The 144,179-nt window shown below is 42.0% G+C and overlaps 1 protein-coding gene across 3 annotated transcripts; it reads right to left on the bottom strand.

The window, feature by feature from the left end:
• Positions 1 to 72,270: 72,270 nt before the first annotated feature.
• Positions 72,271 to 112,302, bottom strand: ERCC4 (ERCC excision repair 4, endonuclease catalytic subunit). 3 transcript variants are annotated; one of them, XM_049904753.1, is made up of 11 exons: positions 112,063 to 112,302; positions 110,450 to 110,630; positions 103,805 to 104,000; positions 102,690 to 102,897; positions 100,299 to 100,479; positions 97,994 to 98,122; positions 96,933 to 97,043; positions 94,615 to 95,212; positions 92,393 to 92,485; positions 86,237 to 86,349; positions 72,271 to 76,326 (listed from the first exon to the last, which is right to left on the bottom strand). In XM_049904753.1, the coding sequence occupies exons 1-11, from the start codon at positions 112,267 to 112,269 to the stop codon at positions 75,593 to 75,595; spliced, it is 2,751 nt and encodes a 916-aa protein (XP_049760710.1). In that variant the 5' UTR covers positions 112,270 to 112,302; the 3' UTR covers positions 72,271 to 75,592. The 3 variants fall into 3 exon arrangements, with proteins under 3 accessions (XP_049760710.1, XP_049760711.1, XP_049760712.1); XM_049904754.1 differs by lacking the exon at positions 112,063 to 112,302 and adding an exon at positions 105,846 to 105,983 and having other exon boundaries at positions 110,450 to 110,538; XM_049904755.1 differs by lacking the exon at positions 112,063 to 112,302 and adding an exon at positions 105,874 to 105,983 and having other exon boundaries at positions 110,450 to 110,538.
• Between the last annotated feature and the right edge of the window lie 31,877 nt (positions 112,303 to 144,179).

Raw genomic sequence — 144,179 nt, 5'->3', positions numbered from 1 at the left:
TGCATGAGTTGTCAGTCTTTACAACGAGGCTGCAAAGTGGGGATTATCATCAAGCTTCTGGAGATGAGGACACTGAGGCTTCCAACAATGACGTGATCACAGAGCTCATAATTAGTGGCAGAGCTGGGACACAAATCCAAGTCTGCCTGATACTAAGGCAAACTGGTGGCCCACTGGCTGCATCTGGTCTGCAGATGAGTTTTGCTTGGCCTGAACAGTGTTTTTTGTTGGTGTTTTTTTTTTTTAATCCTAATTAGTTGCTAACATTAAAACGTCAGGAGATATCACATAAAAAGCCAGATTTCTGGCATGTCCAGAAGAAATCGAGATGATCTGGCAGGGTAGCCTTGGCAAGATAATGAACTTCTCTGGACTCAGTAGGGGTGATAAAAAAAGGGCAGCTGCTACTCAGCTCTAGAGAGTATTTGTGATGGGGTGGAGGGCTAGGCCAGAGTATTCAATAAAGTCATGATGAAAAAAGACCAGACTTACTGGTCTGACAGAGACTGGAGAAACCCCTAGAGTATGGCCCCTGGACATGCTTTTAACTGAGTACTGAAGTAACTCCTGAGGTTTACCCTTCAGCCAAAGATTAGACAGGCCTATAAAACAAACAGAGCCCTGGAGGCACGGTGGTTAAGAGCTCAGCTGCTAACCAAAAGGTTGGCAGTTTGAATCCACCAGCCACTCCTTCAAAACCCTATGGGGCGGGTCTACCCTGTCCTACAGGGTCGCTATGGGTCGGAATCGACTCAGCTAGCAATGCTTTTGTTTTATATGTATATAAAACAAACAACAACACACGTAGTTCAACCATGTATATGAGACTAAATGGGCACACCAGCACAGGGGCAAGGATGAGAAGGCAGGAAGGGACGGGAAAGCTGGATGAATGGAAACGGAAAACCCAGGGTCAAGAAGGGGAGAGTGTTGACACATCGAGGGATTGACAACCAATGTCGCAAAATTGTTTAATGAGAAACTAATTTGCTCTATAAACTTTCACCTGAAGCACAATAAAATAAATAAATAAATAAACAATGATGTTGCGATGGCTAACATTTACCGTAAGCTCAAATCGGGCCAAAACAAGAGTGTATGGTGAGCTGGGATCCTATCCCAGGCCAGATTCCACAGGCACACAAGACCTCGAGCTACAAAAGGCTTAAAGAAATAGTCTAGGTACTAGCCACCTAGGACATAGGCAGTTACTTAGGGATTGGCCTACGTCCTCGCTAGGTTGTCAGAATAGTGTTCTCATTTCTCCATCTCCCCAGGAGCTGTTCAATACACGTCTGTAAAATCATGCTGTTCAATACACGTCTGTAAAATCATGTGATAAGAATTGGTGGCCCAGGCAAGGCTCCTTTACAGCTTGTTTGTTTTTCCCCTACAAATAGAAGCAAAGACTCACAATACAGATGAAATAACACGTACATACATCCTTTAACCTAGCAACCCTAGTTCGGGGACTTTATCCAACAGATACAGTCACGGGCATGCAGAAATCACACATGAGCAAGGAAATTCACTGCAGCATAGAAACAGCAAAAGATTGGATGCTGGTCAAACACATTTAGGCTCATCTGTCAAGCGGACACTCCTATGGGGGAGACAGCAAGACACGGTAGGGGAGCACAGACCCTAAGGCCAGATCCCAGCTTTGCCTCTTACCAGTTGTGTGGCCTTGGGCAAGTCACAATGGTGCCTCAGTTTTCTCATCAGAAAAATGGCAGAAGTGATCAGATCTACCTCCTGGAGTCACTGAGGATTAAAATATGGTAAATGTTTAGAAGAGTGCCTGGTACAATTTTTACTGAGCGTGAGTTAAATTTTTATTCCTTCTCCTCCTCTTCTTCTTCCTCCTCCTCCTCTTCCTCTCCCCCTCCTCCTCCTCCCATATTCCTTTTTTCCTCTTCCTCTTCTTCCTCCTCCTCCTTTGTGGCCATCGAAAGGCAACATGCAACTCTGCGTTTTGTACCAAAAAGAAAAAAAAGAACCAGTTGCCAATGAGTCAATTCCGACTCCTGGCGACCCCATGTATTTCAGAGTACAACTGTTCCATAAGGTTTTCAAGGCTGTGACCTTTTGAAAGCAGATCACCACACATTTCTTCAGAGGAGCCTCTAGGTGGGTTTGAACTGCCAACCTTTCAGTTAATAGTCCAGTACTTAAACACTTGCACTACCCAGGGACTCCCTCACGTTTTGTACCAAAGACACATAAATTGTGTACTTAATAAACAGCTAAATTCTCAAGAGAGAGAGGCAGGGAGAGTTGCCGTGTGCAGAGCAGTTGGAATCAAAGTGTATCTGTGGTGAGGTGGTTCCTACCCAGGGATCTGTCCTTGCCCCTGTGTGTCCTTGTAATCCCACAGCTGCTCTGTGTCTCAGTCCCTCCTTTGTAGGAAAGGGATTATCACGTGGGCTCGGGGGGATCACTGTCTGAAGTACTGTATAGGGTCATGTTCGGTCCAGGGGCTAGAGTTGTTTGGGTAGAATTGAGCACACTTAGCAGCTTCAACTACTCTGGGGTTTGGCCTGGAACCATCCCAGAAGTGAAATCTCCGAAGGGTCAAGGCCAGGTATACCCTGACCACCCTGGGGCAGAGGAAAACATACCCTCCCTGGAACCAAAAGCAAGACTGACTCAGCAGAAAAACCGAAGGAGGAGAATGGGCAAGGGAAGCCAGGGAGGGCACAGGGCTGCTGGCCTGGGGCAGGGATCTCCTTCCTACCCGCTGCAACAGGCCAGAGCAGCATCAGAGTAGTGGCTAAAGCAGGAGGAGAGGTAGAAGGGGAAGGAGGAGGACTGGGGGAAGAGAAGGGGAAGAAGGGAGAGAGGGGGAGAGGGAGAAGGGAAAGAGGGGAGAGGAAGGGGAGGAGGAAAGCGGAGAAGGGAGGAGGAGTGGGGGGAGGGGAAGGAGAAAGAGGTGGCAGCTCTAGCAGCTAAAAGCACCTGCAAACCCTAGAATGCCATTCCCTATGTGTATGTGCACACAGTGATGATGAAGTGGATGGTGATGGTCAATACCAATTATCCCTGCCATTGACTGACCACCCACCAGGCGCCAGGCCCAGTGCCAAAGGCTTCCCACCCAGTATCTCATTTAATACAATAGCTCTCTGACTTGGGGGCCATCATTATCCTCATTTTGTTATGGTTGTTCGCTGCTGTCGACTCAGCCCCCAACTCACACTGACCCCATGCACAACACCCTCGTACTTAAAAGCACAGACTCTGGATCTAGACTGCCTGATTTGAATCTGGGCTCTCCATCACCTTGGGTAAGTTACTTAACAGCTCCACGCCTCAGTTTCCCCCTTCTGTAAAGTAAGGTTGAACTAGTTCCTGCTTCAAGAGACCATTGGGAGACCTGGGCCTCTCTTTGTTCATCTAAGAAAATAAATAAATAAAAGGGAGAAAAGATGAGGTTAGGTCAATGTTTTCCAAACACTGGTACCTGGAAAAACATTTATCATTTTAATAGTTAAATATTTTAATATGTATCCATAATTAAATGGATATTGTTGTTTAAGATGAATCTAAGGCAACTTTTAAATGAGTTAACACACGTAATGCATCTGGGCAGTGTCTGGCACACAGGAAGCAATCAGGGTCCACTTAAAGCTTTAATACCCCCATGCCTGCACTGTTCCATTCTTGTACCTCACGAGCCTTATTTCATCCTTACAACATTCCTATGAGGGTCATATTATGGCTCCATCTCACAGATGATAGAATGGAGGCTCAGAGAGGTGATCTCTACAGCCTTGGTTCTCACAGCAATTAGGGGAAACAGATCCCGTACAGACCTAGAAACGGAGAGAAGAGAGCAACAGCTGGGAGTCAGGAGATCAGGTTGCAAGCTCAACAGGGATGCCACCAACCCTCTATAGGCCTATTTCCTCACCGGAAAACAAGAGCTTCAGACCAAATGCTTTCTGAGGCTCCTGTCCACTCCTAAGACCTGTATCAGCTATGAGATCCAGGGCCAGGGGGCTGGGCCAGAGGTGCGGTCAGCCACCCACCCACTGCGTCTAGTGGATTCCCACTCATAGGGTTTCCAAGGCTGTAAATCTTCACAGGAGCAGACTGTCACACCTTTCTCTCATGGAGCAGCTGGTGGGTTCAAACTGCCACATTTTGGTTAGCAGCCGAGTGCTTTAACCACTGCACCACCAGGGCCCCTTGCTATCAGCCACAGGCCCTGCAAAGGCAGCAGCCAGCCCTCCAGAAACACCGAGTTCCCATCCTTGCTGTGCCTGGTGAGCCGCCTGGATGGCTGACCCTCCTCCCCCTGCCCTCCTGTGCCCAGGCATTCACCTGACTGTCAGGGCAGCTGAGGACACGGAGGATGTTATCTCGGCCCCCAACAAAGCCATTCGGTTCAGAAAGCTGGGGCCCAGTTTCCGGGGGAGGAGTCTGCTGAGGCCACAGGCAACCCAGATAGTCACCTACTGAGTTGTCCCCAGGGGATGCTGCCTGCAAGAGCTGCTGTGCCCAGGGGACAACACTCAGGGGCAGCTGCCTTGGGCTCCCTTTGAGAGCTGGGTAATGATTCCCGGAGACAGCCATGGGGGGTGGGGGTTGGGGTGAGCAGGGGAGAGAGGAGGAGGAGGAGGAAGAGGATGAGGAGGAGGAGAAGGAGGCAGCAGCTCCAGCAGCTAAATACGCCTGCATATCCTAGAATGCCATTCTGTACATGTACATGCACACAGTGATGGTGAAATGGATGGTGATGGTCAATACCAATCATCTGTGCTATCGACTGGCCACCCACCAGGTGCCAGGCCCAGTGCCAAGGGCTTTCTATGCAAGATCTCATTTACTACAACAGCCCTCTGACTTGGGGCCCTCAGCTTGTTGTTGTTGCTAGCTGCCATTGAGCTGACCCCCAACTCATGGCAACCCCATGCACAACAGAATAAAATGCTACCTGGTCTTGTGCCATCCGCATGATCAGTTGCAGACTGGACCGTTGTGATCCGTAGGGTTTTCATTGGCTGATTTCTTCCTAGTCCATCTTAGTCTGGAAGCATCCCTGAAACCTATTCAGCATCCTAGCAACACGAGGGCATCCATGGACAGACAGGTGGCGGCCGCACATCAGGTGCATCGGCCAGGAATTGAACCCTGGGTCTCTTGCTTGGAAGTCGAGAATTCTAACCCTGAACCACCAATGTCCTTGCCCCCATTTCAGAAGAAGGAAACTTTCCTATTCCTAGATATATACCCAAAAGACCTTTAAGTAAGGTGCCAAGAGTTAATGAAAAACAGAGCCAAGATCTGAACCCAGGCAGCCTGACTCACCCCCAGGAAACAGCATCTTGCCACCCTCACCAAAGCTCTACTCACATCCCTGCTCACTGGCTACCTTTTTTTTTTTTTTTAAATAGTATTTCATTGTTTTTGGTGAAGGCCTACATAGCAGTTTAGGTTCCCATTCAACAATTTCTACACAAGTGGTTCGGTGACATTTGTTACATTCTTCACAATGCATGAACGTTGTCATTAGTTCTGTTCTGGTTGTTCAGTTTCCATTAGTCTAGTAGTTTCCCTGTCCCCTTACATTCTCATCTTTGTTTTATAGTAATTGTTGACTGTTTGGTCTCATGTAGGTGTATTTTTTTTTTAAATGATTTTTATTGTGCTTTAAGTGAAAGTTTACAAATCAAGTCAGTCGCTCACACAAAAACCCATACACAACTTGCTACACACTCCCAATTACTTCCCCCCCCATGAGACAGCCCCCTCCCTTCTTCCACTCTCTCTTTTCGTGACCATTTTGCCAGCTTCTAAAGGTGTATTTTTAAAGGAGCACAACACTTACAGGTGATATTCATTATTTTGTAAGCCAACTTATTATTTAGCTACAAGGTGACCTCAGGGATTAGTTTCTGTCCAAGGGTTGAAGAGCATCTCAGGGTGATAGTCTCAGGGAGTCCTCCAGTCTCAACCAGTCCAGTAGGTCTGTTTTTGTTTGTTTGTTTGTGTGTTCTCAGGGATTTGAGGTTCTGTTCCACATTTTTCTCCCGTTCTATGAGGGTCCATCTACTGTGGCCCTCACACTGGCTGCCCTCCCCTGCGAGATTGCCTGGATGCTTGCTTTAACTGACTTGCAGCTGGACACAGAGGAGCAGTCCATGGGGTGGATCGGTGGGAAGAATAAACCCATTGAGAGTGCTGGCCCCATTCCCTCCTTTGGTGCTGGACGCTCATTATAGAGGGAGGTGAAAGGCATCATATTCTTGGAGCACAAACATCCTGCCTATCTCTGAGCCCTTTACCGGAATGAGCTCAATATCCCCACAGGAGTCTAGCTAGATACTATTCCCAATTTACAGATGAAAACACCAAAGTGCAATGAAGTGAAGTGACTTGTCCCAAGATCACACAACTAGGAAGCATCAGAGTTGGGATTCAGACCCAGGCCAAAGTAGATCCCCCCCAAAAACAAAACCAAAGCCATACAGGTGCTGTAGAGTCAATTCCGACTCATGGCGACCCCATGTGTTTCAGAGTAAAATTTTTGGAAGCAGATCGCCAGGCCTTTCTTCCAAGGTACCTCTGGGCGGGCTCAAACTGCCAACCTTAGCAGCTGAGCACCTAACCCTTTACACCACCAGGGACTCCTAAAGTGACTCCAAAAAAAAAGGAGGCAGGAAAATTCAACAAGCTACAGGCAGGCCGTTCAAAGCAGCTCAGAGCCAGGCCTGTGCGAGGAGAGAGCTTGTGCCAGAAGGAGCTCCTTTCCCTCCAGGCCATCCACCCAGCCAAAAGGCCAGAATGGGAAGATCCTGTCTCCTGCCAGGCCTGGGTCAGCGCTGGCACAGGCTGCCTGCCTGCTTGTCGTGCTTCCAGGAACCCCCAGCTCCATCAATCAACGTCACAGACCTCTATCTCCCAGCTCCAGGAAACCTGAGCCTCATCACACCTGCCCAGCCAGGATCCTGGGGGCAGGGGGGAGGGGGGAGAGAGAGACTGGGGGGAGGGGAAACGAGGAGCAAGAAGACATAGGTCGGGGCTCCTTTTTCCTACCTTCAGAGTCAGACAAGATCAGATACTGCATGTAGGTTATGCACTTATTCCACAGTACTTTTTGAGTTCTTACTATGCCCTAGGTGCTATGCAAGAACTGGGGAAACAACAGTAAGTAAGACAGAGCTGGCCCATAAAGATCTACCCAAAATTTGTTATGGCTGTATACCGGGATCCCTGGGTGGTAAGATTTGAATCGACCCACGGGCTCCTTGGAAGAAAGGCCTGGAGACTTGCTTCCGAAAGAACACAGCCATTGAACACCGTCTGGAGCAGTTCTACTCTGACACAACATGGGATCAACTCAACAGCAACTGTTTTACACTACTGTATAGCTGTCGCCAAGCTTCTGTGCTCATGGACCCTTAAAAATTTTTTTTTAACTTTTTATTTTGAAATAATTTTAGACACACAAGAAGTTGCAAAAATAGTACAAAGAGTTCCCATGTACCTTCACCCAGCTGTCCCAGTGATAACATCTTACATAACCATAGGACATTTTCAAAACTAGGAAATCAACACTGGTACAATACTACAGAGCAAACTACCGACCTTATTCGGATTTTACACGCCTTGTTCTTTTTAGGTGTATACAACCCCCCACCACCACCCACACCAGTTGCCGTTAAGTCGACTCTGACTCATGATGACCCATGTGTGTCAGAGTAGAACTGTGCTCCAGACTGTTTTCAATGGCTGATTTTTTTCAGAAGCAGATCGCTAGGTTTTTCTTCCAAGTCACCTCTGGGTAGACTCAAACCTCCAACCTTTTGGTGAGCAGCCGAGCACGTTTACCACTTGCACCATGGTGTATAGTACTCTGAAACTTCATCACATGTGCAGCTTTGTGAAACCACCCTCACCATAAAGAGACAGACCATTTCCACCATCACAAAGAAACTCCCTCTTGCTATCCGTTTATTGTTAGACCCTCTGCTCCAACCCCAGCCCCTGGCAACCATTGATCTGTTCTCCATCTCTGTAATTTGGTCATCTCAAGATAAATGAAAACATACAATATATAACCTTTTGAGGTCGGCTTTTTTTTTCACTCAGCATATTACCCTTGAGATTCATCCAAGTTTTTGCCTATATCAATAATTTATTCCTGTTGGTGGCTGAGTAATGATTAGTTTATCCAGATTCTTGTTGAAGGGCTTTTGAGCTGTTTCCAGTTGGGGTCCATTACAAATAAAGCTGCTATGAACATCCATGCACAGGTTTTTGTGTGGACATACGTTTTCATTTCTCTAGTATAAATGTCCAGGAGTACAATTGCTGGGTTGTATGGCAACTGAATGGGATTCCACAGCATTTAATTGTGCTCATGCGGAACTTGTACGTAGACTAAGAGGTAGTTGTTTGAACAGAACAGATAGTGCATGGTTTAAAATCAGGAAAGGTGGTGTCAGGATTGTATCCTTTCACCATACTTACTCAATCTGTAGGCTAAACAAATAATCCAAGAAACTGGACTATATGAAGAAGAACGTGGGATCTGGATTGGTGGAAGACTCATTAATGACCTTCGATACGCAGATGACACAACCTTGCTTGTTGAAAGGAAAAAGGACTTGAAGTACTTACTGATGAAGATCAAAGACTACAGTCTTCAGTATGGATTACACCTTAATTTAAAGGAAACTAAAATCCGCAGAACTGGACCAATAAGGAACATCATGTTAAACAGAGAAAAGATTGAAGTTGTCAAGGATTTCATCTTACTTAGATCCATAATCAACACCCATGGAAGCAGCAGTCAAGAAATCAAATGATGTATTGCCTTGGGCAAATCTGTTGCAAAAGATTTCATCAAAGTGTTGAAAAGCAAAGATGTCACTTTGAGGGCTAAGGTGCGCCTGATCCAAACCATAGTATTTTTCAGGCACCTCATATACACACAAAAGCTGGACAATGAATAAGGGAGAAAAAAGAAGAACTGATGCATTTGAATTACGGTGTTGGTAAAGAGTGTTGAATATACCATGGACTGCCAGAAGAAAAACCAAATCTTTCTTGGAAGAAGTACAGCCAGAATGCTCCTTAGAAGGGAGGATGGTGAGACTTTGTCTCATGTACTTTGGACACGTTATCAGGAGGGACCAGTCCCTGGAGGACAATGTGCTTAGTGATGTAGAGGGTCACAGTGAAAAAGAGGAAGACCTTCAGTGAGATGGATTGACACAGTGGCTGCAACAATGGGCTCGAACATAGCAATGATTGTGAGGATGACGCAGGACTGGGCAGTGTTTTGTTCTGTTGTATATAGGGTCACTATGAGTCAGAACTGACTCGATGGTGCCTATCGACAATAACGTCTATCTCTTTACCAATACGACACTATCTTGGTTACTGTAACTAAACAGGAAACCTTTACATCAGGTAGTGATTTCTTCCCACTTTCTTCTTTTTCAATATTGTTTTAGCCATTCTTGTTCTTTTGCCTTCTCATATAAATTTTAGAATCACATTGTCTATATCTACAAAATATCCTGCTGGGGTTTTGATGGGAATTGTGTTAAACCTATAAATCACTTTGGGAAGAAATGACACATATACTATGTTGAGTCTTCCAATCCATGTACATGGCATGTCTCTCCCTTAATTTAAGTCTTCTTTGATGTCTTACATCATCAGCATTTTGTCATTTTCAGAATATAGTTCCTATATGTGGTTTATTAAATTTACATCTAATTTTTTTTTGTTTTGTTTTATTCATTTGTTTTTTGGAGTGATTGTAAAGGTATTGTGTTTTAAATACCTGTTCCAGTTGTCTGTTGCTCGTATCTAGAAATGGGGTTGTTTTTTTTGTTTGTTAACCTTGTATCCTGCGACCTTGCTAAATTCACCAATCAGTTCTAGGAGGTTTTTTTTTTTTTTTAGATTCCTTGTCACTCTTCCAGGAATCCCCAGCTCTGTCACTCAACCTCAAAGGCATCCATCTCCAGGAAACCTGAACCTTCCCACACCTGCCCAGCCAGGATCCTCCATGCACAGGCCTGAGGGAGGGGAAACGAGGAGCAAGAAGACCTAGGTCTGGGCTCCTTTCTCCTACCTTTGAAGTCAGACAAGGGCAGACATTGCATGGAGATTATTAATGCATGCAAGCATTCCACAGCACTTGTGAGGTTATTACCATGTGCTAAGTAGTGGGGACCCAACACTAAATAAGACAGAGCTGGTTCATAGAGACCAATCTCTTCTTTATTTATGGCTATCTGCCGCTCTATAGCTGTCTGCAAACTTTTCTGATCAAGCACCCTAAAAGTTTTGAACTTCAAACAACCCTTAGTAGCTGTATGTTGCTTTTTTACACAAGACACGAACTAGTCTATCTATGTATTATGGAAAAGCTGTATAGCAAAGTGATTAATCCCATGGACTTGAGAGTCAGACCACCTGGGTTCAAATCCCAGTTCTACTGGGTAGCCTTGGGGAAGTTAATTCTCTGCGCCTCGGTTTCCTCATCTTTGAAATAACCCATTGCTGTTGAGCCGATTCCAACTCATAGCGACCACTCCTAAAGGACAGAGTAGAACTGCGCCATAGGGTCTCCAAGGCTATAACCTTTTCGGAAGCACACAGCCACATCTTTCTCCTATGGAGTGGCTAGTGGGTTTGAATGGCTGAATTTTTGGTTAGCAGCAGAGTCCTTAACCACTGCGCCACCAGGGCTCCTTTCCATCTATGAAATAGGGATAATAATAGTACCCACTTCATAACATTGTGGTGAAAATTACCTGAGTAAATATATGTAAACATTCAGAACAGGGCTTGATACGTAGCAACTTCTTTTGGGCTTGATATTATTACCAAACCATGGAGAATGGAAAGAAAAAGTATGAAATTTAAAAAGAGATAGAAGTCCTGCATTTTCTTCTTGCACTGCTGCTAGGATGTGCTGTGTTTTATGTAACCATTCCTCTTTGGATGAATGTTCAGTTGTCTCATTTTTGCTATTATGTTAAGTGTAGCAATGGCCATCCTTGTTTGTGGCTTCTTGGGTATAGGTGCCAATATGGCTCTAGGTCGTCCTCTGAGAAGTGAAACTGCTGGGTCATGAGAAATGCCCGTTTTTAATTTTAACAGAGACTGCCAGGCTGCCCTCCGCAGCGGCAGTATCAGTTTACATGATCTGGGCATTTCCATTTCTCCACACTCACTCCAACACTTGATATTGTCAGGCTTTGGGCTACCTGGCTCTGGGGAGGGAGAGAAGGAACCAAGAAGGAGCATGGTGTCCGAAGCAGACATTAGCTTTATTTGCAATGTTTCAATTTTTTTTTTTTTAACAAAATGTATTCTTGATGAATTACATAATTAAAGGTTAATCATAAAACACTCCCCTTGACAAAATAGCCCATTACAGAGCTTACATCTAGTGGGAATAACAGACAACAAGCAGACGTGCAGACAAAATTATAACTGCAAATATTTAAAAGGGTTGCAAAGGATGCCACGGGATGCACTAATGTGGTTTTGCTGTTGATAATGGTGACGAGAGCAGCTGCCATTCATTACAGGCCAGGCACAATTCTAAGCATGTTACATATGTCAACTCATTTACTCTGTGGAACAAACTGATGGGGCAGATGTTACTATCTCCGTTTTACGGATGAGGAAACTGAGGCACAGAGCTTACATAGCTTGCCCAGGGTCACACAGTCACCAGCGAACCAGGATTTAAGCACAGGTTATCTGGCTCTAAAGGGCCCTGGTAGCGCAGTGGCTAAGTGCTTAGCTGCTAACCAAAATACTGGTGGTTTGAACCCACCGTCTGCTCCGAGGGAGAAATATGTGGCAGTCTACTTCCTTGAAGATTATAGCCTTGAAAACCCTATAAGGCAGTTCAACTTTGTCCTATGAGGTCACCATGAGTTGGTGGGTCGGAATCAACGCGACAGCAATGGGTTTAATCTGGCTCTGGGAGTCCTTGTGTCATGCAAACCGTTAATGCCCTCGGCTACTATCCAAAAGGTTGGAGGTTTGAGTCTACCCAGAGGTGCCTTGGAAGAAAGACCTGGCAATATCTTTCCCAAAAACCAGTCACTGAAAACCCTAAGGGCATAGTTCTATTCTGACACACAATGGGGTTGCCATGAGTCAGACTTGACTTGATGGTAACTGGTTTAACTGGTACCAACGGCAAGAGGTCTGACTAGTGAGAGAACAGATCTGAAGACAGAACCTTGAGGCTGGTAAAGCGGCTACTATTTGTTAGCCACTGTGCTAAAGGCTGGAAGTTTTTTCTCTGGCTAAAACAACCCCACAAGTTAAGAATATTATACCCATATTAGAGACAAAAAACTGAAGCTCAGAAGCGTTAGAATTTCACCCAGGGCTGTTTAGCTCTAAAATCTATGCCATTTCCAAACAATAGGACTGAAAGGAAAAAAGACAAGTACTTTTGGGCACTGACAAGTAAGCTGGAGGGGGAGAGATGTGAGAAAGAAGAAATGGCCAAGGGTTAGAAAGGCTGCAGAGCCAGGGATCGAAAATCAAAATGGCCGTAGCGGCCAGAGGAAAAGAGTGAATAGAATAACGTGTAGCCCACAAGACCCATCTGTGATTCAGGTATGGAATCATGTTTGATTTAGAATTAATGAGGCCGGTGAAGATAATAAACAAAGAAACAAAAATAGTAATGATTAACATTTGAGTATTTAGTGTATGCCAAATACTGTTCTGAGTATGAGGCAATGGTGGTTCGTGGTAGAATTCTCATCTTTCGTGCAGGAGACCTGGGTTTGATTCCTACCCAATTCAGCTCTGGGGAGGACACCACCTGTCTGTCTAGGTGGAGGTTTGCCTGGTGTTGCTATGATGCTGAATAGGTTTCAGGGGAGCTTCCAGACTAAGGCAGACTAGGAAGAAAGATTTAGAGATCTATGTACTACAAAAACCAACCAGTGAAAATCCTATGGGTCACAATGGTCCAGTCTCCAATTAATCATGGGATGGCACAGGACTGGGGAGTGTTTCGTTCCATTGTACATGGGACTGCCATAAATTGGGGCCCGAGTCAACGGTAGATAACAACAATAACCTTTCTAAGTGCCTTACCTGAATTAACTCATTTGAACTTCATCACAATTCTATAGGCATTATTATCACCTTTTCATAATTGGGGAAACCGAGGCTCAGAAGGGCACAAGTAAGGTGAAGCCATGATTTACATAAAAGCCTTTTGGCTCCAGATCCTAGACTCTTATCCAAAGCTGGTTAAGAAAAGACCTCTGGGTCTCACACCTAGCAAAACGGTTAATATCCTGGGGATTGAGGATGGGCTTTAGGAAGCACATGGAAGCCTGAAATTATAAATTGTACATAAGATATTTAATATTATATTGGATACAAGTGTATGTTTTCCTTGAATAGGAAGTCCATAGCCTTCACAAAGTTCTCAAAGGGGTTAAAAACCAAGTTACCTTTGAGTTGATTCTGACTCATGGGGACCCCGTGTGTGTCAGATTTGAACTGCACTTCATAGGGTTTTCTTTCTTTTCTTTTTTTTTGCCTTTTATCTTTTTATGTAATTGAAGTCATACAATATTTGTCCTTCTGTGCATGGATTATTTTGCTCAGCATAATGTCTTCAAGCTCCATCCATACTGTAGCATGTATAAAGACTTTATTTCTCCTACTGGCTGAGTAGTATTCCACTGTATGTATGTACCACATTTTGTTTATCTATTCATCTGTTGATGGGCATTTAGGTTGTTTCCACCTTTTGGCTATTGTGAATAGTGCTGCAATGAACATCGGTGTGCAAGTCTCTTTTTGAGTCTCTGTTTTCGGTATATACCTAGGAGTTCTTTTGGGTATATACCTAGGAGTGGAATTGCTCGGTCATATAGGTTCACTCTGAGTCAGAATCAACTCGATGGCACTGGGTTTGGTTTTTTTATGGTAGTTCTATTTTTAGTTTTTTGAGGAACTGCCACACTCTTTTCTACAGTGGCTGTACTATTTTGCATTCCCACCAGGAATGGATGAGGGTTCCAATTTCCCCCACATTCTTGCCAACATTTGTTATTTTCTGTGTTTTTCTTCTTTTTTTTAACCTAAGCTTTTCTTTCCCATTCACGTTGAGTCAATTCTGACTCATAGCTACCCCATAGGACAGAGTGGAACTGTCCCATTGGGTTTCCAAAGAGGGACTGGTGGATTTGAACTGCCAATCTTTTGGTTGGCAGTCAAGCTTTTAACTACTGTACCACCAGGGCTCCTAGACATCCTAGTGGGAGTGTAATGATGTCTCATTGTGGTTTTGATTTGCATCTCTTTGATGGCTAATGACATTGAACATCTTTTAATGTGTTTGGTGGCTATTTGAATGTTCTCTTTGGTGAAATGTCTATTCAAGTCCTTTGCCCATTTTATGATTAGGTTGTCTTCTTCGTTGTTAAGTGTTGAAGCTTTATATATATTTTGGTTATTAGATTCTTGTCAGTTATATGATTTCCAAAGATATTCTCCCAGTTGGTATCTTGTCTTTTCACTTTTTTTTGTAAAGTCTTTTGAAGAACAAAAGTTCTTAATTGTTATGAAGTCCCATTTATTTATTTTGTCCTTTGCTCTTCGTGCTTTTGTTATTAAATTAGATAATCCATTGTTGAAAGCTAGGCCCGACAGCATTGCCCCTACTTGTTCTTCTAAGAATTTTATGGTTTTACTTTACATGTTTAGGTCCTTAATCCATTTTGAATTTGTTTTTTGTATGGTGTGAGGCAAGGATCCTGTTTCATTTTTCTGTATGTGGAAATCCAGTTTTCCCAGGACTATTTATTGAAGAAACTCTTCTTTCCCTATTGAATGGACTTAGCACCCTTGTCAAAAATCAGTTCACCATAGATGTGTAGGTTTATTTCTGGACTCTCAATTCTATTTCATTGGTCTATGTGTCTACTGTTACACCAATACCAGGCTATTTTGATTACTGTTGCCGTATAGCATGTTTTCAAATTAGGAAGCGTGAGTCCTCTGACTTTGTTCTTCTCTTTCAGCCCTGTTTTAGCTATTCTAGGTCTCTTGCCTTTCCATATGAAGCTGAGGATTGTTTTTTTTTATTTCTGTAAAGAAGGCTGTTGGAATTTTGATTGGGATTGTGTTGAATCAAAAGATCGCTTTGAGTAGTATTGACATCTTAACAATATTAAGTCTTCTAATCCATGAACATGGAGCATCTTTCCATTTATTTGAGTCTTCTTTAATCTCTTTCAGCATTGGTTTTTCTGAGGATATAGTTTTTGAGGTGAGGCATGAAGAATAAATTAAAGTTACCTAGGTGAAAGCCCACCACCCATTTATCAGTTTGTTGTGCTGTAGTAGCTGATGTGTTGCTGTGATACTAAAAGCTATGCCACCGGTATTTCAAATACCATCAGGGTCACCTATTGTGTACTGGTTTCAGCAGACCATTCAGATTAAGACAGACTAGGAATCTACTTCCAAAAATTAACCAATGAAAACTGTATGGATCACGATAGAATATTGTCTGGTATGTTGGAAGATGAGCCCCCCAGGTTGGAAGGTACTCAAAATACACAGCAATGGACTTGAGCATCCCAACAGTGGTGAAGACAGTGCAGGACCAGGAAATGTTTCATTCTATTATACATGGGGTCACCATGAGTCAGAGCCAACTTGATGGCAACTAACACCAACAGGTGAAACGTACAAAGTGGGGGAGGGGGGCTGGGAGGTGAAGTGTGGTTTAGGCAGAGTGAACTGCATGGCATTGTGAATGGATAAAGAATGTCCTTGGTTGCGGGAGGTGGAGCAGACCAGTGAAGAATCATGTCCCACCATAGCTGTTGACACAGGGACTTAAAAGAGCATAGAAGTAGCACCTAAGTATGAGTAGGGGTGGGTGTCTTAGGCTGAGTTCTCTAAAGAAGCAAAAATCAGTGAAGTGTATGTACATATATGTGTATATATACATGTATATGTGTATATATACATATAATATACATATATATAGAGAGAGAGAAGGCGATTTATATCAAGGAAATGGCTCACAAGGTTGTAGAGGCTGGAAAGTCCCAAGTCTTTGGGTCAGGTTTGGAGCCTTCTCCTGACTCATGTAGCTGCAGGGATGATGAATCCCAAGATAGGCAGGTAAACTGCTAGCTCATGTCCCAAGAACCAGAGGTCAGATGCAGGATCCAGAGCAAGCAAAAGCCCACAAGCTTTTCTAAAAAGTCCACATATATTAGATGCAGGTCATAGCCCCAAAGAAACTCCCTTTCAACTGATTGTCTGCTCATAGCAGATCTCATCATGGACGTGATTACATTATATCAGATTGCATCATGGAAGTAATTACAACATTATACGACTGCCAAACTACATCTTAACTGTGAAACCACTGAGAATCATGGCCCAGCCAAGTTGACACACAATCTTAACCATCACAGTGAGGGAGGAGGGTGAGTAGTAGTGGTGGCATCTTGGAACAATTAGGAAGTTTAATGTACAATTTCTTGTGCTTTTATCTGCACTTCTTGCATATCCTTCCTAAATCTGGGGAATTTTCCGACTTAAAAGTCCCACCTCTTAAAGGTGAAATCCAGAAACTAATTTTCCTAGCCTCCCTTACAGCTAGGATGTAGGTGTTGTAGCCTTCTGGCTATGTAGACTCTAAACCCCATAGCCCCATTCTCTGGTCCTACTGGGGATTCTGTGAGGCACCTGATACAACCTAACATTTACTCTTTCTTCTCAAAGCAGCCAAGGTAGATCCTGTTGTTTGCAACCAAGAGCTTTGACAAATACAGAAAAGATGATTAAACAAGTAGAGGAAAGAGGTAGAAAGCAGGTAACCCGTTGCTGTTGAGTCGATTTTGACTCATAGCGACCCTGCAGGACAGAGTAGAACTGCCCCATAGAGTTTCCAAGGAGTGGCTGGTGGATTTGAACTGCATACCTTTTGGTTAGCAGCCAAGTTCTTAATCACTGCGCCACCAGGGCTCCAGAAAGCAGGCAAAAGGAAGTAAAAGCTTTTGCCCAGTGGTTGAGTGTTTGACATGGCTAAGGGAAGGAACATAATAGTTCAGGATATAAAATTTCCCAAAGTCTGAGAAGGAAATCTCTTCAGCTTGAGAGCAAACAAGCCCTAGGGTGCTTTAGGAGTTTGTTGGGCATCTCTTACTCCACACAGAAGGTTAGGGCTGTGGGGGCATGTAAGTGAGGCTGTAGGAAGGGGAGTATTAGGTACAATGATCACAGTATCTTGTTCATGGAGTTAGGGTAAGACCTGCATCTCCTCAGACCCTTTAGTCATCTTCAGCAGCCCACTTGAAAGAACATGCTCTTGAGAACCAGAAGCCCTAGGCCACAAGGAGACCACATCTGCTAATTTTGGGCCTTGGGCATGAAGTCACTTCAATTCTCTGATCCTCAGTCTCCTCATCTGTAAAGTGGGGGTAACGCGTGATTAAATGATATGTTGTGTTAACTGCCTTTGATTTGGCCCCTGACTCATGGTGATCCCATGCACAATTGGAGCAAAACACTGCCCAGTCCTGTGCCATCCTCGTGTGCAGTTGTAGATAGAATCATTGTGTTTTCTTTGGCTGACTTTCAGAAGTAGATCGCCAGATGTTTCTTCCTAAACCATCTTAGTCTGGAAGCTCTGCTGAAACCTGTTCAGCATCACAGCAACATGCAAGCCTCCACTGACAGATGGGTGGTGGCTGTGCATGAGTTGCCTTGACTGGGAATTGAACCGGGGTCTCCCTCATGGAAGGTGAGAATTCTATCACTGAACCATCACTGCATCACAGCTTAAGTGATACAGCACCTGTGAAAACCTTCTGTGAACTGTAAAGTGCTGAATAACTGTGAGATACGGTGCCAAAATCAATATCAAAAACCAAATAAAGATGAAGATGGATTTTAATAGGTCAGTAGATACTGATGAGGCCTGAGGCCATGGGTTGGAAGCAGTCAACATCAAGAAAGAAACAGCTATTGACAAAGCTGCTAAGAATGGTATAAACCCAAGTTGGTCAGAACTCTCACAATTGCAAGTGACATAAAATCCATGCCAATGTGGCCTCAGAAAAAAGAAAGAAAAAATAAACACATCTTGTAAAATCAAAAAGCTCAACAATTCAAGCACAACTGGATTCCGGGACTCAAATCATAGCATTACAAGTCAGTCTCGCTTCATGTTTTGTTGTTGGCCATTTTCAGACAAATTCTCTTCCTAGTGATGATAGGGCTGCAGCAGCTTCAGCCTGGTATCAACTAGTTTCTGGTCTATTGGAGAAGAACACCCTTACACCTGAGAAATTTTTGTAAAAGCCTTCTCGCATGTCATGGACCCAAACTGAATGATGTACTCATACCTGAACCAATTGCTGATGACCAGGGGACTGTGATGCTGTAGTTGCCCAATTTTGAGTCATATGGCCTTATCTGGAACCAATCAGCACCACCTCAACCACATGGATTGGGAATGGGGTAGGGTGGTTTCCAGTATCCAAAGGGGCTGGGCAAAACAATGGCAGATACCCACCATAGATAGTGACAGAGGGTATCTACGTACTCCTTAAACAATCTTTGACCCAGCTTAAAAAAGGCATGCCTGAAAACACTACAAAACCGTAAGTTCCACATCTGATTTCTGGCTGGGAGGAGCCTTCTTCCAGAGGCTCTTGGGAGTTACTAGTCATGAGAGTAACTCGATGCGGCTCTCTGAACAGGCCTTCTTATCTTAAGAGGCGTCTAACTTCCTACAGAGCTCCCATGGCTGTTTCTTCATTTGGCCTAAATTTAACAACACTCCTGAGTCAGAGAAGTTCAGTAACTTGGGTGAAGTCACACAGCCAACCCAGGTCTCTGGGCTCCCAGCTTGCAAATACAGCAGGGAGGCTGACTCCGGTGGGCTCATGCATCCGGACTCTAGGGCACTAACAAGAGATATGGGGAAGTTAAGAAGAGGAGCCGCCACTTCTCTGCCCGCTGGCCATACTGTGGTGGCTTGCATGTTGCTATGATGCTGGAAGCTATTTCAAATACAGCAGGGTCACCTACGGTGGACAGATTTCAGCGGAGCTTCCAGACTAAGACAAAGACAGATTTTACCTTTGCAAATTAGCCAAAGAAAACCTTATGGATCACAATAAAACATCGTTTGACTTTCTTGCTTTGGACACATCTTCAGGAGGAATCAGTCGCTGGAGGAGGATATCAGGTTTGGTGAAGTAGAGGGCCAATGAGGGCAAGGGAGACCTTCGGTGAGATGGATTGGCATAGTTGCCACAATGACAGACTTGAATATGCCAGTGATAGTAAGGATGATGCAGGACCAGGCAATGTTTCATTCTTTTGTATACAAGGTTGCCATGTGTCAGAGTCCACTCAACAGCAGCTATTTTTCTGCCTGCCTACCTACCTACCTACCTACCTATCCATGCATCATCCATCCATCCATCTATCCATCTATCCACTTATCTATCTAACGGGGAAGAGGCAGGAGTAAAGGATTATGAAGACAGAAGCTGAACAGGACGGACTTGTTCCTGGTCCACATGAGCTCACAGTCTAGTGGGGATACAGACAAAAGCCAACCGTTCCCTGTGCCTACAACACAGGTAAGCATAGAACTCTCTGGGAAATTTTGCTGATTTGATGTGACAATGGTCTTCAAGTGAAGATGGGAGTAAGCCTGCCTCTTTAAGGATCACATAAACCAGGACCAAAACCAAACATGCTGCCTTTCAGCCTATTCCGAATCATAGTGACCCCATAGGACAGAGTAGAACTGTCCCATAGAGTTTCCAAGGAATGGCTGGTGGATTCAAACTGCTGACCTTTTGGTTAGCAGCCTGAGTTCTTAACCACTGTGCTGCCAGAGCTCCAAGGATCACATAATCCCTTTTAATTATTAACTTGCTGCATTATTAACTGGCCAGCTGTGTGGGGTAGAAAACCAAGGGTCAGAACTCCACAGCCACAATTTATTCCTGGTGGAGCCTCTGTGCTGTGTGTGGCTCTGAAAATTTCTTAAACCTGTTGCCATTGAGTTAAGCCCGACCAATGGCGACTTCATGTGTGTCAGAGTAGAACTGTGTGCCATAGGGTTTTCAATGGCTGAATTTTGGGAATTAGATCATCAGGCCTTTCTTCCCAGGCACCTCTGGGTGGACTCGAACCTCCAGCCTTTCCCTTAGCAGCGGGCGTGTTAACCATTTGCACTGCTTGAGGGCTTCGAACTTTCCTTAGGGCATGTTAAGAACCTGATGATAGTGACCTTCCCTCCAGAAAAAAATGCTTGTTTTGTCTATAAATTCAGGCTTCAGTTATGAACATGGCTGTAGGTATTTCCTCTCAATGTCCCAAGGGACCGTCTGCATCAGATATAATACGTCCCGTGTCCCCCATCTTTCCCGGTCTCTTTCTGAATAATAATCCCCTATGGGAAGACTGGAAACCCTGGTCGCATAGTGGTTAAGTGCTACGGCTGCTAACCAAAGGGTCAGCGGTTCAAATCTGCCACGCGCTCCTTGGAAACTCTATGGGGCAGTTCTACTCTGTCCTATAGGGTCGCTATGAGTCGGAATCGACTCGACGGCACTGGGTTTGGGCTGGGTAAGGGAAGACTGGGGCCCTGGTGGCACAGTGGTTAAATGCTTGGCTGCTAACCAAAAGGTAGGCAGTTCGAATCCACCAGCCACTCCTTGGAAACCCTATGCGGCAGTTCTACTCTGTCCTACAGGGTCACTATGAGTCAGAATCCACTCCACGGCAACGTTTTTTTTTTTTTTTTTGGTTTAAAGGAGGACTACTGACTGAAATATTAGTGGTTTTAAACCCACCTGGAGGTGCCTCAGAAACTGGTGATCTGCAGGCCTGGTGATCTGCTTCTGAAAGGTCACAGCCTTGAAAACTTACGGAGCAGCTCTACTCTGACGCACATGGGGCATGAGATGCATCAGCTGGATGGCAACCACCTCTGAACCGCATTTCACAAGGCACTGGCCCAAACCAACCATAAGCAGATGCTCCCACGGGCAGATGTGCCTGCACTGGGTCATTCCCGAACTCTAGCCAAACTGATGCGGCCTTTACCACTTTCTGCTTCCTTCCACCTGCATGTGCCTTACTAGGTTTCTTTAAAGCAATTACATTTGAACTTAAGCTTCTTTAAAAAGGAAACTTTTATATCACTATCACGAATGGAGAGTCACACATCCCATGTCACAAATTGTTGTTGGGTGCTATCGAGTTAATTCCAACTCCTAGTGACCCCACAGGACAGAGTAGAACAGCCCCACAGGGTTTTCTAGGCTGCCATCTTTACAGGAGTAGATTGCCAGCTCTTTTCTCCCCAGAAGCTGCTGGGTGGCTTCTATCCCCCAGCCTTTCAGTTAGCCACCAGGGTGCCTCACAAATAGAAGGTAGTATTATTTGAAAAAAAGTAAACATTCAGAAAACAAAACAATGTGATTAAATCCTAGCTAGCCTTGGTAACTGTTCTCAGCTCAGAGCCTATAGGTGTGTTCTCTGTTTTAAAAAAAGGGGGGAAGGGAGAGGGATTAAAAACAAACAAAAAACAAACCTTTGCCATCGTGTTGATTCTGACTCAAGGTGACCCCATGTGTGAGAGTAGAACTGCTCCACAGGGTTTTCTTGGATGTAATCTCTATAGAAGCAGATAGCCAGGCCTGTCTTCTGTGGCACGGTACCACTCAGTGGGTTCGAACCACTAACCTTTAGGTTAGGAGTCGAGTGCAAATCGTTTGCACCACCCAGGGACTTTGGAGGAGGGATAACAAATGTAAAAGATACGTTATTATCAAACGGAAGCTCCTGATGTTATTAGAAAGACTGTAAGGGTTGGAAAGGCAATAACTTTCTCACCAAATGGTTCACTCTTACTTAATTCTCCACCCAAATTGGAAAGCACCGTGATTTATTGAACAAATATTTATTGAGTTGCCTACTAAGTGTTCTTGGCCCTAGGGGGCTGGGAGTGGGTGGGGAATAGACACGGGTCCTGCCCTCCTGGAGGGAATATTCTCATGGTGGAGACAGACAAATGACCAAACGGAAAATAAAATAATTTCAAACTGGGTCGAGTACTATTAAAGAAACCAGCAAGGGGTTACCATAGAGAATTGGCGAGGTGCTGGGTGTACAAGGGTGGACTTCCTGTGCTGGAGCCAAGAGCACAAAGCAGTTTGGTCCTAGAGTGAGCAAGACCGGTGTTTCCAGTAGAAAACTCATGTTCAAGATCAGATTCTTAGGGAGTGGGAAAGCGTTTAGCGGCCGTAACTCAATACCCCAGGCATCTTCTGAAGGACACTACAGAGACCTGCTCTTTGCCCCCGATTCCATCCGAAAGCAAAGCAGATGTTGTCTTAATAGTTTTCCAGTCCGATGGCCAAGAGAAAACAAAATATGTCATACATGTGGTTGTATTTAAAGGCAAGATCATAGCACATGTCCAACAAGCGCCGTTGCTGCTGGAGCAAGGGAGTTTGCTTGCTATTGCAGCTGAGTTAATCTAATTAGCTGCAAATGAAAACGCCTGTTTTCAAGTGCAGCCCAAACGGCCAAAAGTACACAATATTTATAATGTTTTCCCCCTCCTCTCTTTGTAAGGCCCCAACCTGCCATCCTGTTTTTAAATCCCGAAGTGCTAGTGATATTACGTGAGGTTTTCTGTTTGCCGTTTTGGCCTGATCACTGCAGAGGCCAAGGTTCAATGCCCTTTAGAAGTTAAACTCCTTGCGGTCAAGTCGATCCCAACTCGTAGCCATCCTATAGGACAGAGCAGAACTGCCCTATAGGGTTTCTAACGCTGTAATCTTTACAGAAGCAGACTGCCAAATCTTCCTCCCATGGAGTTGTTGGTGGGTTGGAACTGCCGACCTCTTGGTTAGCAGCCGAGTGCTTAACCACTGCACCACCAGGGCTCCTTTCTTTAGAAGTTATATCTCTTAAAATAAATTGGGACAATGGCTTTTGATCTCAATTGATCAATATCCGGGCCCCAAGATGTAGGTTGCATAGTCCAATAACCAACATACACACTCACAGAATTCACTGTTCTGTGCACCCCCTGGCCCCATCCCTTCCTGAGGGTCCAAGCTCCACCCTCCGAGCCAACACCTTTGGTCTCCACTCACAAGGCTCAAGATATGGGTGTTAGGCTCCCAAAATTAGTTCCTGAAATCTCAGGCTTAATCCTGGCCTCTTAAGTGCTGGAGTTTCTCAGGGGAGTAAGGAGTGGGAGGTGGCAAGGATAAAAGGCTTATTTTAGCCCTGCTTTGGAGAGCTCTTGAATCATCTTTTAAAGGCAGGTTGGAGAGACTGGGGGAGGATAATGTATTAGACTCATTCCATTTAAAAGGACTCACTCCAGATATAAGGAAAAAGCCGGATGATGACAATATTAGGTTTAGAACCCATAGGCAGTTTGTTCCCTCATCCTTTACAGCCCTGGTGGCACAGTGGTTAAGAGATCAGCTGCTAACCAAAAGGCTGGCAGTTCAAATCCACCAGCCACTCCTTGGAAACCTTATGGGGGCAGTTCTACTCCGTCCTATAGGGTCACTATGAGTCGGAATTGACTCGATGGCAATGGGTTTATACAGGTTTAAAGCTCCAGGGTCATGCCATTCTAGACTCACTGAGGCAGAGAGGCAGAGGGGTTAGGCTATGAACTTTGGGGTCAGGCAGCTCTGGGCTCAAATCCCAGCTCTACCATTTACCAGTTGCCATCACATCGACTCTGACTCATGGCAACTCCACACGTGTCAGAGGAGAACTGTGCTCCATGAAGCTTTCAATGGCTGATTGTCTGGAAGCAGATTGCCAGGCCTTTCTTCTAAGGCACTTCTGGGAGGACTTATACCTCCAACCTTTCGGTTAGTAGCCAAGAGCATTAACTGTTTGCACCATCCAGGGTCTGCTATTTGAATATTTGTAAGTTGTTTAACCTCTTCGAGCTTCACTTTCCACATCCAGAGTTGTTCTGAGGACAGGTGATGAGGATGCGTTTGAAAATGTCTAGCTCAGTGCCTGGCATGTAGTTTGCATTTACACCCAGTAAGCTGTAGCTTCTCTCTGCCACCCCTACACCTTGCCCCAGATCCACGCTCTTCCCTCCCTTCTCTGGTTTCCTCTTATGGCAGCCCACACTTGAAGCAATCTCCATGGTGTCATCCAACCCTTGTCCTTCAAATTCTTCTGTAGGGCTGACATTTCTCAGGAACAACTTTGGTGACAGCAATCAACCCAAGTGCTGCTGAGGACAGCTCCTCATCCCTGGGGGCTGGAGATTCCCAAGTGTGTTCCTTGTACCACTAACTATTGCCTGGGGACAATTCCTTGGAAGAATTAGAAACAATAACAGCCAAAATCTGTGGTCACGTCCATTTGGGAAACGCTTAGGGCTTCAAGTGCGCATGAAAAGCGTGTATTAAAGTTTCCAAGGAATCCTGTGGCAAATAAAAACATTTAGTTTGTTTATGCTAACTTTTCCCACTTTATCTGACCTAGTGGCATCCTGTTATCTCTGGTTTTTTCTTTCTCCCTCTAAATGCTTTCTTTCAAAACACTGAGATTTTCCTCTCATTGGTCTTTCTCATAATCCCCTTCACAGATGTGGATACTGGGGTTCTGGGAGGTCAGACGACTTGCCTGTGATGGTCCAGTTGGGGAGCACCAGAACCAGCTGTGCTGTCTCTGAGTACATGTTCTCCTCTCTACATCTGGAAGAAACAGCTTATTATATCCCTTTCTGGCTAAACAACCATACTCGTTGCTGTTAGATTTTGACTCATAGTGACCTATAGGACAGAGTAGAACTGTCCCACAGGGTTTCCAAGGCTGTAAACTTTACAGAGGCAGGCCCCCACATCTGCCAACCTTTGGTTAGCAGCTGTGCCATCAGAGTGGGCTCCTACGGTTCCATTGCCCAGCTATTGCATTTTCTTGGCAATGAGAAAACCAGGGAGAGGAAGTGATTGGTCTAAAAGTTACAGAGCTGAGCCAGAACTAGTACCCAACCTCCCAACCTCCAGGCCAGGCTGCCTTCACTTTATTTCCAGGGCTCAGCTGTCTAGTCCAAGCTCCTCAGTCATTGTCTTTAATCACATCTTCCCTCTCTCTAACACTAGAGCAATCCTGTCCAAAAGAAATTTGCTTGGTGATGGAAATATTCTATAGCTGTGCTGTCCGTTAGTGCTAGCCACTAACTATATGTGGCTACTTAGCACTTGAAATGTGTCCAGAGAAAATGAGGAAATGAATTTCTAATGCTAATTAATTTTAATTAATTTACATTTAAATAGTCATATGTGGTGAGTGGCTACCATGCTGGACAGGGCAGGGTAACCTTAAACAAAAAAAAAACCAAACCCAGTGCTGTCGAGTCGATTCCAACTCACAGCAACACTATAGGACAGAGTAGAACTGCCCTATACAGTTTCCAAGGAGTGCTTGGCGGATTTAAACTGCCAACCCTTTGGTTAGCAGCCATAGCACTTAACCATTAGGCCACCAGGGTTTCCAGGCTAACCCTAGAGGTCAGAAATCATATTGAGTGTATAGACCCAATCAGTGCAATGATCAGACGAGCAGAAGACCCTTGTAACAACAATCAAGGCGAAATGACCTGGACCTGGTTAGGGGCTAAATTCAGTTTTAATTAATGACAGAGCACAACCTGAGATGCTTTTGCTCAAGCTGTTTTCCTCCCTTTCCCGGCAACATTCTACCCATTCTTCTAATCAGAGCCAGCTCAAATTCTCCCTCCTTCAGGAAGGCCTCTTTGATCTACCTCCTCCCCAATGCAGAGCAAAGAGATTCTTCCCCAGAACTTGCACTCCTATATCTTTGCCCTGATGAATGAGAAGGGAGAGGATTTTTCTTTTGTTGAAAGCCCTTTCTTGAACAAGCGGATAAGAGAGGAGAGAGCTTCCCTGGGAGAAGAGAGTGCAATAGGGGAGAGATGTGAGAGAGAGGGAAGATGGAACTAAAGGAGATGGGTGATATGTGATTTAACTGTCTCCTCCATCTCCCCTACAAAACCTTTAGTAAAAGTAAACATTGCAAACTATAGTGACACACAGATAAATCTCACAAATTATGTTGAGACGGAGAATCAGGTTGCACCATTCAGAGTAAAAACATGCAACAAACTAGGAATAGAAGGGAACTTCCTCAACATGGTAAAGGCCATCTATGAAAAGCCCACAGCTATCATTGTACTTTAACAATGAAAGACTGAATGCTTTCTCCCACAGATCAGGAACAAGACTAAGATGTCTGCTCTTGCCACTTACATTCAATATTGTTTTGGAGGTTCTAACCAGGACAATTAGACAAGAAAATGAAATAAAAGGCATCAAGATTACAGAGGAAGAAGTAAAATTATCTCTTTTTACAGATGACATAGTCTTGTATATAGAAAATTCTAAGGAGTCCGCTTCAGCCAACTGAAAATGAAATTAATAGAACAATTCCATTTACAATAGCATCAACAAGAATAAAATATATAGGGATAAGTTTAACAAAAGAAGAGCAAAATTTATACTCTAAAAATTATGAAACACGGTTGAAAGAAATTAAAGAAGACCTAAGTAAGTGTGAGACATCCCACGGTCACAGATTGGAAGACTTAATGTTGTTAAAATGGCAATACTCCCCAAATCCATGTAAAGATTCAAGGCAATCCCTATCAAAATGCCGGCTAAACTTCTATACAGCAATTTACAAGCTGATCCTGAAATTCATATGAAAATTCAAGGAACAGAATAGTCAAAACAATCTTGAAAAAATAACTCAGACTTTCCAATACCAATGTTTGATACAGAGGGTGGAGCTAAGATGGCAGAATAGACAGACATACACCTTCCATATGGAGAGGAACATATGGCGATACAAAGAAATAAAAGTTAGTTTTAAGTTTAGAAAAACAGGGGTAAATAATAAGGTAACCACAAAGGAGACAAACTATCCTACTCATCAAAATAAAATACAAGAGAAAAATACAGACTTAGCAGAAACAGAATCAACAACAACAAATATGAGGAAAGGACAATATATAAAGAAAATCTACTCAGCACATAAAATCAAGTGGGAAAGAGAAACTGTCAACAACACACAAAAAAGGACATCAAAATGATAGCACTAAATTCATACCTATCCATAATTACCCTGAATGTAAAGGGACAAAATGCACCAATAAAGAGACAGAGAGTGGCAGAATGGGTTACAAAACAAGATCCGTCTATATGCTGCCTACAAGAGACACACCTTAGACTTAGAGACACAAACAAACTAAAACTCAAAGGATAGAAAAAAATATATCAAGCAAACAACAACCAAAAAAGAGCAGAAGTGGCAATATTAATTCCTGACAAAATAGACTTTAAAGTTAAATCCATCATAAAGGATAAGGAAGGACACTATATAATGATTAAAGGGAAAATACACCAAGAAGATACAACCATATTAAATATCTATGCACCCGATGACAGGGCTGCAAGATACATAAAAAAAAAAAAACTCTATCAGCATTGAGAAGTGAGATAGATAGCTCCACAATAATAGTAGGAGACTTCAACACACCACTTTCGGTGAAGGACAGGACATCCAGAAAGAAGCTCAATAAAGACACACAAGATCTAAATGCCACAATCAACCAACTTGACCTTGTAGACATATACAGAACACTCCATCCAACAGCAACCAACTATACTTTCTTTTCCAGTGCACACAGACCATTCTCTAGAATAGACCACATATTAGGTCATAAAGCAAGCCTTACCAGAATCCAAAACATTGAAATATTACAAAGCATCTTCTCTGACCATAAGGCCATAAAAGTGGAAATCAATAACAGGAAAAGCAGGGAAAAGAAATCAAACACTTGGAACTGAACAATACCCTGCTCAAAAAAGACTGGATTATAGAAGACATTAAGGATGGAATAAAGAAATTCAGAGAATCTGATGAGAATGAAAACACTTCCTATCAGAACCTTTGGGACACAGCAAAAGCGGTGCTCAGAGGCCAATTTATATCAATAAATGCACAAAACCAAAAAGAAGAAAGGGCCAAAATCAACGAATTATCCCTACAACTTGAACAAATAGAAAGAGAGCAACAAAAGAAACCCACAGGCACCAGAAGAAAACAAATAATAAAAATTAGAGCTGAGCTGAACTAAATGAGATAGAAAACAGAAAAACAACTGAAAGAATTAACAAGACCAAAAGCTGGTTTTTTAAAAAAATCAACAAAATTGATAACCACTGGCCAAACTGACAAAAGAAGAACAGGAGAGGAAGCAAATAACCTGAATAAGAAATGAGATGGGCAATATTACAAAAGACCCAACTGAAATTAAAAGAATCATATCAGATTACTATGAAAAACCGCACTGAAATTTGAAAACCTAGAAGAAATGGTTGAATTCCTAGAAACACACTACCTACCTAAACTAACAGAAACAGAGGTAGAACAACTAAATAGACCCATAACAAAAGAAGAGATTGAAAAGGTAATCAAAAAACTCCCAAGAAGAAAAAGCCCTGGTCCAGATGGCTTCAATGCACAGTTCTACCAAACTTTCAGAGAAGAGTTAACACCACTACTACTAAAGGTATTTCAGAGCATAGAAAAGGACAGAATATTACCAAACTCATTCTATGAAGCCACCATATCCCTGATGCCAAAACCAGGTAAAGACACCACAAGAAAAGAAAATTATAGACCTATATTCCTCATGAATGTAGATGCAAAAATCCTCAACAAAATTCTAGCCAATAGAATTCAACTACATATCAAAAAAATAATTCACCATGACCAAGTGGGATTCATACCAGGTATGCAGGGATGGTTCAACATTAGAAAAACAATTAAGGTAATCTACCACATAAATAAAACAAAAGACAAGAATCACATGATTTTATCAATTGATGCAGAAAAGGCATTTGACAAAGTTCAACACTCATTCATGATAAAAACTCTCAGCAAAATAGGAATAGAATGAAAATTCTTCAGCCTAATAAAGGGCATTTATACGAAGGCAACAGCCAACATCACCCTAAATGGAGACAGCCTGAAAACATTCCCACTGAGATCAGGAACCAGACAAGGACGCCCTTCATCACCACTCTTATTCAACATCGTGCTGGAAGTCCTAGCCAGAGCAATTAGGCTAGATAAAGAAATAAGGGCATCCAGATTGGCAAGGAAGAAGTCAAAGTATCTCTGTTTGCAGATGACATGATCTTATACACAGAACACCCTAAGGAATCCTCCAGAAAACTACTGAAACTAATAGAAGAGTTCAGCAGAGTATCGGGATACAAGACAAACATACAAAAATCAGTTGGATTCCTCTACACCAACAAAAAGAACATCGAAGAGGGAATCACCAAATCAATGCCATTTACAGTAGCACCCAAGAAGATAAAATACTTAAGGAATAAATGTTACCAGAGATGTAAAAGACTTATACAAAGAAAACTACAGTACACTTCTGCAAGAAACCAAAAGAGACTTACATAAGTGGAGGAACATACCTTGCTCGTGGTTAGGAAGACTTAACATTATAAAAATGTCTATTCTACCAAAAGCAATCTATACATTTAATGCAATTCTGATCCAAATCCCAACGACATTCTTTAATGAGATGGAGAAACAAATCACCAACTTCATATGGAAGGGAAAGAGGCCCTGGATAAATAAGACATTACTGAAAAAGAAGAACAAAGTGGGACGCCTCACTTTACCTGATTTTAGAACCTATTATACCACCACAGTAGTCAAAACAGCCTGGTACTGGTACAACAACAGACACACAGACCAATGGAACAGAATTGAGAACCCAGACATAAATCCATCCACATATGAGCAGTTGATATTTGACAAAGGCCCCAAAACAGTTAAATGGGGAAAAGACAGTCTTTTTAACAAATGGTGCTGGCATAACTGGATATCCATCTGCAAAAAAATGAAACAAGACCCATACCTCACTCCGTGCACAAAAACGAGCTCGAAATGGATCAAAGACCTAAATATAAAATCTAAAATGGTAAAGATCATGGAAGAAAAAATAGGGACAACGTTAGGAGCCATAATACATGGCATAAACAGTATACAAAACATTATTAAGAATGCAGAAGAAAAACTAGATAACTGGGAGCTCCTAAAAATCAAACACCTATGCTCATCCAAAGACTTCACCAAAAGAGTAAAAAGACTACCTATGGACTGGGAAAAAGTTTTTAGCAATGACATTTCTGATCAGCGCCTGATCTCTAAAATCTACATGGTACTGCAAAAACTCAACTGCAAAAAGGCAAATAACCCAATTAAAAAATGGGCAAAAGATATGAACAGACACTTCACTAAAGAAGACATTCAGAAAGCTAACAGATACACGAGGGAATGTTCACGATCCTTAGCCGTTAGAGAAATGCAGATCAAAACTACAATGAGATTTCATCTCACTCCAACAAGGCTGGCATTAATCCAAAAAACACAAAAGAATAAATGTTGGAGAGGCTGTGGAGAGATTGGACACTTATACACTGCTAGTGGGAATGGCAAATGGTACAACCACTTTGGAAATGGATTTGGCGCTTCCTTAAAAAGTTAGAAATAGAACTACCATATGATCCAGCAATCCCACTCCTTGGAACATATCCTAGAGAAATAAGAGCCTTTACACGAACAGATATATGCACACCCATGTTTATTGCAGCACTGTTTACAATAGCAAAAAGATGGAAGCAACCAAGGTGCCCATCAACGGATGAATGGGTGAATAAATTATGGTATATTCACACAATGGAATACTACGCATCGATAAAGAACAGTGAAGAATCTGTGAAACATTTCATAACATGGAGGAACCTGGAAGGCATTATGCTGCGTGAAAGCAGTCAGGTGCAAAAGGACAAATAGTGTATAAGACCACTATTATAAGAACTTGAGAAATAGTCTAAACTGAGAAGAAAACATTCTTTCGTGGTTACAAGAGGGGGGAGGGAGGGAGGGTTGGAGAGGGACATTCACTAATTAGATAGTAGATAAGAACTACTTTAGGTGAAGGGAAAGACAGCACACAAAACGGGGAGGTAAGCACAACTGGACTAAACCAAAAGCAAAGAAGTTTCCTGAATAAACTGAATGCTTTGAAGGCCAGCATAGCAGGGGCAGGGATTTGGGGACCATGGTTTCAGGTGACTTCTAAGTCAATTGGCATAATAAAATCTATTAAGAAAACATTCTGCATCCCACTTTGAAGAGTGGGGTCTGGGGTCTTAAACGCTAGCAGGCAGCCATCTAAGATGCATCAATTGGTCTCAACCCACCTGGATCAAAGGAGAATGAAGAACACCGAGGACACAAGGTGATTACGAGCCCAAGAGACAGAAAGGGCCACATGAACCAGAAACTACATTATCTTGAGACCAGAAGAACTTGATGGTGCCCGGCTACAACCGATGACTGCCCTGACAGGGAACACAACAGAGAACCCCTGAGGGAGCAGGAGAGCAGTGGGATGCAGACCCCAAATTCTCATAAGACCAGACTTAATGGTCTGACAGAGACTGGAAGGACCCCAGTGGTCATGGCCCCCAGACCTCCTGTTGGCCCAGGACAGGAACCATTCCCGAAGCCAACTCTTCAGACATGGATTGGACTGGACAATGGGTTGGAGAGGGATGCTGGTGAGGAGTGAGCTTCTTGGATCAGGTGGACACTTGAGACTATGTTGGCATCTCCTGCCTGGAGGGGAGATGAGAGGGTAGAGGGGGTTAGAAGCTGGCAAAATGGACATGAAAAGAGAGAGTGGAGAGAGAGAGCGGGCTGTCTCATCAGAGGGAGCATAATTGGGAGTGTGTAGCAAGTGTATATGGGTTTTTGTGAGAGAGACTGACTTGATTTTTAAACTTTCACTTAAAGCACAATAAAAATTATTTAAAAAATCACTACAAAGTACAGTAATCAAGACAGTATGCTACTGGCAGAAGGATAGACATATAGATTGATAGAGAGACCAGAAATAAACCTTCACGTTTACGGTCAATTGATACTTGACAAGTTTGCCAAGACAATTTAACTAAACAAGTGGTGTGCATAAAACTGGATATCCACATGTAAAAGAATGAATCTAGAACCCTACCTCACACCATATATGACAATTAACTAAAAATGGATCAACATTAGTCTAAGAGCGAGAACTATAAAACTCTTAGAAGAAAACATTGGGGCAAATCATCACGACCTTGGATTAGGCAATGGTTTCTTAGATATGACACCAAAAACATAAGCACCAAAAGAAAAATTAGATAAACTAGAAATCATCAAAAATTGAAAACTTTCGTTCTTCAAAGGACACTGTCAAGAAAGTGAAAAGACAGCCCACAGAATAGGAGAAAAGCTTTGCAAATCACATATCTGACAAGGTACTTGTATCCAGAATATACATCAAGAACTATTACAATTCAACTACAACAACAAAAAACAACTAAAAAATGGGCAAAGGATCTGAATAGACATTTTTCCAAAGAAGATATACAAACAACCAATAAGCACATGAAAAGATGCTCAACATCATTAGCCATCAGGGAAATGCAAATCAAAATTACCAAGAGATATCACTTCACACCCACTAGAATGGTTGTAACAAAAAGACAGTCAATAGCAAGTGTTTACGAGAATGTGGAGAAATTGGAACCCTCATACAATGCTGGAGGAAATGTAAAATGGTGCAGCTGCTGCGGAAAATAGTCTGATATTTCCTCAAATGAATAAATTTAGAGTTGCCATATAACCTGGCAATTCCACTTATAGGTATATACCCAAGAGGAGTGAATACACATATCCACACAAAAACTTGGACACAAATGTTCATAGTAGTATTATTCATAATAGAAAAAAAGTGAAAACAACCCAAATATCCAACTGATGAATGAATAAATAAAATGTGACATAACTGTATAAAACAAAAAACCCAGTTACAGATTATTATTTGGCAATAATAAAATTCTGATACATGCTACCACATGGATAAATCTTGAAACCATCATGCTAAGTGAAAGAACCCGGACACAAAAGACCACATATTTTATCATTCCATTTATATGAAATATCTAGAATAGGCAAATACGTGGAAACAGAGTAGATTAGTGGTTGCCTAGGTGCTGTGTGGGGGTGGGGAATGGGAAGATGCGGGGGGGTGATGGCTAAGAGAGGGCAGTGTTTCTTTTTTGGGTAAGGAAAATATTCTAATATTGATTGTGGTGATGGGTGTAGAACTCTGTGAATATTCTAAAAACCACTGAATTGTTCACCTTAAATGGGTGAATTGTGTGGTATGTGAATATATCTCAAATAAAGCTGTTTAAAAAAAGCAAGTTGCATATAGGTCCATACAACATGATGCCATTTATATAAAAATAGTGAAATATGCAAGCAATAGTATTGTTTAGAAACACATACAAATGTAGTAAAAGCAGAGACAGGCATGTGAATGATAAACGCACACATTCAGGATGATAGTTACAGGGGTAGGGTGTTGGTCAGTACGTGAGGGACACACAGGGTGCTTAAACTACATTTGCAAAGTTACTTTTTTATTTGCTTGAAAGGTTTCATAAAAAATTTTCATAGGCATTCCCCAATGGCTTAGAAACTGGACATGTGGGTTTGATGCAAGGAGGTGGCAGGTCTAGTCTCAGGGGCCCCCAGATGGGTTAGCATGGGGCTGGTTGGAGGCTGGTGGTCCCCTCCAAGTTCCCAACACTTGGCAAACATCTCCTGAGTTGAATCTAGTCAGTCCCCAGCAGGGTGACATCTCCAGAGCATCCTTCCCCAGAAGGCCCTGGATTGAATCTCCATTCTGCCCTCCTTACCAAGATGGCCTCCCACCAACAACTTAACCTCTCTGAGCTTCACTTTCCCATCTGCTAAATGGGGTAATACTTCCTACCCCTCAACACTGGTGGGAAATTTGGAACCAGATAGCAATGATGGTCACACAACATGGTGAACATAATTAATGTTACCGAATTGTACACGTAAAAATGGTCGAAATTGCAAATGATGTATTAAATATGTCTCATCGCACAAAAAAATTAAAAAACAAAAACTGGTGGGGACGGATTGCAAAAGTGGTGCCTGGCTTCTGCTGCCTGCTGGTGCCGAAGCTTTTGTCCTGAGCTCCATTTACCCCCCTGCCAGTTCTTGCCAGGAGATCCAAGTTGTGCTGGGACCGACACTCCTTTATTTGGTACACAATTGACTGTTAACATGTGCTGAGATGAATTGACTTTGGGGCCATTGGTGGTTCAGTGGTAGAATTCTCGCCCTCTGTCCAAAGGACCTGGGTTCAATTTCCAGCCATTGCACCATATGTGCAGCCACCACCCATCTGTCATTGGAGGTTTGTGTTCTGCTATGCTGCTGAACAGGTTTCGGTGGAGCTTCCAGACTAAGAAGAACTAGAAAGAAAGGCTTGGTGATCTACTTCTGAAAAATCAGACAATGAAAACCCTATGGATCACAATGGTATGATCTGCAACTGCTCGTGGGGACGGCACAGGACTGGGTGGTGTTTCATTTCATTGTGCATGGGGTCGCCATGAATTGGGGCTGACTCAATGGCAGCTAACAACGATTGACTTTAAAGAGTCTGAACTCTCTCCCTCCCTTCCTTACTCCTTTGAAAAGCAAAGGGAACAGAAGGCCTACAAAGAGGGCTCCCTTCACTCATTTGAAAAATACAGAAATAAGCTGGCTCTGTCATTCTCCACGGATCATTTTGTATTCCCAGCTGTTGTTCACCAATCCTGGAGTCTCACAGGGCAGGGCTGGACCCCAGGGGCAGCGGGATGGGAAGATGGTGTGTACAAATCTGTGTGTAACTTTCCCCCAAACAGTCATCTGGGCTCCCTCGGCCCTTCTTGGAAACTAGAAGGTTGGATGCCTTGGCCCAGGCCCTTGGCAGGTGGAACCCAGAAACATTTCACTTGTACTTCCTGCCAATGGCAGCCCCAAACTAGGGGAGAACTGGGAGCCAGGTGGACAGATGAGGCTGGGTCTGTGCTGGTCGCTGACCAGGGTAGATGGAAACGCTGGCTTCACATAGGAGCTGCTGGAGAATTGCTCATCTGGCAGAAATCCCAGTTGTTGAACAGAGCCCCGGAATCTCATTCTCCCAGAGCATTGGGCTCTGAAGCTTCCTCCTCCGAAAGTGAGGGTCCTCCTAGTACTCTGGGGGAGGCGGGGGCATTCCTTTGCTCCCTGTGGAGGCTGACTGGCTTGTTTTGGGGGGAGAGCTGCAGCCCCCATTCTTGGTTCAGGTCTCAACGTCATCCAAAGCCTTTGTGGTTAAGGGGACATGGGGGCAGGGAGATGAACCCTGTGGGGACCAGTGACCTGTGCCCTGGTCAGTGTGAGGAGCCTGGTCATGGCGCCCTGAATTGTCCCAAGTCAGGTCAAAGCACAGGCCATGTTGACTCTACTTCCGGCTGACCTGCAGTGACCCCACTATGACTTCATTTGGTGGCAAGTTAGCCTGGAAAGTGAGGCACATTTTCGCTTCTCCCATGGGCCGACCTTCATTAGCCTGTGGTCCTCCCGGCCTAGGGCAGGCCACATGAAATGGGGTGGGTGGCTGTGGGAAATAAGGGCAAAACAACAGCTCATTCTCTCCACTCCCAATTATTTGTCTGACGTCCACCCGGAGCACTCTCCCACCCACCCAATTGAGGGCCCTGCAGAAATCAGGGTCCAGGGTCGCCACAAAGCCTCTGGCTTCTCCATGGAGTCTTGGGAGTCCCAGCTTGTTGCCTGCGGCCACTACCCTCATCACGTCCTCCATCCTTCATTCTGCTGCCAAAGCCAACCAGCCGGTCCATGTTGCACGCTGGCCGTAAAAACCTTACTTGGCTATCTTCCATGGGCTGCAGGCCTGCAGATGGGTTTTTGTTTTTTTTTTTAAATCTGGAAGTTTCATATAAAAATCTGGCTTTCCAACCTCTCTTGAATCACCGAGCCCTATTCTGCATGACTGCAGTTGGCTGGAGCTGAAGAACCAATGTCTCCTTCACACCTGCCCCTTAGGCAATAGTCTCCACCATTCCCTATCGCCTTATCTCCAGCCTCCTACCCTCATTGACACTACCTGCTTGGCACCTGCCGTCTCTGGTCTCCAGGTGAAAGGCTGGGCTCAAGGGGCACTGGATGACCTCCCTCTCCCTGCTTCTGCAGCCTCACCTCCTGCCCACCCTTCATACCTGCCCCACCCCCTAGCACACTGGTCGCATCAATTGCTGCTCATCACACAAGTCAGCTACCAACATGGGTCCACACCCCAGGCAATTCCCACTGTTTGCACTGCTGGATCCTCCTTCAGCAGATATATGCTGAGCACCTACTAAGTGCAGGGGCTCTGGGGACAGAAGGAGGATCAAGCCCCAGCCCTTGCTCTCTGGGAACTTGCAGCTTAGCAAGGTATTCCGAGAGGCAGGGGAAGAGTTGCAAACCTATGCAGCAGTGCTGGGGAGCTCTCACCCCGATTTCAAACTTCACCTCAAATGTGACCTCTTTCCAGTCTTTTTGGATCTGCCTGTACCATTAGCTACTCTGCTTTGGGTGCTCCAAAGCGCGTATCTCTTGGGACATGAATTTTTTTTTCTTTTTTTTACAATAAAATGTTCTAAGTACATGAAAAGCTGCAGAGATAATACAGTAAGCTCCCACATACTCATTCCCCAGTCTGCAAAAGATAAAGAACTGCAGATACAACGTAGCTTTGGGTCACCAATTTGTCCTGGTTTGCCTGGGACTTTCCTGGTTTTAGCACTGAAGGTCCTACATCTCAGAAACTCCTCAATCACTAGCAAAATGGGACAGCTGGTCACCCAAGTGCAGCTCTTGTCCACCCCACCCCCAGGCATACCCCTCCTCCAGTCACATCTCTGCCTCCCTCTCACTTGTCAGAGGAAACCATTGATATAAATTTGGGGTAACCCTTTCCATGTCTCTCTTTATATTTTGACTCCATCCCTAAATGATATGAGCACTGCTTTGCACACACACACACCCCAGACTGGTGCAACACTCGGCTGCTGACTGAAAGGTTGGCGGTTCAAACCCACCCAGTGACTCTGTGGGAGAAAGACCTGGCGACCTGCTTCAGTAAAGATCACAGCCTAGAAAACCCTATGGGACAGTCCTACTCTGTCACATTGGGGGTCGCTATGAGTTGAAATCAACTTGACGGCATCCCACAACAACACACACACCCCAGACTGGATTCAGAGAATTCGATGATCCTTTGTTGATGGGCAATGGTGACGGGGTGGGAGAAACTTCCTGGAAGTTTGGGGCAAACACTGGAAGCTCAGTGAATTCCCCAGCACAAAAACGGGCAGGGGCAAGGTAAGGGGGAGGGCCGATGTGGGAGCAGGGAGACCAGAGTGGGAGCCAGAGGAGAAGAAAGCACCTCAGAGACTTGGGCAGAAGAGGACCAGAAAGAGAGGATGAGAGGGTAGAGAAGATCCTTGGGAGAAGAGAAATGCAAAAGAGATGTTAGGAGAGTTTGCTGTCAACTCCCTCTCTGGACGTTCCTGGGACCCACTCAGGAACCTGCAGCCCTCACTCATGTGTGGCTGTGAGGATGTTTTCGGGAGGGGGGCATGGGAAGAGGTGCCACAGCACCTTGGCCAGGCTCAGCGGAAGTCTGGGTCATGGACTCTTTTTTTTTTTTTTTTTATTGTGGTGAAATGTATACAACAAAAAGGTTTCCATCTTAACCAATTTCAAGTGTACAATCCAGCATCATTAACTACAGTCATCCTGCTGTATAATCACCACCGCTATTCACTTCATTACCCCACACAGAAACTCAGTGCCGTTTAAGCAATAACACCCATTCCTCTCGCCCCCAGCCCCTGGTATCCACTAATGAACCTTCCTCTCTAAGCATTTGCCTATTTTAGATATTTCATATCCATGGGATCATACAGTATTTGTCCTTTTGTATCTGGGTTATTTCACTCAGCATGTCTTCAAAGTTCATCCATGGTGTAGCAGATATCAGGACTTCATTTCTCCTTATGGCTGAGTAAGAGTCCTTCTGGTATTCTGAAAGCAGAGAATACCAGAAAAATGTTTACCTGTGTTTTATTGTGTTTACCTGTGTTTCATTGACTATGCAAAGGCATTTGACTGTGTGGATCATAACAAGTTATGGATAACGTTGCAAAGAATGGGAATTACAGAACACTTAATTGTGCTCATGAGGAACCTGTACATAGATCAAGAGGCAATCATTTGAACAGAACAAGGGGATACTGCATGGTTTAAAGTCAGGAAAGGTGTGTGTCAGGGTTGTGTCCTTTCACCATACCTATTCAAATTGTATGCTGAGCAAATAATCCGAGAAGCTGGACTATACCAAGAAGAATGGGACATTAGGATTGGAGGAAGACTTATTAACAACCTGCGATATGCAGATGATACAGCCTTGCTTGCTGAAAATGAAGAGGACTTGAAGCACTTACTGATGAAGATCAAAGACCACAGCCTTCAGTACAGATTACACCTCAACATAAAGAAAACAAAAATCTTCACTACTGGACCAATGAGCAACATCATGATAAATGGAGAAAAGACTAAAGTTGTCAAGGATTTCATTTTACTTGGATTCACAATCAACACCCACAGAAGCAGCAGTCAAGAAATCAAAAGACCCATTGCATTGGGTAAATCTGCTGCAAAGGACCTCTTTAAAGTGTTGAAAAGCAAGGATGTCACCTTGAAGACTAAGGTTCGCCTGACCCAAGCCATGGTATTTTCAATCGCATAACACGCATTTGAAAACTGGACAATAATTAAGGAAGACCAAACAAGAATTTATGCCTTTGAATTGTGGTGTTGGCGAAGAATATTGAATATACCATGGACTGCCAAAAGAACAATCAAATCTATCTTGGAAGAAGTACAGCCAGAATACTCCTTAGAAGCAAGGATGGTGAGACTGTATCTCACATACTTTGGGCATGTTATCGGGAGGGATCAGTCCTTGGAAAAGGACATCATGCTTGGTAAAACTGAGGGTCAGCGAAAAAGAGAAAGACCTTCAATGAGATGGACTGACACAGTGGCTGCAACGATGGGCTCAAGCATAATAACGGTTGTGAAGATGTCGCAGGACTGGGCAGTGTTTCGTTTTCTTGTACACAGGGTCACAATGAGTCGAAACTGACTCAGTGGCACCTAACAACGACAACAATATTCCAATGAATGTATGTACCATGGTTTGTTTATCCATTCATCTGTTGATGGACACTTGGGTTGTTTCCTGAGTGTCAGACTCTGAGTGCTTCACATGGTGTGTTCTTGCTGCCTGTGCCTGTCTTCCCCATTCAAGTATAAGCTCCTTGAGGGCTCCTGACACATAGTAAGTACTCAGTATTACCTGTTGAAGGAAGGCAAGGTGGAAGGAAGGAAGGGAGGGAGGAAGGGAAAGGAAGGAAAGAAAGAAGAGTGGACGGATGGAAGGAAGAAAGGGTGGAAGGGTGGAAAGCAGGCTCCAAGGATGGAAGGAAGGAAAAAGGGTGCAAGGAAAGAAGGATGGGAGGGATGGAGGGAGAGAGGGAGGAAAGGAAGGAAGGAAGGAAAAAGGGTGGGAGGAAGGACAGGTAGAAGGAAGGAAGTGTGGAAGGCAGGCTTGAAGAAAGAATGGAACGGAGCCCTTACCTCTGCAGGGGAACCTGAGTGGCTCAAGCAATGGTCTTGGCTGCTGGGACTTCTCTGCACACTCCGCAGAGCAGGCTGGGAGGAGCCTCTGTGGGGACGCCTTTGCCCTGCTGTGGCCCGAGGAGCTGGGAAACGCTTAGGAGGCCGTTCTCTGACTTCCCAGCCCCACTGGGAACAGCACTGTGTGTGTGTGTGCGCGCGGGGGTGGAGGGCGGAGAGAGACAAAGAAAGCGGGAACGGAGGGAAGTGGAAAGGAGGAAGAGGCGTGCTGCTTAGCAACCGCAGGAGAAAATTTAGAGAAGTGACAGGACCATTTCTTCCAGTGCTTCTAAGGGAGGATTAAAAAAAAAAAAAAAACTCCTCACATGCCTACATTTGCTGATCTTGTTGTGGCCGCTCCCAGAGTGTTGGCTCAAATTTGTGAGGCTGCTCCGGAAGCCACGGCTGTTGCTGAGCAAATCTGAGCAGCCGTGGGTGGTGTGGGGAGACGGCAGTAACTGTCCTCTGTAGCTCCAAGGGAAACTTCTCCCAGCCCCGCAGGAAAGCGGTAAGGGCACAACTGCACCCATTTCTCAGCTGTTCTCTAACTCCCTGCTCCTTCAGCCGGCCTTCTTCCCAAGGCTACCGACATCTAAGAGCCTGTGGAAGTGCTCATCTGTTAACTAAAAGGTCGAAGGTTCAAGTCCATTCGGAGGCACCTGGCGACCTACCTCCAAAAAATCAGCTATTGAAAACTCTATGGAGCACAGTTCTACTCAGACACAGGAGTCAACTTGGCCGGAACTAGCTTTTACCTTATACTGAAGGTGTCCAGGCACTGTCTCTTTCATCTTGTTTTCCCCGGAATCCCACTAAGAGCCCCAATCCTGCTCCTTCCTCCCCACAGAGAACTCTCTGTTGCTTTTCTTTCTTAATTTGATTTTCTCCGACTCAGTATTGAGATCAAAGAGGAAATTCTTTCCAGTCTTTTAGGAATAATTCCCAGAATCTCCCACTGGCAATACATACATAATTACCATAATTATGTAAAAAAAAAGATCTTTCTTGCTCTCTTACCCATTTTTTTTTCCACCTCTGCTGCAGGCTGGGGAGGAGAGGAGAGGGGAAGTTTCAAGAGTGTCTTTGTGGTTGCAGGTGGACCAATATAAACCCTATTTTTGTAGTACAAGTGTGAGACACACATCACTCCATGGAGAGAGTTCAAGATGGTACAGGTAACTAACGGGAACAGCACCTCACCAGTATTAAACATGGAGTCCCTGGGCGGTGCACATGGTTAACATGCTTGGCTGCTATCAGAGAGGTTGGAAGTTCGAGTCCACCCAGAGATGCCTCAGAAGAAAGCCTTGGCAATCAACTCCCGCCCTCCCCCCCCCCAAATAAAAGAGCTATTGAATACTCCATGGAGCACAGTGTGACTCTGACACACATGGGGTCGCTGTGAGTCAGAGTGGACTGGACGGGCAATTGGTTTAGCGTTAAACACAATTTTATACTCAGAGGGAAAGTTCCTCCCTTTTTGTTTTCAATTGTTTTAATTTTGTCAAGTCTCAAGATGGTGCTAGGTACGTCTCTAACAACACCTCCATGACCCTTGCTGACCCTGCCTTTCACAACATTAACAGCGGCAGCAGTCCTCGGGCTTCCAGCAGACAAGAAACAAACAAACAAAAAAACAAAAAACCATACCCTATTGCCATTGAGTTGATTCCCACTGATAGTGACCCTGTAGGACAGGGTAGAACTGCCTCATAGGGTTTCCAAGGAGCAGGTGGTGGATTTAAACTGTGTACCTCTTAACCACTGTGCCACAAGGGTTCTTCGAGCAGACAAGAGCAAGTGGCAGTAATTTAGTAATAGAGTTGGTTTTTATTGTATTTATTTTTGTGGATCGTGAGGGGGATTTTCCATATGTCTGGTGCTTTTTAGAGAAAAGACCAAGAATTAATAAATAATACTCGTGGTGGAGCAAGGATACAATGCCTAATGTTGGAGGCTTGGAAAAGATCTCTGTTTGCTAGACCCCAACCTAGTAAGCTGGCTTTCCACCCAGCAGGCAGTGGGTCAAGCTCAGGGGTGGATTCTATTTGAGGTTGATTGGCTCAGCTGGTTTGCAGCTGATGCTGGGGAATCTCTGTAAGAGTGTTTTATTTTTGTTAGCTGGTTCAGTTGGAGGCCAACCTCTTCCTTGAGATTATAGAAATCATCTCATCCATGGCCACTGGGCCATGAGGCCAGTCAATGTGGATGGATACAGAAAACACCTTTTCTTTTGGCCACTGTCATTGATTGAATTGTATCCCCCAAAAAAGATGGTATTCAAGTCTTAACCCCTGGTACCTGTGAATGTGACCTTGTTTGGAAATAGGGTCTTTGAAGGTGTTATCTGGTAACATGAGGTCATACTGGAGTAGGGTAGGTCCTAACCCAGCCTGAGTGACGTCCTAATAAGAGGAGAAGAGACACAGAAAAATGGCCAGATGAAGACGGACAGAGAGATTGGAGTGAAGTGTCTGCAAGCCAAAGAACGCCAAGGATTGCCAGAGGAGCCCTGGGGGAGCAAACGGTTAAGTGCTCTGCTGCTGATGGAAAGGTGGGCAGTTCGAATCCACCCAGCAGTTCTGCAGGAGAAAGGCCTGGCGATCTGCTTCTGTAAAGATTACAGCCAAGAAAACCCTCTGGCGCAGTCCTACTTTGTCACATGGGGTCATCATGTATGGAAAATGACTTGACCACACCCAACAACAAAGCAATGCCGGAAGCTGTAAGAGGCAAGGAAAGATCTTCCTCTAGAACGTTCAGACAGAGCCCAGCCCTGCTAACTCCCTGATTCTAGACTTCAGGCCTTCAGAACTGGGTTGCACTATGTTAAGCGCTTAGTCTGTAGCACCAGGGAAGGAATACAGCAAACATGCCTGACTTCCCTCTGGCCATCACCACTCTGCTCCTCTTGGATCCTGGAGTTTGAACGGAGCAGATTCACCCCTGGCTCCAGGGCTGGGTGTCCATCTGGGCCTGACTCCCTCTGGGCATCCCATTTCCCTGGTACAAGGATGGGTTGGCTCAGGGCTGGGCAGTGAGACACACACAGTCTTTTGCTGAGAATGCTGGGTCCAGGCTCTTTCCTGCAGGCCTTGAACACAAGAAGATGAGACGCTGGAGCTACTACCGCCATTTCTGCCACTGCAAGGGTGAGGGGCTCAGAAACCAGGAGAGAGAAACCTGATCCTGATGGTATCGTTTCCATCCCTGGATCCAGCTGTGCCCGAAGCTAGGTTCTACCCTTGGCCGCCTTCAGAGTTACCCATGGAGCCAATAAATTCCTCTTTTATGTAATCCAGTTGGGATCGGTGTTTTGGTCACTTGCAACCACAGAGCCTTAACTGATGAAATGGCTCAGTGCAAATCCTTGGCCACCGAGAGAGAAGAAACTCAAAGGGCAGGTGCTACCCACCACGGGTGAGTAGCATCGTCACTACACACCAAAGCCGGCGCTGGAAAAGCTATCATTGTAGCAGTAAGCTCCAAATTTTGGATTCTTGTGTTCCGTGCACAGGCTAAACGCTTTGCATGCAATGGCTTATTTAATCCTTACAGTAACCCTAGCGGGGACGTATAATATTTATCACCATTTCATGGATGAGAAAACAGTCTCAGGGAGCCTCTGTGCACCTTAATAGCTGAATTGGGGCTCATTCTCAGTGCTGCACAGTCCCACTCACCCCTTAACAGTGAGTAGATTGTTCACCTGGCAAATCAAAACTCTGAGAACATGTGCTTGGGAGGGGCCTGAACGAGGCAAAGGGGCGGAGCTGTCAAGTGGTACGTGATGCTGACATCACAGGTGATGGGAATGCCGCTGCCGGCAGCTGTGTGGTACCCAGCCCAAGTGGCTCTACAAGGGCACTGCGGAAAGGAAACCAACTCCTTCTACCCCTGGTCAAAAACAGAGAGATGGGAAAGGCCCTAGATTGATTATTTTCTTTCTTTTATTTTTTATTAAAAAAAAGTTTTTTTTATTGTACTTCAGGTGAAGGTTTGCAGAGCAGACTAATTTTTCATTAAGCAATTAATACACATACTGTTTTGTGACATTGGTTGCCAACCTCACGACATGTCAACACTCTCCTCTTCTCAACCTTGGGTTCCCCACTACCAGCTTTCCTGTCCCCTCCTGCCTTCTTGTTCTTGCCCCTGGGCTGGTGTGCCCATTTAGTCTTGTTTTGGTTAATGGGCCTGTCTAATCTTTGGCTGAAGGGTGAAGCTCGGGAGTGACTTCATTACTGAGCTAAAAGTATGTCTGGGGGCCATCCTGTCGGGGTTTCTCCACTCTCTATCAGACCAGTAAGTCTGGAGTTTTTTATTTTACTTTATTTTTTATTTTGTGAGTTAGAATTTCGTTGTACGTTTTTCTCCAGCTCTGTCCGGGATCCTCTATTGTGATCCCTGTCAGAGCAATCAGTGGTGGTAGCCAGGCACCATCTAGTTGTGCTGGACTCAGTCTGGTGGAGGCTGTAGTACTTGTGGTCCATTAGTCATTTGGACTAATCTTTCACTCATGTCTTTGGTTTTCTTCATTATCCCTTGCTCCCGCCGAGGTGAGACTAGTAGAGTATCTTAGATGGCCACTCACAAGCTTTTAAGACCCCATATGCTACTCACCAAAGTAGAATGTAGAACATTTTCTTTATAAACTATGTTATGCCAAACGAGCGAGATGTTCCCCAAGACCATGGTCCCCACAGCCCTCGGCCCAGCAATTCAGTCCCTCAGCGTGTTTGGATATGTCTATGGAGCTTCCATGACCTTGCCTTCATCAGGTTGTGCGGGCTTGCCCAGGACTGTGCACGGTTTTACCCTTCCCCAGAGTTACCACTTATCCATTGTCTATTTAGGTTCTTCCCTCCCACCGCTCCCCTCCCTTGTAACCACCAAAGATTGTTTCTTTTCGTGGCCCTACATGTAGGTTGCTGCTGTCAGTTGCCGCGGAGCCAGCTCCCACTCATGTACAACAGAATGAAACACTGCCTGGTCCCATACCACCGTCAAGGAGCCCTGGTGGCACAGCGGTTAAAGTGCTTGGCTGCTAACCATAAGATCGGCGGTTCAAACCCACCAACCACTCCTCAGGAGGAAGATGTGACAGTCTGCTTCTGTAAAGATTTACAGCCTTGGAAACCTTATAGTGTCCCTATGAGTAGGAATTGACTCGACGACAGTGGGTTTGGGTGCCACTTTAATGATTGTTGGAAAGCTAGAGTCCATTGTTGCAGCCACTGTGTATTTTGAGTGTTTTCCAACCTAGACTGCTCATCTTCCTGCACTATTATCGGACGATATACTGTTGTGATCCATAGTTTTAATTTCCTAATTTTCCGAAGTAGATTGCCAGGGCTTTCTTCCTAGTCGGTCTTAATCTGGAAGCTCCGCTGAAACCTGTCCACCATGGGTGACCCTGCCAGTATTTGAAATACTGGTGGCATAGCTTCCAGAATCACAGCAACAAGCAAGCTGCCACCATAACCGTACAGCATGACAAACTGACAGATGGGTGGTGGAGATTTAGACTAGAACACATTAGCACTTACTAGCTGAGTGGATTTGGATGAATCATTTAATCTTCCTGAGCCCCAGTGTTTTTCCATCTGGAAACGGGGACTTCACCACCTGCCTCACTCACCTTATGGCATTATTGGAGCACCACATGAGAGCGCAGATGTGAAAGATTATTTGCAAAATTTAAGTAGAGGGTGTGAGCAATGGGAGGACTCATCCAACTTCCCAGAGGTGAATGGGCCAATGCGGAGAGACATAAGCCAATTCTGTACATTTCCTCCTCACGCCCAGGGCTGGAAAGTGGCTGGCCACGCAGTGACCTGAAAGGAACCTTCCTGTCCCCAAAGCTGAGAGATAAGAATGGTGGAGCGGGTGCTGCTACAGGCGCTGGGGAGTTTATTTTTATCCTGTTATCTCCATCCTGAAATGTCAAGCTTGGAGCTGCCTCACTCTCCCCCAACCATTAAATGTGGCAATGCAGCCTGGAAACAGGCCCCCTCTCCTCCTCTGGCTCCCCTGCCTTTCTGTGAGTGTCACAGCGCTATGGTGACAGGAGGCATGGAAATACTGAAATAGAGAAGTGGGAGGCTAGACCTTTTATTTGGGTTCTGGAACAGGCTCACTTCCTCCTGGAGGCCTGGAGGTGCAGAGGAGGCCTTTGGCGCTGCCAGGTACCTATTCCAAGGTTTGTGTCGTGTGGGCTCTTTATGTGGCTAGACACAGAAAGCCCAACTGGCTTATATAACATCACCAACACTAGTTGCCCTCAAGTTGATTCCGACTCATGGCAACCCCAACTGTGCTCCTTAGGGTTTTCAGTGGCTGGTTTTTTCAGTAGGAGATACCAGGCCTTTCTTCTGAGGCACCTCTCGGTCACCTTGCACCTCCAACCTTTTGGTTAGCCGTTGAGCATATTAACTGTTTGTACCACCCAGGGACTCTAGCTTATATAATAAAGAACATTTAATTGGCTAAGGCCACTAAAAAGTCCAGCAATAGATCAGGCTTCAGGTGAAGCCTAATCCTGGGGTTTAGTGACATTACAAGGATTTGGTTTTCGCCATCTCTCTGCTCTGCCTTTTCCGGCAATGGCTTCATCCTCAGGCTCTGCCCCGTGTTCCTCCCACAGCCCTCAGCAGTTCTAGAATCTCTCCACCCCCACCCCCATGGCCACAAATAGCTGCAGTGGTTCTAGATCTCACATCCTCATATTGGTGGTTTCCAAGGAAGAGAGAGGAAGCTTCTTTTTGCCAGACCAGACTAGTTGCCATCGAGTTGATTCTGACTCATGGCAACCCCATGTGTTTCAGAGTAGAACTGTGCTTCATGAGGCCACCATAAGTCAGAGTTGACTTGTTTGGCAATTTTTTTAAATATATAATTTATTTTTAGTTTTTGGTTGTTGTTGTTGAGAATATACACAGCAGAACATACACCAATTCAACAATGTCTACATGCACAATTCAGTGACCCTGATTACATTCAAGTTGTGCAACCATTCTCACCCTACTTTTCTGAGCTGTTCCTCCCCCACTGACATAAACTCGCTTCCCTCTAAGGTTCCTATCTAATCTTTTGAGTTGCTGTTGTCAATTTGATCCCATATCTATAGTTCTTAAAAGAGCATAATCCATAAGCAGACATTCTTTACTAAGCTAAATTATTGTTTAGTTTAAAAAAGATTTCAGGGGTATTTTTGGTATGAGATTTAAAGTTTAAAAATCTTGTCAGGGCAATAGTTTTGGGGGTTCATCCAGCCTCAGTGGCTCTAGAAAGTCTGGGTTCCATGAAAATTTGAAATTCTGTATGTTCTCCCTTTCGAGCAGAGCTTTTTCTATAGAGTCTTTGATCAAAAAGTTCAGTAATGGTAAGATGACAATTGTTTTTATGGTATAGGTTGCTAAAGGCTTCCTCTGCACTGAAAATAAAATTCGTACTCTATACTCTGGTAGGCGTAGATAGACCTTATGTGATCTGCCCCCTACCCCCGCTCAACCTTCCCACCTACCGTTGCCCCATTACTTGCTACATGTCTAGCCATACCAACTTATTCCTTAAACAAGCGAATCACCTCTAGGCTTCAGAACTTTCCCACTCACTATTTCTCTGTGTCTGGTATGCTCTTTCCTTATATCTTTGCTCCATCTTATCATTCAGGGCTCTGTTCAGATGTTACACCCTCGACAAGGTCTTCTCTGACCAGCTTAGTAGGTAAAACCATCTGAAATGACCTTGTTCATTTATGGTTTGAGTCTCTCTCTGCCTGTACTAGCAGGTTAACCCCGTGAAGAAAGGCTCTTGCCTTTCCTGTTCACATGTATATCCTCCAATTCCTGGGTCTATGTCTGGCACACTGTAGGTACTTAATGTTTGTTGAATAAACAAATGAAACTTCTTTTCTGAATGGCATGATAAAATTCTCCAGGGCAAGGGCGATTTCTTACACTTTTTTTTGGCTTTAACCTGATGCCTACCAAGTTGCTGGGCATAAAAGAAACAAAAAAACAAACAAAAACCCACTGCTGTTGAGTCGATTCTGACTCATAGCAACCCTACAGGACAGGGTAGAACTGCACCATAGAGTTTCCAAGGAGTGCCTGGCGGATTCGAATTGCCAACCTCTTGGTTAGCAGCTGTAGCACTTAACCACTATGCCACCAGGGTTTCCAAAAGAAACAAAAGATAATCTTATTTTTCAAATGAAGAGACTGAAGCACTCTTCTGAAGGGATTGGCTCAAAGTCAGACCCATATTAATAGAGAAAGATACGTTGGAGGCACTGACTACGTCTTTGAGGAATCCCTTTTCCAAAGCCAATGTATGTGAACATTTGAAGCAATGAAACTGCAGAGGGACATGCAGGGACGGACTACCCAATAAGCAAGGTAAGCGCGCGCTCAGAGCATCAATAAAATAGGGGCACCAGTCGTCCAAAGGAAAGACCCGTAGATGCCAGGCAGACAGGACACAAGGAAAAGTGCCACAGTGGAAGGGAACTGGCAGGCACTAAATGAAACTGATATGAGTTCCAGTGCGTGAGAATGTGCCAGCAAATAAAGTTCATGCAGGGTCACGAGGGTGCCCAAGCACAAGGTTGTTTGAGCTTTGAGGTCCCTACCACTTCAACACCTTCGTTGACATTTGTCTTCTACAGTCCCCTCCCATGTAATTGAAGCTTCTTATCTCGGCGGGTCTCTTGGGAGTGCACTATTTCTAATAAACAAGAGGTGGGGGTGGGCTGTGGAGTCTAACTCTTGCTATACTCACTCAATATGCAACTGGATCCAACATGAGCAGTTACTGGGTAAGGACAGATTATATTAATAGATAACAGGTCTCTGATCCATTTTGAGAGAACTGTCTTGTATACTCACATCTGCTGATCCAACAACTCCAGCCAGGAGGGCCAGTGATATATAAATATAAATACATACACACATACACACACATTTATGTGTATATATATCTGTATATATACACACGCAAACATATATATGTATATATACACACACATATGTGTATGTATATGTACATATATACATATACAACTCACATAGCCTGTTTGAATGTGTGAGTAAGCAGAGGAGGGGGCACCAGAGATTATCAGTGCTGAGGGTCTCACATGCCTTACTTCGGCCCTGGGTACATGGGGCCATCTTTCTAACCAGGTCTCTGATTATGGCGATAAAACCACCACTCAGAAGTAAAAGTCTGAGAGCAACATGTGATGACAATGTTAACTCTTTTACCCAATGAAGCGGAGTGTGAAGAACATCATTAGAGAAGAAAGGGATAGTGCCCAGTTACCATTACTGAGGAAACCCTAGTGGCATAGTGGTTAAGTGCTACAGCTGCTAACCAAAAGGTCAGCAGTTTGAATCCACCAGACGCTCCTTGGAAACTCTATGGGGCCAGTTCTACTCTATCCTGTGGGGTCGCTATGAGTTGGAATCAACTCGACGGCAATGGGTACCATTACTGAACATTTTGGTTAAGGACCCAACAGATTGATCCTGATCAAAAGGAGGAGAAGTGTGGAACAGAACTTCAAACTCATATGGAAACCTGACTAAGTGGATCCATTAAGACTGGGGGAACCCCCAAAATAATGCCCAGAAATAACCTCTAAACCTTGAACAAAAACTGTCCCATGAAGCCATCATTAAACTAAGTAACACTTGAATCCAATCAATAAAGAATATTTGCCTAGAGCATAGTGATGTTATAATGAATTATCTATACGAGTTAAACTGACAATAGTTCATCTAAAGCACAGATGAGAGCTTTAAGGGGCCAAACCCCATTGCCATTGGGTCGATTCTGACTCATTGCGACCCTATAGGATGGAGTAGAACTGTCCCGTAGGGATTCCAATGAGTGGCTCCAGATTTGAACTGCCGATCTTTTTGTTAGCAGCTGAGCTCTTAACCAGTGCACCACCAGGGCTCCCTTTAAGGGGCAGAGAGTCTAAATTAATGGTGATGAAACAATATGGGTAGAGGTAGTGAGAATGGTGACACAATGTGAAGTATATTATCAATGTTATTCAATGGTTCATGTAAAAATTTTGAATGGATGTATGCCTGGTTGTATATACTGCTACCAAAAACAAACAAAATATTTTTTAAAAGAATGTCACCAAAGAAGAAGATTTCACCCTGTAATTGTAGACCCATAAGTAAATGTTAAAACCTCAGTGTCACCAAGATGGAAACTCCCATACTCTCCATGGACAGAAACTCTCCCCAAGGCTATCAAGACCTACTATCCTGTAACCATCCTCAGGACAATCAGGTGATAGAGGGATGGTCCACTGCAGCTAATGGAAACTCAGAAACACATTTCCTACACGTGGACATCAGCGGTCTCTGTACTTAATAGAGAACATGCCATCTAGAGCAACCCAAGTGTTTGTAGTCACTGCTAATTCTCTGCTCGCTCAACTAGGTCAATCTCTCTCTTACATTCTCATGTGGCACCTGAACTTTGCTCTACAAGAATTACCATAATTTGTAATAATATCTTTCTTTGGGTGATTGTTTGATTAATATCCATCTTCCCCTCTGGACTCTAACTTCTTGAGGGCAGGGACGGATCTTTTTCTCTCTCTTTTTAATTGCTGTTCAAGACATACACAGCAAAACATACACAAATTCAACAATTTCTACATATACAATACAGTGGAGTGACAATGGTTACATTCTTCAAACTCCTTTTCTCATTTGTTCCTACACTATTGACATAAACTCACTTCCCCCTAAGCTTCCTATCTAACCTTCTGAGTTGCTGTTAACAATTTGATTCCTTATGGTAAGTTCTTAAAAGAGCACAATGCTCGTGGCAGATATTCTTTACCAGTTAAGCTAGACTGTTGTTTGGTTTAAAGACGGCTTCAGGGGATATTTTTGGTTTATGGTTTCAGGGTTAAAGATTATCTTAGGGGCAGTAGTTTTGGGGATTCATCCAGCCTCAATGACTCCAGAAAGTCTGGATTCCATGAGCATTGAAGTTCTGTTCCTCATTCTCCCCCTTTTTGATCAGGATTTTTCTTTAGAATTTTCCATCAAAATGTTCTGTGATGGTAGCTGGACATCAGCCAGTTCTTCTGGTCTGATGGCAAAAGAGACAGTGGTTCGTGGAAGCAATTGGCCACACATTCCAGTAGGGATGGATTTCTTTAGTGCACTAACGTATCCAGTCTTCCAGTTCTGTGCCTAACACGTTTGTTTGTTTTTTCTAACCCATTTTCAACTCCTAGCAACCCCCTGTGATGCAGAGTAGAACTGTTCTATAAGGTTTTCATGGCTGTGAACTTTCAGAAGCAGATTGCCAGGCCTTTCTTCTGAGAAGCCTCTGAGTGGGTTCGAATTGCCAGTCTTTCAGTTAGTAGCCCAGTGTTTAACCGTTCATGCCACTCAGGGACTCCTGCCTAACATACAGAGTGTGCCTAACAAATCCTTTTGAATGGAAGGATGGAGCTGATTTAGAATGGTGCTCAGGGTCTGCTGGGAAAGCACTTCCAGTGCCAGCCTGACTCAGTCTGAAGAGACAGAGGAGGCTGAATTCTTGCAAAGCAAATTGGACATTGACCCTCATCACTCCCATCCTCTTCATCAACACATCTCTTGTGCTTAGAATAGTATCTGGCGTATAGTAGAGAGTCAATAGATACAGGGGAGAATAAACAAATGAATTGTTACTGTTCTTTCTTTTCCCAGAAGAGCCTTCTCAGAAGAAAGACCTAGTGATCAGCTTCTGGAAAGATCACAGCCATGAAAACTCTATGGAGCAGTTCTACTCTGCAACACACGGGGTCACCACGAGTCGGAATTGACATGGAGAAAAACAACCAAACCTGTTAGTTACCTTCTTAATGGCCAATTCATGGTGAGGGAGAAGGGGGAAGCTCTAATACGCAAATATATTGGACCAAGCCCAAAGGTTCTACTTATGTCATTCCCTTCAGACTCAACGTTCTGGCTCAAGTGTCATCAAACCAGCAGGTCAGCAAGGAGGAAGTTTAAAGCGCAAACTAAACCTAGAGGCAATATTCCTTTGCACTTTAATGCAACAGGTTCTGGGATTTGATGCCTAACAGTTAAGTGGGTCAGGACTCCTGGTCCTTATCAGATACCCTGAACAAAAACCCAGGAATGGCACTGTACCTTATGAGATAGCCCAGCCTCAGTCTCTGCTGCCAGGTCAGGAGGATATTGGAGAGAAAAGGATTTCTCTTCTCCATGGCCACACCCTCCTTACCGAAAGATACCTGAGTCCTAGTGGGGTCTCTTTACATCTGAGGTTTAAATCAACCAAGGGCTCATAGTATTTGGTCTTTGTCATTCCTTTGGGGGGAGGGGGTGACAGAGAGTTCACAGATCTGTTCTTCCATCACCAATCCGAAACAAAACACCCCTAAAACAAAAACCATACTGAAAAACCACCATAAAACCAAAGCTCCAGCCATGCCTGGGTCTAGAGCCCACCCAACCCCAGCAAGCAAAAGTGGCTCACCTTTGAACTACAGAATCCCTTCCAGAACCAGAAGGAAAGGGAGAGGGATTTACGGGTTGTCTCAGAGCTGTGGGCTCTGGCTTGTCCCAGAATGAGTTCATTATTTATTCTTAGAGACCGGACTCGAATTAAACAAACAGTGTCTATAAATAGAGCGGGATACACTCAGCTCGGTGTCACTGAAAGGTCCTTTTCACAGGGATAGGCACGCTAAATAGATGTTCTTGGGTTACCCTGCTTGTACTACGTGGGAAGAGTGGTACTTTTTCTTTTCAAGTGTTGTCTGGGTGGGGTGGGGTGAGGGGCAGGTGAGTCATACATTGGGATCCAGCCTGATTTTGACTCCTTCATCCCTTTTTCTAAATGCTCATTCACACGATAACTGAGACGAGGCCGTGGGGAAGGATGTCACTCTATAAACACCTTCACTGGGCAATTTGGCAGGTCCCTCTGGGAATGGATCCTGGTTCAGTCTGCATTTGACAGAGTGTTCTGGCCTTTTAGATTAGATTGCAGACTCCCAAAGGGAAGGAACCAAGTGCTAGGATTTCCTCTTGGTTTCCCCCATGCTGCTAAGCACAGGGATGGCTAGGGTTTCCATGGCAGACGCTGAGCCATGAATTAAAAGGACCTTTCTGATGCCGGGTGACATTTGAGGCGGGAGCAGCGTGTGGGCCTGTGTTCCAGGCCTGGTGTGGCTTTGGTTTGATTCACACGGAGAGGTATGCTTGAGAGGTGGTGTGATCACTTTACTGTGATAGATGAGTGGGGACTAGAAATGCATGGAACAACTGTGCAGAAACATAAAGCAATGGGGACCAGAGTCAAACCGCTATAATAACAACAGTGACCATTGCTTCCGGAGTCCTTAGATGTTATAAATGGTTAACGTGCTTGGCTGCTAACTGAAAGGTTAGTGGTTTGAGTCCACCCAGAGGGACCTCAGAAGAAAGTCCTAATGATCTACTTCTGAAACATCAGCCGTTTAGAACCCTGTGGAGCATAGTTCTCCTGTGACACATACGAGGTCTCCATGAGTTGGACCTGACTCAGTTGCAACTGGCCTTTTGGCTTACCATTGCTTTAGCACTTAACCAGGTCATTCCAGGCACTACTCAAAGCACAGGGGCACTGGTAAAACTCTTCCCTTCCATGTGGGTGATCCAGGTTCAATTACTGGCCAATGCACCTCACACACAGCCACCACTTGTCTGCCAGTGGAAGCTTGCGCGTTGCTATGATGCTGAATAGGTTTCAGTGGAGCTTCCAGACTAAGATGAACTAGGAAGAAAGGCCTGGCAATCTGTTTATGCAAATTAGCCAGTGGAAAACTTATGGATCACAACGGTCTCATCCTCATAGGCATGGCACAGGACTGGGCAGTGTTTTGTTCCATTGTGCATGGGGACGCCATGAGTCAGGACCTGACTCGATAGCAGCTAACAACAACTTGACGCACTTTGTAAAAACTTGATTAATCTTTCCCCAAACCCTGTGGGGCAGGGATTATTATTATCTCCATTTTATAGATGAGGAGACTGAGGCTCTAAGAGATTATGACCCTGCTCAAGGTCACGCACACAGCTGGTAAGTCAGGACTGAGAGCCAGGCAGTGTAGCTCCAGAGCCTGGCCTCTTAAACACTAAATTCTTGTATATAACTATGAACACATAAATTCTTGTATATCTGTTGTCTTCACTGCCCAGCAGATCTCCTTCCTTTCCTGGGTAGCCATACCGAGTGACCAGCTCTTCCCCACCCTCAGCCCAGGTGCTTCTGGGAGAAGCCAAAGCCCGCACTTCCCATCAACAGGAGCTCATGCAGGTGTGGCCAGGTGACCTAGGTCAGGCCAGTCACAGCGGCTCTCAGGACTTCTACTGGGAGCACTGGGGTGAAGACACACTGGGTTTCCCTGTGGATGTGAGCTTGAAGCAGTCAGCCTTGGGAACGGCCACAGCCATCCACTGTCTTGCTACCCAGTGGGAGCCTGGCTGAGAATGAAATCGAAACCTAGAGAAAGCAGAGTAGAGAAAGGGGTCCTGGTGGCATTTGAACCCTGAATGCAGCTGGGCCTTACACAGTTTCATAACATTTTCCCGTTGCTGTTTAAGGCAGACAGTGCCATGTGGCGCAGTGGTGAAGCACTAGGCTGCTAACAAAAAGGTTGGCAGTTTGAACCTACCAGCCACTTAAGGGAGGAAGATGTGGGAGATTGCTTCCATAAAGATTACAGCCTTGGAAACCCTATGAGGCAGCTCTACTCTTTCCTATACGGTTATAAAAGAAAGCGCTAGCTCTTTTAAAATACTAGTAAAGGAGACAAACTTCTGGCAAGGCTACACAAGAAAAAGGAAAAATAGAAATAAATAACACTAGAACTAAAAAGGAACTGAAAACATAGATATGGAAGAAAATGAAAGTTAAGAGCAACCTGTGTTTAAATTTCTGCTAATATAATATTGACCAAATATAAGACTTAAAAAAATTTACTCAAAAAGGGGTAGAAAAGTCTGACTAGACAACAAGTCCTGGGAGAAATGATGTCACTCTGTAGTGATGTAGTGATAAAGAACTCACTGCCATCCTGATGAAACATACTGGGAGAAAGAAATTCTGTCAACACTCAAGGGAAGAGATAATTCAGATATGATTTAATTGGTTCCAGAGTATATTTTTTAAAAGCCCCAATTAATTTTATAAAGCTAATCCATACATGATAATCAAATACTGAGCAAAGAGAGCAAGACAAAGAGAACATGAGTAAAATGACCAAACTTATTTAGGAATAGGATAAGTGTATTTCTCTATCTCCCTCTTTTTTTTTTTTTTTTTTGGTTATTTTCGTCATTTTTTTTAAGGGAAGACAATATATGAACCGTATTTGCTATCTGAGGAGCCCTGGTGGCACAGTGGTTAAGTGTTCGGCCGCTAACAAAAAGGTCAGCAGTTCAAACCCACCAGCTGTTCTGTAGGAGAAAGATGTGGCAGTCTGCTTCTGTAAAGATTACAGCCTTGGGAACCCTATGGGGGGTTCTACTCTGCCCTATAGGGTCACTGTGACTCGGGATCAACTTGATGGCAATGGCTTTGGTTTGTTTGGTTTTTTATTTGCCATCTGGGAAACAAATTAATACAAAAATCTCATTATTGCTTCTTACTGCAGGTCTCCCCACAGGTGGCCTCACGTAGACCTGGAGGATACACTGAGCAACAAGTTTGTCCTAAACAATTGTGGGGCCTGGGGAAAGAATGTAAAGGGAGGCCCATATACCATATGGCTAAAGTATTTCTAAGTTATAAGCCAAGCTAATAAAATGTTGTTTAAAAAGTGTTCTATACTTCTTCCTTGACAAATATACCTTCATACAGATTTGGAAAGCCAAGCTTGAGTTTAGAGTTCTCCCAGACTCCTTGAAATTCTGAACTATTATCTGGTGGCATAGGAGAGCTGGGCGCCTCTGCTTACAGCCCAGCTCTGTCCTGCATCGTGAGGGGTCTTGTGTGCAGAGGTGTGGACGCTCCAGCCCACATGTTCAAGCCTTTTCTACACTCTAGTCAGTTTTTCTTAGTCACCCCTCAGGCCTAGGGTGCAAACACCAGCAGTGCGGTTCACCCTTGTGAGAATGAACCTAGGAAAGAGGCCTGCAGAGGTGTGAGGTAGGCAATGGCCATTTAAGTAGAGAATTCTGGGGCTCCTGGGTACCCGGAACATGGCCCAGAAGGCAGGAGGTACAAGGTCCAGACACCCCCCCCCAAAAAAAACCCATTGCCATAAAGTCAATTCCAACTCATAGCAACCCTAAAGGACAGAGTAGAAGTACGCCGCAGGCACCCAAAACCCAAACCAAACTCATTGCCATTGAGTTGATATCAACACATTGTGACCTTACAACACACAGTAACTGCCCTATAGGGCTTCTGAGGCTATAAAAATTTTACTTTTTTTTTTTTTTTTTTTTACTGTGCTTTAAGTGAAAGTTTACAATTCATTTCCTCATACAAAAACTTATACACACATTGTTATATGACCCTAGTTGCTTTCCCTACGATGTGACAGCACACTCCTCCTCTTCACCCTGTATTTCCCGTATCTATTCAACCAGCTCCTGTTGTCTTCTGCTTTCTCATCTTGCCTCCGGAGAGGACCTGCCCATTTGGTTTCAGGTATCTACCTGTCCAAGGCTATAAATCTTTACAGAAAAAGGCTGCCACATCTTTCTCTCGCACAGTGGCTGGTAGGTTCGAATCGCCATCCTTTCAGTTAGCAGCTGAGTGCTTTAACCACTGTGCCACCAGGGCTCCTTCATAGGCACCCAGGACCCCAGAAACCCCATGCCAAATGGGCCTGGACCCACTTCCAGGGACTGTGCTCTTGGCTCTTCAGTCTCCTCATCAACTGGGGAAGAGGGTGGCCAAAAGAGGAACAGACCTGGGTTCTCTAAAGCAAAGGCAGGAACCGCCCTTGCCTGGGTCCATGGGTGGTGCTGCCTAGCAGTTTGTCACCCAACAAATAACGATCCAATTCTACAGCATGCTGCATAAAAATGGATGCTTTTATTAATAACTTTGCGGGAACAAGAGAGAAGGGAATCACATTGTAAAGCACAGCAGAAACTATTACATATCTTGATCTCTTCCCCTGAGTAGTTCCCTTCTCTCAAAGAGCATCTAAAAAACAAGATTTCTTTACTGAGAGTAATCCAACTTTAATCCTCTCCCCACAGCCAAAAAAAAAGGCAAATAATCATCTAATCATCTCTTCATCCACAAGCAGGTCTGGGAGGATGTGACGAAGTCTGACCACTTCTGTCTTCCCTTGGAGCAGCTTAGTACACTATTTACCCAAGGGAACAAGTTGGGGATAGTGGTTGTAGTGGCAGAGAGGCAAGAGCTGAGTTTTGCTATAAAAAAAAACCCAAAACTATTTTTTTCTATTTTGTAACAAATTAAACATTAGAAAATTGAGTACAATTGTATAGTTAAAAAAAAAAATAGCTTAATTCTACAAATCATAAATGCGAGGACGGTTCAAAATTAGGAAATTTATGGATCCATCACATTCATAGGTCAAAGAAGAAAATCATATCAGCTTAACAGAATTCAAAATTCTTTCTTCATACAATGGGTCCCTGAATGGCGTAAATGGTTAATCACTCCACTACTTGGAAACCCTGGTGGCACAGTAGTTAAGAGCTACGACTGCTAACCAAAATGTCAGCAGTTCAAATCCACCAGGTGCTCCTTGGAAACCCTATGGGGCAGTTCTACTCTGTCCTATAGGATCGCTATGATTTGGCATTGACTTGACAGCAAGAGGTTTGGTTTTTTTGGGTTTTGGTACTAGCCAAAAACTTGACAGTTCAAACCCACCTAGAGGGGGCTCAGAAGACAGGCTTGGTGATTGCTCCTGAAAGGTCACAGCCTTGTAAATCCTGTGAAGCAGTTCTATTTTGTATACATGGGGTCGTCCTGAATTGGAATTGACTCGACAGCAACCAACAACAGTAACATCAACTCCTGTTAATTCGGAGAGAAACAGAGGCTTAACATGAAAAATAACATTTATGTCAAGTCAAAAGCCTAAATGATAGCCCATAGGTCTGATAATGAAGAAAGTTTTACTAAACCGAGTAAGGTAAGTATTCTAACTCAATACAGTCTTAGATTCTGGACTTTTGAGCCAAAGCGGGGCAAACTGTGAGCTTGGGTTGAACCTGACCATTGGGCATTCTATCCTCGATTGGCTTTGTGTTTAAAATTTTTTAATTTCACTTTCAGCATTTAAAAGACCCATAGTTTCCACATAAAAATAACTTGAGAGCTGTCAATCTGTCAACACCAGGCCTGTTTCTGAAATGGCAGTAATTGGTTGGAGCTGAGTAAGAGCTTCCCTCTTTAGACAAGGCCTGTGTTCTCCCAATTGCCAAAGGCCTCACCTGGCCCAGCTTACACATTTATGTTACTTGCCTGGGCCCCATGAGTATCTGACTTCTTGAATCCATGCTATAAGACAAGAAATAGAAAAAGAAGTATAAATATTGAAAGGAGGACAAAATTATCATTACTCTTTTTAAATGGAGTGATTGCCTACTTGTAATGCACAAAAGAATCAATGGAAAAGCTATTAAAATAAATGAATCCTGTAAGTTGGCCAGTTATAAAATCCATAAAACTCCACAGAACAGAATGATCAGGGTTGAGGGGAGGGAAAGAGGGCTCAGTCCCAACTCACAACAGCAGCAAATACCTTTGTATTGACTCGGTGAGAAAAGTACAAGAGGATCTATCCGAATCAAACTACAAAATATTATTGCAGAACATGAAAGAAGACTTCCCAACACACGGTAGACATGCCATTTTCCTAATATTGGAAAGATGCCCATTATTGCCAAATAAATGTAATGTAATCCCAGACTTGATTCTTAAATGTTCGTTTGGAAGAATAAATGCTTGAGCACAGCCAGCTAGCCAAGAAAAGATTCAGAGCACATAGTAAGGGAGGTATTTGTCTAACAAATTACTAGAGGGTATTATAAAATGATAGATTGAGCTTTAGATTCAAGATAATTCCAATCAAAATTCCTATAAGATTTCATGGGGCTTGATCAGATAATTCTAAAATTCATTTGGAACAGTAAAGGGCCATGAATTATTTCTAGGACATGTCTGAAGACGAAGGGAAGGGATGGAGGTTTTGCCCTATCAGGACAACTGATAAAGCTTTGGTAAATAAGGCAGCATATTGGCGCAGAGAGTAGCACATTCACTCGCAGAAGAGAGCCGAGGAACAGCCCTGTACATGACCCGGAACTTTGGGATACGCTAGAAGTGGCCCACCTGATCACTGGGGAAAAGAGAGACTATTCAAAAAGTGAAGCTACACAAAATGGTCACCTATATGGAAAAAGATGACATTCTGGATCCTGACCTGACATCACATGTTGATAAAATCGACTTCAAAAACTCTTAGTATAAAACAGGTATCTTTTAGACATCGGGGTAGGAAAAGATTTATTAAACAATTGATTCAACAAACAAAAAAATTCTTAAACAAAAAGCTTTAATTATTTTAAAAAAGTTGATACATTTTATATTAAATTAAGAACTTTTGTTCATCAGAAGGTACCTTAAAGAAAGTGAAAAGAGCTACAAGAGACAAAAGAATTAGTGTCAAGAATATCTAAAATATTCCTTTAATATAAGAGACACAGCAACTCTAGAAAAATGGGCAAAAAACATGAACAGAAATTTCTCAGAAGACAGGAGACATATTTGGCCAATCACATCCACAGAAAGGCTCAGCATCCTGGGCAAAAATACAAATCAGGGCTATAACCAAGTACTGTTTTATATACCATTGATCAGCAAAAATGAAAAAGGCCAACAATACCAAGTGTTGGGGAGGACGTAGATCCACAGGTTTTCACATACATTGTTGATGCAAGTGTAAACTAGTGCAACCACTTCAGAAAACAGGTTGGCATTACCTAAAGTTGAACATACGTATATTACCCACTCCTGTGTGTGGAGGTGAGAGAAATATTTCCACATGAAAAGACCATGTCCAAGAATGTTCAGAAATCAAAAACTTGTGAACAACCCAAATACCCAGAAACAGGAGGGTGGCTGAATAAACACATGGATATTATACAGGAGTCACAACGAATGAATGACAGCCATGGGCAACAATAAGATGAATATTAATACTATGAATCCTAGAAAATACATACAACATGACATTCCTTTATAAATTTAAGAACAATATACAAACACACACACTTTGGGAAATACATATAAGAAGCAAAAACCAAACCCATTGCCATTGAGTTGATTCTGGCTCATAGCAACCCTATAGAACAGAGTAGAACTGCCCCATAGGGTTTCCAAGGCTGTAATCTTTACAGAAGCAGACTGCCACATCTTCCTCCCTTGGAGCAGCTGGTGGGTTCGAACCACTGACCTTTTGGTTAGCAGCCGAGCACTTAACCACTGCACCATCACGGCTCCTTTTATAAGAAGCAGTAAGACTATATAAAAATAAAGCAAGGGGACATTGAACTCATGAATCAGGACAATGATTATGTTGGCTTGGGAGAAGCAGGGAAACAGGATTGGGGATGGATATGATTAGACATAGGTTATAATCTTATTGGCAAGGTCCTAGATTTGTTTTGAGTGGTGGCTTCGTGAGTGCCCTTTTCCTTATTAAATATAACAAACAAAATAAATCAAAGCATGTCTTGCATGGCCAATGGTGAGCATGGCCATCCAATTCTGTGCACCAAAGGTCCAATAAACAAAAATAACACAACACCCAACTCAAACAACAAGATTAGACTATAATAAGGGAAACAAGATAGCTAATTAAAGGAAATGTAGGAAGTTAGAATCTGGACCACAGGCTGACAATATGTTTTGAAGGGAGAGATCAAAGGTTTGAAGGTCTACTAAAGGCTACATTACCAAAGGTATCTCCAAAATAGCTCTACGGAGTAATTAAAAAAACCCACCTGGAAAATGTCTTTCTTTTGACAAAAATTCTCTCCCGTTACAAAACTGTGTCCTGATGTCCCTTAGCAAAACCACTGACAGGCCTGTAGAGTCTGAACTACCGAGGCTGTGGATTCCTCTGCTTCTGAAGATCACTGAGCTCTCTCAAAGGAGCCCTGGTGGAGCAGTGGTTAAGCACTCAGCTGCTAACCGAAAATTGATGGTTCAAACCCACCAGCTGCTCTGAGGGATGAAGATGTGGCAGTCTGCTTCTGTAGAGACTCACAGCGTTGGGAACCCTATGGGGTAGTTCTACTCCATCCTACAGGGTCTCTATGAGGCGGAGTCAACTCTAAGGCAATGTGCCTGGGGTTTAAGCGCTCTCATCTGCTCGAAAGACTCATCTCATGCTATCTTATCCCTACGAGGCATTAAATGTGAAACGAGGCCTTGCTTGGCAGCTCGCCATGAAGTATACTTTTACAACTTCTGTAACCATGCTCGTGGCACCCCAGAACTCTGTAATGCATATCAGAGTGCTTTGAAATTTTGGTCATTTCCAGGCAATGGGGGCTTTTTTATATAGTACTTTACTGTAATTCCATTATTACATATAGAAAAGCTCGCTCTGTGTTTTAGAACCTTTAAGAACTGGAAAAAGCAACAACCTGCAACTCCAACCTATAGGCCATGTTCTACTGTTCTGGCACACAGCAGGGACTTCATGAGTGCTTGTGGAATGAACTGCCATTGTTTCCCAGATAATAATTTTGAAGACCCTGGATTTCAAGAGAAAACACAGATAGTATTTTATAGACCAAAAAATAATCTGAAAAGCATAGATGTATTTATGGAGACTGATGCATTCAAACTGTCATGTTAGCAAAGAAAATTGAATATACTACGGACTTGCAGAAGAACAAAGAAATCAGTTGTAAAAGAAAGGACAACTAGAATGCTCCTTAGAAGAGAGGATGGTGAGATTTTGACTTGTTTACTTTAGGCACATCGTCGGGAAAGACGGAACCCTAGAAAAAGACTTCACGATTGGTAAGGCAGGGGGTCAGGGAAACCAGGTAAACCTTCAGTGAGATGGACTAATAGATACAGTAGCTGCAACAATGGACTGAAACATACCAACAACCACGGAGCTGGTGCAGGACTGAGCAACAGAAGGGTGCCGTGAATCAGAGTCAATGTGACAGCAACCAACAACAATTTATGGGTATATGTCAGAAGAATGGAGCCCTGATGGAACAATGGTTAAGAGTTAAGGCTGCTAACCAAAAGGTCAGCAGTACAAATCCATCAGCTGCTCCTTGGAAACCCTGTGGGGCAGTTCTACTCTGTTCCCATAGGGTTGCTATGTGTAGTAATTGACTAGACGGCAATGCGGCTTCATTGGGTTTTGGTCAAAAGAATAGATGAAAAAAATATTTTTTTTATTGCGCTTTAAAAGTGAAAGTTTACAGTTCAAGTTAGTTTCTCATACAAAAATTCATACACACATTGTTATGTGACCCTAATTGCTCTCCCTACAATGTGACTGCACACTCCTTTCCACCCTATATTTCCCGTGTCCATTCAACCAGCTCCTGTCCCACTCTGCCTTCTTATCTCACCTCTGGACAGGAGCTGCCCATTTAGTCTCATGTATCTACTTGAGCTAAGAAGCATACTCCTCACAAGTATCATTTTATGTCTTATAGTCCAGTCTAATCTTTGTCTGAAGAGTTGGCTTCAGGAAATGTTTTAGTTTTGGGCCAACAGAGAGTCTGGGGGCCATGTCTTCTGGGGTCCCTCCAGTCGCAGTCTGGTCTTTTTACTAGAATTTGAGTTCTGCATACCACTTTTTTCCTGCTCCATCAGGGACTCTCTGTTGTGTTCCCTGTCAGGGTGGTCATTGGTGGCAGCCGGGCACCATCAAGTTCTTCTGGCCTCAGGATGACGGAGTCAGAATAGATGAAATTTGAGGTTTGTCTTTGGAAATTAAGGACACAGGTAGCCATTATATGTGAGATCAGCCACTCTGGCAAGGACATACCAGCAAAGTATATACAGAACCCGGAGAGAGTCAGAAAGTCAGATACATGGACGTGCGCCTGTGCATGCACGCGCACGCGCACACACACACACACGATACATACACACATGAACAGACGCTGGGACAGTGCTTGAGAGATCCAGAGATTAAGACCAAGCCCTCTGACATTAATGACCCTCTTGTTAAGATGACAGTCAAATTCCCCAAATACCTGATCTGTACATTGTTCGCTAAAAGATGGCAGCGGGGACAGACATGTGCTGGACCTACATGAGACAGAATGGAAAACGAAGGAAAGTAAAATTAAGACCTTTCTGGTAAGGTCAGCAGTCAGATGCAGGTATTAGCAAGAGGAAGGCAAAGTCCCTTTCCTTATCCACTAAGGGCATAGTAAGGAAACCCTGGTGGCATAGTGGTTAAGAGCTATGGCTCTGATCAAAAAGATCAGCAGTTCGAATCCACCAAGCACTTCTTGGAAACTCCACAGGGTAATTCTACTCTGTCCTATAGGGTCGATATGAGTCGGAATTGACTTGATGGCATGGATTTGTTTTTTTTTTTTTTTTTTTTGGTTAAGGGCATAGTATCTGAAAGGAGAAAAAGGTCACCTACTTTTCATAAGAAAATCATAAGCATGTCCATGCATACACACATTTATATTTTCCCAATTGAGGTCACTTATATTAAAAACAATCTGGGCCATCCCTTCCCTCATCCCTGCTCCTTCCTTGATTAACCCCACCTGCCAAAACCTTCACTTATTTATTTTTTGCCATCCAAGCACATATGTGTTCATTTTCCCCTACAGTAACTGACTTGCTGGTATGCTGGGTTCCAAGTGTTGAGTCATTTCATGTGCACGTATTTGTCAGCACAGCCCGATGGAGAAGCTGTTTGGTGCAGTCATGCTGTTGACTTGACCTGACTTGCATGCATGGAAATACGAAGGCATCAGGAGCATAAACAACCTTTTCCAGGCCTGGGGCTGCCTGCAGGGGAGGGAGGAGTACATCCAATGTGATTCTTTTTCATTCGCTATCTACCATCTCCTCCCACTCCGAATGTTGCCAACCTGTGCTTCCACTCCACCCTCCCTTGGTCTGCAGAAGTAGGGAGATGGGCAAAAATAAATGACTCACCTACTAATGCACTGCCTGCCCCCGAGTGGATTCCAACTTATGAGGACCCTGTAGGACATAGTAGAACGGCCCCATAGGGTTTCCAAGGCTGTAATCTTTACAAGAGCAGACTGCCACAGCTTTCCTCCCAGGAGCAGCTGGTGGGTTTGAACTATTGACCTTTTGGTTAGCAGCTGAATGCTTAGCCACCGTACCACCAGGGTTTCCAGGGTTAGATGATAGGAAATTGCGATTCCTTTAGGCACATGTATGTGTTTGCACCCAAATGTGGGCAACATTTTGGCATGGACGAGGAAACAAGGGGATGGGTGGAGCTTCATGATAAATCATAATAATAATGAGTTGGCCAGGTGTTTTTGTTTTTTTCACTAAAGGCTACTTGTATTTATTTCCTTTGAAAAATCTTTGAGTTATAATTTATATGCAATAAACGGGACATACTTAAAGTGTACACTTTGATGAGTTTTGACATACATCGTGAGCCATCCCTGAGTGGTGCAAGTGATTAAGCACTTGGCTGCTAACTGAAAGATTGGTGGTTCCAGTCCATCCGAGGTGCCTCGGGAGAAAGGCCTGGCAATCTGCTTCCGAAAAATCAGCTGTTGAAAACCCTATGGACAGTTCCACTCTGACACATATGGGGTCACCATGAGTCAGAATCCATACAGCAGCAAGTGGTTATGCACTGTGAAACCATCATCACAAGGATACCAGGCGTGTCCCCCAACTCTAAGGGAGTTTCATTGTGGGAGTGAGCAGTTTTCATCTTCAATGTGGAAGCCCTACTGATTTTGAGGAGAGGTGACCTCACCTAGAAGTTCAGGGCTTAGCATGGAGTCAGTATTTAACGAACCAAAAATACTCCCCTCAAAAGCCACTTCTCCCTTAGAGTAAAAAAATAATCCCTCCGACCAACACAAGAATTGTCACTTCCAGTCTGACTCACCCTGAGTCCTGGAGCACATACTCGGGCTCTGATAAGAGGCAGTCAATCTCTCCTTCGTTTGTTTATCATGAGTCATGCTGGAAGTCAGGCAGCTACTTTTTTCTCTCCCATGTCAGGGTTAGGCAAGAATCAGAGGCAGATACACCCCCATCAGAGTGCTGTTGTTGTTGTTATTGGGTGCCATTGAGTCAGTTCTGACTCATAGTGACCCTACGTACAACAGACCCCAGTATCATTACAGAATCCGGTGATTCTGGCTAAACTAGTGTCGGAAGCGTGACTCGATGGGGCCCCCTTCCGGCGGCGACTGGGAGCTCCGTGTCTTGGGGTTGAGGTCAGTCTCCCTTCCCACACCTCAAGGTCAGATCTTAGTGAGTTATAGCTTTGCGAGAGCAATAGGAAGAAGCAACTGAGTTTCCAGTACACCCTGCCCATCCCGGGGCATGAGTCCTAACTTTCAGCCTATGCCCACACTGCTGCAATTAACCACCTAATTACTTCAATGATGAACCTTCCCCCAGCTGTGATATGCCCTCATCGTAGAGCTCTGGGGCGTGAGCCAATCTTCTTCAGTTGTATGAATCGTGAAGGCCCAGGTCTAAAGAGCCAAGGTTGTGATTCTTCTAGCCAATGCCTTCTTGGCCCCAATTTAAAATTCCTACACACAAGTCCTAATGGAAGAATGGGGGATGTTTCAACTTGAATTAGTGTCACGATCAAGTCAACATAAAATAGATTTATCTACTGTTTCAATGTATTGAGGCAAAGTGCTCTGTTTTGAGAACAAATCACCATAGCAACTCAGCCGCCCCAGTTACAGTAAGCTCAGAAGGACCAAAAATAAAAATCCTTACCAACTCTTAGGATTGGCTAATGAGAACTGCTAAGCATCGACTTCCAGTTTACAGACCTTAGCCGCCGTTTTCCTTTGTTTGTTCCATAAATTGATGAAGGGGATGCTCTACATAACAACGAAACTCTTACAGAGGGGTTCCAGCCAGTTCCCCTGCCAGCTTAAAGGCAAGCAGACCTCACTGCCAAATATCAGGATTTTGTTATTATGATAGAGGGCTTCAGAAAAGGGATCTTTTGTGTTTTTATTGCAGCTTGCTGATTCTGTTCCAAGGTGGGGGTATGTGGTAATACAATGCTGGTCTTTAAGGAGAGGCAAATCAATAGAAAAACAGGTTTTCTGTAGGTGTGAGCGGAAGAAAAACACCCTCCTGCCCCGCTCCCCACACTGGGCTTTGGTTCCATTATCTGTTCTCTTTCTAGCATCTTCCTTCTCCCACTCTGTGCCTTCCTCCTGAAGGCAACAAACAAATCCGCCTTTTGACTTGCTGCTTGCCCCCTTCTCTTTTTTCTTCCTTCTGACTGCCCCGGTGGCTCTCTCTCTCAGTCTTACATCATGAGGCCACCAGGTCTCACACCACTCAACCTCTTTGTAATTGATGTTGTGGGCCATTAACTTGAAATTCTCTTGTGCTTTTCATTCTGGGTGCTGCATGACCCAGATTCTTTTTCTTCTAATACTCTGTCTCCTGTCTTCCCAGCCCCTAAATTTGGGCATATTCCAAAGTTGTTGGTCCTTTCATCTGTTTTTGCCTTAACCACTTATCTACTGGACATCTTCAATTCTCACTTCCATGCAGACATCTACTACATCTTGAATTGAGACTGGCCCCTGACTACTGGCTATCTCAAAATCAGTCTGGTCAGAATGGAATTTCTCCTTCTCCCCAATAAATTTAGCCATCTCCAGACTTTCTTTTTTCTGTTAACAGCATCATTTCCTAAGCCCAGGCTTAAAAGTTAGGTGCTATTTAGACTCTTCCTAGACATACATTTCCATTGCTACATTGCATAGACTGTCCCTCTTTGATGCTTCTTCAGTTGATGCCCTTCTTTCCATTTCCAAAGCTATAATCCTATATTCAGGCCCCATTACCTCTTGCATCAATTGTTACAACAGCTTCTGAAATCCTCCCTCCTAGTTAGCAAGGGAGGACTCTGGGTGGTGCAAATGGTTTGTGCTTGGCTGCTAACCAAAAGGTTGGCAGTTGGAGCTTACCCAGTGGTGCCACGTAAGAAAGATCTTGTGATCTGCTTCTGTAAAGATTATAGCCAAGAAAGCCCTATGGAGCAGTTCTACTCTGTAACACATGGGGTTTTCATGAATCAGAATCCACTCTATGGCAACAGCTTTAGCTCCAGTTTTAGGAAGCAAGGTATGATGGAAATACAAGAGGCTTTGGAGTTGGAATCCCATTTTTGTCATTTACCTTCTGTGTGACCTTAATTTCTTCACCTGGCAGAGTCTTAGTTCCCTCATCTTCAAAGAGGTATAACCTCTCCCTCATTTAAAGAGGTAACACACAGAAAGTATCCAGCAGAGTACCTGCACACTATAAGTGCTCAATTAATATTAGTTCCCTTTCATTTCAAACTCACTTCTGCCAAAGTCTAAAAATAGACCTCTTGATCACATCCTCCCCTCTTAAAAAACCTTCATTTTTCTACTGAAATAAGAACTCCTCTGTCTAGCACTTAAAAGACTTCCATGAGACGGCCCCAACGTATCATACCTACTCTAGTGTCCAAGATCTTTCTTTAAACAGCACATTCTATTTCCCATCTGCTTCTCTGCTAAAGCTGCAGACTCGGACTGAGATGTACCCTCCCCTCATCACTATTGAAATCCTAGCCATTCCTCGAGACTCATCTCGAATTCTACCTCCTCCATGTGGCTGTTCTTGACCTCTACACCTGGATGTGACCTCCTTCCTCTGACCTCCATAGTATTTAAACTTCTCTTGTCACATTTTTTTTTTTTTTACAATTCAATATTTTTAGTTTATTCACAGAGTTGTGCAACCATCACCACAATTTTTTTTTTTTTATTGTGATTTAGGTGAAAGTTTACAAAGCAAATTAGTTTCTCATTAAACAATGCACCAATAGTTTTCTGACATTGGTTGCCAACCTCATGTGTCAACACTTACACCTTCTCCACCCTGGTTTCCTTGTTTCCTTCCATTTGTCCAGTTTTCTTATCTGTTCCTGCTTTCTCGTCTTTGCTTTTGGGCTGGTGTGCCCATTTAGTCTCATATATGTGATTGAACTATGACACAAACACATTCCTCACGTGTGTTATTGTTTGCCCTATAGACCTGTCCAATCTTTGGCTGAAGGGTGACTTCAGTACTGAGTTAAAAGGGTGTCAGGGGCATACTCTCGGGGTTTCTCTGTCTCAGACCAGCAAATCTGGTCAATTCTTTATGAATTTGAATTTTGTTCTATATTTTTCTCCCACTCTGTCCGGGATTCTCTATTGTAATCCCTGTAGGAGCAGTGAGTGGTGGTAACCACGCACCATCTAGTTGTTCTGGGCTCAGTCTAGCAGAGGTTGTGGTAGTTGTGGTCCATTAGTCCTTTGGATTAATCTTTCCCTTGTGTCTTTGGTTTTCTTCATTCTCCCTTGCTTTAGCCAGGATGGGACCAGTAGATGTACCTTAGATGGCCGCTTTTAAGACTCCACGCTACTCACTGCAGTCGGATGTAGATCACCACAATTTTAGGACATTTTCATCATCCCCAAAAGAAACCTTTTACCTTTTAGTAATCTCATTGTGGTTTTGATTTGAATTCCCCTAATGATGTTGAATATATTTTCATGTGTTTATTGGTCATCTGTACATCTTCTTTGGAGAAATGTCTATTTAAATTCTTTACACATTTTCTAAGTGGGTTATTTGTCTTTTATATTGTTGAGTTGTAAGAGTTCTTTATATATTCAGAATACAAGTCCCTTATCAGATATATGATTCACAAAAACTTCATCACATCATGCATTATTGTCTTTTTACTTTCTTCATTGTGTCTTTTGAAACACAAGTCTTTAATTTTAAGAAGTCCAATGTATCTGTTTTTCTTTTCATTACTTGTACTTCTGATGTCTAATCTAAAAAGTCATTGACTAAGGTCACAAAGATTTACTGCTATGTTATCTTCTAAGAATTTTAGTTTTAGCTCTTGTTTTTAGGTCTATGATCCATTTGTGTTGATTTTTAAAAAATATTTATTGTGATTTTGGAGAAAATTTACATAGCAAATAGGTTCTCACTTAGCAATTTCTATACATATTATTCAGTGACATTGGTTACACTTTTCACAATGTGTCAGTGTTCTCATTATTTCCATTCTGGTTGTTCTGTTTCCACTAATATAGCTTCCTTATCTTCTCATCTTTGATTTAGGGTAAATGTTGACTGTTAGGTCTCATTTAAATGATTGTTTAAAGGAGCACAGTACTCATGGGTGATATTATTTATTTTATGAACCACTCTATCTTTTGGCTGATAGATGAGCACTGGGAGCAATTTGAGTTCCAAGTTTAAAGGGTATCCCAGGGCAACAGTCTTGGGCGTTCCTCTAGTCTCTACTGGTCTTGAGTAATTTTTGTATATGGTGAGAGGTAGGGATCCAAATTCATTCTCCTGCATGTGGCTATGCAGTTGTCCCAGCACTGTTTGTTAGGAAGACTATACTTTCCCTATTGAATCTCTTGGCACCCCTGTCAAAAATCAATTGACCATAAATGGGAGAGTTCATTTCTGGACACCTAATTCTATTTCGTTGATCTATATATCTTTATGCTGTTACCACACTGTCTTGATTACTGTCGCTTTTTACCAGCTTTTTTTTTCTTTTAATTTTTATTGAGTTTCAAGTGAACGTTTACAAATCAAGTCAGTCTGTCACATATAAGTTTATATACACCTTACTCCATATTCCCACTTGCTCTCCCCCTAATGAGTCAGCCCTTCCAGTCTCTCCTTTCGTCTTGTCACATTTTTTAAGGAGCCCTGGTAGTACAGTGCTTAAGCGCTTGGTTGCTAACCAAAAGGTCTGCGGATCAAACCCACCAGCTGCTTCGTGGGAGAAGGATGTGGCAGTCTGCTTCTGTAAAGATTACAGTCTTGGAAACCTTATGGGGCAGTTCTCCTCTCTCCCATGAGCTCTACTCTGTCACTATGAGTTGGAATTGACCTGATGACAATGGATTTTGTGGCGTTTTTATTATTCTACTCACTCATTTTCTGCTTTTGACTTCTCTTCACTGTAAGACTGAATGCCCCTTCATGGTACACTGTATACCGTTACAGCATCTACTCAGGCAGCCCTCTGTGCTACACGATAAATGCACTATACCGACAACACAGCTGACCAGTCACGGTTCTCTTAGCCTGCTAAACTACCTTCTTTCCTGAGCTTCTGTCGGGTGGCACCCTTCCCAGAAACAAAGTGGCTCAGGGAGGCAAATTTCTTACTCAGTGCAGAGTAGACTTCAAATTCTCTAAGGATAATAATGATAGGAAACCCATTTCATGAAACATGGTTTATTCACTATGTCATGAATCCTACGAAACCCCTTGTTTGAAATCATAGTTGATTTTGTTTACTTTTATCTTCCAGGGTTCAGGCAGCGGTGTTCTTCTCATGTAGAAATATCCGAGTCATGCAAATGGATCCTTGGCAATGTCTGAAATTACTCCCCTTCCTCATTCATGAAACAGTCTCTTTAACACTGATAGCAATGGGGACACGGGGCTCAGATGAAATGCTCTGGAAGTGAGCTTTTGTAAACAGGATGAGGAATAAGGGTCTGCTGAGCATTACGCCAGCATCTTAGAGTCTAACTGTTAAAATTAGTATTTTAGCAATTTACAGTTTTTAATATTAACATCTTAGAATCAAATTATAGTTCTTATATATATGTAAGCATGTGTGTATGTGAGCATGCACGCGCACACACATCCTATCTATCTGCTTTACAAGGTTTCACTCTAGGATGTGTTGTAGTTGTGACCTTTGAAAGCAGATCACCAGGCCTGTCTTCCAAGGCACCTCTGGATGGGTTTGAACCTCCAACTGTCAGCTAGTAGTAGAGTGCTCAACCATTTGTGTCACCCACGGACTCCCTTTTGGATGTATGAGACTGGAAATACAGATTTATTACATGGGAGCTTATGCTGGCAATACTATTTTCAAAAAGTTATAAAGATGACTCTCATATAAATGTAAAAAAACAAGAGTCGATGATTTTTTTTCAACTTAATTAATGAGGAAACCAGTAAGATGTTAAAATTGGTTCAAAAGACAATCCGAGGCTGTGGAGATTTATAGTTGGCCAGTCAAAGGAATGTAGAAATAAATCTGCTAATAAATGTAAAACTGGTTCATGCCTCCCCCCTGCCAAGCAATAACCTTTGCAATGATACTGGACAAGAATCCTCATCTTGGTATCTGATTTCTACAAGTTAACTTCTATTCTTATAGAGCTGCAAAACAGCCTTCCTAATCATCAGAAAAGGGTACATACCCTAGAAAATCAGATAATCCCTGGGCAGCATAGGCTACTAGACAACACACAGCACTGCACAGAAACGGCGCTCAGTATTCACTTACCTGCTTCCATGTTTTGCATTCTTGCTCTTGATGCTGATATCTAAGAGGCATGAAAACAAACCAATTTGCTTTTTTATGACATATTTGTAGTCAGATATATGAAAGTAGGCACAAACCACAGTCCCCCAACATTCCTCAAGGGCTCTGGAGTCAGATTGCTTGGGCTCCACCATTTACTGCTTGGTGAATCTGGGCAAATTACTTAAACTCTCTGTGCCTCAGTTTCATCATTGTAACAAGCCTACCTTAGGCTTGTTATGAGACTTAAATAAAACAATGCAACAGTGCTCAATAAATGGGTTATATTACTACTACTAAGAAAGGATTCATTATTCTACCAAAGTCTTTAAGACTTTAAAACATTTTGAGAAATAACCTTATACCTTGTTAAAAAGGGATACAGTTCTACATTTTAAAGCAGAAGCAAAAATATCTAAATCATTGCAATGAGCTAATTAGCAAGCAAATAATTAAACTTGTTTAAGAGATTACAATAAAATCCCAGATGTGTCAAAAGGATAATTCACTTATTTCACCTCTGACATTAAAGGAACAAAAATGTATGAGGCAGGGGGTGCAGGGTGGAGAGGGCAGAAGACTAACCTTTGTTAAGATGTCTCAGGCACTGTGCCTACCCATACTCATCAACAAGTGAGTGTTTTCGGAAGAAGCATCTTCCCCCTGCCCCCTTAAGGAGACATGCCACAAAACAAAAAGCGGTAAGGGAAAAGGACCAAAAGAAAAATACATTGAAGCCTTAGAAAATGCATTATTAAGCAAGTCAAAGATCAAAAGAAGGGATTCAAAGAGCATTTCAACTTCAATAATTTATTCTGCATAACAGAAAAAAAAATTAAACATTCTCTGAATTTCAAATTATATTTACCAACACATTGCTGGTAATACATGGCCTTTCACTCCACATGGTTATTTTTACTTTGCCCACAAAATGTTAAGGAAAATATCGAATAAATACACGTTTTCTTAAAAACACACACATACACAACTCTGATACAATTGATACAAATCAGTTGTGTCTCCCTCCCATCCAAATTTTGACCTAAACACCCTTAAATTAAAAAAACGTAGTGGTGTAGGCCACCAAAATTCCAATTATAAGATGAGAAATCATGTGCTGAAGCTCAGAACTGGACAGGAAACAGCTACGAATCAAAACAGAAAGCCAAAGAATAAAGGCAAATGACACCCCTATTAAAGCCTGCATAAATTTTCATATATTCAAGCCTGAGAAAAAGAATTTTTCTAAAACGTTGGGTATTCTTGGTTAAACTGAACACAAAAGGGAATTTCCCTAAGGGTTTCCGAGCCAAAGGAAAATCAAATTATGCTTGAAAAACAAAAGTAAAGACCAGTAATGTCTGTCTCCCCCCTCATTCCTTCTTCAGGTTTGCTTTTGTGTAGGTTTTCATGCTGAAGACCATTTATTATTTCGATGCTTTATAATTTCAGCGTGACCACATCTAGACTCAACCCTCTATGTCCCAACTGGCCGAGGAATTAGACAATTATTTTCAGTCCCTCATGAGCTGGGGAACTGCATCCCGTGTGTACTCAAATAAAAAAAAAAAAGTAGGTATTTAGCCACAAAGCCTCGGCCTGAAAGAGGAAGACTTGCCAAAAGGACATTATTTACTGCCACCATTAAAAATGATTTCTTCTTGTATATTTTTAAGATAAATAACATGATTTAAGCAAATAAATCTGAAAATGATTTCCCACAATATTTCATGTTCAAATTTTTTATGCAAAAAACTTATAAAATAGAACAATAATGTTGGCCTAGCTTTTAAAAAAGGTTTTAAGAAACCTAAAAATGAAGTTAAGTAAATTAGGTGGTATTTTTAAAGGAAAAAAGCAAAGTTAACAAAATGATGCTAGAAAATATGGTAATACATTAATTCTAAATGTGTGCATTTCTAGCTCCTTAACCAAAGATTCTTAGATTAAAAAAACTTGCAAAAAAATTTCATAAAATACTTGATGAATGTATTAAAAGCTTCCTGCAACTGGAAATACACTGGGATACATTTACATAGTTGGAAGAGAGCCTGTGGCCCATAATGACCATTTTAGAGTTCATTAGAAAGTATCTTTCATAATTTAACTGCACATGAACTAGCACACCTGTCTTCAGGTAACCATTAGATACATAAGCAAGCAGCGGAATTCCACAGCCAAGGTACACGGGTACTAAATACAATGGAGACTGTTATCTGTGTTGCACTAGAAAACAAGGAACATTTGATATGGTGACTTAAGAAGTAACTGTTTTGAAAACTTAGCATGGAAGAAAATTCTTATCAAAGATGGTGTATTTTAAGATTTCCCTTTCATATGATACAACAAGGTGGAGTTATACAAGAAGGCAGGTAGAATTATACAAGTAGAAAAAACCAGAAATTACATACCACAAGCAGAAGTGCTAGAAAAGGGTGAAAAAAACAATAGCTATTATTACCATTTGAAGTGGTATGTCTATTTTAATGTATTTTTAACTCTGATTGAACTCTTCAATAAATACTGAAGTGATCTGTTCTCTACGTTTCTGTTTTCTATTCTAGAGGATACATTTTTAATTTTGGGATACAATTAGGAGCCCAGATCTTTGTTCTACCTTAAAGTGATTTTTGTTTCTTATTCTCTGCCCTACTCTCCAAATTACCTTGCAGAGTTCTCTCTTAACCTCTGTGGTTACTGACACTCCTGAATTCGCTCCTTGTATGGAGTTCAAAAACCCATAAACATTGTTAAATACTAATAACCAAGATGCTAATATGAGAGAAAGAGTTTGGAAATGACAGTTAAAAGTACTTTTGTTAAAGACAACTGTGAGTTACTCAGTCCACTGTATATTCTAAATATACCAAATGGGACAAACAAAAAAATGACTGACATGGATGAGAAGTCAAACTGTGTGATATGGCAAGCAGGGCTGATGTCTTCATCTGCTCTTGAGGTAGAAAATTCACTGATTTCTAAAGAAGCGAATCGCTTAAATCAATAATGTTTAAATATAAAAGTTTTAAAATTACACAAAGATGCTATGAATGTCCTGTATGTACACATCAGTAAAAAGCTAAACCAAATCAGTCAGAAGAAGGTTTAGAATGAGATTTTATTTATGGAAGCTTTTTATATAGTCTACTTATTTGCTTATAATCCTTTTATCTCAACTCAGGGAAGGAAACAAACCTTAACAGCTCTGAGGGCTGCTCTGGGCCACTCGCTTGCTCACATTTGAGCCCTCCTGCACAGAGAGAAAGTGAGAAGTGGAGAATCAAAGAGAGGATGAGCTTGTGTTGTGTTTCGAAGGGACATGATGCTGGTGGTGTTAGGATACAGGGTGAGAGGTTGGGAAAAGAGGAAGTCTCAAGAGATGCCCTAACTAGCCATTTGGGCTTAGAGATCTCTGGGATTTTTAGGAGTTTGACTATCTGTAAAAACGGAATTCTAAGGGCTCCTTCACCCACACCATCACATTTTATAAAGAGGTAATTAATTTTATGTTTTAAAAATACTGGTTTTGGACAATCAAGTTATAATACACGCTACATATATTCAAGTGATTAGAAAACCAGTGAGTCGGTTGTAGAGGTGGCTGTTTTAAATTAGTAGAAGGGAGTCCCCATGAATTTTTCTTAGAGGCAGATAGGTGGAAGAAACACGGAGATGAAGAAAATGTGGGGGAGAGAACTAGGCAGGAACTGCAAAGAGATGTATCCTTGTCCGTGTTCCAGGGGGCCCCTTTGTAGGCAGAGAGCAAGAACATGATTGCACGCTTTATCAGTGTGTTTAAGAAACACACACTTCTGCTTGTTTCAAAAATGGTCCTCTATAAATACTTGTAGAAACTTAACCTGATGTCATTTTAAAATTGATTATACTACAATCAGGCATACACACTGCAGGGAAGGATGAGAGTGGACATGGGAAAGTTAAAATGCTGCTAAGTTCAGAGAGGGCTCTTGGCTTCTGTTCCACTGACCTAGGAAACAGGCTGCACAATCATTAAAAGCCTTGGAAGAGAATAAAAGACTGAGCGATAATTAATAATGACCTATACTGGCTGGCAAAGAGCCATTAAAAAGCACAGTCATGGCATACGAAAACAGCTACTATTGTTCATTTTTTCATTTTCCCTTTAGACACAACTTCTGCATACGAGGTGTGAATGAAGTCATAAAGCTGCTTAGCATTTGCAGCATTCCCCAGAATACTCGTGAGCTTGTCTTGTGATAGGGTTGCTAACTCTGCCATGTTCTTAACGTGGTTCATCAAGGAGCGACAGTTCTTGGCATTCACCCCTGGCATTTTCAACAAGAAGTCCTGGGGACCGGGATTATACTTTTCTGACTCGGGAAGGGTTTCAGAATCTGCTGTGATAGCCATGGCTGTTGTTGCATCAGGCTGTGGCTTATTTTGTTTCAGCTCCTCAAACAACTCCGCAGTTGCATGAGGGGAGGGGCACCAAAGAATCCGAAGCCTGGGGAAGTGCAGAGTAAGAAGGGTGAGCTTGGAACTGATGTCGTTGCTGGAGATCTCCTGATATAAGGCACCTCGTGACGTGAGAGAGAAGGGCTTACTGGGGTCAAATTCAATCAGAAGCACTGGCCGCTTGTAATATCGGGACATGGAGATGCACTGGCTATAGAGGCGGCCATTATTTAAGGAGCCAATCAAATCACTGACACTCTTGCGCTCCACGCACATTTCTGGAGTCAGAATGTAATCTCCAACCTCCAAAGTCACCGGTTCAATGTCAATGCCACGACGATGGAGCAGAGATGGCAGTTCACTTCGAAATTCACGCATGTCTACAACTATACTTTGCTGCGTAACACTCTGTTCCTGGCCGCCTATGGAGAAAAAGTAGCATTTTAAGTAATGTCACTGAGGAAGAACTCTCAAAGAATGGAATGTAACAAAGTTTAAAATCTATGCTTCCTTAACAACAAAAAGACAAACAGCCCAACTGAAAAATGGGCAAAGAAAAGTCTTGAACAGATATTTCTCCAACAGATATACAAATGGCCAGTAAGCTCATGAAAAGACATTCAATGTCATTAATTATTAAAAAAAACAAAACAAAACAAAACAACCAAACCCATTGCCGTCGAGTTGATTCCGACTCACAGCAACCCTATAGGACACAGTAGAACTGCCCCATAGAGTTTCCAAGGAGCGCCTGGTGGATTCAAAGTGCCGACCTTTTGGTTAGCAAACATAGCTCTTAACTAATATGCCACCAGGGTCATCAGGGAGATGCAAATCAAAACCACAATGAGATACCACTTCACACCTACTAGGATTGCTATGATGAAAACAAAACAAAATCAGAAAATAGTAGGTGCTGGCAAGGATATGGAGAAATTAGAATCCTCACCCATTGCTGATGGGAACGCAAAATGGTACCGCTGCTGTGGGAAAACAGTGTGGCACTTCCACAGAGTTAAACATGGAATTACCACAGGACTCCAGCAAATCCCAATCCTGGGTATATATGCAAAAGAATTGAAAGCAGGGACTCAAAAAGATACCTGCATAACAATGTTCACTGCAGCACTATTCACAATAGTCAAAAGGTGAAAACCACCTTAATGTTCATCAACAGACGAATGGATAAACAAAATGTCGTATATACATCCAATGGAATGCCACCCAGCCAAAAAGAGAAATGAAATCCTGATAATGTGCTATAACATGGATGAATCTTGGAAACATTATGCTGAGTGAAGTCAGTCAGTCATAAAAAGACAAATATTATATGGTCCCACTTATATGAAGTAGGCAAACATATAGAGACCAAAGTTTATTAGTGGTTACCAGGTGTAGGAAGGAGGGGGAAGGGGAACCATTGCTTAGGAGGCCCTGAGTTTCTGTGAATGGTGGTGAAATGATGTGGAGAAGGACAGTGGTGACGGTTAATGATGAACATAATTCAATGTCACTGAATTATACGTGTAAAAAGTGTTGAATTGGCAAATGTTTTGTTATACACATTTTTACCACAATTTAAAAAGAAGCTAAGTTTTTGTTGTTAATCTTGCATTATATCCGATAAGGGTTGAATATACAAAATATATACAAAACATCTACAACTTAACAAAAAGACAACCCAAACAGAAAGTGGGCAGAGGACTTAGACATTTCATCAAAAAGGACATTCAAATGGCCAACAAGCACATGAAAAGATGCTCAATGTCATTAGTCTTTGCTGTTATTGTGTTCCATCGAGTTGATTCTGACTTATAGTGACCCTATAGGACAGAATAGAACTACCCGTAGGGTTTCCCAGGTTGTAATTTTTATGACAGTAGATCACCAGCTTTTCAGTTAGTAGCCAAGCATTTAACCACTGCGTTGGGGAGATGCAAATCAAAACCACAGTGAGATGCTTCACTCCCACTGGAATGGCTATGATCAAAAAACCAGAAAATAACAGGTGTTGGTGAGGATGCGGAGCAACAGGAACCCTCACCCATTGCTGGTGGGAATGTAAAACAGGACAGCCAGCATGGAAAACAGTCTGGTGGTTCCTCAAAAACTGAACATAGAATTACCACATGACCCAGCAATCCCAATCCTAGGTCTATACCCAGAAGAAGTGAAAGCAGAAACGCAACCAGAAACCTGTACACCAATATTCACTGCAGTGCTGTTCACAAAAGCCAAAAGGACAATCAAAATGTCCATCAATAGGTAAGTGGGGAGGCGGAGCCAAGATGGCGGACTAGGCAGACGCTACCTCGGATCCCTCTTACAACAAAGACACGGAAAAACAAGTGAATCGATCACATACATAACAATCTACGAACCCTGAACAACAAACACAGATTTAGAGACGGAGAACGAACTAATACGGGGAAGCAGCGATTGTTTCCAGAGCCTGGAGCCAGCATACCAGTCAGGTACGGCACAAGCACAGAGACCTGCTCCACCCCCCTGAACTAACCCCGGGAGGGGGACTAGCCGGTTCCACGGGCGGCGTGGGACGCAGCCGTTAGGAGAAGTCCCCGGGAGGCAGTGACTGATCTTGGAGCAGAAAGAGCAGCACCCGAGCCGGGGAACCGTCCCACAGGGATTTGGACTGCACGCAGGTACGCCATAAACACGGAGAGTTGCTCCACCCCCTGAACTAACCCCGGGAAGGTGACCATCCGGGTCGCGCGGGCGGCGTGGGACGCAGCCGGTAGGAGAAGTCCCCGGGAGGCAGCGACTGGTATTGGAGCGGGGAGAACAGCGTTCCAGCCGGGACACTCGGTCGCGGCACAAGCACGGGGAGCTACTCCACCCATCTGAACTAACCCCGGGAGGGGGCCCACCTGGTTCACGGGGACGGCACGGCCACGCGGCTGGAGGGACGAGAAGTCCCCGGGAGGCAGCGACTGATTTTGGAGTCGAGAGTGCACCGTCCCAGTAGGGGAGCCTTGACGCTGGGCGTGGGGCTGGAAGCGGAGGATCTGACCGTGACTCCAGCGGGCCAGACCCCCCGGGGGCAATCTCCACACAGACAGCACACATAGGCGACGCGCCCGCGGGAATCTCAGATATAATAGTCTTTCCAAGCAAGACAAGCAACTCTGGCTATATTCTGAAGTGCTACTCTCCTATCTCTCTGTTCCCTCCCCCACCCTCCCCAGGCGGCTTCATTAACATCTGAATAGCCTGAGCCAGAGGGAGAACTCTGATAGGGATCTGACTGCAGTTTTTTTTTTTAGCGGATTTTCTGGAAAAACTAGTTTCCCAGTGATGGCTCGGAGACAACAATCCATATCAAACCACTTAAAGAAGCAGACCGTGACAGCTTCTCCAACTCCCCAAACAAAAGAATCAAAATCTTTCCCAAATGAAGATACAATTTTGGAATTATCAGATACAGAATATAAAAAACTAATTTACAGAATGCTTAATGATATCACAAATGAAATTAGGATATCTGCAGAAAAAGCCAAGGAACACACTGATAAAACTGTTGAAGAACTCAAAAAGATTATTCAAGAACATACTGGAAAAATTAATAAGTTGCAAGAATCCATAGAGAGACAACATGTAGAAATCCAAAAGATTAACAATAAAATAACAGAATTAGACAACACACTAGGAAGTCAGAGGAGCAGACTCGAGCAATTAGAATGCAGACTGGGACATCTGGAGGACCAGGGAATCAACACCAACATAGCTGAAAAAAAATCAGATAAAAGAATTAAAAAAAATGAAGAAACCCTAAGAATTATGTGGGACTCTATCAAGAAGGATAACCTGCGGGTGATTGGAGTCCCAGAACAGGGAGGGGGGACAGAAAACACAGAGAAAATAGTTGAAGAACTTCTGACAGAAAACTTCCCTGACATCATGAAAGACGAAAGGATATCTATCCAAGATGCTCATCGAACCCCATTTAAGATTGATCCAAAAAGAAAAACACCAAGACATATTATCATCAAACTCACCAAAACCAAAGATAAACAGAAAATTTTAAAAGCAGCCAGGGAGAAAAGAAAGGTTTCCTTCAAGGGAGAATCAATAAGAATATGTTCTGACTACTCAGCAGAAACCATGCAGGCAAGAAGGGAATGGGACGACATATACAGAACACTGAAGGAGAAGAACTGCCAACCAAGGATCATATATCCAGCAAAACTCTCTCTGAAATATGAAGGCGAAATTAAGATATTTACAGACAAACACAAGTTTAGAGAATTTGCAAAAACCAAACCAAAGCTACAAGAAATACTAAAGGATATTGTTTGGTCAGGGAACCAATAATATCAGATATCAGCACAACACAAGGTCACAAAACAGAACGTCCTGATATCAACTCAAATAGGGAAATCACAAAAACAAACAAATTAAGATTAATTAAAAAAAAATACACATAACAGGGAATCATGGAAGTCAATAGGTAAAAGATCACAATAATCAAAAAGAGGGACTAAATACAGGAGGCATTGAACTGCCATATGGAGAGTGATACAAGGCGATATAGAACAATACAAGTTAGGTTTTTACTTAGAAAAATAGGGGTATATAATGAGGTAACCACAAAAAGGTATAACAACTCTATAACTCAAGACAAAAACCAAGAAAAACGTAACGACTCAACTAACATAAAGTCAAACACTATGAAAGTGAGGATCTCACAATTTACTAAGAAAAACGCCTCAGCACAAAAAAGTATGTGGAAAAATGAAATTGTCAACAACACACATAAAAAGGCATCAAAATGACAGCACTAAAAACTTATTTATCTATAATTACCCTGAATGTAAATGGACTAAATGCACCAATAAAGAGACAGAGAGTCACAGACTGGATAAAGAAACACGATCCATCTATATGCTGCCTACAAGAGACACACCTTAGACTTAGAGACACAAACAAACTAAAACTCAAAGGATGGAAAAAAGTATATCAAGCAAACAATAAGCAAAAAAGAAGAGGAGTAGCAATATTAATTTCTGACAAAATAGACTTTAGACTTAAATCCACCACAAAGGATAAAGAAGGACACTATATAATGATAAAAGGGACAATTGATCAGGAAGACATAACCATATTAAATATTTACGCACCCAATGACAGGGCTGCAAGATATATAAATCAAATTTTAACAGAACTGAAAAGCGAGATAGATACCTCCACAATTATAGTAGGAGACTTCAACACACCCCTTTCGGAGAAGGACAGGACATCCAGTAAGAAGCTCAACAGAGACACGGAAGATCTAATTACAACAATCAACCAACTTGACCTCATTGACTTATACAGAACTCTCCACCCAACTGCTGCAAAATATACTTTTTTTTCTAGCGCACATGGAACATTCTCTAGAATAGACCACATATTAGGTCATAAAACAAACCTTTGCAGAGTCCAAAACATCGAAATATTACAAAGCATCTTCTCAGACCACAAGGCAATAAAACTAGAGATCAATAACAGAAGAACGAGGGAAAAGAAATCAAATACTTGGAAAATGAACAATACCCTCCTGAAAAAAGACTGGGTTATAGAAGACATCAAGGAGGGAATAAGGAAATTCATAGACAGCAACGAGAATGAAAATACTTCCTATCAAAACCTCTGGGACACAGCAAAAGCAGTGCTCAGAGGTCAATTTATATCAATAAATGCACACATACAAAAAGAAGAAAGAGCCAAAATCAGAGAACTGTCCCTACAACTTGAACAAATAGAAAGTGAGCAACAAAAGAATCCATCAGGCACCAGAAGAAAACAAATAATAAAAATTAGAGCTGAACTAAATGAATTAGAGAACAGAAAAACAATTGAAAGAATTAACAAAGCCAAAAGCTGGTTCTTTGAAAAAATTAACAAAATTGATAAACCATTGGCTAGACTGACTAAAGAAATACAGGAAAGGAAACAAATAACCCGAATAAGAAATGAGAAGGACCACATCACAACAGAACCAAATGAAATTAAAAGAATCATTTCAGATTATTATGAAAAATTGTACTCTAACAAATTTGAAAACCTAGAAGAAATGGATGAATTCCTTGAAAAACACTACCTACCTAAACTAACACATTCAGAAGCAGAACAACTAAATAGACCCATAACAAAAAAAGAGATTGAAACGGTAATCAAAAAACTCCCAACAAAAAAAAGTCCTGGCCCGGACGGCTTCACTGCAGAGTTCTACCAAATTTTCAGAGAAGAGTTAACACCACTACTACTAAAGGTATTCCAAAGCATAGAAAATGACGGAATACTACCCAACTCATTCTATGAAGCCACCATCTCCCTGATACCAAAACCAGGTAAAGACATTACAAAAAAAGAAAATTATAGACCTATATCCCTCATGAACATTGATGCAAAAATCCTCAACAAAATTCTAGCCAATAGAATCCAACAACACATCAAAAAAATAATTCACCCTGATCAAGTGGGATTTATACCAGGTATGCAAGGCTGGTTTAATATCAGAAAAACCATTAATGTAATCCATCACATAAATAAAACAAAAGACAAAAACCACATGATCTTATCAATTGATGCAGAAAAGGCATTTGACAAAGTCCAACACCCATTTATGATAAAAACTCTTACCAAAATAGGAATTGAAGGAAAATTCCTCAACATAATAAAGGGCATCTATGCAAAGCCAACAGCCAATATCACTCTAAATGGAGAGAACCTGAAAGCATTTCCCTTGAGAACCGGAACCAGACAAGGATGCCCTTTATCACCGCTCTTATTCAACATCGTGTTGGAAGTCTTAGCCAGGGCAATCAGGCTAGACAAAGAAATAAAAGGTATCCGGATTGGCAAGGAAGAAGTAAAGTTATCACTATTTGCAGATGACATGATTATATACACAGAAAACCCTAAGGAATCCTCCAGAAAACTACTGAAACTAATAGAAGAGTTTGGCAGAGTCTCAGGTTATAAAATAAACATACAAAAATCACTTGGATTCCTCTACATCAACAAAAAGAACACCGAAGAGGAAATAACCAAATCAATACCATTCACGGTAGCCCCCAAGAAGATAAGATACTTAGGAATAAATCTTACCAAGGATGTAAAAGACCTATACAAAGAAAACTACAAAGCTCTACTACAAGAAATTCAAAAGGACATACTTAAGTGGAAAAACATACCTTGCTCATGGATAGGAAGACTTAACATAGTAAAAATGTCTATACTACCAAAAGCCATCTATACATTTAACGCACTTCCGATCCAAATTCCAATGTCATATTTTAAGGGGATAGAGAAACAAATCACCAATTTCATATGGAAGGGAAAAAAGCCCCGGATAAGCAAAGCACTACTGAAAAAGAAGAAGAAAGTGGGAGGCCTCACCTTACCTGACTTCAGAACCTATTATACAGCCACAGTAGTCAAAACAGCCTGGTATTGGTACAACAACAGACACATAGACCAATGGAACAGAATTGAGAACCCAGACATAGATCCATCCACGTATGAGCAGCTGATATTTGACAAAGGACCAGTGTCAATTAACTGGGGAAAAGACAGCCTTTTTAACAAATGGTGCTGGCATAACTGGATATCCATTTGCAAAAAAATGAAACAGGACCCATACCTCACACCATGCACAAAAACTAACTCCAAGTGGATCAAAGACCTAAACATAAAGACTAAAACGATAAAGATCATGGAAGAAAAAATTGGGACAACCCTAGGAGCCCTAATACAAGGTATAAACAGAATACAAAACATTACCAAAAATGATGAAGAGAAACCCGATAACTGGGAGCTCCTAAAAATCAAACACCTATGCTCATCTAAAGACTTCACCAAAAGAGTAAAAAGACCACCTACAGATTGGGAAAGAATTTTCAGCTATGACATCTCCGACCAGCGCCTGATCTCTAAAATCTACATGATTCTGTCAAAACTCAACCACAAAAAGACAAACAACCCAATCAAGAAGTGGGCAAAGGATATGAACACACATTTCTCTAAAGAAGATATTCAGGCAGCCAACAGATACATGAGAAAATGCTCTCGATCATTAGCCATTAGAGAAATGCAAATTAAAACTACGATGAGATTCCATCTCACACCAGCAAGGCTGGCATTAATCCAAAAAACACAAAATAATAAATGTTGGAGAGGCTGCGGAGAGATTGGAACTCTCATACACTGCTGGTGGGAATGTAAAATGGTACAACCACTTTGGAAATCTATCTGGCGTTATCTTAAACAGTTAGAAATAGAACTACCATACAACCCAGAAATCCCACTCCTCGGAATATACCCTAGAGATACAAGAGCCTTCATACAAACAGATATATGCACACCCATGTTTATTGCAGCTCTGTTTACAATAGCAAAAAGTTGGAAGCAACCAAGGTGTCCATCAACGGATGAATGGGTAAATAAATTGTGGTATATTCACACAATGGAATACTACGCATCGATAAAGAACAGTGACGAATCTCTGAAACATTTCATAACATGGAGGAACCTGGAAGGCATTATGCTGAGTGAAATGAGTCAGAGGCAAAAGGACAAATACTGTATAAGACCACTATTATAAGATCTTGAGAAATAGTAAACCTGAGAAGAACACATACTTTTGTGGTTACGAGGGGGGGAGGGAGGGAGGGTGGGAGAGGGTTTTTTATTGATTAATCAGTAGATAAGAACTGCTTTAGGTGAAGGGAAAGACAACACTCAATACATGGAAGGTCAGCTCAATTGGACTGGACCAAAAGCAAAGAAGTTTCCGGGATAAAATGAATGCTTCAAAGCTCAGCGGAGCAAGCGCGGGGGTCTGGGGAACATGGTTTGCGGGGACTTCTAAGTCAATTGGCAAAATAATTCTATTATGAAATCATTCTGCATCCCACTTTGAAATGTGGCGTCTGGGGTCTTAAATGCTAACAAGCAGCCATCTAAGATGCAGCAATTGGTCTCAACCCACCTGGAGCAAAGGAAAATGAAGAACACCAAGTCCACATGACAACTAAGAGCCCAAGAGACAGAAAGGGCCACATGAACCAGAGACCTACATCATCCTGAGACCAGAAGAACTAGTTGGTGCCCGGCCACAATCGATGACTGCCCTGACAGGGAGCTCAGCAGAGGACCCCTGAGGGAGCAGGAGAGCAGTGGGATGCAGACCCCAAATTCTCATAAGAAGACCAAACTTAATGGTCTGACTGAGACTGGAGGAATCCCGGCGGTCATGCTCTCCAGACCTCCTGTTGACACAGGACAGGAACCATCCCTGAAGACAACTCATCAGACATGAAATGGACTGGTCAGCGGGTGGGAGAGAGACGCTGATGAAGAGTGAGCTAATTATATCAGGTGTACACTTGAGATTGTGTTGGCAACTCTTGTCTGGAGGGGGGATGGGAGGATAGAGAGAGAGGGAAGCCGGCAAAATTGTCAAGAAAGGAGAGACTGAAAGGGCTGACTCAAGACGGGGAGAGTAAGTGGGAGTAGGGAGTGAGATGTATGTAAACTTATATGTGACAGACTGATTGGATTTGTAAACGTTCACTTGAAGCTTAATAAAAGTTATAAAAAAAAAAAAAAAAAATAGGTAAGTGGATAAACAAAATCTGATATACACACACAATGAGATACTGCTCAGCCATAAAGAAAGATGACATTCTGACGTGTGCCACAACATAGATGTACCTTGAAAACATCACGCTGAGTGAACTAAGTCATTCGCAAAAGGACAAATATTACATGATCTCACTTACATAAAATAAGCAATAGAAACCAAATATAATTAATGGTTACCAAGAGAAGGGAAGAAGGGCGGGGGGGAGCTTTCACTAGAGACACTGAGTTTCTATTAATTGTGTGGGAATGATTTGGAAAAGGATAGTGGGAAGGGGTGGACAACTTAAAGAATGTACTCAATGTCACGGAATTGTACGTGTAGAAATCGTTGAGATGGTGTATGTCTTGTTATGTATGTTTTCACCACAATAAGATTAAAAAAATTTTTCTTCTGAGTCTCAACGAGTGAAATGTAAAAGTGACTTTGGAACACCACTCACTTCTAAGCTACGGTGCCTAAGACGCAAGCCCACTTACTTTACAACTGAGGAGCCTTAGATCCAGGGAGGACCTGTGGTTAGTGGATGGCAGAGTAGGCACTAGAATATGGGAGCAGATAGCCTCTCCTGGGCCTAACACTCAATCTTAAAAGTTTGTTGAGAAAAATCAAGCTTCTGCAGGGTAACTCTGAACCTCACAGTTCTTTGCAGGCAACGGGAGTGCTGGGGAGAGCATGGGACTCACCTGCTTTCCGAGTGTCAGTGGAGGCATCTGCTGATGTGCTGCCTCTTGCTAAGTCTAGGTTGGTTTCATCTCTGCCTTCTCTTTCTTCAGGGATAACCATGCTAGCTTTTTCCCTGGGGGAGAACATTTAAAACACTGTTCAAACTCATTTCAAAATTCTAGATCTTCATCTTTTGCAAACTCTAATGTACAAGATGACGTATAGAACCATAGTGACAAAGAGGAGCAGGAAATACATTCGAAGTAAAGCTGGACGGACAAATGATGGGTAAAGGAAGTCGGAGTAATTTCTTGGTTGGGTACTACTCCCTGATCTTCAGAATAAAAAAAGGCATTGACTGTTCTCTATTCTATACGTCGAGCACTTTGATACATGAAATAAGCCACAGAAAGATCTACAAATACACAACGTTATCATTAGTACATTTTTAAAACAGATTTCAAGGGGCCAGACAATAGCTCTAGTTCCCATTTTCCCCTCATTATTCTCAATACCTGGGTCAAGTGTTACCTGCTGAAAAATTCTTCGCAATGGCAGTGGCTATGGCAGTCACTCATTACTTCTCCATTATGTTTACTATTCTCTACTTGGAAGGAGCCCTGGTGGCATAGTGGTTAAGAGTTTGGCTGCTAACTGAAAGGTTGGTGGTCCGAATCCACCAGCTACTCTGTGGAAGATGTTGTAGTCTGCTTCCGTAAAAGATTACAGCCCTGGAAACCCTAAGGGGCAGGTCTCCTCTGTCCTACAGGGTCGCTATGAGTTAGAATTGACTTGATAGCAATGGTTTTTTTTTTTTTAACTCTGTGACAGATGCAAAATAATAATTTAAAAATTCACACCCATATTTCCACCTAATCCAAAGTACTGCGGTTTCTTGGTTTTGCTTTCACATCTTCAATGGCATCTGCATACCTTGAACATGACAACACAGGGAGGAGATGCTGAACTAGAAGTCTCCTCAAATCGGTGTTTCTTTAAACTAGCAGACTAACCCACTTGTGATCATATCTTTTAAATGCAACATTTCAAGTAATCATGCCCCTTTCCTTTGAAAAGCAGTGACCTCCTCCAAACTATGTACACTGAGAAAGCTATTACGAATTTCTCTGCCCAGGTAGCATTTTATCATCAATACTTTTAAGTGTAACTTTTCTGCTCCCATCTGTCATCTGTAATCTACTGATCTCTCACTGCCAGATGGCCTGATCGGCTCCTTTCTGGCGGTTTTAAATAGTAGCACTGCTTTCTTTTTCCTTACATCACCACCCATAGAGGTCCTGGCAAAGAGCACATTTTCTTATTCTCACATTGAATTTTTCTCTGAGTACGGGCTCAGTGTGAATGTTCTTATAGCAAGGCACTCTCAAATTCCCCAGGTTTTCCGGCAAAGTACAAATCTTAAGAGTCTAGAAAGTGTAATCATCTGACCGCTGTGCAAAATGGGAAGATCTAATCTGTAATAAGTAGAAAATCATTGAGAGAGTTTAGAAAATTAGGCCAGACCATAGAGAAATTTACATTAAAATCTGGTATGGACATTACTGTATCGATTTAAATGTAGGAGAGTCCATGTCCTAGTTTCTTAGCACTGCTATAACAGAAATACCACAACTGGGTGGCTTTAATGAACAGAAATTTATTTTCTCACAGTTTCGGAGGCTAGAAGTGCAAATTCAGGGTGCCAGCTCTAGGGGAAGGCTCTCTCTCTCTGTGTTTGCTCTGGGGAAATGTCCATGCCTCTTTTCAGCTTCTATTCCTAGGTTCCTTGCAATCATGTGACATGTATCTTCTCCTCTTTTTGTGCTTGCTTGTTAGCTTGCTCTAATCCGCTCTATCTCAAAAGACTGATTTAAGATACACCCTACATTAATAAGAGCCTTGGTGACACAGTGGTTAAATGCTCAGTTGCTGAGGTCAGTGGTTTGATCCCATTAGTTGCTCTGTGGGAGAAAGATGTGGCAGTCTGTTTCCATAAAGATGTACAACCTTGGAAACCCTATGGGGTAGTTCTTCTCTGTCCTATAGGGTTGCTATGAGTCGAACTGACTCAACAGCAATGGGTCTACACTAATATTGCCTCATTAACACAACAAAAAACCCACTCCCAAATGGGATTGTAATTTTAGGTATACCAAAACCAATCCATTGCTGTCAAGTCAATTCTGACCCATAACAACCCTATGGGTTAGGATTTACAACACATATTTTTGTCATCTTATCAGTGTGTCAACTTGGCTAGGCCATGATTCCCAGTATGGTATGGTTGTCTATCTTTTTGTGATTTGATGTGGTTATCCTATGTTGTAAATCCTATGATATTAACGGGGCAGGATTAGAAGCAGTTATGTTAATGAGGCAGGACACAATCTATAGGATGAAGCTGTACCTTGAGTCAGTCTCTTTTGAGATAATAAAACAAAGTAGTGAGTGGAAAGGAGAGGGACCTCACCACCACCAACCAAACAAAAAGAACCAAGAGTGGAGCATGTTCTTTGGACCTGGGGTCCCTGTGCTAAGAAGCTCCTAGACTGGGGAAGATTAATGACAAGGACCTTCCCCCAGAGCTGACAGAGAAAGCATCCCCCTGGAGCTGGCACCCTGAATTCAGACTTGTAGCCTCCTAGACTGCGACAGAATAAATTTTTCTTCAATAAAGCCATCCACTTGTGCTATTTCTGTTATAGCCACATTAGATAACTAAGACAATCTGTAACAATCCATATTCCAGGTTCTGCTGAGTGAGATTTCCAGCGTGTGCTGGGCTCACCCATATCTTGTCACTGAGCCCTTTGGTGTGTAGAATCACTTGCATAAACCAAGAACAGTACAGGTCACCCAATACCTTGCAGTTGTTGTTTTTAGGTGCCGTTGAGTTGGTTCTGACTCATAGTGACCCCATGTACAATGGAATGAAACACTGTCCAGTCCTGCGCCATCCTCACAATTGTTGCTATGTTTGAGCCCATTGTTGTAGCCACTGTGTCAATCCATCTCATTGAAGGTCTTCCTCTTTTTCACTGACCCTCTACTTAACCAAGCATGATGTCCTTTTCCAGGGACTGATCCCTCTACGTGCTTATTGGTGACAAGTAACAACTACTTTATCAAAGAAGGCTGAGGCAAAGGATGCTTTAAAAAGAGTGAAGAAATTGTTAAGAAGTACTGGCCCACATCCAGCAAAACCAGTTCTTTGATTCTATCCTCTAAATATCTCTCAAATCTGTCTATTTCTGTCCATCAGCCTAATCTTGGCTACCATCATCTCTTATCAGACGATCTCAGTAGTCTTCTAACTAATGTTCCTGCTCCTTTCATTCCTCAGTTTGATGCCAGAGAGAGTCTTTAAAAATATGTTCTTGTTAGTTGCCATTAAGTTGGCCCTGACTCACGGTGACCCCACATACAACAGAACAAAACGTTGCCCAGTCCTAGAGCATCTTCACGATCGTTGGTATGCTTAAGGCTATTGTTGTGGCCGCTGTGTATACTGAGTGCCTTCCAACATAGGGGCTCATCTTCCAGCACCATATTGGACAATATTCTGTTGTGATCCACAGGGCTTTCACTGGCTAATTTTCCCAAGTATATTGTCAGGCCTTTCTTCCTAGTCTGTCAATTTTTTCAGAAGTAGACTGCCAGGTCCTTTTTCCTAGTCTGTCTTACTCTGGAAGCTCTGCTAAACCTGTCCACCATGGGTGATCCTGCTGGTATTTGAAATACTGGTGGCATAGTTTCCAGCATCACAGCTACATGCAAGCAACCACAAATCAACAAACTTACATATATGCAAGTGGTGGTATAAAAATGTATTTACTCACTTTCCTACTTTGAATACTTCAATATTGTCTTATTATGTTTAGAATAAAGTTCTAGATTCTTAACAGGGTCTGCTGTACCTCTGAGCCTTCACATAAGGTGTTTCCTAACATAAAACTCTTCCTCCCTATCAGCCTAGTAACTTCCATCATTTTCCATGTACCAGCTTAACTATCACTTCCTCAGTGAAGCCATCCCTGATGCTCCCAACTGATATTCTCTCCTAGTACGCTCTTTACTTTGACTTTTGCAGCCGGTAGCACTCTGCACAGTTTATTACCATAGTTATAAATGCTTAGTGTCTGCCTTCCTACTAAAAGATAATCTCCAAGAGGGCACCCTTTCTCTGCACCAGTATAACATTAGCATTTTAATACTGGCACAGGGCTCAGCACATAATAGATGCTCAACAAGTATCTGTTGACCGTTTGAGCCTTGGGGCAGTGAAGGTCTAGAAGACATGGACGGATTAAGACGTGGAGGTAGTAAGCTTTGAGCTAAGTAGTAGACTGTATAACACCTTGTTTGTTATACCAATATTTCTGAAATATTTAAAAACAAAATACACACACACATATAAACCATATGTATGTATGTATGTGTGTATACATACATATACACACATAAATAGGAGTCCCTGGGTGGTACAAACGGTTAAGTGCTCAACTGCTAGCTGAAATGCTGGTAGTTCAAACCCACTCAGAGTCACCTTGAAGACAGGCTTAGCAATCTGCTTCCAAAAGGTCACAGCCTTTAAAATCCTATGGAGCAGTTCTTCTCTGTATACGTGGGGTCACCACGACTTAGAATTAACTCGATAGTAACCAACAACAACATATACATACATACATACATATATATATATATATAAAAACAACCCCTCAAAGGACATTAATAGAAAGTATATTTTCATAGCAGACTGAGAAAACTGACTAATAAGTATACGACCAGTGGCTGGAAGAGTTCATGTCCAAGGCATGCCACAGCTTTAGAGAACTGAAGGAAAGGGAAGGGTACTGCCCATGTACCATGCCAAGTCCCTCTACAGGGACTCAATGATGCTGAGTCAGTGAACACCTGTTTCCAGAAATGCATACCCTGGACTAGCCAGGGTATGTGTATATTTTAAGCATATGCTGAGAACCCACAGCCAGCACTGGAAGATGGGCCCTGTCTAAGGCCCTGGTAGGCTGACCGCCACTAAAAATAATTTCTGCCCTCTTGTTGCCACTGATACATTGCCAATGTCTGAGGCCTGGAAGACTGGTCTGGCTCAATCCCTCAGTCCAGGCCATGGTCTCCTCTAGCCTAGCCTTTTCTCTGGCTCAGCTTAATGATGCTCTGCCAAGTCCTTGCCCTGGCTTCCGAGGTCCCTTAGATCCATTTTCCCACATGAAACTGCCATCTTCTTAATAACACCTATCTTCTTAATAACAGTCTGTGAATATCTCAGTTATAAACATTTTTCTTATGTTAAATTGAAAAGCATTTTCCATTTGGATTTGGAACATTATCAGATAGCCATTCTCAAAAGCATACACATATGTTCAGACAAACATCACACTTCTTTTAAAACATTTTGCCACGGTGATTCTGTTGATGGTGAGCTGAACTGGTGGTACTGGTGGCTCCCAACGAAGAGTAAAGCAGCCACCCACCCACAGACAATGGGCGTTTGACAAGAAAAAAAAAATCGTAATTCAAAACGAAGAGAGAAATCTTGTGAATAAATGGGGTACAGCAGAAAGGAAGATTTAAAACATATTTTTTAGAAAAGTAGTGTTTTGGTTATTTTTCTGATTTTTATATTGTATTTCTTTACAAATAGCAAAGCTGCTCTCTTTGTCACATTTCTAATCCTCTACTCAAAAACTGAAAAACAGTTGGAGATGGTGGAAAAGAGAGGGGAAGAGAAAACGGAAAGACAGTGAAACCTGCAAAAGCTGGAACCTGTGTAAAGTGGAAACCTGACAGAGAAGAAAAAAATATTTTCCACTAATAACAGAGCAGTAGAAAAATGCTAAGACTGAACCCTGTCAAAGGCGGAAAACTTGTGAGACCCGGAAAAAACCAAGGCAATCCTGTTGAGTTCTGGCTCTCACTAACACGTTTCACTCTGTGTGGCGATGCATATCTGAGTGGCCACAGCCTTGAAAAATTCATGGAGCACAGTTCTGTACACGCGGGGTCGCCATATTTTCACCTTGATCCTCTTCAGCTTCTTCCCTTCTCCATCTTTACTGAGGACCAGGAGATATTCCCCCACCGAGAGAAGCCTCTGGCTCTTGAAAGGCCTGCAATTTGGTTTGCTATTTTCATACTGATCGTCTCTGCGTTACCTGATGAGCTTTTCAAACGCTTCCTTTTCTTTCCGCAAAGCAGTGAGATAGCGTTGCTCTTCAGTCGAACCTCCATATATGAGAAAATAAACCCTGCAAATTAAGAGAACACTTTTAGGCTGCAGAAACATAATCTTTAATCTCTGAAAGGAACAGCACAGCACTTGAAATCAGCAACCTGGAAGCCTCGAATGATAAATATTTGACTAAGAATAAAAGATTCTATTAATCATGCACTTACTAAAACTAAGCTGCCTACCCCACCTGTTAAAGGTCTCGTTATCACATTTTTTTTCTTTTGCCAAAAGGAGGGACAGAGTTTAGGTAAACAATGAACTATAACTAGGGGGACAGAGTAATTCTTTCCTTGTAACTATAAACTAATAAAAAAAAAAATACAGAATTGTAGAGGCTTCTCCTTTTTCAATTTTTTCTTTGCACTTCTGCCAAACAATCGTTTAAGAAGTTGGACAGTAGTTATAAAAACCAGCTTATGAGAGTTCATGTTAGGGAAAAATAATGAAATCTATATGACCTTTATCTTTACAAGTAATTTCTCAGTTCTTTTTCATTCCTGTCTTAACAGAACAGTCATCGTACATTTTATATAAACACATGGGCATATGGACTATCTCAGGCTTCTAGAAAATTAACTGATAAGAGTATTCTCTCTTAGAAAAGGCCTCCTTTTCTACCTTCTTTGTGGCCAAGAGAGCTGAAGAAAGCACCTCCTCTGTCCCTTTCTTCACCTTCTATCAAAAGTATTTTTCTTCCTTAGTCCTCGACTCTGCTTTTAACCTTCACCTTTCTAAATTATACAGTGACATCTGTGAGAGCTGGAACTCAAGAGGGCTGCCTGGTTTTTCCGGGTCTTGAAAGTCTTCTGCCTTTGACAGGGTGCAGTCTTACCACTTTTCTATTGCTTGTTTTAGTGACAAATATTTGAGTTTTCCTTCTCTGACAGGTTTCTACCTTACAGTTTCCAGCTTTTGCAGGTTTTACTGTATTTCTTTGAAGTGTGGACAAGAAGACAGACCAGTGGACAATGAAAATCGAGAGACCTCAGCTCCCCCATGAATATGCCGAGTGAGAAAGGGCAAGTCATGGACCATTTCTGGGCCTCAGTTTCCCAATGAAAGAGTGAGAGGCTCTTCTCCCAGGTCCCTTCTGATTGTGACATTTTGTTTCAAATATCACACTATTCTATTCTCAGGCAACAAAGCACTTTGGAGCACACAAGCTATCTGCAAAGATGATCAATAGCTAAGCATGAAAAATTGACCAGCCCGTAATTATTTTACCAGGTTCATCTCATCTCTTCATTCTGCATTATTTCTGATCCCCCTCCTCCATTCAATTCTACTCTGAAATGCGGCGTTAGTTAAACTGCTGGAAAGGTTGCTTTTGGCTCTGCTTTTTGGTTCAGGCTGAGTTCAGGATATTAATTTTGCTGTTTATTTCCCCTCAGATAACTGGAGAGTCAGAACACTATATTCTTTGGGAAGCATCATTTTCTCATCTGATATTTGTGTGGATTTGATATTTCTTGAAATCTGAAAAAATCTTGGTATAATAATTCCCCCAATACTTCAGTTTTACGTGGAAGTAATTTAGAGTCACTTAAAATTGATAAAGACATTTTAGAAGATTGAAATTATTTAGCCAAGTCAGTTATATTAACTTCCAGGAGAACTTAGAATATTACAGATTTCCTAGATTTGTTCAGACAGAGCATCCCATAACCTGCAAACCAACCATAAAGAATATGGTTCAGAACAAACAGCCCACGCGTGCCCACCACTGCCGTCGAGCTGATTCCGACTCATAGCAACCCCGTAGGACAGAATAGAACTGCCCTATTCGGTTTCCAAGGGTGTAAATCTTTATGGAAGCAGAATGCCACACCTTTCTCCCAGACAGGCTAGTGGGTTCGAACCGCTGATCTTTTGGTTAGCAGCCAAACCCTTTAACCACTGTGCCACCAGGGCTCCTCCTATATTTGTTGTTCTGCTACATACAATATTTGACATCCTTTCTATGCAAACTTCCCAGATTCACCAGGAAGCAAAATACATTTTCATGAAACTTAATCAGAATCACTGCAACAGAATGTTAAAGGTAAGAAAACCAATACGCAACTGATAGGAGTTTCTATGTTAAAGCCTACGAAACTGTGAAAGTAAAACCTTTGTAAGAAGTAGTCAGTCTTCTTTATAACTTGCCTCAGAGGTTTCCCGGGTCTGCTTGCCCTGTAAATTTCAAGCTGACGAACAAATGTTAGCTCAGCATCATACAATACGACATATCTTGGCTCCACTTCATGGAGTACCCTTGTTAGCGCATAGGGGTCACTACAACCTAGAAGCGGGTGGATGATAGTGAGGGGTTCCTTTAGGATTCCGTAAGCTGCATCGGATGACAAGTTTAAATCAAATTCTTCATGCTTAATTCCTTCTAAGCCACTTTCTTGGCTACTGCTTATTTCTCTAGGATACCCTTCTTCCACCTTCCCTTCACCTTCATGTTCTTCAGAGTTCGCCATCATCTGAGTTAAAGTCAACCTTCGTTTTTTCCTTTTGAGAGTCCTTTCTTTGTTAGAAGCTCTTTCTTTGTTTTGGGGGTCTTTGGGTCTTTTGTTAGGTTTCATAATTCTCTTTGAACTATCCTCCTTTCTAAATTTCATCCACACTTCTTCGGCTTTGCTATCCTTCTCAAAGCTTTTTCTGTAGAGTCTCAATAAAAAGGCCTCTGCTCCAGTAGTGATGCACTCTCTCAGCTGGGAACACGTTCGGTCATCACTTGCACAAATAAGTACTTGACCTAAAATTAGAAAACAAGGTTATGTTACTATTACCTCATTTGCCCTCTTACTCCTCACATGCCCCCTTGACCTCCCCATAAAAGGAAGACACACTATCCTTTAAAGAATTTACAAATTGTTTAAAAATAATCTTAGGAGCTTATCAAACACTTTCACCTTTCTGGCAGTTACTTAAATCGTTTGAGCAAAGTTGAAGACAGAAATATTTAGAGTCTTAGGAAAGTATAGCCATGGTATAACGGAGGTTTTTAAAAAAGCTCTTTTTGATTAATAATTTTCCAGAGGATCATATACCCCAAAATAAATTCCAAATGGATTAGTCAAACGCGAAATACTAAATTATCTAAAAAAAAACAGTAACTATTCTGTCTCTCTGAATGTAAGTATTTTCTAAGCTTAAAAGCAATGGAAGAAAGCTCAGTGAAGAGTGACAGATTTGAGTCTACGAGAATAAAAAGCCGCACTAAAAAAGCCAAAAAACAAATATATATAACAACTCTGGCAAATGTTAATATCTTTAATATATAAAGAGCCAATATAAAATGAGGACACAGGCTAAATTGGTGAAGGAGAATAAGACGATTTGTAAAAGAGGGAATGCATTTGAGAAAACATTCAGCCTCACACCAAAATTAAAATAAGATCACATTTTTTCTCCTATCAAATTAATTGTTATATATGTGGTTGTATGCCGTGTCTTTTTCTATTTTTTATACAGATTTATGCTTTTTCATACAATTTTATAAACCCACAATTTTATGATTATAAAAAGATATCTATGAAAACAGCTGTTCATTGACATTTAAAAGAGACAACTATTCATTCAATATGGCAGAGTCAACACAAAAATAATTATCCTAAGAATCAGCTAGCTTTCTCTTTTTTTTCATAAGCGTACTCTCTGCCTCACAATGTAATTTTCTACTTGAATATTCGTTTAAATGAGTTTTGTGTGTGTGTATATATTTTAATTTTCATTAAAGGTATAGCTGCACAGTTTACAGAGTCAAATAATTCTATATGGCTTGTGATGAAAAGATGTATTTTTTATTTTTTAGATTAACAGTTCAAGTTTAGTCTAGTATTTGAATCTCCTCGTGTACCCATGTTTCAACAGGAAACAAAAAAAACCAAACCCGCTGCCTTTGAGTCGATTCCAAATCATAGTGACTATATAGGACACAGCAGAACTGCCCCATAGAGTTTCCAAGGAGCTCCTGGTGGATTAGAACTGCCGACCTTTTGGTTAGCAGCTGTAACACATAACCACTACGCCACCAGCGTTTCTGTTTAAACAGAAGAGCCCTAAGATTTGGACCTTTTCTCTAGGGCTAGGTCAATGTCACTCCACAGAAGAGTCTAGGCTTCTTAGAAAGATCTAGCTGAGAATATAAAACAAAAGACCCATTAGTTTCCTTTTTAGGGATTCTAGATTTAAAACCCAGTGAAAAAATATATAGAGAGATTAGCTGAATCTTTAAATAGAAGTCCTGAGAATTCAACCAGTAAAAAACTCCATTTTCATGAATATACGATGGCTCCAACAGGAGACAATCACATCAAATAAATAGTAAGGAGGTTGCCACTGGAATCTCAGTGCTCATTTGTTATTTCTTCTTCTACATTTATAAACAAAATGGGGAGTTATTTTTAAAGAGCTAGTCAAAAAAGATTTATCGGGTAGGTTTTGAAAGCAAATATCATCTCCTTTTTTCCTACCTGGACCACCAAGGGCTTCACTCTCCTTATTCTCTGCCTCAATTTCTTTCAGTACCTCGGTTAGGGCTTCCCACTTGGGGTTGCTTTCTAGAACCAGCTCTTTTTTGGTATCTGTATAGAAATAAGAGATAATCTCATTCTATACGATAACATTCATCCGTAAAGTATTCCAAAGGCTTTTTAAAAAAACAACAGACAGCGCAAGCATCAGTCCATGAGCCCATTTCACTGAGCATTCTTCATAATGCTAAATAGAATCTTCTTCCCCGAAAAAGGCCTGCTTACGGTCTTAGTGAAAGAAAAAACATTAATTAGTGTCGGTTTTATAAGGCCTTGATAGAAAGTCACTAAGACATTATGCCTGGTCACTAATACGATGATTCTGTGTTAGTTGTCAACTGTGACCCCATACGCATATATAGGCTGTTACATAAAATAATTAGTACAGATAACAGTATTTATTTCTAAAATCCATGATGCTTTTCATTCTGAACCTAGATAGAAGTAGACAGCAATCAAACTTTTATTTCTGTAAGTACTCAAACACTTCATTAATATATTTGTTTTGAAATAATCTTTGAGCTAGGCAGAAAGCAAGAATTAGCCTTATTTTTGATGCCTTTACAAACCAGGGATATTTATAATGCCTACTAGATGCATGTTGAAATACAATCCACATTTGCTTCATTGTAACATAATATTTACGTTCTTTAAAAGTTAAAAGGGACTTTAAAAAGCTTCACTAAGACATTAAGTGCCAAAAAGAGTAATTACTTTGAAGTTAAAAAAAATCAATCTATAGTTGTTACATAGCAGTAAGAATACTCTTGGTTGGTACTTGGTATTCTATATTTGGAGTCTCCTAGCAATGGATTCCGAGACCTGGCATGCTGAATACTTTTAACACATGTTATATATGTAACATACACATACGCATTTTATATACAGGCATACATTTTTTTACATGGTTGAAGGAGATTTTAAATTACATTTTTACTTGATCAGCATTTTTATATCAAATAAATAAAAGGCATGATTAAAAATTTAAGCCTACAAGATACCTTGCCCTTCTTTAATCTCCATTTTCTCAGACATTTGACTTTTTTTACTCATTTTGGCATCTGGAACATGATAAACTCTTGCTCGAGCATTTACAAACATCGAGGTACTAGAGTCAAGAAACAGCCAACCTAATATGAAAAGGAAAAAAAAATTTTAATTTACAATTAATTTTAAATAGTCTCTGATGGTCACATGACTTACATATACAACTGACTGCCATCTTGTTTTCCTACTAACCATATCATTCCCCCACTATTGTGGTCCCTTTCACTGTTGGGCTAGACCAGTGGTTTTCAAAGTGTGGGCCACAGACGTCAGGGGGTCCCCAAGACTTTTTTAGGAGGTCTTCAATCAAAACTATTTTCATAATAATAAATGAACAAAAAACTCACTGTCATCGAGTCGATTCCGATTCATAGAAACCCTATAGGACAGAGCAGAACTGTCCCATACAGTTTCCAAGGAGCACCTGGCGGATTCGACCTGCTGACCTTTAGGTTAGCAGCCATAGCTCTTAACCACTACACTACCAGGGTTTCCTTCAAAATAATACGAAGACATTATGTGCCCGTTTCACGTTGACATATCCGATGATGGAATAAAACAAGGGTGGGTAACACTGTTGGTGCCTTAGCACAAATCAAGGCAGCAGTACCAAACTGCTGGCACTCAGTGTGTTCTTCACTGCCATGTATCTGTAGTTTAAAACATGCCAGTTTCACTTAAGAATGTCCCTGATGAAGCAGTAAAAACGATTAATTGTATTAAATATTCAACCTTGAGTATACATCTTTTTAATATCTGTTGTGACGAAATGGGATGTATACAAAAGGTACTTCTGCTGCATGCCAAAGCACAACGGCTGACTCGAGGAAGAGCCTGGTGTGACTGAGCTGTGCAGAACTAGCCACTTTTTTTATCGAACACCATTTTTACTTGAAAGAACAAATGATAGAAAAACCATAGTCATTCAGACTTGGAGTATTTGGAAGATATTTTCCTGAAAATGAACAAATTGAGCATTTCACTTCAAGGAAAATAATGGACAGTATTTGTTGCCAAATGATAAAAACCTAGCTTTGGAGGGAAGTTTTGAATTTTGAAGTTTGTATCTGCCACTGTGTGCTTGGCCGCTTCCCAATATTTAAAGACTTTTCTAATAAGATCAGCGATGACATGAACACATGTGAGTTTTTGTTATTAATAACAAAGTGTGTCAACATTTGGAGGATCTGCATAACTCAGTGAACCAACATCTTTCCAAATGATGAACGCATGATTTTACAAAATCATGTAAGGGTGAAAGGTACATTCACATTACAAGATAGCCTACTGGATTTTAATGTAACAAAATAGAAAAAGTTCACTGATATGCTTTCAAATTCCATGTTGCAACTAATCTGTATGAAACTTGTCAAGGCTTGGTGTACTATCAAAGTATATCCACAATTATTTGGAAAGGTTACTAAAATACTCCCCTCTTTCCTAAGCACATATGTGTACCAGGTCAGATAGTTTTTAAATTCTTCAACCAAAATAATACATCATAATCAATTGAATGCTGAAGCAGATATAAGAATCCAACTATCTTATATTAAGCCAGACATTAAAGATTTTTGTAAAAATGTAAAACAATGCCACTTTTTATAATTTTTGTTTTGGTAAATATATCTCTCACAAAAATGTTTTTTTTTTTTTTTGACATTATATAATAGGTTTATTATTGCTATTTTTTAAGTGAATGAACATTTTCTAAATGTCTCAGTTTTACTTCCTAATATGATAAATATCAATACATATAATTCACATAAGAAAAGCTCTTTGGGCCCTCGATAATTTTAAGAATGTGAAGGGAGCCCAAAGGCTGAGAACCATTAGGCTAAACTAGTCTTTCTCACTATGATTTCCCTATAGCCTTTTCTTTAGTCCTTGGCATTCTAGCTGTGAAGCGCCATACTCCCTTGCTGTTTCTTTGGGAAAAATGAATTCTAAGTTAACAACTAAACTTCCAGAATGCAACCTATTCCTAAGTTGGGGACTGCCTGTACTACACAGTCTTTTCTAGAAATAAAATTGCTGGGAATGGATATGAGTATTCATTATTATACAGAATAGAAGTGAACTAGGTGGAAACATTAGCTATCAATAAAACCTACGACCTTGTGCTATGAACATAAAACATAATTTGAAGTCTTAGTGTAACATGTAGTTGAATATAGCCTTCCTCACACCTGATTCCTCAACAAAATCCAACACTTTCTTCAAATCAGCTCCTAGAATAATACTTGTATTTTTATCTCCCACCTGAATTCTGACCAAAAGCCTTCTCAGTTGCTCTCAAAGACTCCAGAAGATTAAGAAATGTGACACAATCATACTGAGAGAGATATTGCAGCAAAGCTCGTAATATCTTCAAGTCCTGGACCAAGGACTTAGTTTTGGCTCCAAGTTGGTGCCACAAAGGATCCAAGTAGTGGCGGATTGTCTAAAACAAGAACAAAATTTAGTACTGCTAAGATATGTTTAATATAGCTATTTTTAATATAAATTACACTTCTAAAAACCATTATCCTTCAAGGAAGTGGACAGAAAACTTCAGTTCATAAGATCCTTTTATATTTTTCAAATGTAAAGCAGAGAGTTTTACTGCTGGAATGCTTTTTGACCAAATAGAGTCAATTCATAATTATTCACATTTATATTATCATTTGGGAGAGAAATGGCCTGATAAACATCAGATAATCAAATATTTGTTTTTTATGAACAGAATCCAAAGCTTGTAGCACAGACACATTCGATTCTGCCAGGTGTGGTTCTGATTCTATCCTGGATAAAAACGCGGGATCCACTGGAACCATGAAGCAGTGGGCGTAAACCAGATAAACAACATGGTGTCAAATTAAATTAAAATGTACCTTAATTTGTTGGTGTTGAAGATTTGTTTAGCTTTTTTTTTTAAAGGGTGCTTCATAGGTCGGAATATATTTGTTAAACTAAAAATTGACTAAGTGTCAATATTTTTAAGACCTTAAAAATGAGCCTAAAACAACGATAGCTTTATGTATGCACGCTTTTTTTTTTTATGTTGTTAGTTGCCATTGAGTTGATTCCAACTAATGGCAACCCCATGTGTGCAGAGTAGCATTGCGATCCATGGGGTTTTCAGGGCCGTGACCTTTCAGAAGCAGATCAACACATCTGTCTTCCAAGGCACCTCTGGCTGGGTTCAAACCTCCAGTCTTTTGGCTAGTAGCCAAGCCCTTAATCGTTTGTGCCACCCAGGCACTCCTGTAATACTATGTAGGTATTTACATATGCATAGCTACATATATGTGTGGGTGCTAAATAAAAACCAAAAAAAAAAAAAAAACCCAAACCCATCGCCATTGAGTCGATTCTACTCAGCGACCCTATACACACACTCAAATTTAAACAAACTGATTCTATAACTGAAAAGGATAATACTTGTGTCACGTTATGAAAGTAGGATCGTTACAAATTTAATACTGAGCTGGAGTAATATTTGGATGGCTATATAATTTACTGTCCAAACTGGGGATACTTGTGAAGATGAAAGGAGATGCTATTAATAATTACTCCAGGACAACAGGCAGACACTGGGGCTGTCTGGACAAACTGGAATATATAACTACGTGCCTTTTTTGTAAGATCATCGATAAAAGGTTATGCTTTCTAACAAGATGCAAGTTATGACCACATTTAGATTTGGTCACTAAGAGAATACCTAAAACAATATTTCGACTTTTACTAGCCAGGGAATGATAAACAGCAATTCCGTATAAAATATATTAGGCTGTGTTTTGCTCTTTTGGGAACATGTTCATTCTATTAAAAGAAAGTAAGTTTCTTTTTCTGGTATCACCATGTACCAAATTATAATAATCTTTAAGAACAGAGGAAAAGAATTGATGAAATTAGTTTCTTCTATCAGTGTTTCATAGTAAACTGACTTTCTGGAAGAACTCAATACCCTAAATGAGAGAAATGAGGAGTTAAAATTTTTGTTTTTTTAATAACTGTGACTTATTTCCAGTGACAGACATCATCTGGAGTTTCGAAGACAGGAACTTACAGTACCAAAATATGAAAGAAAAAAAAAGGCCTGGAATTTTAAAAAAGTCAGCATTTTCTGATCTACAATTAAATTTTAGAGATATACATGTCTGTATTAATACTAATCTATGGTGAAAAAACTCCAGTGAGAATAAAACTTCCTTGAACTAAATTCTTAGCATTTTCTCAATTCATAAATTTTAAGACAGCGCTAGTTTCACATTCCTCAGTAATGAGAACTGATACGAATTATTTTTATCCCAAAAAAGAGATCATAAATTAATATGCAATTATGAGGTATTCTTATGTAAAACTCTACCAGTAGTTATTCAAATGTTGTCCTTTCAGAACAACAAGGTTATTTATCCTCCTAATTATACTTAAAATAATCACTTAGTGTATTATTGCAAAAGAACAGTTCTGCTTATATACCAATCCATACATTCTACTAAAAATTACTTTCTAGTAAATCAAAGCTATACTTTAACTTCCAACTTAATTTAAAAAAAAAGGCAAATTTTTATCAAGAATAGTGCAAATATTAAAATAACATGTTCTTTTTTTTTTAGTAAAGATTACAACATAACAAACTGTGCTTATAATGGAAAAGAAAGAAAGTACCTTGTCGAAAGGTTTTCCGATTGCATTTTCTAAAGATAAATCTTCTACTTCAAGTGATGGATTATGGCATTTTAGTTCCTTAAGGCATGCATTTAAAATGTCCAGTACAGCAGTCTGTATAGCACGCATGGCAGGTGTCATAGCAACATGAATTTCTACGACTTCAGGTTTGTGCTGTTCTAAAAATGAGTTTACTGCTACATGGAACCTAAAGAAACAAATATTTTTCAAATATTTTCCAGAGTTTCTATAGTTATGTATTTCTGGTCTCAATTTAATACTCTAATTGTTTTTGTAAATGCAATTAAGAAACAAACAAAATGGAAAGCAAAATGACAATGTCCCCAAGAATTACTTTTAACTTTAATGAATGGAAGCATTACTCAAATAAGGAAGGGGTCAGCAAACTACAGTCGGGAACAAATCTAGTCTCTGTTTTTATAAACAGTGTTACTTAGTGGAACACAGCCAAGTCCATTCGTTATCATATTGTCTACGCCAGCTTTCATGCTACAACAGCAATATTGAGCGGTTTTGACTGTCCTTGTGGCTTGTAAAGCCCCAATTTTTACTATCTGGCCCTTTACAGAAAAAGTTCGCTGACCTCCTAAAATAAGGTATAATCAAGAAAGGAAAAAGACTGTAGCAACTACCCTTAAATAACATAATCAAAACACATATTAGCATAAGTTGCGAAAATGTTTGAAAATCGAAACCTTGTTTCTTCTAGAAATCTACATAATTCCTCAGAGTCTTCATGCTTTACTTCCCTAAAGGGTAATTTCCAAAGTGGAATTGGGCGTCTTAGCCAATAAATCTGCGGTTCACCTGAAGCTGTTGGATATGTGAGTCTATAGGTCGCTGAGGATTGCGCTAAATGTACGACAAAGAATAAAGTGGCCGCCTTGGATAAATGTGAGGGACCACCAGAAAACAGCTATCAGACCTCTCCCTGCTTTCCAAAAAAAATCACAAATATGGTCGGTGATCATGTATTTATATTTGGAAATGCCTGTCAGAACCTGACTAGCCTCTATTATATAAAACTAAATTACCATTAAATTACAGTAGATGCTTTCATAGAAATTCATCACACAATGCTATTTACTATTTACCTTGGCCACAGATACAGCTTCTTTACGAAAAGATTTCTCATCACTCTTTCCACATGACAAAAGCCAGTATCAAAAGCAACTGCGTTGTCTGTGAAAGCTTTAATAAAACCACGTTTATTTTTCTGGCGAAAGAGGCGCAAGATGAATGCTTCTTGACAAGACTCAATTATTCTGTGAGCTCTATATACCAAGATGCCTGAGAGGGAAGATTATAAATTAAATTACAGGACAGACATGTAATTTTCATGCTCACTTTCTTTCTTTCATCCATCCATCCATCCATTCAACCGAACAACCAACACATTTTTCTTAAGTGACTACTTGAGTGTGGCCAGGCAGTTCTAGGCTGGGGGTACAGCCAACTAAAAAACAGACACAAATCCCTGCCCTCATGGAACTTACAATAAACATTTAGTATGTTAGAAGGCGGTAAGTGTTAAGGAGAAAAAATGAATCACAGAAGGAGAGGGAATACGTATGAGGGGTGGTGGTTTGCAATTCAGACAGGGTGATCTGTGAGTAAAGGCTTGATAGAGGAGGAAGTAAGCTTTGTGAATACCTGGACATAGGGTGTTACAGGCTGATAGAGCAATAAGAAAAAAGGCTGTGGGGTGGGGGCCTGACTAGCATGTTGGAGGAAGAGTATCTGAAGGTGAAGTGGGTCACTAACTTTTTTTTATATCTGCATTAGATGTAGTTGACAGAAAACAGGGGCACTTTAGGAGTATGGGCAATATCTGCGTCACGTATTAGATTAGTTCAGTTTTCAGAATCAGAGATATTCAATTGAGTGGTATACTAGTCCATTTAAGATAAAAATCCTTAATGAATATATTTAATACATCTCCTTTGGGGGGAATAATGGTACCTCTGAATCACACACAAAAATGCCAATTATAAATACGCTTCTCTATTTATAAAATGAGAATACTGGACTAGATGATCTTTCATACACTCAATAAACATTCACAAGTGTTTACTGTTTGTCTGGGACTGTGGGTAAACAAAACGTGGCTTCTGCCTGGAAGGAGCTGACAGTCTAGGGAAGAGACAGAGATATGCACACATTTTGATACAGTGTGACCAGTGATAAGTTAGGGACAGGTAGGAGATAACATAAGGGTGCATAGGCCTCGTGTCTGGATGAAAAATTCAATTTTTCTATGACAACGACTCTCAGGGCTTTAGACTTAAGTCAGTTACCTTATATGTATTTGGTATAAATGTACTTGCAAGTTTTTTCTCCAGTTCTCATTACTCCGAGGGTCTGAAAAATCATATTAATAGTGACTTATCACCACTTCTAGTAGTTCAAAGGAGCCCCAGTGGTGCAGTGGTTAAGAACTCGGCTACTAATCAAAAGGTCAGCAGATCGAATCTACCAGCTGCTCCTTGGAAACCCTATGGGGCAGTTCTACTCTGTCCTATAGGGTTGCTATGAGTTGGAACTGGCTCAATGGAAACTCTTTTTTTAGTAGTTCAATAAACTCAATACAGATTTTACTGATTTGGTGTTTATATTTCAGATTGAGGTAGGTGGATCTAAAATGTACTCTAAGCAAATTCTTTAATTACGGTAAAAACAATAGTGTTATTTAGGAATTTGTAGACAAAAAATTTTCAACAACCTACGATACACATATGTATCTAATTTACTACTCAAAATATTGTTTATCTAGTAGGTGGGTTTTCCAATGACTCTACTGGGCCACATTTTGTTAGCCTGGATTGAAATATTACCTAAAGTTAAAAATAATAAAAATAGGTATCTAAAAAAGTGAACCTCAAATTAAGAAAATGTGCTCCAAAAGGTTAAGTCATTTATTTTGGAACCCAGAAAGAAGGAGAGGACTAATACTCTATTCTAAGGATTGGGTTAGATTCTTTTAAAGATTTCACCCTCAAAATTATTTTGGGGGGTAGGTGTTATTATGACTCAAACATACCAACAATCATGAAGATGGCACAGGACCGGGCAGTGTTTTGTTCTGTTACGTACATAAGGTCACTATGAGTCAGAACTGACTCAACAGCAACTTACATCATTATGAGACAAGAAAGGGAAGCACCTTGACCAAGGTCATCCAGTAAGCATACGGGAAACCAAAGATTCCAAATCACATCTGTCTGAATCCAAAGCCATGTTCTTCCTACTAAGCCACACCACCTCAGGAACCCACTTTTAAAAAATAAATAAAAACAATATAAGCAGGTTAGGTAATGGGGAGCAGTCTGGTCCCACAGAAGCCTACTTCAAGATTTATGCTTCCATAACATTTTGTCTCACTGTCATCCAGAGGGCTTGCATCGACAAGACTTTTTAGGCTTTTCTTTCTAGTCTGTCCTAGTCTGGAAGCTCCGGTGAAATCTGTTCAGCATCATAGCAACATGTAAGCCTCCACCGACAGACAGACGCTGGCTGCACACGAGGTGCACTGGCTGGGAATTCAACCCAGGCCTCCTGCATGGAAGGGGAAATTCTACCACTGAGCCACTAATGCCTTTTTTTTTTTTTTTTTAAATCTCTTAATGTACTGCGTTTATTTCTTTACACATCTGTCTCCTCTACTAACTGCTTGAAGACAAGAACGTCCTAACAACAAGTAGTAATTAGAGAATACTTACTCTGTACCATGCATGATGCTAAGTATTTTATACACATTATCTCATGTCACCCTCACAATAATCCCAGGAAGAAGGTACCACTACTATCTCCAATTTACAGATAAGTAAACTGAGGCACAGAGAAATTAAGTAACTTGCCCAAGGTCACAGGGCGAAGAGCTGGTAAAGGGTGAAGGTAAGCTCAAATCCAGAAATGGTCTAATTTAAGAGTTCACCATGCTATCTTTTTCATCTTTCTATCTACAGTGCCTAGCACATTCCTGCCAAACAAAGCATCCTTAGCAACTGTTCAGTGAATGAATATAGAGCACTGGGTACACAAATCTAACATACAACTTCTTTTTTTTTTTTTCCATATCCAGGAAACTGTGTTGAGCTGTATCTGGAGGTCCTGGGGTCAGCTGTACCAATGAAAGCATCTTCCTCTTCTGTTCTTTAGAAGGCAAAATTTGGGTAGATATTTACACAATTCTCCCCCTAGTTAGCAGTTCTGATTGGCACAGACACTGAAGGTAGGGTGTGGTAGTGACAATACTTGGGTGGCGACAGGTGAACAAATTAAGGTCAGGGGGGCCAGTAGTTTCCAGAAGGTCACATGCTTCAGGGGCTGCTCTTTATAAGGCTTTGCTGAAAGAGAAACGTGATCCCAGGGGATGAGGAATTTGCAGGAATTCACTGACCGCATTCCATTTCATTCATCTAAGCAGCGGCGGTGGCAGCAGCACCAGCTACATTACTGGTTTGGACTATTAGAAATGGGGGTGGAATTTTACAATTTTAATTAGGGAGCTACCTATAAGCTATACTTTGACATTTTATTAATTCAGATTGCTCTTTGCCTAATTAGGTTGAACTGCAACTGAAAATCAAAGAGTAATACTGCCATCTAGTGGTAGTTTCAATACAATCACTTTTTTCATTTTATCAACTTAAAAAATAAAAACAAGTTTTTTTTTTATAAAGCAACAAACAGCAAAAGACCTTATGATGTCTCAAAATTTCTTATTCTAAAAGGCCAATACTTTTTATTTTTGCTATCACTTATTAAATATTTACTATGTGCACTATGCTAAGCAATTTATTTTATCTTGCTCAATCTTTACAATAACTCTTTGAAGTACTACTTTTCTTGATAAAAGAAATGAGGAAGTTGAGGCTTATGAAAATCAAGTAACTCGCTTGTAAGCAATGGAGTTAGCACTCAAAGTCAAGTGAGTCTGACGGCAAGACCCATGCCGGTTTATAACAGTTGTAAACGCTTTCAAAGTATAACAAAACTTCCCCTCAATCAGCTGACCTTAAACCATAAAAAAAAAGAAGCACTAATTCGTATATTTATTCATTAAATATTTCATGAGGGTCTTCTAGGTTCAGGGCAATATGTTAGAGATAGGGGGAAATAAGATTATGAATTTCACTGGGCTACTAATCGAAAGGTTGGAAGTTGAAGTCCACCCAGAGGTGCCTCAGAAAAAAGGCCTGGTGATCTATGTCTGAAAAATCAGCCACTGAAAATCCTATGGAACACAGTTCTACTCTGACACACATGGGGTCACCATAAGTTGGGGTCAACTTGATGGCCAGTGGTACTGGTGCTGGTATGTACCACTTACTTAGCCTGGGATCATAAGGCCCTTATGCTTAAGCTTGTTAGCTAGTGAGCTAAATGGGTAAATATAATATAGTGCTATGATCGGGGAAAATGAAACGGTATTTTGGGGGCACAGAGGCAGGGCCCCTAAATTTGCTTTGGGAAAATCAGAAAAGGTTTCCTAAAGGACGAATAATAATGAAAATCAATTCCTTATCTACATTAGTTCTAGCTAAAATTAAATCATTCTTAAAGTAATTAAGCAACTACTTGGTTTAATTTCAAGTTATGGGGAAAATACTGTTTTAAGAGGAAAACCAAATATTTAAGGAAATATATTTATAAACATTTGAAATCTGACTAGTTTCTAAAAGCAAATGCCAGTTAAAAATCCGTAAAAACCAAACCCATTGCCATCAAGTTGATTCTGACTCACAGCAACCCTATACAAAAAAGAATTTTTTTTAGGACAGAGTAAAACTGTCCCATAGGGTTTCCAAGGAATAATCTTTACGGAGAGCCCTGGTAGCACAGATTCCATACAGATTTCAGCCTAGGAAACCCTATGGGGCAGTTCTACTCTGTCCTACAGGGTCACTATGAGTTGGATTCGACTGGACAGCAATTTTTTTTTTTTTTTTAATCTTTATGAAAGCAGACCGCCAGGTCTCTCTCCTGCAAAGTGGCTGGTGGATTTGAACTGCTGACCTTTTGGTTAGCAGCCGAGTGTGATCCAATTATTTTCTCCTTTGAATTTTTTGTTGATACAGTGCGTTTTCACTAATGGAAGGCATGCTGATTAAAGCGCAAACTCAGAATTTTTGTTATGATTTACGGATTCTGATACCCATTATCTGGGATTCTACGTGTCCCAGTGGACTCCGGACATAGTGAATCCTACCAATATGAGTCAATAATAAAATTTTTTTTTTTTAATTTATTTTATTTCTTGAAAATTTGCAAAACATGAGGTAAAACGTGAAGGCACTGGGCAATGACTGCATATACATTTTATTCCAGTCCCCTTCTTAGCTTTTTTATTATTTTTCATGAAACTTTTCAAAACATTGTACAATGCATTCTTCTCTGCTGCAAAAGCAGTAAAATAAAGCCAATGGATTTATTTTAATCTCAGGAAAATTACCAATATAATGCAGTCTTCATTACTGCAAAAGCAGTACTACAGCACAAGTAAATAAAATCAAAAGAATTTGAATCTTGGAAAAATTATCACTATTATATACCCTTTGGAACCCTGGGGGAGCAGTGGTTAAGAGCTAGGTTGCTAACCAAAAGGCTGACAGTTCAAATTCACCAGCCACTCCTTGGAATCCCTGTGGGGCAGATCTACTCTGTCCTATAGGGTCGCTATGAGTTGGAATAGACTTGACAGCAACAGGTTTCTTTTTTTTGGTTTATGTATTCACTGTAACAAAAGCAGTACTAATAGCTAAGAAGCAGAAACAACTGCCTTGGACCTGCTCACAGTGGTGCATTCCACCTGCTGCACATGCAAGCAAGGACTGGGCCCTAAGATTGAATGCGGGGTAAGAATTACTTACAGGAGTTTGAGCCTCTTGAAAAGTACACTGCAATGCTTTATTCCTTATTGCAAAGGTCTTACTGTTTGGAAGCTAGAAAAGCAGCCTTGAAAGACTGCAGAGCAAAGACTCAAAGCAGGGCAGGGAGCAAGTAACACCTGGAACCAGTGAATGGCATCAGGGAGAAAATGGCCACTATGACGGAATGAAACCCCGTTGCCATTGAGTAGATTCTGGGTTGCTGTGAGTTGAAATCGACTCGACAGCGACAGGTTTGTTTTTGATATAACTGAATGAAGACCGGGAATAGCTTATTCTTGTGATAAGTACATTCTCACAAGAACACAATAACTGGGAAACATAGTGAGGTGGCTTAACTTACAGAAATAAAGGCAAACCTGTCAAAAATTTACAAAATCCATACACCCAGGAGACATCATCGAACACAATGCTCATTTTACACAATAAGGAGGCTCCAACTCAGGGTTCTCAAGTTTCAGGCATTTCAAAAGGCTCCTCCACCTTGAGGCTAAACATGTTAAAATTGGACTACCACCTTCACAAAGAACTCCAGAGGCATAAAAATGAGTTGGGATACCATATGTCCCATAAGTCACCTAAGTATTAACCACTGTGCCACCAGGGCTAAGTAGTTACTAAATATGAGTTTTGGAAAAGCCAATCTTACATTTCATTACTTAGTCAGGTGACAAATATTTATTGAGCATCTACAAGGTGCCAGGTGTCCTGTTAAGGGCTGGGAGTATAATGTTGAGCAAAAAGATCCAGTGCTGCCCATAAGAACGTGCTAGTTTAGAGTTCAGCAGAGCAGACATTAAAAAAAAAAGTACGTATTACCATACAAATGAAAAGTTTTCAAATTCTTACCAGTAATTAGATCTGAAGGTATTCTATCAGTCAAGAAATCGACCACAAGTATTCGGCTTGTTGCAAATATAATACCACCTTGGGTATAAACTTCATATCGACTGTTACTTGCAATTTCATTTGTTACTCGGCGAGGAAGGTGATCAACTCCTTCTAGCTTCAGCTGACTAATAAAATACTCCTAAACCAAACCAAATGTGATTAGTAGGCTGTTTAATATGGGGCACGTATTTACAATGATTTGCTGACTCAGAGATAAGGAACTTACATGAATATATAATCTAGGTTACTACTTTACCTTGATCAATCAACCAATCCACGTTTAACTAGGGCTTGTTTTGGGATCGAAACTAAGGAATCATTGCGTTTGAGTTGCTAACAGCACTTAAACAATAAAAAAAAATAAAACCAACTTTTAAAACCTTGGGTTAAAAGACTTCTGCTACGTGGAAATACTTCCCTACTAAAGTCAGGTTTGGAGCCCTGGTGGTGCAGTGGTTAACAACTTGGCTGCTAACCAAAAGGTTGGCAGTTCAATTCTACCAGCTGCTCTTTGGAAACCCTATGGGGCAATTCCACTCTGTCCTACGGGGTCACTATGCGTAGGAATCAACTCGAGGACAATCAGTGAGTGAAAGTCAGGTTTGCAGCCTCCAAACCGGCATTCAAGGCATATAAGTGAATCCCTTTCCCAGATACTGTTTTAGACTGTTAGGTCAGTCCCCATCCAACCTAGAGGGGACTTCATAATGCCAGTATGTCCCTTGGCCCTTTACACCTTCAGTTCAGTACCACCATTATGGAGTACACTGTGTTGTGCTAGACCCTATACTAAGCACTGGGGATACTTAAATGAACAAGACAGGATACCTGCCCTCAAAGAGTTTGTAATCACTCTTTTCAGGTGACATTTTCCTCCTGGGCACCTGCTTTATTTGGGGGCTCATCAGCTTTGTCAGATGACAGCTCAGCACTGCTGTATCACCCTCTGATCTTCCTCAATCTCCCCCATACTCCTTAATCCTAATCCCCCCAATATCCTTAGGTTCCAGACCCCTTTCCTTCTGACTCTGTCCCCCTCTTTCCCATCAAACCAAAACACGTTGCCTTTGAGTAGATTCCGACTCATAACGAGCCTATAGGACAGAGTAGAACTGCCCCCCTGGGTTTCCAAGGCTGGAAATCTTTACAGTAGCAGACTGCTACATCTTTCTCCCGCATTCGCTCTTGGTTAGCAGCTGAGCGCTTAACCACTGAGCCACCAGCTCTTCCCTACAGCGGTCCCTTTTTGCCACAGGGCTCTCTCCCCTCAGCGTCTCCTTTCATGTCTCCCCATCACCTTCAGAGACCCCTCCATCATGTTCCCTTTTAGGGATCTCCCTCCTCCGCCCCCAGCAACCTCAATATCCAACTTCGGGGGTCTCCCGTTATTCCTATCCCCATCCGCCCTCAGACATCTTCCCGTCCCTCCCCCTGCCCGTGTCAGTGACCTGCACCCCCTCGGGCCCCTCCCTCCCTCTCAGAGGCCCCGCATTCGCGCCACGGCCTGCATTCGCCCAGGAAGCCCGCGACGCTCTGAGCGTCCCTTCAGTCGGCGCCGCCGGCGGCCGCACCTCCTCTGCCGGCTGCGTGTTGAGCACGAGAACCAGGCACGCCGGGTGGCAGTGCAGCCGGAGGAAGTGGTAGAGCAGCCGGTCCGCGCCGAGCCCCCGGGCGCACACTACCAGCCCGTCCGCTTCCAGCAGTTCCAGCACCAGCTGCCGCTCATACTCCAGCAGCGGCGCCATAGCAGTTCTTCGGGCCGGTAGTCCCGGCTCCATGGACACCCTTCCGGGGCCACGGCCGAAAGCAGCCGAGGAGAGCCGAGTCCGAAACGAGCGGCAGCCGAACACAGCCGAAGAGAGCCGAGTCCGAGAAGACGGGGGCCGGCCGACCGCGGCCGAAGAGAGCCGAGTCCAATAAGGCGAGTGTCGGCCGAACGCAACCGAAGAGAGAGCCGAGTCCGAGACGAGCGCCGGCCGAACATAGCCGAAGAGAGCCGAGTCCGGTAAGGCGAGTGTCGGCCGACCGCAGCCGAAGAGAGCCGAGTCCGAGACGAACGCCGCCCGAAAGGAATCGAAGAGAAGCCGAGTCTGGTAAGTCGAGCGCAGGCCGAACGCAGCCGAAGAGAAGCCGAGAGCCTAAGATTCGCAAAGTCACCAAGAGTTACATACCTGCGCTCGCGAAACCTGTTTCTTCCAGGATTCAGGCTCCACCCCTAAGCCTGCAGTGGTTCCATCCCCACGTACCTTCAATCTGAATGAAAGTCGCAGGGGACTCACCCTAGACCTAGAACACAAGCTACCTGAAAGCAAAGAAGGGGAGAAATTAACCCTAAGGAGTTTAGTCCCCCGACATCGACAACTGAAAAAAGTTAATTGTGAATCTTCCAAGTGCTCCTAGAATTAGTAGTACCTGTTTCTAAAGGTGAAATTTGGCCTGCCTTTTAAGAAAATATTTGAATAACCGGAATAAGGTACTAATTTAAGCTATTTTTGAAAGTCGCCGCAAGGTTCTCCGCAGCAGCCTCGTTCCGCCTTCTACTAGAGGGAACCCTTTGGTAATATCTGTTCTACAGCTAGAAATGCCCGTTAATCTAACTAGAGGAATTGGTCTATGTGGCAAAATCCCTTACCACCCCCACCCCGCAACACACACCTTTTCTTTCTCATTGGAAATCCATGCTCATTGCTGGACAACAGAAGGATATAAGTAAACAAAAATAAAAACCGCCTGTTATTCCATCATCCAGAAATAAACACTATTAATGTCATGAAATCTATACTTTTAGCCTTTTCTGTACACACACATTCTTTTACAGAGTTATTTTACAGAAATGAGACAGTAAATTTAAACCCCGAGTTTGGCACTTTACATTGGGCAAGTCTCTTGACATGGCATTTAATATTCCTTTCCAAAGTCCTTTTATGGATATATCATAGTTATTTAACTAATCCCTTATTAGTGGACATTAAGGTTGCTTCCTCCCCCTCCCCCGTATTATAAAGAATACAGGGGCCCTGAACATCTTTGTAATAAATTCAATCATGCCCTTGAAACACACTTCTAGAAATGGAAAATTACTGGGATAAAGAGAATAAGGCTTTACATTCCTATTGCACATTGCCCATTTTACGTGTAAATTTACCAATTTACATGTACACCAGCAGTTTACGAAAGGGTCTGTTTCACTACCTCATTACTGCTTAATACTGTATTTTACTTAACATTTTGTCAAGATTAAAACAACATGTAATAATTTCTGAATGCTGGTTTAATGGAAAAGGATGTCTGCTATAAGGTAGACACTTTACATGCATCATTTCCCATGAGGCAGGTATTAATCTCTCCAGTTTTCCAAGTGAGAAAATGGAGGCTCAGAGAGGTTTTGTAACTTGGGCAAGATCACCAAGCTAGTTCATGTATTTCTTAGATATAGTTCATAACATGTTAAGCAGGGACTCAAGACATATTTAGGAAATGCATGTTGAAGGGATGACTCTGCAGTTCAAACCTGATTCCCAAGATGTTGTAGGCAGAATAATGGCCCCCTAAAGGAGTCCCTGGGTGGTGCAAGCTTGGTTACTAACCGAAAGGTTGTTGGTTCAAATCTACCCAGAGGCTCCTCAGAAGAAAGGACTGGCAATCTACTTCAGAAAAATCAGCTATTGAAAACCCTATGATAGGCAGTTCTACTCTGAAACACATGAGGAGTTGCCATGTGTTGAAACTGACTGGATGGCAACATGTTTGTTTGTTTCTTTTTTTATAAAGGTGTTCAGGGAGTCCTTGGGTGGCGTAAATGGTTAATGAATTCGGCTGCTAACTGAAAGGCTGGAGGTTTGAGTCTACCCAGAGGCACCTCAGAAGAAACGGCTGTTGATTGACTTTTGAACACATGGCGTCAGCATGAGTTGGAGTCTCCTCAATGGCAACTGGTTAAAAAAAAAAGAAAGTGTCCAGGTCCTAAGCCCTAGAACCTGTGAATATGTTACCTTACATGGATCTTGAGATGGGAAGATTATCCTGAATGATGTAATTACAAACAGGCACAAAATGGCTGATTTTTCAGAAGTCGATCAGCAGGCCTTTCTTCTGAGGTGCCTCTGGGTGGATTTGAACCTCCAACCTTTCAGTTAGCAGCCAATCGTGTTAACTGTTTGTACCACCCAGGGACTCCATCCAATAATAGGAGACTATTTAAAATTAGGAAACTAAAATTTCTTCATGCATTCCTACTATGGGATTCCATACAGCTACAAAAAGTTGTATTTGGAAAGATACCCAATATATCTGATTAAATTCTGAAAAGAGCAGCAAGGAGCTTTTCAAAACAATAATGTATAGTATGATCCCATTTGTCTACAAACATCAGTAAACAAACTGTATTTTCTTGTGAATACGTAGAAAAGCTCTGGGATGAAACACAATCAACAAAAGCCCATGCTTTTGGGGAGTTGAAATAAGTGGTTGGAGTCAGGGTCAGAACTTTATATTTCAGTTTATTGCCATCTGTTCTGTTTGACTTTTTTCTTTTTTTACCATGAGTTATATTGCTTTTATAATAAGAACAAAAGAACTTCCCAGGCACTATATAAACACCTTACCAGCACTAAAAAATATTACCTTGTGAAATTCTAGATTTAATATGTGTGTGATGGACAACATTTAATGTCAAATGAGGGTATCTGCGGAAACCGATTTTACAAATTCTGGCAGATTATGTCTAGACGTTAAATATATGTCTCTGGGCCGAAGTTTTCACCTTAAAGTGAAGGAATTATTTATTTTTTTTCCTACTTCACTGTCACATGAATCTCCAAACCCTTCCTTATTTCTTGACTGATTGCCACAGCCATGTCCACTTGGGGTTGTTTGGCCGAGTTTCAGATTTGTCTATGAGGACACAGGCCAGCAGGCATCTCTTGGCCTTTGGCATCAGGCTGGGAATGAGATTAAACATTTTCTCTCGACCGAAACTTGGAATCCAGCATACCTCAGGCAACCTTAGGGTGAGTGCCACACCTAAGCCACTGTAATTTCTCTCAGCAACCCCATTCAGTTTCTCTTCCTGTATTTATGAAAGGCTTACTAAATCCAGACACTGTGCTCGGGGCTGAGGATTCAGGAATGAGCTAGATGCCCAGGTCCCTCTTCTCGTGGAGTTCTCACTCCAAAGGAAGCCATTAACCAAATGAGACAAAAACAAACCCGTTGCTGCCAAGTCGATTCCAACTTTTGGCGACCCCATGTGTTACCGAGTAGAAGAGCTCCGTATTCATTAACTGCCATTGCCGTTAATGCCATTCCGACTCGTGTTGACCCTATAGGACACAGCAGAACTGCCCAATAGGGTTTTTAAGGCTGGGACTGCCACAACTTTCTCCCTTGAAGCAGCTGGTGGGTTCGAACTGTGGACCATTCAGTTAGCAGCTGAGCACTTAACCACTGCACCACCAGGGCTCCTAAACAAATGTATAGAAACTAAAAATTATTAGTGGCTACCAGGGATGGGAGGGTTGGGGAAAAGAGGGAGTTTTTGCTTAGGGGGCATTGAGTATGTTAATGATGGTGGAATACTTTGGAAAAGGATAGTGAGAATGGTTACACAACTTTAAGAATATAATCAATGGCACCAAATTATACATGTAGAAATTGTTGAACAGCTGTATGTTTTGTCGTACATATTTTCACCACAGGAAGAAAAGAGATAATTGTCAAAGAAAAAGAAGAAATATCCATAATTAGAGGTTTTTGTGTGGAATAAAGAGCGTGTGGGTTGAGAACTTGAAAACGAAGGGGTGGTATCTTATTTAGTGCTGCTATAACAGCAATGGAAACCCTGGTGTGGCATAATGGTTAAGTGCTATGGCTGCTAACCAAGAGGTTGGCAGTTCAAATCCACCAGGCGTTCCTTGTAAACTCTATGGGGCAGTTCTACTCTGTCCTGTAGGGTCGCTATGAGTCGGAATCAACTTGACGGCACTGGGGTTTGGTTTTTTATAACAGAAATACCACAAGTGAATGGCTTTAACAAAGAGAAATTGATTCTCTCACAGTCTAGTAGGCTACAAGTCCAAATTCAGGGCGCCAGCTCCTGGGGAAGGGTTTCTCTCTCTGTTGGCACTGGGTGAAGGCTCTTCTCATCAATCTTCTCCTAGATTAGGAGCTTCTCAGCACAGGAACCCTGGGTCCAAAGGACATGCTCTGCTCCCGGCGCTGCTTTCTTGGTGGTACAAGGTTCCCATGTCTCTCTGCTTGCTTCTCTCTTTTATACCTCAGGAGAGATTGATCCAAGAAACAACCTAATCTTGTAGACTGGGTCCTGTCCCATTAACTGCTGTTAGTCCCACCTCATTAACATAATAAACCACTGCCCTTGAGTTGATTCCGACTCATAGCCGCCCTATAGGACAGAGTAGAACTGCCCCATACGGTTTCCAAGGAGTGGCTGGTGAGTTCTAACTGCCAACCTTTTGGTTAGCAGCCATAGCTCTTAACCACTGCATCTCCAGGGCTCCATTAACATCATAGAGGTAGGATTTACAACACATAGGAAAATCACATCAGATGACAAAATGCTGGACAATCACACAATACTGGGAATCATGGACTAGCCAAGTTGACACTCATTTTTTGGGGGGACACAATTCAATCCATAACAGATGGGGTGGCAGGTGAAGAACAAGCAAGGAAGTTTCTGGGTGGGACCTCAAAATCCTGGGATCTGATCCCAGGGAAGTTGCCCAGGAAGGCTGTGGAGCCCCCTGCCTGGGAAGAGCCGGAAGTGCATGACCGAAAGAAGAAGAATACGTTTGAGAGCCCAGGAGTCACAGTCTCACTTGCCCAAGAACCTCCCAACCTCTGCACCCACCATTGACAACCCTTTATCTTCTATTTGTTTGGGGGGTGAGGAAGGAAGGAATCCCAGCAGGAGAGACACCCAGCCGTGCCCTTTGGCCTTACTCTGCCCCTGCCTTATTATCTCATTGAACACCCCACAATGCCCAGGACACCTCAAGCCCTAAGGAGGGGGATTCTGTGGTCTAGGGAGCCCCTATGCCTGTATGGGGGAGGAAGGAGCTAAACAGACATGCTGGAGTCGGGACAGTGGTTAGTGATGCTCCCTGTACAGGTACGTCGAGGTCTTATTGCAGTGTCCTCTGTATATTGTGAGTCAGCAAATACTGACAGTTTTTGTGACCATGGCTAAGTCGCTTGCCTACTTGTTTCCTTTCTCTAGCTTATTGTTACTGCTCTCATTAGGTGCTATTCAGTTGATGTAGGCTTAGAACTGCCCCATAGGGTTTTCTTTGTTGTCATCTTTATGGGAGCAGATCACCAGGTCTTTCTCCTGAGGAGCCGATGAGTGGGTTTGAACTTTGGCACCATAAACAACAACAGAGCCAGAGTAAATCAGTTGCCATCGAGTTGATTCTGACTCATGGAAACCCTGTGTGTGTCAGAGAAGAGCTGTGTTCCATAGGGTTTTCAATGGCTGCTTTTCTTGAAGTAGAATTGCCAGGTCTTTCTTCTGAGGTACCTCTGGGTGAATTCCAAACGCCAACCTTTGGGTTAGTAGCCAAGCACTGTTTGTGCCACCCAGGGACTCCATGTTAGGCATGGACAGATAGAAATCATGATAAATACAGTAACTGACATTTATGATGTGCTTACTATGCAGTAGATGCAAGACTAAGCATGTTCAACCCTCGGTTTTATTCCATAGCCCCCTGAGGTGGGCTTCAAGAAGTGTTCCCCTCGGGCACTCAGGGGGAGTCGGAAATTTGCCGTGAGGAGATGCAAACACCAGCTGTGCATATAGACACCAGGCTTAACGAAGCTGTCTGGGCCAAAGAAACAAGGGGTGTTCCATACCGTATCCATGCAGGTTGCTCAGAAAATGTAATGGGGATAAAGATTCACCAAACAAGCAGTGGTGTCATGAGGGGGGCATGGGGTGGGGGTGCAGACTGCAACAGGTGATACTATAAGGGGGGTGACATCAAAATGGGTATAAAATTTTTGTGCAGTGTTTCAGAAGTTTATAATTTTTTATAAAAATATCCCTGCAGTTAGTTATAACAACAAAAAAATTTTCATAAGCCCAGCTTACATGTATCAATATACCTACAAGGATAAAACTCTAGGCTAGTTTACTTTTTGAACTTTCTAATTCAATCTTTGGAGCCCTGGTGGTACAGCGGTTAAGCATTTAGCTGCTAACCAAGAGGTTGGCAGTTGGAATTTACCAGCCACTCCTTGGAAACCCTATGGAGCAGTTAGTTCTATTCTGTCCTGTAGGGTTGCTATGGGTCTGAATGGACTCGACGGCAAGAGGTTTAATGCAATCTCGTCAGAGGTGTCATCATTAACCAATTACAATGACGCTTCGAATCACGTGGTTTCATCTGCACGTGCTACAAGCACACGCTATTGTTTTCATTTTTATAGTTGCTGATTTTGTGAAATTTTCTGGTGTTTTAGCTACAATATTGTGCTAATTAGTATTTGCGAACCTATATCAATAATTTTGAGAATTAAGTAGTAATTAAAGGAAAAGAAGGAGTGATGTACAGAAACTATGATTTACGAGTAACAGTACGAAAACATTACTAAGGATTCTGTACGGTCTGGTGCAGGAGGGGATCTACTGGGGTGACATCATGAGTTACTGCACTGGGTGACACTAACCCTAGTGGCGCCTTTGCAAACCAGCTCCATACATTGGTTACCTATGTACCTGTCATCAGTTTCCAAAGCTATGTGGTTTCGCAGATGAGATGTTTCAATAAATGGATACAACGCAGAAGCACTCACTCATCTGTGCCAAGAAATTTGGAAGACAGCTACCTGGCCAACCAATTGGAAGAGATCCACATTGTGCCCATTCCAAAGAAAAGTGGAACAGAATTCCAACAGAATGTGGAAATTATTGAATAACACCATTAATATCACACACAAGTAAAATTTTGTTGAAGGTAATTAAAAATGGTTGCAGCAGTACGACAGGGACCCACCAGGAATTCAAGCCAGGTTTAGAAGAGGACGTGGAATGAGGGATATCATTGCTGATGTCAGATGGATCTTGGCTGGAAGCAGAGAATATCAGAAAGATGTTTACTTGTGTTTTATTGACTATGCAAAAGCATTTGACTCAGTGGATCATAACAAATTATGGATAACATTGTGAAGAATTGGAATTCCAGAACACTTAATTGTGCTCATGTGGAAAGGTATGCATCAGGGTTATATCCTTTCACCATAGTTATTCAATCTGTGCCCCCATGTGCCTGTCAGTTTGTCTTACTGTGGGGGCTTGCGTGTTGCTGTGATGCTGGAAGCTATGCCACTGGTATTCAGATACCAGCAGGGTCACCCATGGAGGACAGGTTTCAGCTGAGCTTCCAGACTAAGACAGACTGGGAAGAAGAACCCAGCAGTCTACTTCTGAAAAGTATTAGCCAGTGAAAACCTTATGAATAGCAGTGGAACATTGTCTGATATAGTGCTGGAAGATGAGCCCCCCAGGTTGGAAGGCACTTAAAAGACGACTGGGGAAGAGCTGCCTCCTCAAAGTAGAGTCGACCTTAGTGACATGGATGGAGTAAAGCTTTTGGGAGCTTCATTTGCTGATGTGGCACGACTTAAAATGAGAAGAAACAGCTGCAAACATCTGTTAATAATCGGAACCTGGAATGTATGAAGTATGAATCTAGGAAAATTAGAAGTTGTCAAAAATGAAATGGAACTCATAAACATCAATATCCTAGGCATTAGTGAACCGAAATGGACTGGTATTGGCCATTTTGAATCGGACAATCATATAGTCTACTATGCTGTCAGTGATAGGATAATATCCATACGCCTACAAGGAAGATCAGTTAATACAACTATTATTCAAATATACGCACCAACCACTAGGGCCAAAGATGAAGAAATAGAAGATTTTTATCAGTTGCTGCAGTCTGAAATTGATCGAACATGCAATCAAGATGCGTTGATAATTACTGGTGATTTTAATGCAAAAGTCAGAAACGAAGAAGGATCAGTAGTTGGAAAATATGGCCTTGGTGATAGGAACAATGCTGGAGGTCGAATGATAGAATTTTGCAAGACCAACGACTTCTTCATTGCAAATACCTTCTTTCACCAACATAAACGGCGACTATACACATGGACCTAGCCAGATGGAGCACACAGAAATCAAATAGACTACATCTGTGGAAAGAGATGACGGAAAAGCTCAATAACATCAGTCAGAACAAGGCCAGGGGCCGACTGTGGAAGAGACCATCAGTTGCTCATATGCAAGTTCAAGCTGAAACTGAAGAAAATCAGAGCAAGTCCACTATGACCCTGAGTATATCCCACCTGAATTTAGAGATCATCTGAAGAATAGATTTGACGCATTGAACACTGGTGACCGAAGGCCAGATGAGTTGTGGAATGACTTCAAGGACATCATCCATGAAGAAAGCAAGAGGTCATTGAAAAGACAGGAAAGAAAGAAAAGACCAAGATGGATGTCAGAGGAGACTCTGAAACTTGATCTCGAATGTCGGGCAGCTAAAGCAAAAGGAAGAATTGATGAAGTAAAAGTGCTGAACAGAAGATTTCAAAGGGCGGTTCGAGAAGACAAAGTAAAGCATTATAATGACACGTGCAAAGAGCTGGAAATGGAAAACCAAAAGGGAAGAACACGCTTGGCGTTTCTCAAGCTGAAAGAATTGAAGAAAAAATTCAAGCCTCGAGTTACAGTAGTGAAGGATTCCATGGGGAAAATATTAAATGACGCAGGAAGCATCAAAAGAAGATGGAAGGAATACACAGAGTCATTATACTGAAAAGAATTAGTCGATGTTTAGCCATTTCAAGAAGCAGCATATGATCAGGAACCGATGGTACTGAAGGAAGAAGTCCAAGCTGCACTGAAGGCATTGGTGAAAAACAAGCCTCCAGGAATTGTTGGAATATCAATTGAGATGTTTCAACAAACAGATGCAGCGCTGGAGGTGCTCACTCGTCTATGCGAAGAAATACGGAAGACAGCTTCCTGGCCACCTGACTGGAAGAGATCCATATTTATGCCTATTCCCAAGAAAGGTGATCCAACCGAATGTGGAAATTATAGAACAATATCATTAATATCACACGCAAGCAAAATTTTGCTGAAGATCATTCAAAAACAGCTGCAGCAGTATATCGACAGGGAACTGATGGAAATTCAGGCTGGTTTCAGAAGAGGACATGGAATCAGGGATATCATTGCTGATGTCAGATGGATCCTGCCTGAAAGCAGAGAATACCAGAAGGATGTTTACTTGTGTTTTATTGACTATGCAAAGGCATTCGACTGTGTGGATTATAACAAATTATAGATAACATTGAGAAGAGCAGGAATTCCAGAACACTTAATTGTGCTCATGAGGAACCTTTACATAGATCAAGAGGCAGTTGTTTGGACAGAACAAGGGGATACTGACTGGTTTAAAGTCAGGAAAGGTGTGCGTCAGGGCTGTATCCTTTCACCATACCTATTCAATCTGTATGCTGAGCAAATCATCCGAGAAGCTGGACTATATGAGGAAGAATGGGGCATCAGGATTGGAGGAAGACTCATTAACAACCTGTGTTATGCAGATGACACAACCTTGCTTGCTGAAAGTGAAGAGGACTTGAAGCACTTACTAATGAAGATCAAAGACCACAGCCTTCAGTATGGATTGCACCTCAACATAAAGAAAACAAAAAATCCTCACAACTGGACCAATGAGCAACATCATTATAAACGGAGAAAAGATTGAAGTTGTCAAGGATTGCATTTTACTTGGATCCACCGTCAACAGCCATGGAAGCAGCAGTCAAGAAATCAAAAGACGCATTGCATCGGGTAAATCTGCTGCAAAGGACCTCTCTAAAGTGTTGAAGAGCAAAAATGTCACCCTGAAGACTAAGGTGTGTCTGACCCAAGCCATGGTATTTTCAATCGCATCATATGCATGTGAAAGCTGGACAATGAATAAGGAAGACCGAAGAAGAATTGATGCCTTTGAATTGTGGTGTTGGCGAAGAATATTGAATATACCACGGACTGCCAGAAGAAGGAATAAACCTGTCTTGGAAGAAATGCAATGAGAATGGTCCTTAGAAGCAAGGATGGCGAGACTGGGTCTTACATACTTTGGACATGTTGTCAGGAGGGATCAGTCCCTGGAGAAGGACATCATGCTTTGCAGAGTACAGGGTCAGCAGAAAAGAGGAAGACCCTCAATGAGGTGCATTGTCACAGTGGCTGCAACAATGGGCTCAAATATAACAACGACTGTAAGAATGGCGCAGGACTGGGCAGTGTTTCGTTCTGTTGTGTATAGGGTCGCTATGAGTCGGAGCCAACTCGACGGCACCTAACAACAACAACAACAACATTCAATCTGTGTGCTGGGCAAATAAATCAGAGAAGCTGGAGTATATGAAGAAAAACACAGCATCAGGATTAGAGGAAGGCTTATTAACAACCTTCGACTTGCAGATGACACAATCTTGCTTGCCGAAAGTGAAGAGGACTTGAAGCACTTACTGATGAAGATCAAAGACTACAGCTTATAGTATGGATTATACCTCAACATGAAGGAAACAAAATCCTCACAACTGAACCAATAAGCAACGTAATGATAAGTGGAGCAAATGTTGAAGCTGTCAAAGATTTCATTTTACTTGGATTCACAATCAACATCCATGGAAACAGGAGCCAAGAAATCAAATGACATATATTACGGGCAAATCTGCTGGAGAAGACCTCTTTAAAGCATTACAAAGCAAAGATGTCACTTTGAGAACTAAGTTGCACCTAACCCAAGCCATGGTATTTTCATTGGCCTCATATGCATACGAAAGCTGGGCAGTGAATAAGAGGACCAAAGAATTGATATATTTGAATCATGATGTTAGCAAAGTGTCATGGATTGAATTGTGTACCCCCAAAAATATGTGTCAATTTGGTTAGGCCATGATTCCCAGTATTCTGTGGTTGTCCTCCATTTTGTGATTGTAATTTTATGTTGAGAGGATTAGGGTGGGATCGTAACACCACTCTTACTCAAGTCAGCTCCCTGATCGAAGGTGAAGGGAGTTAGGGTGTTTCCCTGGGGTATGGCCTGCACTACCTTTTATCTCTCAAGAGGTAAAAGGAAGGGAAAGCAAGCAGAGAGTTGGGGACCTCATACCGCCAAGAAAGCAGCACCAGGAACAGAGTGCATCCTTTGGACATGGGGTCCCTGCGCCTGAGAAGCTCCTCGACCAGGGGAAGATTGAGGACAAAGACCTTCCTCCAGAGCCGACAGAGAGAGAACGCCTTCCACTGGAGCTGATGCCCTAAATTTGGACTTGTAACCTACTAGGCTGTGAGAGAATAAATTTCTCTTTGTTGAAGCCATCCACATGTGGTATTTCTGTTATAGCGGTACTAGATAACCAAGACACAAAGAACGTTGAATATACATACCATGGGCTGCCAGAAAAATGAACAAATCTGTCTTGGAAGAGGTACAGCCAGAATGTACCGTAGACTTGGTCTCACATACTTTGCACATGTTATCAGGAGGGAACAATCCCTGGAGAACATCATGCTTGGTCAAGCGGGGGGTCAGCGAAAAAGAGGAAGACCCTCGACGAGATGGATTGATACAATGGGCTCAAACATAGGAACAACTGTGAGGATGGTGCCGGACCAGGCAGCATTTCGTTCTGCTGTACGTAGGGTCGCTATGAGTCAGAACCGACTCGACAGTGCCTAACAGTCAGTCAACGGGGATGAATACTAACAGCTGTTTGTCAAATAAAGTTTTAAAACGGGAAAAAAAAGCTCCTATGGCTTCAGCAACACTTTCATGTGGATTTGTGTCTTATTAATGTCAGCAGCATTACAGACATTTGAAAAGCATCAGTACATGTGCTTGAGTTATCTATTACTGTTCTGCGTGTAGACAATGGTTGGTACACACATGGGCGGAACAAGTAGTTGCAAGACTTCTGAAGCTCTAATGGGGATCTGAGTGAGGTCCATGGCAGACCCACTGGTGTGTATCACTTACATTAATTGTCTGAAAAATGAAGTCACCTGGGTACGAATCCTTTCTCATGAGTCCACTGAGAGAAGACTTAGTATTTGGTTAGCTAATTATTACTCATAGAGGCCAAGGGAATTTAATCACAACACTAATCTTCTCTCCTGAAAATACATACTTTTGAGGAATCTGTAATTAAAATAAAAATATTTTTACTGTTTGACAAGCCATTCATCCTTAACAGAAAAAAAAAAAAAGAAAAGTAAGACTGAAGCTGAATATGGAAACTAATTACCTGCTCCTCTTTGTAACAAGTAGTCTTTTCTGAAAATGATAGTGGTTCCTCTGTATCAGGCAATTAACCTTTTGTAGGGATTTACAAGCAGCCCCGAGGAGGCTCTCCCATGGGGAAAATAATATTTGAGTCAGGCAAGCTTCGTGAAGTGTGCTTTTCATTCTTTTTGGAGACATTCCTTTTCCCTTACTGCATCCGACCTCTTTGAATGTATTCTGAGGAGGGACAGAAGACAGGACTGGCTACACAAGTTGTGGCGCTCAGGGCAAAAATGAAAACGCAGGGTCCCTTTGTTCAAAAATTACAAAAAAGTTAACAGCAGATCACTGAACTAAGTGTGGGGGCCCTCCTGAGCATTGGGTCCCTGCCCATGAAGCCAGCCCTGGCAGAGGAGTTTGACCTGGAGGATGGCCAGGTTCTAAGTACTGTCCATCTTTGTCAATTGGCGCCAATGGCTCTTGTTGTAATCCATTTGCCAGATTTGGTGTTAGGGTCTCTCACAGAGGAGGGAAAAGTAGGGTAGTGATGGGGGACTGTTTTCCTGGGCACCTCCGTCACAGAACCAGTTGCCATCAAGTGGATTCCAACCCATGGCGACCCCAAGTGTATCAGAGTAGAACTGTGCTCCATAGGGTTTTCAGTGGCTGATTTTTTGGAAGTAGATTGCCAGGCCTTTCTTCTAAGGTGCCTCAGGGTGAACTCCAACTTCCAACCTTTGAGTTAGTAGCCGAGTGTGTTAACCATTTGCACCACTCAGGGACTCTTCTCCTTCACAAAGGGATTTAAATGTAGACTTTTGCTAATTTCATCCAATGTGGGTTCTACCTATAGTCTCCAGGAAGCCCAGGCAGGGGTGGTAGAAAAAGACATGACATTTGGGTCTGATTACTGGGCCACATTGCCTGAAGTGACCTATGACTTAATACTAAAAGGAAATAAGTCATGAAGTTATACTGTAGAAAACATCTGGAGTGGAACATTTAAAACAGATTTCAATCTGTAAATTTTAAGTAACACAGAGCTATCAGCTCAAGCATAGACGCAATAATGTAATTATCAAAAAATCTCAAGTAACAGTATTTTGCTGCAAAAAACAAAAAACCTGTGGTTTTCATTAGTCAAAAACAACCAGTTGATTGTGTTGAGTCAAAAAAAGCAAGTGCAGAACCTTATGTAAAATGTGCTACCTTTTATGCAAGATATCTTTTGTGAATATAGATCTTGCTTGAATATACATAAAGAAAAGCTGGTAGGATATATAAGAAAGTAAGAATGCTGGCTTTCTGTCTGGGGAAGTTGGGCAGATGGAGAATGAGAACGAGAAGCAGATATTTCATTGTTTACCTTTTAATTCTTTCTGTTTTTTTGAACCACATAGTTCAAAAATATATTAAAATTAAAAAAAATTGAGGTCAATAAAAATAAATTATTATACATTGTATTGTATTTTTGGGTTAAAACATTAATTTGTTAAATAAATAAATCTAAACAATAAAAAAAAAAAAGATAGTTATTTTTAAAAGAAAAACCCTGCTTTTTCATTTCTTCATGGTCTGGTCTTCTCTCCCGACTTCTGAGAGGCCTGCTTTAGAGTTCGCTTACTTATATTTTTCTAAGACATGCCAGCGGGTGAAGGTGCTTTCTCAATCAAAAATAGGTTTAGGAAATTCAGACTTAGCACACTTAAAAAAAAGGAACTAATTATTATTTGATACAGATCTAATCATTGCTAAGTTATGATATACAGCCTTGGCATTATGGCAGGAATTAACGTTTAGAAGCCAAGACAAGTGCTTGAAATGAGAGAAGGGAGGAAAAGGGATGATGGTTTGTGTATCACTTCATTGGGAGGAATGAGGGTATGGGAAGGCTTATCCATGGGAATTAGCCTTTCAGATAAATAAATCAAAAGCTTGGCAAGTGGTTCTTTACACAATCTTGAAAAAAGAAAGTAAATGGCATTCTTTCCATTGTTCTTTCCTATGCCACTTCTAGATAAATCCTTCAGCCCTTAACCATAAATTTTATCCAAGAATATGGTGGGCAGTCAGTGTAGTGGAGGCTACAGCAGGCCACCTAATCCCTTCACCCCACCCTACCCAGGACAGAAACATTCATTCCTCCAAAGGCTGGAAATTTTAGAGACCGACAGTTTTCACTGGCATTTTTCTCTAGCACTTGCTCTTGGCTGAAGACAGTGGCCTAGTTCAAGGTCACTTCTCCTTCTGAGGTCTAAACCAGTTGCCGTCACGTCTACTCCTGCTCATGGCAACACCATACATGTCAGAGTAGAAATGTGCGCCATACAGTTTTTTTTTTTAATTTATTATTTGTAATCTGTATTTAAAAAAATTTTTTTTTAAATAGTATTTTATTGTGTTTTTGGTGAAAGTTTACACAACAAATTAGGTTCCCACGTGACAGTTTCTACACGAATTGTTCAGTAACATTAGTTACATTTTTCACAATGTGTCAACCTTCTCTTTAGTTGCATTCTGGCTGTTCCATTTCCAGTACTCCAGCTACCCTGCCCCCTTATTTTCTTATCTTTGCTTTAGAGTAATTGTTGACCTTTTGATCATGGTTTTCCATAGCTGACTCGTTGGAAGTAGATTGCCAGGCCTTTCTTTTGAAGTACCTCTGGGTGGACTCAAACCTCCAACCTTCTAGTTAGCAGCCGAGCACGTTAACTGTTTGCATCATGCAGGGACTCCCTCCTAGGGCTAGCCAGGTATAACTGGATGGATATATTTGGTAATTGGCAGAACCTCACATTAGATCCTTAGCCCGTGGGATAGGATAAGAACTATTGTAGTGGGAGGAGGCTAGCAAGGATATTATTGTTGTTAGCTGCAGACAAGTTGGCCCTGGATTCACGGTGACCCCATGCATGATGGAATAAAACACTGCCTGGTCCTGTGCCACTCCCGTGATCAGTTGTAGACTGGATCATTGTGATCCGTAGGTTTTTCACTGGTTGATTTTTGAAGTAGATCACTAGGCCTTTTTTCCTAGTCCATCTCAGTCTGGAGGCAACACTGAAACCTGTTCAGCATCATAGCAACACACAAGCCTCCAATGACAGACGGGTGGCGGCTACCCATTAGGTGCGTTGGGTGGAAATTGAACACGGGTCTCCTGCTTAGAAGACAAGGATTCTGCCACTGAACCAACACTGCCTCATCTAGCAAGGATTGTTACTGTTGTTTTTTGGTGCCTTCAAGTCAGTTACAACAGTACAAAATGCAGCCTGGTCCTGCGCCGTCCTCACAATCCTTGCTATATTTGAGCCCACTGTTGTAGCCACTGTGTCAATCCACCTCGTTGAGGGTCTTCCTCTTTTTTCATGACCCTCTACTTGCAAGCCATTCTCATTTTCTTCAAAAAGGCTTCCCCGTGGCAGATGCAGAGATGCAAATCTACATGAAGACCCTGATGGGCAAGACCATCACCCTTGAGGTCAAGCCCAGTGACACCATCGAGAATGTCAAAACCAAAATCCAGGACAAGGAGGGCATCCTCCCCTGACCAGCAGCATCTGATTTTTGCAGGCAAACATCTGGAGGATGGCTGCAGTCTCTCAGAGTATAACATCCAGAAACAGTCCACCTGTAGCTGGTGCTGCACCTGAGCGGTGACATCACGGAGGCTTCCCTGCGTCAGCTCGCTCCGAAGTATAACCATGACAAGACGATCTGCCGCAAACGTTCCGCTCGCCTGCATCCCTGCTCCATCATTATATTGGGAGGATGCATTGGTTACCATTGAGGTAACTACTATTACTTTTCGATGTTTAGTTTTCCACATTTTTCTGTTTATTTGTATATGAAAGCTTATAAATGGAAATATGTAGTATTGTTTTGTGGGTAGCTTTTATTTATGTGATACTATATAGTGTGGGACCCTGGTGGTACAGCGGTTAAGTGTTTGGCTGCTGACCAAAAGGTTGCCAGTTGAAACCCACTTGTTGCTTCTTGGGAACCCTATGGGGCAGTTCTACCCTGTCCTATAGAGTCACTATGGGTTGGAATCAACTCAACAGCAACAGGTTTGTTTGTTTGTTTTTTAATACATAGTGTAAGGAGCTCTGGTGGTACAATGCTTAGGCACTTAGCTGCTAGCTGAAAGGTTGGTGGTTTGAACCTGCCAGTGACTCTATGGGAAAAAGACCTGGCGGCCTGCTTCCATAAAGATTACAGCCAAGAAAATTCTATGGGGCAGATCTACTCTGTCACATGGGGTTGCTATGATCAGGGTCAAGTTGATGGCACCTAACAACAACCTACATGGTATATTACTTTCTCATCTAATGGTGAAATTAGAGATAGGTGTCAGACAGGGCACATGATGGTGAACAACTAAAATAGATTCTGGCTTATTAAGAAGAAAAGGAATTAGCTGAAAGCCATTGCATGGTTCACAGAATTTCCAGGAAGACTGGAGATTCAGGTTACTAAAAAGGGCAGGTACAAAGGAAATTAGGGACCAATAACACAGCCAATGCTACACCCCAGGAAGAGTGTGGTGTGGCCTACCATGGCCACACCGGATGGCAGACACATTCTCCCCTGTCTTGATTCTCTGTATTCCTTGTGTCTGATTCAAAGCCCCCAGATGGAGGTGTGTGCCCATATCCCAGCTATTAAACCAAACCAAGCCAAACCAAGTCAAACCAAACCAAACCTGTTGCTGTCGAGTCAATTCAAACTCATTAAGACCCTATAGGACAGAGCAGAATTGCCCCATAGGGTTTCCAAGGCTGGAGTCTTTACAGAAGCAGATTGCCACATCTTTCTCCAGAAAGGACACGATAAAAAAGGAAGACCCTCAACAAGATGGATTGACACAGTGGCTGCAACAATGGGCTCAAACATAGCAAATGTTATAAAGATGGCACAGGACTGGGCACTTTTTAGTTCTGTTGTATATAGGGTCACTAGGAGTTGGAACTGACTTGATGGCACCTAACAACAACAACATGGTAGTGTATCCATGGAGTGTAACCATGACAGGCAAAGGGAATCCTCATTCCAGGGAGTTTCAGCCCAATATGTTATAAAAAGCCCAGGCTCTGGAACCAGAGAGGTCTGCCTTTTAGTTCAGGTAAGTTACTTAAGCCTCAGCCTCTTCACCTGTAAAATGGGTATATGTAATAAAAAGTACCTCATGGGAATGTTTCGAGGATTAACTGAGTTAACCTGATGCCTAGTTGCAGCTCAGCAAATATTAGGTGAAGGATAGATTTGAATTAAGTAGATTTCTGAAAAAACAGAGAATTTTGATAGAGATATCAAAAAGCAGTTGTTGTTGCCATTGAGTTGGCTCTGACTCATGGTGACCCCATAATGAAATGTCGCCTGGTCCTGCGCCATCTTCATGATCGCTGGTATGTTTGAGTCCATCGTTGTTGCTATTGTGTCAGTCTATTTCCTTGAGGGTTTTCTACATTTTTGTTGGCCCTCCTCTTTACCAAACATGATGTCATTTTCTAGTGATTGGTCTTTCCTAATGATGTGGTCAAAGTAAGCCCGTTGATCTCTTGCCATTTTTGCTTCTAAGGAACATTCTGGTTGTATTTATTCTAAGACTGATTTGTTCATTCTTTTAGCAGTCCATGGTATATTCAATATTCTTTGCCAACATCACAGTTCACATGCATCAATTCTTCTTCAGTCTTCCTTTTTCACCACCCAACTTTTGCATGCATGTGAGGTGATTTAAAAAACAGTACCTGGATTATTTTGTTAGTGAAAGCTACAGCTCCAAAGACATATAAAACCTGTTGCCATCAAGTTGATTCCAATTTATGGCGACCCTATAGGACAGAGTAGAATTGCCTCATAGAGTTTCCAAGGAGCGCCTGGTAGATTTGATCTGCTGACCTTTTGGTTAGCAGCCGTAGCTCTTAACCACTATGCCACCAAAGTTTCCCCAAAGAACTATGTTTTTTTGTTGTTAGATGCCGTCGAGTTGGTTCCAACTCATAGCAACCCTATGTACCACAGAACACTGCCCGGTCCTTTGCCATGCTCACAATCATTGTTACGCTTAAGCCCATTGTTGCAGCCATTGTGTCAATCCACCTAATTTTCGCTGACACTGCACTCTACGAAGCATCATGTCCTTCTCCAGGTACTGATCCCTCCTGATAACATGTCCAAATTATATAAGATGCAGTATCGCCATCCTTGCTTCTAGGGAACGTTCTGGTTGTACTTCCTCCAGACAAAGAAATATATTTCTTATTAAATTGAGAGAACACATATTTCTGCCCCCCCCCAGTCTTTTTATTTGCCACACATTTTATCCCTCACACTAGGTTGCACACTAAAGTATGTTATTAAAATTAAAGAAAGAAAATATATTGGAATGAAACTTTTCCTCATTTCTTTCTCCAGCAAAATTAATCTGGTTATGAAGAAAGAGGATTGCAATGAAATAAATGGAAATTGAACATTAACTTTTTGGGGGGAGTTTATTTTGAGTTGGCAATAAATTCAAGGAAAAGGATTAAAGAATAGATATATAGGGATTCAATTTAGCTTAAATACAGATGTATTATTAGATCAAAAAGAGTGGTATATAAAATATAGATTAATGAGTTTATGCTTTGCTGAAATATAACACACAGTGTGTGTGAATATAGCTACAAAAACCTAACCTTAATTTGTGTGCATATAACAATTAGTATGCTTTATTATTTTTGTTCTAATTGACTTGAATAAATACACATTTCCACCTTGATGGAATCATCAATAAATCATTATATAGACTTTTTTCACCCTGTCATGTCCTACTCCAAACGTAACTACAAATATAGACAGTGCTTACCATCTTTTTGGGCTGAGAGTAATTGCTTGGTTATTTTGATGAAGGAAATAAATTATCTTCCCACAATATTAGTGTGAGTCCCTGATCTCATTATGTAAAGAATTTAAAAGACTCCAAAAATGATCTGAGATTAGTTAATAGCATCTTAATTACCTCACATCATTTTAGGAAAAACAAAATGTCCCTCTGGGGTGGACTTTGTCTCGGTAGAAATAATGACTGATGGGGGTCTGGGAAATGGCTGTTTATTCATGTAGCACATTCTTTGAAAAGAAACACAAGACTCAAGTGAAATATGTTGACTGGACTCTGGAGAGGTTAGTGGAAATGGGAGAGGCAAATGCTGGTTACCAGAGGAAGGGAGACATATGGTAGAGACAGAGCAGGGAGGGACAGTTGATTAACTGGTTTCCTTTCTAATAGAGCAAGACTGGGAAGTTTAATTCCCTGGGAGGAGTTTCCATCACAGAGTAAAAAGAAGGAAAGAATGGGGAAAGGCTGCCTGAAGTTGTATGAAGAGGGGGTGAGTCATGTCTTGACTCCAAGTCTGAGGCTGACAGACAGACCGCTAGTTCCAGAACGAATGGCTTAGCTATTGCTCCTCATTACCACAAATCAGCAAGTATACAGGAAAAGCCAACTGCTACATGAAAGAATACCAGATTTCAAAAGAGTCGGGCCAAACTCAGCAACCAGAGCAAATATCGCTCTGTGCACCAGAGGTGCTGCAAGAAACTGAAGAACACATAAAGCATAGAATATTTCTAAATTATGTTTTAACATAATTCTTTGAGTCATGAAATTTGTAAATATTACCTTTGTAGGTGGTCTTGAAAAGCAAAGAGGTAGAGACTGGGAAGGATTGTATGGAGAGAAAACACAACTGATAAAATTAAAATCTACAGTGGACTTATTGTCTATTTATTTGTAGGTTGTCGATTGCAGGAAATGGAATCCATGAAGTAGGAGACATGCTCAGAATTCCTCCCAAAACTCAGAGGAAGAAGATAAAGACATGAACATCAGAATGAGGAATTTCAGAAGGAATAAAGAACATATGGAGAAGGAATAATCAAAGGAACAGTACTAGAAGACCAAAATTTTTTTTTAGCTGAATAAGGACTTAACTTTGCTAGGTTTATGGTTTACTGATTATGGGCAAAAATAAACCCATAAAAATACACCAACAGAGTATGTCCCATATATCGTCAAGTCTAGGAGGCTTTGATGCTTTGTCTTTTCAGAAATGTCAACAGAAGGGGTTTACAGAATGATGGCTCTATGGCACAGGCAGACAGTCACTGTAAGGTGTATCCTGATTTCAGAAAGGACAGGAATGTGAAACAAAAGTGCATCTTCAAATCAATGAAATAGGCTACCCTGGTGAGATGCTTGAATTTTAAGGATCAATAAAAAGAATATGATGAGCATTTGGACAGGATAAAAGGCTACTTAATAAGGGGGAAAAAGGGCTAAGATTTTGCTTATCTGTGACACCAAATGATCAAAGACAATAGAGCAATTGTACAGAATTTGCGGAAGAAAAGATACTGAGTTAAGATTTTTATACCCAGCTCCTCTGCCGTTCTCGTGGGATTGCAATGGAAAGGCATTCTCTGACATGCTCAAGATGTATACCTTTAGCACACTCTTCCCGAAAGTAATTATTTGCCATCATCTTCCAGACACCTAAAAAGTGAATCAATTTAAACAAATTAAGAATGTGGAATTCATGGTGTAAAATAACTGGTGGTAAGCAATTAAATTAGTAATGCTTACATTAAATCTGAATAATTATTGTTAATATAGGTGTTTTAGTATTGCTTTAAAATAGTGCAAATATGAAAATCTCAAAGAGAAGCATGTAATATGTAAATAAAATACTTTAATAATAATAGCTTGATCTAAAAGGAAAAATTATATCCATAAAACTGGGAAATTATGGCCATAAAACTGAGAAAGCAAGGATTAGTCATTTTCTTTCCACAAAGTGAAGGAAAGAAGTACATACAGTGGTGTGTTGGTAACCTGCCCTCAAAACAAAACAAAACAAAAACAAAAACAACAACAAAAAAACCAGCCTCCAATTTGTAACATTTGCTGATTTCTGTGGTATAAGTACTCCTATCATTGCTGATTTCAGTCTACCAACATGATGTCACCAAATGTGGATTTGGGAAGAGATGTTCACAGTCAGCTTTTGTGAGCCAGGCCAAGACACCCCCAGTATACTCCATTCATGTACACGTACCTATGTGCTAAATTCTCACCTACTCTATCTCATGCTTCTTTTTGTTTATGTTTGCCTGATATATCTTCCTCTGTTATTTTATTTTATTCTTTCTTTTTGGTATACACATTTTAAGCAATATATAGTTTTATTTTTTAAAACCCTGCTTTAAATTCCCAACTGTTTGACAGGGAAATTTAACCTACCTATGTTTATTTTTTTTTAATATTTATTATCACAATAAACATGTTTGATCTTACTGTCTTTGTACTTCTTTTTTAAAACTTTCATTTTCCTTTTTTTCTTCTCTGTACTTTTGACAGTTTCCAAGTTTGTTCTCTACATCACTTAGTTGTCTACAGCATCCCTTCTGCTTTAAACTATCTCCGATGTGAATTTTAATTCTTCTGTTAGAATTTAGATTCCCTTCAATTCTTACTTCATTTGGCTCCTTTTCCATTTCTGCCTTCTGTGGATCCCTACTCTTGTTTAATAGAGGCTTCTTGGTTGACGTGTGTGTGTGCGTGTGTCCGTGTATTTACCAGTAAGTATTTTTAAAAATTTTGTCCAACTGAGTCCAGCAGAACTAGATGGTGCGTGGGTATCACCGCCGACTGCTCTGACAGGGATCACAATAGAGGGTCCTGGACAGAGAGGGAGAGAAATATAGAACAAAATTCAAACTCACAAAAAAAGACCAGACTTACTGGTCTGATAGAGACTGGAAAAACCCTTAGAGTATGGCCCCCGGACACCCTTTTAACTCAGTGCTGAAGTCACTCCTGAGGTCACCCTTCAGCCAAAGATTAGACAGGCATATAAAACAATAACACACATAGCTCAACCATGTATATGAGACTAGCCCAGGCGCAAGGATGAGAAGGCGGGAGGGGACAGGAAAGCTGGAGGAATGGAAATTGGGAATCCAAGGTCAGTCGAGAAGTGGAGAGTGTGGGACGTGGCGTGGGGTTGGCAACTAATGTCACAAAACAATATGTGTATTGTTTAATGAGAAACTAACTTACTTTGTAAATTTTCACCTAAAGCATAATAAATAAAGGTTAAAAAAAAAGTTTTGTCCATTGCTTTTAGAAAATTATTTTTAAATTGTAGTTTATCTCTATCTTAGAGCCTTCAGGATAATGTTCTTTTTCTTCATGCTTCCTTAGGTCATTTTTATAGACCTCAAGTGTGAATCATGATTTTGAGGAAGCAAATCTTTGCATTATTTAATTAACTATTCCACCAAAGTATTGGTTATGAATAATAAGATCTAAGCTATTTTATGACAATGGATTATGCAGCTCATGTTATAGAACATTAAAGAGAAAGAATATTCTGTGTTTTTTTTTTAAGTTCCAGCATTAAAAAAAAGTTTTAAAATAAGTTATCATCTTGGCGTAGTGGTTAAGAGCTACATCTGCTAACCAAAATGCTGGCAGTTTGAATCCACCAGGTGCTCCTTAGGAACTCTATGGGACAGTTCTACTCTGTCCTACAGGGGCGTTATGAGTTGGAATTGACTCGATGACAAAGGGGTTTTTTGGGTATCATCTATATAACTTATTTTCACCTACTGAGAAGAAAGTCTATGTGTAAGAGGCATTATTAGAAATTTATGTAGGTGGAAGGAGTCCTTGGGTGGGGTAAACAGTTAAGCCCTTGACTACTAATCAAAAGGTTGGTGGCTCAAACCCACCCAGATGAAAGGCCTGGTGATCTACTAAAAGCTCACAGCCTTGATAATTCTACTTTGCACACGTGGGGTTGCCATGAGTAGAAACTGACGTGAGGGCAATAGGTTTGGTTTCTTTTTTTTTTTGGTACATAGGTAGAAAATATTTGGTATAAAATTTGTCTCATTTTGGTAGTGATAATTAAAGAGCCCTGGTGGTGCAATGGTTAAGTGAACTGAAAGGTTAGCAGTTCGAACCCACCCAGTGCCTGCGTGGGAGAAAGACTTGGAGAACTTCTCCCAGTAAGATTATAGTCTAGAAAACCCTATGGGGCAGTTCTACTCTGTTACACGGGGTCGCTGTCAGTCGAAAATTGACTCGATGGCCCCTAACAACAGTAACGACAATTTATTAAACTAGCAGAATTAACTTTTGAGGTTTTCCCACTATCCTACTTAACAGCTGATATTTTTATTGTAATTCATATCATTTGGGATTTTAACCACATGAAGCAATTGGATATTCACAAATTTGTTTAGTGACGAACTCTGAAAAAGAAAAAAGGCAATGCTTATTCGTCATTGTCCTGCCTGTTTCTCCTTTCTCAGGAACAGTGAGTTTTCAGTATACCAGCCTCAGAAATTTATGAATATACAAATATCTATGCTGGCACAGCAGACTTAGCAAACCCCTGGGAAAAGTGGACAACTTTGTACAAGATATATGCAGCTTTCCAAATGTAGTTTGTTTCTAGGTGTTCCTATAGAGAAACAGGAAAGATGTCTATTTTTACAGTCTTAGAAGGCACATACATTTTGGGTACTGGGAGTGAGAAACACCTGCTGGTATAGGGAGAGCCAGAAATAATCTATTTTGACTTCAGACCAGTTATCAATATTCGACAAGAGCACCTGTGTTGAGAATTAGTCATTTTCTGCACTCAGACTCCCTGCTGTGTGATTCACTGCAATGGTTAACTCCCTCTCGTCAGCAGCACGCAGGCTGGGTGTGCTTAATTTAATGGACTTAAGTACAAAATATCATTCTTACACATCTGGAGGAATCCCTGCCAATGTGCGCTAGGTAAATGGGATGCAGAAGTCCCTGTATTCCTTTTTATTGTACTTTAGATGAAGGTTTACAGAGCAAACCAGTTTGGCATTAAACAGTTAGTACACATATTGTTTCATGATATTGGTTAACAACCCTTCTATATGTCAACACTCTTTTCTCGACCTTGGGTTCCCTTTTACCAGCTTTCCTGTTCCCTTTTGTCTTCTAGTCCTTGCCCCTGGGTTGGTGTGCCCCTTTAGTCTTGTTTTATTTTATGGGCCTGTCTAATCTTTGGCTGAAGGATGAACCTCAGGAGTGACTTCATTACTGAGCTAAAAGGCTGTCTGGGGCCCATATTCTCGGGGTTTCTCCAGTCTCTGTCAGACCAGTAAGTCTGATTTCTTTTTGTGAGTTAGAATTTTATTCTTTATTTTCCTCCAGCTCTGTCTGGGACCCTCTATTGTGACCCCTGTCAAATCAGTCGGTGATGGTAGCTGAGCACCACCTAGTTGTACTGGACTCAGTCTGGTGGAGGCCGTGGTAGATGTGGTCTGTTAGTCCTTTGGACTAATCTTTCCCTTGTTTCTTTAGTTTTCTTCATTCTCCCTTGCTCCCGAAGGGGTGTTGTATCTTAGATGGCTGCTCACAGGCTTTTAAGACCCCAGACACTACTCACCAAAGTAGAATGTAGAACATTTTCTTTATAAACTATATTATGCCAATTGAGCTAGATGTTTCCTGAGACTGTGGTCCCAGCCCTCAGCCTAGCAATTTGGTCTCTCCAGGAGTTTAGATATCTCTGTGGAGCTTCCATGACCTTGCCTTGTACAAGTTGTGCTGATTTTTCCAGTACTGTGTACTATCTTACCCTTCACCAAAGTTACCACTTATCTATTGTCTATTTAGTGTTTCCCATCCCCACCCCTCACCTCTCTCATCCAGAAGTCCCTTTTAATTCACTGTTTTTGGATAGCTCAGTATCTACAGTGGCAGTGTGCTCTAGGCGACAGACATGAACTTCGATCATGCAAACCTGGACTGAGGTCCAACACTGACATCATTAACCATGTGGCCTTGGTAAGTCATACTGTTCTTAGCCACCATTGAGTTAGCCCCCTGACTCATGGAGGCTCCACACACAAAGGAACAAAATGCTGTCTGGTCCTGTGCCATTCCCATAATATTTGTAAATTGAACCATTGTCATCTATAGGGTTTTCATTGCCTGATTTTTTGGAAGTAGATAGCCAGGCCTTTCTTTCTAGTCCTTCTTAGTCTAGAAGCTCAGCTGAAATCTGTTCAGCACCATAGTAACATGTAAGCCTCCACTGACAGACAGGTGGTGGCTGTGCATGAGGTGCATTGGTTGGGAATCAAGCCCAGGTCTCCCATGTGGGAGTGAGGATTCTACCACTGAACCACCAGTGTCTTCTGGTAAGTCACATAGCCCCACACTTAAAGTAGTCTGTCTTCAGTTAGTGACCTCAGAAGCAGATCCTGAGATGAAGATTCCTGTGTGTGTCAGTCAGGGTTCAATCAGAGAAGCAGAACCACAAGGAATAACATAAATAAGGGATTTGAGATTAAGTTGTGACCAAACGAAATTGTGGGAGTTGGTTAAACAGTTTATTTATGGCTGTTGCAGGGCAGGCAGCCAAGAAGGAAAGATGGGTGCAAAATGGAGGAGAGGAGAACCTGTGAGGAGGAGCTGGAACTCACGTTGCCTCCATCTTCATGTCTCTACTTTCAATCACCTGGGTGTTCTGCAGGGGAAGCCGGAGTCCCTGACCATGGAGCTAAACACTAACTTCGACCAGGAAGCAGAGAAGCTGAAGGAGAAGAAGCTGAAGTAGGAGAAGCTGAGGAGGAAAAGCCAAAGGAGGAGAAGCTGAAGGAGGAGGAGCCAAAGCAGAAGTTAAAGGAGGAGCTGAAGGAGGAAGAGCTGAAGGAGGAAGTGCTGAAGGAACAGAAGGTGAAGCAGGAGAAGCTGAAGGAGGAAGAGCTGGAGGAAAAGAAGTTGAAGGAGAAGAAGCTGAAGGAGGAAGAGCTGGAGGAGAAGAAGCTGAAGGAGAAGAATCTGAAAGAGGAGAAGCTGATGGAGAAGGAGCTGAAGGAGGAAGACACAAAGGAGGAGATGCTGAAGGAGGGCATCCAGCAGGAGCTGGAAGAGCTGTGGCTTGGCTGTCACTCTTTGCCAACTAGGTGAGCTAGTAAATCACTGACAACGCAGTTGTGCTGCAACAGTGCCTGTCCCTACATTGACCTGCTCACCTTAAACCTGGTTGCTGCTTCACTTCTGCCCTCCACACCTGGTGCTAAATTCTCCAGAGGCCAAACCTGCCCCAGAACCTTAAAGGGAAGAGAATTCTGGGAAGTGTTGTCCCCTCTCCCCAAATTTATGCTTGCTCAAGGCCAATCTATTGAACATTTGCTAGTATTGAAACCTTGATGAATGCTTAACAATATGTGACAATTCCGATGTGCTGGGGTGGCATTAATGCTCTCAACCTGGGCCTTGACTCTTAGATTTATGGCTTAAAGCAACTATCTGGGTGGTGGTCCTTCCAGTAGAGATGAAGAAGGCTAAGCGAGGGATTGGAGGTAGCTGTGGAAGTAGGGGAACAGGGTTGGGTGGGAAAACCAATAGCCCAGTTCTGAATCATGAGTTCCACAAAGAAAACCTCTGAAAAGTGGACCAACTGAGAAATTTTCACTGGGAGCAGATTCTTCTGCATCTTTGTTGCCTTATCTGTAAAAATGGGATAATAATACCTACCTCTTTGCTGTTGTCAAGAAGTAATGAGGAAACACGTTAAACATCACAGAGTGGGCACTCAAAAAAGATAATTTCTGTTATACAGCTAAAGCCAGCTCTAGGCAAATCCATTAACTAGGCCAGTGGTTCCCAGAATCTGATTTTATGGACGGATGGAGTAAATTAAAAAAAAAAAAAAATAGGGACATGATGGAGGGCTGCCAACTTTTTATTTTGCCAAGTTAGGACATTAGATAAACAACTACAAACTATGATCATTATCACTCATAAAATAAAGGACATTTTAACACCAAGAAATACAGGAAAACCAAATCTGCTACAGTGGACATGATTCTGACTCAGGGCAACCTCGCGTGTTACACAGTAGAACTGATCCACAGGGTTTTCTTGGCTGTAATTTTTATAGCTGTGCAAGCAGTTTGCAATCGACTGCTAACCTAAAAGTGGTAGCTTGAACCCATCCAGTGGCTTCCCAGAAGAAAAGGTCTGGCGACCTGTTTCGCTAAAGATTAAAGCCAAGAAAACCCTATTGAGCAGTTATACTCTATCACATATGTGGTCGCCATGAGTCGGGGACTGACTTGATAGCAACTAACAACAACAATCATTGCCAGGCCATCATTGCCAGGCCCTTCTTCTGTGGCATCGCTGGGTGGATTGGAACCACCAACCTTTAAGTTGAGCACAGGCCATTTGCACTATCCAGGGAACTTTAAGAAATACAGGAAGGCCACACGTTATTGTCAAGTTAGCAATAACGAAGGACAATGTTGCTAATTTGGCTTTATAATCACCCACTTCAAGTTCCTTATTTTTCCCTTACACCACAGGTCAGTGAACAATGTGATGGGCAGGCACTGGTCCAAGGGTGAATGTTGAGAAACCACTGAGCTAAGTAGTCACTGAATCCAGCCTCTTCTTTGGTGTCTCCATTCCCTAGGCCTTCCTGCCTTCTCCTCATTGGTTTGCATGAAATCTGTTGCCTTTTCTTTTCCCTCTGGACGATTTCCCACTGCGGTAGCCACTATTTCCTGTTCTTTATGTTCCTGGACATCTTGCAGTTGATGGGGCCATGTGACTAGTTCTGGCCAGTGGGCTGGGGGTAGGCATGTCATCAGTCACTTCTGGGTGGAAGTATTTAAGAGCCAGTGTGTGATTCTCCATGCTTTTTTTTCCTCCATCTTGAAGCATCTATTGAGGTGAAGGTACCACAGATGCAAACATCACATGGAGGATGATTTTCTGGAAAGTTGCCCCCACTCACAGAAGTCTTTGCAAGAGCAAGAAAAACACTTTTATTGTGTAACTAAAACCAAACCCGTTGCGATCGAGTCAATTCTGACTTATGGCAACTTCATGTGTTACAGAGTAGAACAGCTCCGTGGGATTTTCTTGGCTGTAACCTTTAGGGAAGCCTTTTCTTCCCTGGCTTTGAACCACCAACCTTCAGGTTAGCAGCTGATCACAAACCACTCACACCACCCTAGATTTTCTTATTATTTATTACTGCAGCATAACTTGGTCTGTCTCAAGTGGTGTCAGCATCCAGACCTGTTTCTCCCAAGCAAGCTTTCATCTGATTTTGTTAATAATTGCTACATAGAAATAAATATCATCCTGAAAAGAAAGAATTCTTGATTTTTCAACCTTTTTTTTTTTTTTTCAAACTTGAATTCTCCTGTATTTGCTTCCATTTGACGCAAACTGGGAACCTATGGTGAATACTCTAGTTAATGACCTGATTAAAATCCCATAACTTAGTTGGAGGAAAAAAAGTCAGCCAGCCCTGAATCCCCTTTATTACTCACCAGATGTGTTTTTAAAGTTGCTTTGTTTCTGGGCGTTCTCAGAGAATCTGGATAAACGACTTCCCTCTTTCATTTTCCCCAGGGTCTTATTATTGTTTCAAAAAGCCTGTCACATAAGAAGCCAAGTAAATACAGCATGATATATTATGTTTGGTTACGTCTGAACAGTGCAATTGACAGTTCTCTGGTTAACTGGATCCAAGTAGCAGCCAAGCCCATTTATCTGGATATTTAAAAATTAAATTGTTGAGTACTGCCCATTTTTTCAATAGGCATTTATAGTGCACCTACTGAATACTGGTCTTTGGCGAAAAGAGAGGAAAGATGGCAGGTGTGTGCCTGAGGTTCAGGATGAAGTTCAAGCCATGCAAAGCACTTTGGGTTTTATTCTGAAAACAACAGCTGCAGCCTCATATCCTCATAAATATAGACCAGTGGAGAGTGACTTTTCCCATTAGTTCCAGCAAATTCTGAGCTTCATTCTAATTGGACTTAACTGGGTCAGATACGCAGATTGAAATATTCTGGCTAGAGGAACAAAATCATGCTGATTGACTGAGCCTGAGTCACAGGCTTACTCCTAAACCAATCTAGGAAAGGATTCAGCAAATCACAGTCCTTAGACAGACTCCCTGTATTTGTTAATAAAGTTTTATTGGAACACTGTCATGCCCATTCATTTAGAGTATTGTCTATGGCTGCTTTGGTGCTACAGCAGCAGGACCATATACCCACAAAGTCTACAATATTTCCTATCTGGCCCTTTACAGAAAAAACTTGCCAATCCCAATGCCGGGGCAGGAGGGGGGTCACATGTTCCACTAGGGTTTCAAGTGGCCAAAATGTACAACGCATATTTTCTATAATTCATGAGATAATTTTAGATGGCATATATAAATATTATTAATAACATTAAGTACCATCTGAATCAGCTGGAAGCTGAACCCTTTTGCCCTCCCACCTTTCCTCCTTGTTGCCGCCTAGTACATAGGCGTGATGGCTGGAACTCTAGTAGCTATTTGGTCACAATAAGGCAACATTAAGGAAGGAAGTCATATGCTAAGGATAGCCGTGTAGAATGACAGCAGAAACTTAATTTCATGATGTCCGTCTATCTTTACCTTTGATCTGCCTACCTCTGGACTTCTTTTATGTGAGAGAAAAATAAATCTCTAAGTTTAAGCTACTATTTTAGGGATTTGTCACTATCTGCTGAACACAATTCCTAATTGATGCAGAAACATCTTTAACTATGAGGAGTGTGATGTGCCTGTAGGCAAAAAGTAACCATTAATCACCGCTGTAACTAAACGTGAAAAACTGCAGTGTTTTTACTAAGGGTGAATTAAGCTCCAGTTTTTTTTTTTTTTTTATTAAGCTAGTAATATCAATAATAGGCATTCGCAGCATGTTCTGAAGATAGCTGCAAACTGTCATTACTCTAATAGGATGTAACACTTCCTGCAGCAATCAGATCTGGGTAGCAGCTAGCATGACTAGTGCCCTATGACTTGCTGGTTGCTTGAGAGGCCATGGAAATTGGGTGCACTGGTATCAACACTCACGCTCCATTTGAGAGGCTTTAGTGTATAAAGGAAGGTGCTTTCTTTAAACGAAAAAGGTGCATTGCAATGTGAGGACCCAGGTTGAAGGAGCACATTCAGTAGAGATCTACAGCAAACTGACTCTGGGTATACAAACATGATGTGATGGGAGAACACATCGTCATATGTATCCAAGCACTGTGACCGGGGTTAGTTGTCCCATAAAGCAGAAAATGACAAAATTGGGTGTAAAGGGATAAGTGGACTTTGCTTCTGGTTTTGGTAAAGTTGTATCTCATGCATTCTCAACAGGGCTGTTAGTGTCCCCGAGGGGACAAAAACGGGGGTGTGTGAAACAAATGTTACTCTTTTTCTGTAAAAAACACAGATACAAATACAGTACATACACTTACATATAGTACATCTGTGACATGAAATTTCGGGGGGGGGGAATAGGAAAAAATGTTTAAAAAAGGCTGCTTCCCATTGCTGTCAAGTCAATTCTGACTCATAGCAACTCTATAGGACAGAGTAGAACTGCCCCATAGGGTTTCCAAGTAGTGGCTGGTGGGTTCGGCCTCTGGACCTTTTGGTTAGCAGCCGAGCTCTTAACCACTGTGTGGCCAGAGCTCCAAAAGTCTGCTTAACAACAACAACAACAAAAAACCAAACCCAGTGCTGTCAAGTCGATTCTGACTCATAGCGACCCTATAGGACAGAGTGGAACTGCCCCATAGAGTTTCCAAGGAGCGCCTGGCGGATTCGAACTGCTAACCCTTTGGTTAGCAGCCATAGCACTTAACCACTACGCCACCAGGGTTTCCAAAAGTCTGCTTAGGGAGGCAATAATGAGAACAAGGTTTGGAAGGACAGGTGTATTTAGTGTCATAGATTACATTGCTGTTGTTAGCTGCTGCCTAGTCAGCCCTAACTCATGGCGACCCCACGCACAAAGGAATGAAATGTGGCCTGGTCCTGCATGGCATCCGTCTTAGTCATCTAGTGCTGCTGTAACAGAAATACCACAAATGGCTGGCTTTAACAAAGAGAAGTTTATTTCCTCACAGTAAAGTAGGCTAAAAGTCCAAATTCAGGGTGTCACCTCCAGGAGAAGGCTTTCTCTCTCTGTCAGCCTTCTCATCAATCTTCCCCTGGACTAGGAGCTTCTCCACACAGGGACCCTGGATCCAAAGAATGCACTCTGCTCCCAGTGCTGGTTTTCTTGGTGGTATAAGGTCTCCCTGTCTCTCTGCTCACTTTTCTCTTTTATATCTCAAAAGATTGCCTCAAGACACAATTCAGTCTTGTAGGTTGAGTCCTGCCTCACTAACACAACTGCTGCCCATCCTCCCTCATTAACATCATAGAGGCAGGATTTACAACATACAGGAAAATCACACAATCCCAGGAATC

Source organism: Elephas maximus, chromosome 12 (genome assembly GCF_024166365.1).
Source record: "Elephas maximus indicus isolate mEleMax1 chromosome 12, mEleMax1 primary haplotype, whole genome shotgun sequence".
Classification (NCBI taxonomy): domain Eukaryota; kingdom Metazoa; phylum Chordata; class Mammalia; order Proboscidea; family Elephantidae; genus Elephas; species Elephas maximus.
This window is presented reverse-complemented; position numbering and strand designations above follow the sequence as displayed.

Excerpts from the sequence above, each read along its gene's own strand:
- ERCC4 (XM_049904753.1), bottom strand. The coding sequence starts at position 112,269 with ATGGAGCCGGGACTACCGGCCCGAAGAACTGCTATGGCGCCGCTGCTG. Across the intron at positions 104,001-110,449 it reads ACCTTCAGATCTAATTACTG|GCATCTTGGTATATAGAGCT; the intron begins GTAAGAATTTGA and ends CTTCCCTCTCAG. Across the intron at positions 100,480-102,689 it reads TCGGAAAACCTTTCGACAAG|ACAATCCGCCACTACTTGGA; the intron begins GTACTTTCTTTC and ends TTCTTGTTTTAG.